Here is a 121896-nt window from a genome sequence, read left to right as displayed (position 1 = left end):
TTTGACTGTCGACTAATGACCCCAAAAGATTCGAGTCTATCAACTGTCCTCTGAGTCTTCCACATTGTCCAGACATTCCATATATCAATGTGTTCTTCGGTCTTGAGGTCTCACCTTGTAACGCACTTGGGTGCTTTCCTCAATGTGTAACCCATCCACTTCCAGAGCTTCTCCTGATTTCTTCCTCCGCTGTGATCTGGTTTGTTCTCCCCACAGTAGGTTGTTGCTGATAATGTCTGGTCAACGGATCCGAAGTGTTTTGCGTAGACAGCTGTTAATAAACACTTGTATCTTCTGGATGATATCTTCCGTAGCTCTTCAAGTTTCTGCTCCATACAGTAGAACTGTCTTGACATTTGTGTTGAAAATTCTGACTTTGGTGTTAGTTTACAGTTGTTTTGAGTTCCAGACGTTCTTCAGTTGTAGATATACTGCTCTTCCTTTGCTAATCCGCGCCTTTACATCCGCTTCTGATCCACAGTGTTCGTCAATGTTGCTGCCCAGAAATGTAAAGGTTTTTACATCGTCAAAAGCTTCTCCGTCAATAAGTTGATCGATGCGATAAAATTTAAAAATATGAGTTTGGGGATCTATCGTCCCCAATACAATGTTAATCGTTGCTTTGGTAGTTAGAAGAGGCATCAGCCTCGTAGCTTTCATCATGAAGCGTTATAATTATTCCTTCAACTCACAGGACAGAGTTTAAATGATTGAATTCGTTTAATCCGGTTCACGTTCTTTTGGCAGGGTTGTTTTCTACGAGGTGGAGTTGCCAAACCCACACTCAATCCTGCTCATTCACCCGAGCTTGGAACCGACATTAATCCTAGAAGATTTACAGGTGGAGTTATTTTCAACTACTTCATCACATTATCAATGAATTACTCTAGCTCTATGACTCCTTGTTACTTCATTGGACCATCCAGAATCTTCACGCGTTTATTACATTAATTTGCACTACTCTTTAGATGTCTTTGATCTCAGTACTTCATTATGATGATACATATCCATGTTTGCTGTTATAAGTATGTAAAACCTTTACGATAATATTGATTTTAATTTATTTTAGGTTGTAATCAGTTGATAAGAACCTAGCGAGATATAATAAACTCATGTTATTCTGTTCGATTCATTGTTCTTACTCATTTTCAAGATGATAAAGAGAACTAAGTGTATGATGTTACTCAATGAATGGTTTCTATAAATTTCAACATTTAGTGACTTTTTCGGATTTCAGAACTTGTATTTCATGAAAACACGGAATAATCTACTTCCACTCAGTAAACCTGAAGAGTTATTGAAAACTACCGAAATTCCATTAGAAGAACAGAAAGTGATTCGACCGCATCAATTATATCATTTAGCTACATCAATGAACAGAAACTCATGCCATGTTATTTATAATGACGGTGTACATAGCGATTGTTGTGTATGGTCACCTGATCCGTTAATCAATGGTCCAGCAAGATGTGGCTGTTTTATGGCTACTATTCTAGCTATATTCAGTATCATATTATTACTTATTGGGATAATTTTAACCATACTGCATTACGTAATCGGCATGGAATTTTACACAATTAACCGTGGTCAAACTATTGGTCCATTACTATTAGGCCTCACAATTATACCACTTATATTCATGATCTACTTCATATGTATAGCTAGGCATAAAATAACTGATTATGTTGAACAGTTATCATTGAATTACCTTGCCAAAGAACGAATAGCTTACAGACAACACCAGGTAATTCTGTTAATTTTGTTTTTAACTGTTGTCTTTTAAATCATCAAAGCAAGATAGTTTTGTTCAGTTACTAATAAAAAGTAATAATAAATTTTAGTAGTTGAGATCATAAGTCAATTGAAGGTAGACCACGATGGAAAACCTGGAAGCACTGGACGACCGTTTCGTCTTATTGCGGGACTCCTCACCACAGCGCATCCACAGTCCCACCTCGTGAGATTCGAACTCGGGACCTATCGATCTCGCTCGTGAACGCTTAACCTCTAGACTAGTGAGATGGCCGGCATCCAACTGTGTTAATGTCTAACTTCAACTAATCCATGAAATTGAGCGACACATCCATCATGGTCATCAGTGAGTTGCTATCTCACAACAGACCCGGTTGAACTTCACTGGTCACTGCTTCTCAAAAGAACTCCAGGAAATACCTCTTGAAGCCAATCAATAGTGGGCATATGTTGATTAGCTGAAACGAATAAGATTTCAATCACACATGTTAACACTATAATGCATTTTAACAACAGGGGATATATTACTGTTCACACTCACATGATCAGAGAAAGATATGTAATAATAATAATAATAAAAAAATGAAATGTTAACTTGCTAGGGCTAAATACTAAGATGGTTAGCAACTGGATTCTAGCTCATTTACCTGCAAGCGGGTCGTAGTCAGTGTAAATCAATTATTTGTTATAATCTCTAGTCTAAGTAATTGTTTGTTGAAAATTATCGAACTTTGAATCTCCTAATTAATAGCTATCTGAATCTTTATGGATGAACGAATCAGGTATAAGATAACAGGTCTCGGATTTTGGCGCGAAATCCACTCATCTAGTTGGTTAAATAGAGTTTTGTCATTATAGTTGATGTCAGTTCGTAATGAAAACTCTAAATCTAATTCCGAACCTTAACCATCAACTGTAAATCATAATTCAAAGTCCTCACACAGGTTTATGGCATTCATTTCGTCCTTGTTATTAGCTGAACACTCTCAAGGTCAGTCTAAAGTCGCTTAAAGGTCGTTCATAAATTACAGTCTCACCAAAAAGCAAACACAACTTCTGGTACATAAACAATACGTTCAATTATCCATAACACCTTAAACAACTTGAGAGTCAATCTTATCAACGTTTATCCTAATTATGGGATTATGTAATTTCAGAAGTGTATAGGTAACCTTTCCTCTTATATATATTTTTGTGATATCCCAATGATTAGAAATATATAATTTGGACGTTTCAAGATTTAATGTAATTGAAATTCAATAACTTGAGTCTATCTTAGATATTCATAGATGGACAGTGTACCTGCATCTCAGAGTTCATGTCCACTCCGGGACTCGAACTCAATGCCGTTCGCTTCAAACGCCATCACGTTATCCATTTAGCTACTGAGTTCTGAAAGACACCTGCTTCTGCAATGGGTTGACGTTTTAGATTCACTTTGTGTTGCTTATTTGTATATTCCCTCTGTTATTTAGTACTGCGATTGATCAGTCCCAGAGTGACCATCAACTCTGAGATGCAGGTATATACAGCTGACGAGTCCCAAACAGAACAAAACACCCGTCAAACGGGATTCCACTACTAGCCACTATCCTCTTTGCTTATGATGTTTGTGAACTAAGGCAATATGCACATATGCCAACACGAGACTGATCAATTGCAGTTCTAAACATGAATGGGAATATTCAAGTAAACAACAGGAAGATTCAAACAAACAATACCAAGTGAATTTATCTTAGATATTATTATTTACTATTATTGTCATTATTCATACGAATATTCGTCAATATTAGAACGAATAGTTTGACAAAAACTGGTCCCTGGGTATATATAAGTCATTATATTTGAAGTAATCTCAGTGATTGAAATTTAAAATAATTCCAACATTTCGTCCATCAAACTTGTCTGGACTTCTTCAGGGTAATAATCGAAATCAAGATCATCAAAGAAATATATATAGCGTTCAACAATCAAATCTATGCTGTGCTAATCCAACCATATTTGGATGTTGGTTACATGCGAAAAGTTCACAATGACTAAATGATTTATGTGTGTGTGTGTGTGTGCAAGATTGAGTTATTAATAGTTGATAATCGGTGTTACATTTGTTGTTATATGAAGAAAGAATAAAAGTACAAGTTGAAGGTTGAAAAATTGTTTTTGAATCAATGATGTGTATGTAAAATGAGAATCATTAAATACATAATTGTGTATTGCTATAATAACAATGTATGTGAAATGAAAAGATTGGATAGAGGAGGAATCCAGTTACTTATTAACAAATATTTGCTACTTAAATACTATCCTTATGGCCCAGGCTGTTCTTGTGCGTCTGCTATCAATCTTCCCTTATGAGTGTTAAAACCCTTCTGAAGTATTTTGGTCCTTTCGAAATTGATCTTGTATTCTGTTTCCAATGCATGTAACGCTATCACCGACTTATTCTCAAGTTTCTTTAAGTCAACCGAAGATTTGGAAATATTTTTCAAACACTGTTTGTATTCCTTCAACCTTACATTCAACTGTCCGGATGTTTCTCCCACGTAAGCTGCATTACAATCGATGACAGTTGATCTTATAGACAACATTCTGTTGTTCTTCCTTTGGGGACCTTTCCTAATGCCAATCTTATGGTGTCACACTCCTGAAACTACACCCTTATAACTTGTTTGTTTAGAATCCTCTTGATTTCATCCGATGTTTCATTACAGTATGGGATGACCACGGTGGACATTCTAGTTTTTCATTTCTAATAATCTTCTTTAAAAACTCTTTGGGGTAATTGTTATCCCTAAGCATGGACAAAACTCTATTCAATTCAACCTGTTGGTCTTCTTTATCTGTAACGAGATTATTGCTTCTGTTAATTAAATTTATTACAACTGTGAGTTTCATACAAAACGCATGAGCTGAAGTATAATCTAAGTATCTCTCAGAATGTGTTGATTATCTGAATACATTTATTTTCAACTTATTATCATCATGTCCTCGTTCAAACAAACGATCAAGAAACGCTAGTTTATGATCACTTGACTCTAATTCCTTTGTCGGCTTAATGTTCTCCGAAACTCTGTTTATATGTTCAAATAATTCTTCTGAATTATTCCGTTTAATGACAATTTTGATTATTATCCTGAAGAAGTTCAGATAACTTTGCTGGACGAAACACTCGATAAGTTTGTGCGAATTTCATAAGTTCATATTGTCGTAATTCGTTTACTTTAACCTAGTCTACATTCTTTATAACACTAATTTATATTCAGCAAACATGGATAGAGGATAGCCGTGGAATCCAGTTTGACGAGCGTTTCGTCCTATTTGAGACTCGCCAGTTGGATGTACCTGCATCTCAAAGTTGATGTTCTCTTCGAACGCCATCGCGTTATCCTTTTAGCTACTAAATGCTGATAGCCACCTGCTTGTTCAATGGGGTGAAGTTTAAATTCACTTGGTGTTGTTTTACTTGTATCTTCCCACTGTTGTTTAGGGCTGCAGTTGATCAGTCTTATGTTGACGTATGTACATCCTGTGCGGATTGTGAGACTATAATTTATGGAGGAGCTTTGACCGACGCTAGAGTAACCTTGAGAATGTCCATTTATTACTGGAGCTCAATAATGGTTATAAAGCAAGGTGAAAAATAAGGATTATGATTTACAACTGATGGTTAAGGTTGGTCATTAGATTTATAATTTTCATTACGAACTAATATCAGCTAAAATGCCAAAACGTTATTTAACTGAATGGATGAAGGAATTTCACATCAAAATCCAAGACTTGTTATCCTTAAATCTGATTGGTTCGTTCACAAATTATAGTCTCGCAGTATGGAACTATTTAGTTCATATTATTTTTGTACTATTTACATGATGATATTGACTTAGCTATAGGGAGCATTAATTAATATGACCCATATATACATATATATTTTAATGGTTGAATTCATGAGTTAATGGAGGTCAGACTATCATGGAAAACCTGGAAGCACTGAACGGCCGTTTCGTCCTATTATGAGATTCCTCAGCAGTGTGCATATATATACATGTTTATCAATACAGAAGTATTTATAATATCTATGGTTGTATTATGTCGTAACCTCTCTCTCAAACTGTTCTTTACATTATTCCAGGCAGAATTAGCACGAAGTTCAATTGGATTACAAAACTCATCCAGATACAGTTAATAAACCAAGAGAGAAATCCACTGGATAAACTAATCTCATTCAGCATTTGATCTTTTTGTGAATTTCATTTAAACATTTTGTAACCTACAGTCATTAATACATTCAATGTAAAACATTATCAAGGTGAACCTTATTTATCAAAACATTACAGATGTAAGAATTTACAAAAATGGTGTATTCATTCTTTATATCTATTTTTTCTTATATTACTGTAACCGTGGTGATTCAGTTTCTTGTACATACATCATTATGCTTACATGTTATTTCTGTTATTAACTTTGATAAAATCTAGAAATTATATGCAAAGATGGATAGTGGCTAGTAGTGGAATCCAGTCCGACGCGCGTTTCGTCCTATTTGAGACTCGTCAGCCGTATGTACCTGCATCTCAGAGTTGATGTTCACTCCGGGACTCGATCTCAGTACCGTTCACTTCAAACACTATCGCGTTATCCACTTAGCCACTGAGTTCTGATATCCACTTGCGAATGGTACAGCGTTCGATCCCCAGAGTGAACATCAACTCTGAGATGCAGGTATATCCGGGTGACGAGTATCAAATAATACGAAACGAGCGTCAAACTGGATTTCACTGTTAACCACTATCTATGTTTGTTTAAAAAACTTGCGGCGTAAGGCTATATCGGGGTAATCCACACAGTATGCACATATACCAACGAGCGACTGATCAATCGCAATCCTAAATAACCATGGGAAGATACAAGTGAAATTAAATCTAGAAATTCTTTTACATTTTGATTGACGTAATTCATTAAATCACGGCTTCAGTAGGTTTTTTATCGCGAAACTATAATTTATGTACGAACCAGATTCGGGGATAAAAGGTTTCGGATTTTGGCGCGAAATTTATTCATTTGGCTAAATAGAAGTTTGGCATTATAGCTGATGTCAGTTCGTGATGAAAATCGGAAATCTAGTTCCTAATCCTTAACCATCAACTGTAAACCATAATTATGATTCCTCACACTGAATCATAACACTCATTTAGTCTCAGTTATTAGGTGGACACTTTCAAGGTCACTTTAACGTCGCTCAAAGGTTGTTCATAAATTAGTGTCTCACCCAATACTTACATACTTCAGTGATTCCAGTGTATCCACTGCTATTTCACTTAAACACGTTTTGAACAAGTAGTGTACTGCATATTCTCTTCATTCTTAATACTGTAAATTATTATCATTATTTATTATTATTTTAACACATAGATATTGGTACAAGGAGGCACCAAATACATGTGCGCCACACAAATCTCATTCGATATGTGTGAGGGCTGCGATACTGCCCAGGTGCCCAAACCGAAGTAGGTGGTTTTCTTAGAGGGTCACACCCCGAGCCTTCGACCTGAAGGTCTGATCCACAAGGCAATGAAGCATCGTGAAGAGATGCAGTTCCATGGTAGCCGGTGACCAACGATTGGTTCATACGCCATTTGTTCCTTCAGGATACTGGAGCCCATGTGCACCATTGATTTGGAATCCGGTTAAAGCGCCAGACATTCGGTTTTCGTCTTCTCATTTTCGTAAACAACATCCCCGCCACGAGAAGGTAGTGAGTAGGACTTCATTGGCAGAGGCTATATACGCGTGGCCATGTGAGAGCATTTCGAGAGGGAGAGCGGACTTTCTCCACTCTCGGCCGTACCAGGGCATTTGGGGGCTAATACTGTAAAGATTGTCTCTAAGTAAAAATCTTACGTTTTGCGTGGACAAAAACAGTTAGAGTAAAAAGATCAACTATGCATATACAGTATCTGCTTTTAAGAAGTATATATATAGTATTTACAAGGCTAGTTGTTTCACAAGGAATTGTTTTCATCTTCGTAAAATGTTGTACAGGCACTATTTACATATGATGTTCCCCCAAATGCCCAGGTACGGTCAAGAGTGGGGAGAGCCAGCTCCTCCTCTCCAAATGCTCTCAAGTGGTCACGCGCATACAACTACTGCCTTCTCGTGGTGTTGGTGTTATTTACGAAATTGAGAGTACGAAAAGCGAATGTCTCGCGCATTAACTAGGTTGGCGGATATGGAGGATCCACCTACAGGAGTTAGAAAACCCTCATTCCAAACAAATCGTGCACATGGTGTTGGGATATTCAGGAAAATATCCCAAAAATTATTCTGTTAAGTCTAACGCTATTCTTGGACTTGGGATGGTATCATTTTCCTATTGGTAAATATTTATTTCACGTGTCATTTTCCTACTGCTCAATACTTATTTCACGTGTGAAATGTTATTTTCTATTTTATGGTACGATGTGGTCTGCTTGATTGGTATATAAACAGAGTATGCTTGAAATATAACGATTCATACCTCAGAGGCTGAGACTTACGTTCTGGACTCAACTGGCTGGGCTAGACAGGGAAGTGGGACCAATAAGAACTCTAGGCCGTTCTTACGTGTTTACGCGTCTCTGGTCCGATCGATAATTCGTTGCCCTCTAATCTGCAGTCCACAGTCATAACACATGGGCTCCAGTATCCTGAGGAAACAAATGGAGTATAAACTGATTGTTGGTCACCAGCTACCATGAGACTGCGTTTCCTTGCGTTGCTCCACTGCCTTGTGGATTAGACCTTTAGGTTGAAGGCTCCTAGTATGGCCCCCTAAGAAAACTACCTACTTCAGTTTGAGCACCCAGGCAGTATCCCAGCCCCCATACAAATCGAATGGTTTATATGGTGCATATCTATTTGGTGCCTCCTTGTATCAATGTTTATGTAAATAATAAATACGTATGATGTTAACAATAGTGTTATAGATTGATTTATAAACAAACTGGTGATCAGACCTCCTAAATTACTTTTGAAAGTCATTTCATTGCAAGTTGGGTTTTTTTATTCTACCTTCATTCTATGTGGCTCAATGTTATACGATGAAATCACCATATGATTTTCCTTGGTTTATATCGACTCTATTCACTTTTACTATCACATTTTGTATTTGATTAAGACAGTTCATCCTGTTGTTTTATAAAACGGTATAACTAGTATTTTTACTTTCCACCTGGGCTTACTCAGTATAGAGCTATGGAGATTAAGTTTTTGATTGAGATCATGAATCAAAGATGTTAGATCACCATGGAAAACCTGGAAGCATTGAGCGGCCGTATCGTCCTAGTGTGGTGTTCCTCAGCAATACGCGCGAAACCGAAAGCCTTGGGTACGAGTTCCACGTGCAGGATCGTGGATGCGCACTACTGAGGAGTCCTATATTGGGAAGAAACAGCCATCCAATGCTTCTAGGTTTTCCATGATAGTCTAGCTTTAATCGATTCATGAATCCAACTATTAAATACAATACTATTAATTTGCCTCTAGTTTATTATTCATAAGGTTATTTGTAAGGTTAAAGTAAATCTGTAAACTCTCTACGTTAATTTCTGTGTTGGGTGTGTTTACATTTACGTGAATTTATTCTCTATTAGGTACTTACTTAGTTAACTATACATCAACTCATGTAACTATGACAACCCAATAATCCATAATGCAAATCAATAATTTCATCTGTCTACAAACATAACGATTAGTCATAATTAGGGTAATGGTATGAAGTCTTTTGTATTTGTTTAGGTTGTTTCCCTTAACAATAAAACACTATATTAATGAACAATTTGAAATTTCAAAAATACGAAATTTAGAGAAGGGATCTCTTTTTAACCAATTTATTATCAAGCTGTACAATCATATTTATATATGAAAATCGTTTTGTTAAAGTACTAGTTCCGTGAGGAAATGTGAACAAGGAATAACCGAAATGACGTGATCGAAAAAATTGTGATACTACATTACATAATAGGAATAGTAACAACAGACTTAGTAAGTTAGTAACAAATTATAACGTAAATATAGTAAGATGGCTGAAATGTTCTTGTTACAATAATTAATGGTCATAGAATCTCGGCTTTCAACAACTGGAAAGCATTGCCCAGGACACGGTTGGATGGAGAGTGCTGGTGGGCTCCTCCACGAGGAGTAACAGGCGTAAGTAAAAGTCATAGAGGTGTAAAACATAAATAAAGTGATATGATGAGTATTTGTGAATAAAACAATGAGTATATGAGACATAAGTAGCGGAGAAATGCAGTAATAATAATAATGGCCAAGGTAACGATAGCGATAGAACGTACTACTTTTGTACGCCTAGTTCTGGCTTCAGCTCATGGATGGTAAGAACTCAGGCTATTTTTAAGAGTTAGATATGAAGAAATTTAAGTAGATTTGAATGAATCATATATACAACCTTAAAATCAAACTATGGATCCTTAGAATGATTACAGTCAATTAGCTGTTCGAGTATAGAACTCCTAACTGTCTTCCTATCACCCTTGTAGAAACAAACTGAGGCGGGTTCCTGTATCGGAGTTGAAAGTGAGCGCTGGCTCTTGTTCCACAAGAGTAGGTGAACTGGTAGATTCACATGGAGTCGACCAGACGTGGAAGCTTATCTTTTATGGATAAAGAAAAAAATTTCCTGCAACTGAACGTTATTCGCAGTTTTGCCACACTGAATGTTCTTTTCCTGAGGAATGAGAGTTCTTAGTCAATGAATTCCGTACTACATATCCGATGACATAAAGAGTGAATGAGGTTTCTCTTTCTGCTTAAAGGAATCCAGATATATATATATATATATATATATATATATATATATATATATATATATATATATATATATATATATATATATATATATATATATATATATATATATATATATATAAGCTTGATAATAAATTGATTGAAAAGAGATCCATTCGTTTATCGAAGAATTTTTTAATTAGCTATTCAACAGAATAATTATACTTCCAATCATTGGAAAAACGATTAGTTCGATTTTTACCGTAGTGAGCAGACAACAAGCGTTAAACGAGAAATTGAAATGCATTTGATTCCTAGTGAAGACCAAATATTCTCTGCCCAGAAATACAGCAAAACGATGCACTTTTTTTCGAGAGACCCTTTATGGTGTAGGAGTAGGATGGAAGAAAGCTAGGGGCGGCAACACCAAAACATGACACAAATTCATCAAGTCACTGACAAGTGGACTCAGCCATGTCGGTAGATGCAGACTATTTGATTGGGATCCGCGAGACGATAGCAGCCGATGATTAGAGACGTTGAATGACATGGTTCAAATTCGTTTTCAATTGCGCAGGTGCATCCACTCCTTGTGTTCTCCCGAATTCCACTCTTCTGAATTCTTCATATCCTTTATTTTCTTTCCAAATTTATTTTAACAGATTATGCTCCTTGAATAACATCTTCAAACCTTAATCTTTCCGATTACTGCTTATACTTTTACTACCTCTACCACTATGGGATTTGAATCTCTGTGCTAATGTGGTATGGCGACTCGAACTGATGTACGTACGTACGAAGTTCTACGTTGTTGCTGGCTGACTGACTGATTCATGTTTCATAGATCAATCAAGAATGAAACTACATGACCAATGATCATACGTAAGTGGAAATATCAAGTTTCTTAGTTTACAGATCAGTATCGTGTCCATGTTCGTATTCACACTTATCGAACTCCTAACATTCAATATCGTAAAGGAAGCACTAGTTTCTTTAAATCAGAAAATCCACATTCCGAATCAATATTAATAGACACTAAACTTATATTAAGTAGGATTTTATATTGATCCACCACAATAATAACAGTTTTCAAACTATTCTGGAGTGTTATTTTTGCGAACCACCATCGAAATGCGAAGTTTTGGATAGAAGTATACATACGAGTCATTTCATAATCAAATACTTATCGTGCAAATATAGTGAATTTGATGTTGAGTAAGTTAAAGTGGTGATCACATTACAACTTGATTGATAAAATGTCATCAGAACTGACGACTAAACTATTACGGCATCAGTTACCACTCAATAGGGAACCTGTGTAGTTTAAGTCGATTGTGTCATTAAGCAGTGATTTTCGATACGCCGATTAAAGTAAACTTAACACTTAGTACTCTCTACAAACATCTGAGATTGGGATGAAAAGATACATAGAAAACGGCATTGTTTAAATCAGTTAAATATGTCAAATAAACTGGGATGTAGAAGTCATTCTGTAAGTTATTTGCTCGATCTCGTCACTTAGAAAACTGAACTGCTGATGTAAATGTGACGGAATGGAACACAAGAGAACAAATATTTTTTTTCGTGGTTAACATATTGACATATATTCAATTCATATCAAGACAGAACGTCGTTAGTAGAGATAGAATGAAGTAATCTATGAAGTAGTCTATGGGGATGTTGAAACAAATTAAGGGGAAAATATTTACGTTCAGAGATTTTTTCTTCAACAGTTAACATAAACTGGATCATCATAGAGATTTAGAAGGCAGTGTTCGTATTATGAGGCAACCTGGTAGTCAGTATCCACAGTCCAATTGAGACCGAACCCAGGAAAGTAACATTAATTTGATGAAGTGACTCTCATTCGTCATCATTACTAGGTAATCTTCTGAACTCTATAGTTAGCCAATTTAGATATGAAAGTGATCACTCAATCACATTGATTGATGATAGTACTACATCATATACTAATTGACGTTAGGGTACTGAAATATCGGATTTGCATTCTATAACTTCATGTTATTAAGCTCGTTGCAAAATCTGAGGCTTCTCGTTTTGCTGAACATTATTGAAGAATACTGAACTCCGACATGGTAGCTGCTGTTCATCACCGCACAGCTTCCATCAGTTCTTTAGCTAATATCAATCCCTGAAACAAGTCACATTTAAAACATACAAGTCTTCACCAAATTAACTAACATATTTTTGTTTATTTACTGAACAGTGTTTCAGTCTTGGAGCCGAAGTAAAGTTGAAATGAAAATTTAGAATGGAACTATCATCAGTGGTGAATGTAATCAACCACTGAAACAGGTACTGAGGATTCTACAGAACAGATTATTCACAGATAGTAAGTATATTACGGCTAGGAAGTTTATCTATGTAACTTAATATAGCATAACATCTTTATAGAAGTCGAAATTTGACATAAGTTATTAAACTCTAAGAAACTAGTACACTTTATAATATTCAGCAATCAGAAATCATCAAGTATTTGAGAATGTAGAAGAATAGGTTACTTATGACCGACCAATCAATCAGTTTTAGACTTTTTGCCAGGTTTCTCATATTTCCTCTTCTTCCACACTTTCCTATGTAGTTGCTAGGTTCTCCACAAATTTCAGGACCTCAGCTCTAATGCTATTCTTCACTTGTTTGTTTCTGTATATTCAGGTTGTCTCTAAGGCTTTTCAGCTTTTTTTCGGCAGTTTCTGACCACCGTCTCCTTGTTTTCCCTTTCTTCGGTTTTGCCCAAGCTGTCTAAAAAGGCCCACTTTTTATCCTGCTGCTTGTTGGAGTACAGCATTTCCTGGTACCCTGAAATCGATTTTTTTTATAATCCCTTTCCAGTTGCTCTTCATATTTGTTTCTTCTTCTAAATGATCTTGTGAACCTTGAAACTTATTGATGGCAGCTATCGAAAACTATCTGAGCCTGTTGACATCTCGAAGGAAAGCTGTATTAAACTAGTGAAGTGATGTTTGTTTTAATGGCCCAATGCTGTTCTGGTTTCAATTTTAGCTTGACCATTGTCAGGTGATGGTCTTAAACTATATTGTCTCCTCTTTTCGTTCATGTCTTCCGTGAACCTTAAGAACTCAGTGCCTACTCATATGTGATTAATCTTGCGTTTGTCTTTTATCAGAATGGTCAGGTCTTTTCTCGGGGATCTATTTAGGATGGACTAGTCTCTCATAAAACTGGTCTTAATCATTTCCTTTCCTCTCATCGTTAAGTGTGTAACACTGGATGATATTCATCATAACTACTTCCTGGTCTTTGTGAAGAATCCCATTCGTGATGCTGGTGAAATGGGTTTCCCACTCTATAATTGCTTTATGTGCTTCTTCGAACAATATCAGTACAAATAATTGTAAACGTAGGACATTTTATTCTTCATGATCAGAATAGAATTATAGCCCTCCTGAAGTTAGTCTTTTTGTCTAGATGGTGTCCTTGAAGTCTCACTTCTTTCTATCTCATTCAGGTTGTATCTTCTCTTTTCCACCGCTATCTGAAACATCTTCACATTCTCTAACATCATTTGAACGTTCTAAATACTTATATTAACGATTGTATTGACCTTGTAGCTTTCAAAGAATTTCGACTTACACGAATCTAAGGCTTCGTATCACTTAATGTTGATTCATCGTTTATCACTAAAAATGGACTAGACATCAACCACAAAAATAAATATATAAGATCTATCAAATTATAAATATATTCGTATGATCTTATACAGTTTGCATAGGACAAGGGGAGTTATGACCAAGGGTAATAAATAGACACGGTTAGCTTCATTGGACCTAAATAACATTCCGTAACCAGGAACTGTCAAGTATTTGGTGTAAAAATTTGAAAGACAGAAAGTGTGATATTATTCAAGCAAAAGAGATAAGTCATCATAATGAAGAGAGTATAAGTCGGAATATTTGCATTTGCTTATGACACAAAATTGTGACTTCTATTTAAAATGCTAGTTGTCAAGGTCAGCCTTTAGTAGAAACAGGTTGGTACAGGAGGACTACACTGATCTTAATATCAGAGGAATCAGACGATGTATCATTTTGAACTATGAAAATAAGTAGACTGTACTAGACACCTGTATCTAGTAGGATTTATTGTGTGATAAAGAGAACGACCAAATACCCTTGAAAATTTAAGAATCACGTAAGTACTTCGTTGATAGGATTGCATGAAATGCATAACCTACTATTTCAGTGTCTAGGTGGTTTTGGTTGAAGGATGTCTGGGTTCAGAGTAAGGAAAAGTTGTGAGGGTACTACCAACTTTATTTTAAAGCTTCAGATTTCATTTCTCTTCTGTTCAGCTTATGTTGTGTATAATTTCAACTACTTAATAATAGTCAGTAGTTAATGTTTTGTTCAATCATGTTTAGGGCATGAACATGGTAACTATTGATATTTCCTTTCCATTAAGAACTGAGTACAGAATTACGGTGATGGTGATTCTTTTGTCAATTATTCATCGTCTTTCAAAACTATGAGCGCTATTGATTAATCTAGCATTTGGTATGTGCTTTCAAATATTGTCACGGATACCGAAAACGTTATATTTAATACTGTGCAGCTGTTATCGTTTCGATTTCTTGAAGCATTGAGAAACACTATAAGGGACGCAGTCATATCATTGGCGAAGGAAATATTGGAAAGAAGAGAACCATAACAATCACTGACAGAGTCAATTTACAAGTTTCAGCTTCTAATATAACTGTCTAGTTCCAGTTATAACTCAGTTGTCAGTTTACCGTACCCCGAATCCTGTTTCCTCAGTTATAAATATACTACTGCTTTTATTTATCAAGTCACTGTTACAACAAACGACACGTATACTGGTGTAAGAACATGACAATTTCAGTTACAGAAGTAAAATCAATCCTTCAGTTCAATGAAGATATGTTCATTCAATCTCATTTGATGATCATCAGTGCATTGAAGGAACACGTACTCAAACAATCAAGTTCGAAATCGCACTTAAAAATTATAGACATATTTAACGAAGTAACTGATACAGTTCCTGATGTAATAAGGAATAGTTTTTTGATTGAAGAAGAGGTTAACGTATTCTTTAGTACTATTGACTCTGAACAATGTTCAAATGCTCTTTTATTAGATTCTTACCATTTTAATTCTCCAGTCACCTCTGGTGAAATTTAAAACCATTGTTAGATCAATGTTCCAAATGAATCGATTTCTGATCAAATTTTAATGCTGTTATATCAGATGCTAACTATCTTAATGATTCATTAGTTTCGAATGAAGTTACACTCTGATCACATTTCAGATGTCATTGTAGCAGATGTTGTGTGCTCTCACACCTCATGTATGTTACATAGAATCCCTTGGCATAACAAGTGTTTGAGAAGTAATTGCGAAACCAGAATGTTCAGGGGTCACAAAAGGATCCTTCAATCTCTATGTATACCCACACACCACGACTCACATATATAATGGTGCTCGTCAGTAATAAAACAGCTCAGGTCAATAAAGTCACATTGTTTGTAACGTGGGTACATGAAGATTCAACACTGTTTCGTGGGGGAGGGAGAATTATATATTCATTGAACAAAGGAGAAAAGCATAAAAATCAGAAGGTTGAACAGATTGTTTTTCAAAAGAAGCTGGAACACGATCACCTAACCAGTCGGACATCTCAGAGAGTACGAAAATATATTCACGCGTAATTAATTGGAAAAGAAGGGGAGGTGATAGAACGGATAGAAAAGTCAAAATTATATTCTTTAAGCCCAACGTGTTTTTTGTTCAACAGTACCTCTGTCTTTTTTAATTCAATGTGATGTTACACATTATATCTTATCATGCTGAGCCATCCTTTCCCAATGATAATTTCCCTATCTATCTTTTGATGAATATTTGAGCTATTAATAAAATCAAACGGTTATTAAACTCTCCTTGTTTTTAAAAGGAAGGAGCTGGAAAGGATTGCCCAGGACAGGGTTGGATGGCGAATGCTGGTGAGCGGCCTATGCTTCTTCACGAGGAGTAACAGGCGTAAGTAAGTAAGTAAGTGTTTTTAAAAGAACATTTTTTATTACCTTTGTTTATTTAACCTCACTGTCATTATATCTGACAGACGTTTATTATCAGTATTATTATCATCCTGTAAAAATAAGTATATATATATATATATATATTTGCAATTGTACAGCTTTGAAAATGAATTCACTGAAAAGAGAAGTCTTCGCTGAACCAAATTTTCTTATTTCGAAAATATCATTGACATTTATCCTAGTCCGACTAGTTCATAACACGAAACTGAACAGTGAATGAAACAAAGGAACAAATTAATCGACAGTGTAGTGAAGGAGAACAAGAGTGGATGCAATTGAATGTAATTGAATATAAAATCACAGAATATCTTACTAAAATCTGAGAACTATATAGTAAATACTTGATTTGCAAAATATCAATCAATTGTCTGAAAGTTAATGGTTCCTTTTGTAAACATCCGTCTTCTACATGAAGTATATTCTATTTTTGACTCTAGTTTTATACTACTTATATCGATATAAGTAGCTTACATTACAATAGTATTGAGTTTTTCATTAGTATTAGTAGAAAAGTTGAAGTTTTTGATAAAATATGAAAGAGCAAAGGTCAAAATTGTCAATAAGTTAAATAAACAAACAACCAAGTTTATGGTTATAACAAATAGACAGTACCTGTTTATATCATCTTCTCATATAGGTTGGAGTATTCATTACACAATAAATTCCCAAACTGTTTCAGAATTACATTGATGTTTATTACAATGATTTGTTTGTTTATTTATTTTATGTAAATTATTATTTACTAATTGGACTTTAATTTTACAAGATAGAGAGTTTGTCCATTGTGTTAAACATTTAAACAAAACACGATGATTCGGTATTAATGACCAATTGATACCAAGGCAACCAATTGAAGTTGGTGGTAATGAACATGAATTTCGATTAAATTGTTGTTTATTTAAAAAATTAATAAATTGAGATCGTGCATGATTAGTAACTAAGATAGTACAATGATATAATGTAGATAAACGTTGTAGTTCAGATATAATAAGAGCAAGTTGTGATATACCTTTAATAAAAATATAAACAAATTGATTTAAAGTACATTGTAATGATACATTTTAATAATAATGATAATGAAAAACAATCAATTAAATAAACCGGATACACTTTCTCTATCACATTAAATCTTATTTTAAAATGTGCTGAATCCCTATGAAGATAATGAATGGTAACAACTGTTGGGATGCATGTATGGACTAATACTATACATATATTTCTGATTGTATGATTGTTAAGTAACTGAACTATTCATATTAGTGTTCCTCTTATTATGAGCTTTATTTTGACCCATAGACTATCATTATACGGTTTACTGTTCTTGAGTTAAGCCCAGTCTATTCATTACAGTCTTCCACACTCACAGCCACTTTTGGCTAGATCTTGTAGAAATGTTATTTTCTATTTTATAGTATGATGTGGTCTGTTTGGTTTGTATATAAACCAAGTATGTTTGAAATTCATGATTCATATCGCGGAGATTGAGATTGATGTTCTGAACTTAACAGGCGGGACTAGACAGAAAGCAGAACCGATAAGAACTTTAGACTGCTCATACTTGTTTTTGTGAATCATTGGTTCGGTCGATAAATCACTGTTTTGTAATTGGAGGTAACATTAGGTTATATATCAATAGAGCATAAGGCTACAAGTTGCAACAAAATGTGCCTTTTAGAATGAATCAAGAGTTAGTCACTAGTTTATAGATATTTAGTTTCAAAACAAGGTTGAAAATAGGTAAGCATTGAAATGTCTTTTTTGTGAAAAGTCAGTGGATATCGTTCGGTATATAAGTATTTGATAAATATGAAAAAAATACACTTAATTTGTGGCTGGTGGAGAAAGTTCAAATTTAGTTGGGATACCATAAAATACAGCGTTCCATACACATATGAATTATTAGGTTTTTTAAAACTCCAACAGTTTTATTTTTTACGCGTGTTACTCCTCGTGGAGGAGCATAGGCCACCCACCAGCACTTTCCATCCAATCCTATCCTGAGCAATCAGTTCCAGTTGTCATCCATCCTTTCCATATCTTCTATTTCCCGATGTAATGTGTTATTTGGCCTTCCTCTTTTCTGCTTCCCATCAGGATTCCGTATTAGAGCTTACCTCGTGATGTAGTTTGCTGATTTCCGTAATGTATGTCCTATCCACTTCCATCGTCTTTTAATAATTTTCTCTTCAGCGGGAAGCTGATTTGTTCTCTTCCATAGTAGGCTACTGCTGATGGTGTTGAGCCAACGAAGATTCAGTATCTTACGTAGACGATCGCTTATAAATACTTGCACCTTCTTGATGATGGTTGTAGTAGTACTCCAAGTTTCAGGTCCGTACAGCAGGACTGTCTTTACGTTCGTGTTCAAGATTCTAACTTTCATGTTGGCTTACAAACAGTTGTTTTGAGTTCCATATGTTCTTCAATTGCAGGAATGCGGCCCTTGCTTTGCCGATTCTCGCCTTTACGTCTGCATCTGATCCTCCTTGTTCATCGATGATGCTTCCCATGTACGTGAAGGATTCCATATCTTCCAGAGTTTCGCCATCAAGTGTGATTGAGTTGGTGTTCTCCGTGTTGTATTTAAGGACCTTCGTTTTCCCCTTGTGTATGTTGTGGTTTACTGATGCAGAGACTGCTGCTACACTGGCTGTCTTTATCTGCATTTGTTCGTGTGTATGCAATAGGAGGGATAGGTCATCTGCAAAGTCCAAATCGTCTAATTGGTATCGAGCTGTCCATTGTATGCCGTGTTTTCCGTCAGATGTCGATGTCTTCATAATCCAGTCGACCACCAGAAGAAATAGGAAGGGGGGAGTAAACAGCCTTGTCTGAAACCGTGTTAGATGTGCTAAGAGTACCTCCCCAAGAAGACTTTAAAAACGATTTTGCACTATCGCGTACTGCTTGAGAATGAACTTGTACACCATCCGATCACAGCTCAGTTGTCAGGAGATTAAACAATCGCGCGCAAAACCGAAGGTCGTCGGTCCGATTCCTATTGTGTATATTTACTTATAAGAAATCCCGTACTAGAACAAAACGCTCTTCCTGTGCTTCCACGTTTTTAATGATTGTCTTACGTCGGTCGATTCTTAAGTTTGGTGTTCAACAATTTTTACAAGCCTATAATAACCGTCTAACTATGAATTAACGACTTTACCAAACCTTGATGTAAGATGAAGAAATACTGAACATGAATAACTAGTTACTCATATTACTTTAAAATGTCGGACTATAGTATAAACTAGGAGATACTTTTCACTCACGAGAAAACTTGCTACGACATGAAGATCGAGAATTGAAGCAATGAAAACAAAGTTACAGTTTTTGAGGTCCAAGTTGATTGGGAATAAACACTAATGCTTTAAGGAATTATATAACATATACAACGAAATACAACATAGAATCGATATTGACTGAGATCTTGAACCGATTGATGCTAGACTATCATAGAACACCTGGAAGCGCTGAACGGCCGATTTGTCCTATCATGGGAGTCTTCAATAATGTGCAGCCACAATCCCGCTCGCGGGATTCGAACCCAGGGACTTCTCGGAGTTCTAGTGAGAAGCAGTGACCAGTGGAGCCAATCCGTGTCGGGTAGAGACAGGTATCTACTTCAGTACAATAGAAGATGATCGAGCGATTTCGTGTAAAGGTTGATACCAGCTCAGTGGTCTAATAGGTTAAGAGTTCGCGCACCAGACTGAAGGACCTGCGTTCGAATCTCGTAAGCGGGAAGATTCCCACAATAGGACGGAACGGCCGTCCAGTGCTTCCAGGTTTTCAATAGTGGTCTAACATCAATCGGTTCAAGATCTCAATCAATAACTTAATAATCTCCATAAACCTATACTGACAGAATCGATAGTCTAAGACAAGAAAAGGGTAAACAATTATACTACATTAATCCAGTATTATGTGGCTTTTAGAGTAACTAACAAACTAAATTCATCAAATGACAATACTACCATACATATAAGTCTACAAAGAAATAACTTACCCAATTGTGGTAAAGTGGACATACACGATAAAAATGGTATTGTTAAACTATCTATAATAATAAGTTTACAATTTGAGAAAAATTCTTCAGTAGGAGTGGATAAACTATGTAGATGACGTTGTGCTTTATCTATATGCATTCGTATGGTTATTAGTGAATCAATGAGATGGCCAAATGTTGGTACTAAACAACAACGAATCCTAGTGAGATATTGTTTGATATCCTAAACCGAATTGAGAATAAAGAAGTAGAAATACACATGAAAAATGGAAAGGGATTGAAGATAAACATGAACAAGTATAATCAAATATTATGGTTGATGTAACATATTATTGCAAAGAAAGTTTCAATCTATTTATTTTTGAGAAACATTTTATGCATGAGAATTGGAAATAATTTATGTTTATCAAGTCTAGGTAAGAGATGAAGTAGTTTATGAATAAATAACTTCATATTGGAATGCCCGATATACAAATAAGTAACTCTTCTTCACTTAGCACTCAAAATATGATTGAAGCAAACGGTACTGGGTTCGAGTCCCAGAGTGAACATCAACTTTGGGATGCAGGTACATGCGGCTGACGAGCCCCAAATAGGACGAAATGCATGGCCTGAATTCCACTGCTAGTCACTATACATCATTGCTTAAAAAGCTTGTGACTGAAGGCATTATCGAGGCAACCTGCACAGGATGCACATATGCCAACATGAGACTGATCAATTACAGTTTTAAATAACAATGGGAAGATACAATTAAAACAACACCAAGTGAATTTAACTTCACCCATCGCACAAGCAAGTGGCTATCAGGACTCAGTAGCTAAAAGAGTAGAGCGATGGTGTTTGAAGCGAACGTTAGCGGGTTCGAGTTCCAGAGTGAACATTAACTTTGGGATGCAGGTATATCCAGTTGACGAGTCTCAAATGAGACGAAACGCGCGTCAAACTGCATTCCACTGATAGCCACTATCCATCTCTGCTTAAAAAGCCTGTGAGTTAAGGCTATATCGAGGCGATCCGCATAGGGTGCATATATCCCAATAAGAGACTGATCAATTACAGTTCTAAACATGAATGGGAATATTCAAGTAAAACAAAACCAAGTGAATTTATGGTTGAAATATTGAAAAAAAAACGATGAGCAAATCTTCAGCTAGGAGAGTAGATCCGTAAACTCAATCAATGAAATAGTTTTCTCTACAGGAATAGATATGACAGACGATCTAAAATAAGGAAAGCAGACAGAACTGACATGTATCATATGTAGCTGATTCACAGGAATATTTGCCGCATGACATGACCTAATTAATAGTATCCGAGTAGTATGTCTTCAGTCAACTGATTTACTCGTTTGAAACAATTTTGAATAGAACACATTGCGACAGTGTATCGTAAGTGATAGGGAAATATCGAGATGAAAATCTTCTTCATAACAGTTGTATAACTTCCCGAAACACTGAAACAGTTTGCAAACCTATAGATGACGTAAACTAACCTACAATTAACGTTTTAATCGTAGTGCATTGTACTAAATTGAAGATTTCTTGAATGTGACAGTTAAGCAGTTGATGGAGATAATACCAAAAAGGTTTATCATTTAGGAGAAATACAATTAATTAGATGGTAAACAGTTCAATTACTTACATCATAGAAGTGTTTGATCCGATTTACCTACATATTTGATAATATTCCTTTTAATATTATGATATCTACTTTTCACTTTACTTAAACATTTGTTTAGATACATTCGCTTGGTATTGTTTACTTCCCATTGATGTTTAGCACTGCAATTGATCAGTCTCTTATTGGCATATGTGCATACTGTGCGTATTGTCTTAATTCAAAAGCATTCTAAGCAAAGATGGATAGTGACTAGCAGTGGAATGCAGTTTGACGCGCGTTTCGTCTTATTTGAGACTCGCCAGCTGGATGTACCTGCATCCCAAAGTTGATGTTCACTCTGGAACTCGAACCCGCTAACGTTCGATTCAAACGCCATCGCGTTACCCTTTTAGCTACTGAGTCCTGATAGCCATTTGCATGTGAAATGGGGTGAAGTTTTAATTCACTTGATATTGTTTATATAATTAAGTTATATACCTTTTTTTCTTTCAAATATTTTTGTGTGCTTAACAATTTAGGTCAACATTATAAACAATATTTTCACTTTAATAATATCAGAATTTTGAAGGAATGTTATGAATGGATCAGTATATAGATTTCTAGACATATTCTATCACATAAAAGTATGACCTATATACGGATATTGTGCTTTGAAATGTGATTTATGCATCTTCATTACATTATTATTATGTAAAAGAATGTAAAGAATGAAATCAATTCCGAAATATTCGATGTGAAAAACACGGTGTAATAATCTAAAAGGCATTTAAAATGATCTATAAACTCGTAAACAATGATTCATTCTTCTGAAAGATCAAGATTTAGATGGTGGTTGGAGGTAGTCAACAGGAAACCCTGGACCCGGGTTTCGTGCTATTTGGCACTCGTCAGCAGTGTCGAGTCACCTAGACTGGTGACCACACTGCGACATGATCGATAGCATTCTATCTGCACTAATAAGGACTAGACACGCATGACATTGATCACCACTCAGTGATCAATCAATTGTGATTACATCTCAGTCCTACAGGAGGTTAGTCGCGGCTCTGATAGCTCAGTGGTAACGTCTCTGACTATGAAGCTGGGTGACACGAGGTCGAATCCGCCAGGGAGCACCAGTTCCCTCAAGATTACACGCATGACATTGATCACCACCCAGTGATCAATCAATTGTGAAAGATCAAGATATACGGTTGAACCGAATGTCCTTAAACATCCTGAACACGGATGAATTAAGAAATCACACAATTACGACATAGCTGATTTGTATTCGATGAAGGAATTGGATATATATACTTCATGGGTCATGACTATGGAGTTCCTAAACATAGATATATTCTGTATAAGTGAAGTCAGAAAACAGCACATATGTATGGCAATTCATATGACCTCGCTTAACAAGTATGAGGAACCAGAACACCTAACTCTTTATGTATCTGAAATTTCTCAGTAACTTCATCTCGTTTGAGATGTGTGACCATAGCATTGAGTCCCAGAGTAGAATGTGGAATTCCTGACTGGATTCTAGTAAACAGTCAACCTGAAATGGTCACGACAAATAGTAACTACAGAATCCCGGTACATATGAGACTGCAAATAAAAGTAGAATAAGTGTTTATATCCCAAGTGAATGATTGTACATATGCTTGGAACGGTATTTACGTATGGTGACACCACTAACTATGATGGGGAGCAGACAACATTTGAATACTAGCTGAAAATATAAATCCGTAAAATGACGAACATATTTACACAACTATACAGAAATCGTCTAGATGAATACTGTATTTCAATAGATGTGGATATTCGCATAAATATCACCCGTGATTGTCCAACTTCAATTGGCTCATGATCTCATCTATTAGTTATTATAATATCCACAAAACCCCTTCTGATACTAATCAACATATGCTCACTAGTGATTGACTTCAAAAATTATTTCCTAGAGTTCTAGTGAGAAGCAGTGACCAGTGGAGTTCAACCGGGTCTGTTGTGAGATGGTAACTCACTGATGACAATGGTGGATGTGTCGCTCAATTTCATGGATCAGTTGAAGTTAGACATTAACACAGTTGGATGCCGACCATCTCACAGGTCTAGAGTGTAAGTGTTCGCGAGCGAGATCGACAGGTCCTGAGTTCGAATCTCACGAGGTGGGATTGTGGATGCGCAGTGGTGGGGAGTCCCGCAATAAGACGAAACGGTCGTCCAGTTCTTCCAGGTTTTCTATGGTGGTCTACCTTCAATTGACTCATGATCTCAACTATTAAAATTACTATAATATCCACACAAAAAACCCCTTCCAATACAAATAAACATCAATTCACTCTAGAAAATTCTTCAATTATATATGGGACTTTATATAATTGTATAAAATGTAATACAACATATTCTAAAACGATAATCATATTTAGGGCTAACAAGCCTTTTAAACATTACAGTATACCAATTTAAGATAGTTGATAAAATTAACTAGAATTTATTAAACTGAATAGTGTATAATGATAATTTTAATCAGTTTATAGGTCATTCGAAATTGCAAAATAAGATGAAAGAGAAATGCTATTAAAATTACAATTTAAGTTATATAGTATAGTGAAATTATTGTATGAATTCATTATGCGATAGTAAAGTAGAATCAGTACTAATTAAATTTATTATAATAATAAAATCCTCACGATGCTCCACTGCCTTGTGGGTCAGACGTTTAGATCAATGGCTCGGGGTGTGGCCCCCTAAGAAAACCACTTGCCTCGATCTGAGAACGCGGGCAGTATCACAGCCCACACACAAATAAAATGAAAATGGCTATATTTACTGAAAATTCTATTCTCGCTTCGATTTACAGTCATATTATTATTATTATTATTATTATTTACTACGTTATTATTATTTACTACGTTATTTATTCACTCTTTTTTATTCCCACTGTATGTATCCTTATTTTTCGACTTATACAGCAGCTCGCCTATGGTGGAAACTCGGTTTTATTTAAACGTTCTCGAGTTAGTGACTGGTTGAGAATTGTATGCTACCACCAAATACGAATACTGAAGCAGATTTTTGAAACCACATGCACCATCCAAACTGTCTGCCTTCAGCGTTCGCACATTTATGCAGGTCGGACAACAGATAAGGCTGGCTATGTCTTTGGAAAGTCTTAATATCGACGTTTGTTGTCTATCTGAGACCCGTATTCAAGACTCTGGTGAAGTACTACAAATTCGATCTCCATCTGTCGCTTCGAAAAGCTTGTTTTACGTGAGTTTATCCGGGGACCCTGTGGCATCTTCGTCTGGTCTTGCTGGCGTTGGTGTCTCACTAAGCGCTAGAGCTGAGGCAGCACTAATCGATTGGATCCCCATTAACAGTCGGTTATGTGCTGTTAGATTATAGAGTTCCATCAAAGTGAGAAGAAATCGGCGTGAGAAACCATGTCTTTTCGTCATTTCCGCCTATGCCCCGACAGATTGCAGCCCGGATGCAATCAAGGATGAGTTTTACCACCAGTTATCAGTTCTTCTCCAGAAAGTGCGTTCGACAGATATTGTAGGACTAGCCGGAAACTTGAATGCCCAGGTCGGGCGTCTAGACACGGAAGGGAATCGTTTAGGTGACCGATGGGGACTTGCTGGTCGCAGGATAGATAACAGGGACCGCCTACTGCAACTGTGCACAGACCACAACCTGTTTCTGGCTAGCACTAACTTTCGGCACAGTCATCGCCGATGTGCCACCTGGCGTCCTCCCTCTGCATCTCAAGCCTGGACTCAGATTATTTATTTATTTATTTGAACACATGAATATTGGTACAAGAGAGCGCCAATATATATGCGCCACACAAAACAATGAGAATTCGAAGAGAAGTAGAAAAAACTAAGGAGCGCAAAAGAAAAAGAGAACAATGACGAAGAGATTGGAGTAAGGTAGTGTGGTAGTAACGAGGGAACGAAAAGGTACAATCAGAAGAAATCTTTCAGGTAAAGGAGACACAACCACTTTTTATGAAGAAAGTAAAAGAAGGTTACAGAAGGATCGCCACTGGCTTCTATTCTGAGCCATATCTGATAACGTCTCTAGCCACTGTGTAGCGCCATCTCTCAGACCCCAACCAAGGAGTCGTGAAGGACCAACAGAAGCCAGTCCTTTGAAGCTTTCTTTCATGCCACGACACCATGTCATGCACCGACCACCTCACCGCTTCTTCCAACTAGTCCCAGAGTCGGCAAGTAATGCACGACGTGGGATTCTCTGGGACGACATTCGGAGAACATGTCCAAGACACCGAAGTCGGTGTTCCAAGATGGTGACACCAATTGAATTATCATCTGTGTGCCCGAACACACGATGCCGAACCTCTGCATTACTAACATGGTGTTGCCACTGAATGTCAGCAATCCTTCGGAGACAGCGATCATCAAACACAGTGAGTCGTCTAACGTCCTCAACTCGGAGACACCAGGTTTCACAAGCATAGAGCAAAACTGCTCTCACCGACGCGTTGTAGATCCGGCCTTTTACAGCCAGACTTTTAGGATGTTAATAAACTTCTCAGGCACACCCTTCTTCGATAGACAATCCCAGTGAACAGTCCTATCCAACGAATCGAAGTCATCCCTAATGTCAAGAAACACTACAATTGTTGGCCTTTGATAAGTATGACGGTGTTCTAACATTTGGCGGAGGGTGAAGATATAATCAATACATCCCCGACCGAAACGAAACCCAGCCTGCTCCTCGCGAGTCAATCATTCTCGGGTTTTGAACAACCTTTGAAGTATGACGGAAGCCAATAGCTTGGACGCAATCAGAAGTAGACTTATCCCCCAATAGTTGTTACAGGAACGACGTGAACCCTTTTTAAAGATAGGGGCAACTATCGACTCATTCCATGACGTTGGTTCACTCTCTATTTCCCAAACCTTTGTCAACAACGTCGTCAGTTCCTTAACCAGAAAGTCACCACCATCTTTAAAAAGAGCTGGAGGTAAGTAATATGGACCAGGTGATTTGTAGCGCTTTAAGAGTTGGAGTTCCTTTCGGACTTTCACGTCATTTGGTGGATCAGTCGTCACCGGCCATGGAGGGCAGGACAGTCTGAATGATGTTGCCGGAGCAACAGACCAGTCGCACTGCCCTTCGAAGAATTCTGCCCGTCATCTTCACGGGTTGTTTCACTCACACCAAACTTCTTGCTGCCAGTGGCTCGGATGAGCTGGAAGAGCTTCCGGTAGTTACCAGATGCCACTGCTGCTTCCAACTCATTGGCACACTCCGACCACCAGGCTTCTTGGTTCTTACGCAAGTTTTGCACAATTTCATTGTGTAACAGTATTCATTTGTAAACAAACTCGTGGTCACCTAGAGTAGGCCGACTGGCTTCAATAAGCTGTAAGGAGCCTAAAAAAAACCTAGTGTTTGTAAGCGGTATGTTTCGCGAAACCGCAAGCGACTTTACTCACCACTTCCATAGCGTCATGTGATTGCAACCAATGCTCATCTATACTTTTCGGTGGAGTGGTAGCTAGCCTAGAAACTAGCTCGGTTCGATACTTACTTGCAACAGAAGTTGCAACCAGCTTGCTAACATCAATCTTTTGATAGTGGTCGCTTCGTTGGCCACTGAAAAGTAAGGTGAGATTGGCGCAGACCAAGGCATGGTCAGAGTCCAGATAGGTACTCCAAAAGGGTGGCAGTCTTGTACACAACCACGCCAGCGGTAGCTGATCGCGATGTGATCAATCTGAGTCCAGGCTTGAGATGCAGAGGGAGGACGCCAGGTGGCACATCGGCGATGACTGTGCCGAAAGTTAGTGCTAGCCAGAAACAGGTTGTGGTCTGTGCACAGTTGCAGTAGACGGTCCCCGTTATCTGACCTGCGACCAACGAGTCCCTATCGGCCACCTAAACGATTCCCTTCCGTGTCTAGACGCCCGACCTGGGCATTCAAGTTTCCGGCTAGTCCTACAATATCTGTCGAACGCACTTTCTGGAGAAGAACTGATAACTGGTGGTAAAACTCATCCTTGATTGCATCCGGGCTGCAATCTGTCGGGGCATAGGCGGAAATGACGAAAAGACATGGTTTCTCACGCCGATTTCTTCTCACTTTGATGGAACTCTATAATCTAACAGCACATAACCGACTGTTAATGGGGATCCAATCGATTAGTGCTGCCTCAGCTCTAGCGCTTAGTGAGACACCAACGCCAGCAAGACCAGACGAAGATGCCACAGGGTCCCCGGATAAACTCACGTAAAACAAGCTTTTCGAAGCGACAGATGGAGATCGAATTTGTAGTACTTCACCAGAGTCTTGAATACGGGTCTCGGATAGACAAACATCAATATTAAGACTTTCCAAAGACATAGCCAGCCTTATCTGTTGTCCGACCTGCATAAATGTGCGAACGCTGAAGGCAGACAGTTTGGATGGTGCATGTGGTTTCAGAAAAACTGCTTCAGTCCTCGTATTCGGTGGTAACATACAATTTTCAACCGGACAGTGACTAAAGAACGTTTAGATACAGTCGAATTTCCACCAAAGAGGAGCCGCTGTATAAGTCGAAAAATAAGGATACATACAGTGGGAATAAAAAAGAGTGAATAAATGACGTAGTAAATAATAATAATAATAATAATAATAATAATAATAATGTGAATTGTATGACTGTAAATCGAAGCGAGAATAGAATTTTCAGTAAATATAGCCATTTTCATTTTATTTGTGTGTGGGCTGTGATACTGCCCGCGTTCTCAGATCGAGGCAAGTGGTTATCTTAGGGGCCACTCCCCGAGCCTTCGACCTGAAGGTCTAACCCACAAGGCAGTGGAGCATCGTAAGGAGATGCAGTCCCATGGTAGCCGGTGACCAACAATTGGTTTATACGCCATTTGTTCCCGCAGGATACTGGAGCCCATGTGCACCATTGATTTGGAATCCGGTTAAAGCGCCGGACATTCGCTTTTCGTCCTCTCATTTTCGTAAACAACACCCCCGCCACGAGAAGGCAATGAGTAGGACTTCCCTGGCAGAGGCTGTATACGCGTGGCCGTGTGAGAGTATTTCGAGAGGGAGAGCGGACTATCCCCACTCTCGGCCGTACCAGGGCATTCAGGGGGCTGACTCAGATTGAACACATCGCGATCAGCTATCGTTGGTTGGTGTGGGTGTCAACTGTAATCATCTGTCAGACTGCAATGTAGTCTGTCAAGGCCAGGCACATTTATGCGTCGGTCCAAGTTGCCACACCTCATTAGCACTACAAGATGAAGACCGGATTCATAGAAGTAGTTAATTCAATGATGGTAATATATATAATAAAGATTGTGTATCAGGATATCGTACAGGAAGGAAGAATTAGTTCGTAGGAAGAAAGGTATAAAGCAATTTTAATCTCACTGTTTAAGAACAGACAAAGAATGTTTACATCTACGCCATTGTGATCGATTCTGAGCCATGTCACCAAGAGTCTCCAATCGTTGGTTACGATAGTCACGCGGACCCCAACCAAGTAGTCTGTATCTACCAGCATGGTTCAGACTAGAAGTTAGTGAATTCAAGAACTGATACCACGTTTCAGTTCGGCCGCCCCTGACTTTCTTCCATCCCCAACCTACTTCAATGTTCCATTCAGGCTATTTGGGCATGGTGGGTGGTTGTAGCTGAAGGCCAGCTGAACTGCTACTTAAAGTGTTCTACACATCGTTCTAAACGTCTGGGCTGGTGCAGGACTACTGCTCCCTTTGGAGAACCTATCTGTACTCTGACCATGCCCTTGTTTATGGTAATCTTACCTTCGTCCTATACGGATCGATATCGGTAAATTTTTTCAGCTTCTGTTGCAACTAAATATCAGAGCGGGCTAGGTTCAAGGCTAGCTACCACTCCACCGAAAAGTATATTTGAGAATTGGTTGCAATCACATGACGCTATGGAAGTGGTGAGTAAAGTCGCTTGCGGTTTCGCGAAACATACCGCTTACAAACACTAGGTTTTTTTAGGCTCCTTACAGCTTATTGAAGCCAGTCGGCCTACTCTAGGTGACCACGAGTTTGTTTACAAATGAATACTGTTACACAATGAAATTGTGCAAAACTTGCGTAAGAACCAAGAAGCCTGGTGGTCGGAGTGTGCCAATGAGTTGGAAGCAGCAGTGGCATCTGGTAACTACCGGAAGCTCTTCCAGCTCATCCGAGCCACTGGCAGCAAGAAGTTTGGTGTGAGTGAAACAACCCGTGAAGATGACGGGCAGAATTCTTCGAAGGGCAGTGCGACTGGTCTGTTGCTCCGGCAACATCATTCAGACTGTCCTGCCCTCCATGGCCGGTGACGACTGATCCACCAAATGACGTGAAAGTCCGAAAGGAACTCCAACTCTTAAAGCGCTACAAATCACCTGGTCCATATTACTTACCTCCAGCTCTTTTTAAAGATGGTGGTGACTTTCTGGTTAAGGAACTGACGACGTTGTTGACAAAGGTTTGGGAAATAGAGAGTGAACCAACGTCATGGAATGAGTCGATAGTTGCCCCTATCTTTAAAAAGGGTTCACGTCGTTCCTGTAACAACTATTGGGGGATAAGTCTACTTCTGATTGCGTCCAAGCTATTGGCTTCCGTCATACTTCAAAGGGTGTTCAAAACCCGAGAATGATTGACTCGCGAGGAGCAGGCTGGGTTTCGTTTCGGTCGGGGATGTATTGATTATATCTTCACCCTCCGCCAAATGTTAGAACACCGTCATACTTATCAAAGGCCAACAATTGTAGTGTTTCTTGACATTAGGGATGACTTCGATTCGTTGGATAGGACTGTTCACTGGGATTGTCTATCGAAGAAGGGTGTGCCTGAGGACTTAATTAACACCTTAAAGGCCCTATATACAAACACCTCAGGCAGAGTGAGGGCATACAACCACCTCTCTCCATTGTCCCATTCAAGCAGTCAGGTCAGACAGGGTTACCCAATCTCACCATTCCTCTTCAACTTTGCCATCGACGATATTCTGGAAACAACTCTGATGGATGTAAGTAATGGTGGTGTGGATCTGTTTCCTGGAGAAAGACTTCTCGACCTTGAGTATGAGGATGATATTGTCTTACTGTGTGGTAATGCCCAAGCCATGCAATCCGCACTTAATCAGTTGGCAATCAGTGTCCGTAGGTACGGCATGTGCTTTGCACCTTCAAAGTGCAAAGTACTTCTACAAGACTGGAAGGATTCTAATCCTGTACTCACCCTGGATGGTGAGCAGATAGAAGTAGTCAAGAAGTTCGTGTATCTAGGTAGCTGCATAAGTGCTGGTGGGGGTGAGTGATGAGATCAATGCACGTATAGTGAAAGCCAGAGCGGCTTATGCCAATCTGGGCCATCTTTGGCGCCTCCGTGATGTTAGTCTGGCTGTGAAAGCTCGGATTTACAACGCGTCAGTGAGAGCAGTTTTGCTCTATGCTTGTGAAACCTGGTGTCTCCGAGTTCAGGATGTTAGACGACTCTCTGTGTTTGATGATCGCTGTCTCCGAAGGATTGCTGACATTCAGTGGCAACACCATGTTAGTAATGCAGAGGTTCGGCATCGTGTGTTCGGGCACAAAGACGATAATCCAATTAATGTCACCATCATGAAACATCGACTTCGGTGTCTTGGACATGTCCTACGAATGTCGTCCCAGAGAATCCCACGTCGTGCATTATTTGCCGACTCTGGAACTGGCTGGAAAAAGCGGAGAGGTGGTCAGTGTATGACATGAGTTGCTGCTTTTAGTGTTACCGTTCTCCAATCGACCTGCCTGGCATGGTAGTACCTGCAGGAACATATGTTCCAGCCAATATAGCTCGGTTGGGTCAACACGATACACAAGCCTGACCACAATGTCAAGATAGCAGCTACCCTTTGTTATCAAATTTTAAAGAAGTTGATTATTTTATCGTTGGTGAGCTTCAGTGTCTCAAATCTAATCGGTACATAAGAGAAATATTGTGAATCACATTACACTAGGTAGGAAGTTCAGTCTACGTTCAAGGTGAGAATTGTTTTAAAACACATAAAGGCGATTGGTATCGTCATATAGCTAAATATACATCCCTGGACACTCTTATACAACACTAGGAAGGTTGAATTGATAGAAACCTTATGACTTTATTTTGTGGTCTAATTAGACAATTATAATTTGATTGCTTTGGTAGCCATTTAGGTATAAGATCGACCACCCTTACATGTAGATCACGATTCTTTGTCCTTATGTTTATGTGTATACATAGAAACAGTGGGATATAACATACTCATTTACATACTGTCTAGGATTTTGGTAAAGCGTAGACCTTGACTTTTAGATAATGATAGAGTGAGTTGGAGTGAAAAGTTTTGCTGATCATTAATTGAAGTCTTCGTTTTAACATAAGACTATTTGAGTCACCATTGAATAATGAGGTAATATAGAGACACGTTTATTGAGTGCTAAAGGCGTAGTGAGTTCAATCATATTGCTGTTCCCCCTCCAACAATTAATAAGCTTTAGTGTGTATTCATTTACATATTTTGATGAGAAGCTTCACTTCTTCCTCAATAGTGTCCCTAGGGCAAATATGGTCGAAATACTTTATCAAACTTTGTTTGTATTGGACTGGACAGCAATTATAAAAGCCTACATACAGTCCTATCCATACAGGCTTTCTATGAATAAAATGTTTGGTAGAGCTATTGTCTCTTCTATTAATTAATATGTCCAAGATGATGAGCTTAGTGGTTATTCATCTGCTCCTAAAATGAAAGATTATGTAGGATTTTTCGCGTTATAACGCCTATACGATTTGTTTTAGCTTGTGAACAAACAAATTATTCTGATTCTTCCAGTCATTATGTCAGTCATATGCTCAACTTTGCCAATCCCTCACGTATAACCTTGTGTGAATGATAGTAGGTATGGTTCTATACACTTCCTGTACTTCCTAAGTAATTTATAGTCATCCATTTATTCGTGAATTTAGCGTATTACCGAGCTTTAATGCTTTATACAATCGCTGTACTTTTTATTTACTGTTCAGTATAAGCGTGTCTTAAATATACGTATCCTAAATACAGCTCATGTTTGACTTTTATTATCTTCGTTGTATCAACGTCATTTGTCAATAGAACATATACGAAATACACAGGATTTCATTAGCGTACATATCGTTTGGTCAGTATGGCGACAGTAACAAGCACCAAAGCTGATATGCATTCGAATTGTATTGTTTCATTAACAGGGAGTTCACATCTTCATGTACGTCACTTAAGACTGTGCTATCATCCACGCACTGGATATAAAGACACACATTTTTTAGTCTTTAGTTAAAAAGGTCATATAGTACTGATAACCTTAATCTTCTCATTGCATTATCTAAATTCATCATAGGACTAATTTTTTAAAATTAGTTTCATGAAAACTCACATGGTTTGGAACATTGGAAGTTCCATATTCATCTTTTGTTGCTGCATTCGTCGGCACATTAGCGTGTTTGAGATTTTGCTTTTTAAGATATTCTAGTAATCTATCTGCAATAAAATCACCCTTTGTATCCAGATAGATGATGGACACAGTTTTATAATTTCGAAGTACAGAAGCACATACAGAAAGGCAGAACTGAAATAAAACAGACAAAAACAACGATAAGATAAACAGTTCGAGACCAACATACAGTATAATTGAATAGTTGTTAGAAAAGCTATCATTTTGAGACTGTACTTAAAGCTGCAAAAAACTTTCTTTTCAGCTAATTAAAATAGGTAGGATTTAGTGACCAAGTAGTTAATAGGTGAGCATATAACCGATGAGCTGTAATAAATTGCAGAAAAATAACTTATTGACTGTCTAATCAATTCACCTGAAATGCCTAGCAGGTTTGTTCTCAACAGATACCCTTAGAAACAATGATTCTAACGATAATAAAGGTGAGTAAAAAACAATAAACTAACTACTGTATCATCATCATAACATTCATCAGAAATCCATATTTCACAACGCCAATATGCCAATTTCCATGGTAGGTACTTTAAACATCTGATTACTATTATTACTTGGGGACGTAAGTATTAGGATAAAAGAATGAAATAAATAACTCTTTACAAACAATTCTTATTACATTTGACCTCTTTCTAACAGACGTTCTGAATTAATTGTTACATTAACATTTCGAAATGCTGGTGTCGTTCAAATCTCTGGATTTCGGTATTAGTTAATAGACTCGAAATGAATGTCACTTCACAGATTTGTAATGAGTTTTATTTCTAGGATTTGTTGTGAACAGTAAACAATCAATTTGAATTTGCAGTTATATCTGTTTTATAACTTCATTGTATCTTCGTTAACCAGCCAGGATACTTGGATTTGATAATGAGACTAGAAGTTATTATTTTGAGCAGATATGCACATGGGTGAAAAGACACTAACTAGGAAGAACTAGTTGTCCAGTAACTTTTAGCTTGCAGTAGTCATTTACACAACTTTACGTAGTGAGTTAGTCAACTCAAATCTTACTAGATTGAAATTTAATGCCAATACGCTTCAATTTTATTTTCATTAAAATCGATTGTAGTGGTGGTCAGTATTCAATATAATCCTTAGACTTCGTATACAGTTCGTCCTGATAACCTTCACTAGATAACAAACCCAACGGTGTAATAATCAGAAGGCAAGTACGAAGTGTTGATTAAGTTTATTATTGCACTACGCACTGATCACCAAAATTACAGGTACGCTAAGCAAGCATGAAAGAGTAGTGCCGAAAATCAAGCGGACAAGCGAGTCAAGGAACATGATTAAAATGTACATATACATACCTTACTTGACTCAAGTACGGTTAGCAGAATGAATATATCTGTAAGCAGTAAGCAATGCTCGAGCATACATATTCATACAAGTTCAACAATAATAAAAGTACAATGGTATATGTTAGCGTGACATAGATTGGAATAAAGCATGTTGCTGTACGCTGATTGATTGTTTCTTAACCAATCAGCGCTAGTCGATACCTGGAGAACACTCTAGAATCCTCCTCATGTAAAAACTATGAATATACTAACGTTTTTCCTACTGTCCTTCTTACTTCCATCTACCCTTGTTATTTGGAATATAATTACTTTCCTGTTTAACCGTGTTCTGATTTGGGGACTTGCCGAGTGAATTGGTGTCCGAGATTACTAAGCAATAGGAATAGCTGGGTTGTAATAAGAATTATAACAGTATAGACAAGTTGTTATTTTTAAGAATGACTCTGTCAGTTAAATAAGTTAAATAAAGGGCTTAACTAAATGAAATGTGAACAAACTCAATAGCACGTGAGCTGCTATACCCTATTCAGTGTTACATGTATTTTTGTTGAAAAACCTGCTTTAAAGCATATTTCCTTAAAATTACTTTCCGAATCTGATGGAAATTTCAATCGCGTGCAAATGTACAAATGTCAAAACAGTTCTACTGTATGGGGTGGAAAATTGGAGAACTATGAAAACCATCATCCAGAAGATACAAGTGTTTATTAACAACTGTTTACGCAAAACACTTCGGATCCGTTGACCAGACATTATCAACAACAACCTAATGTAGGGAGAACAAACCAGATTCCAGCGGAGGAAGAAATCAGGAAGCGCTGGAAGTGAATAGAATGCACATTGAAGAAAGCATCCAACTACGTCACAAGGCAAGCCCTCGCTTGGAATCCTCAAGGTCAAACGAGAAGAGGAATACCAAAGAACACATTACGCCGAGAAACGGAAACAAACATGAAAAGTGATATAATTCTCTCTTATTACAACCCAGCTATTCCTATTGCTTAGTAATCTCGGACACCAATTCACTCGGCAAGTCCCCAAATCAGAACACGGTTAAACAGGAAAGTAATTATATTCCAAATAACAAGGGTAGATGGAAGTAAGAAGGACAGTAGGAAAAACGTTAGTATATTCATAGTTTTTACATGAGGAGGATTCTAGAGTGTTCTCCAGGTATCGGACTAGCGCTGATTGGATAAGAATTAGCCAGTCAGCGTGTACCAAAGCAATCGTGCAATGAGCATGCTTCAACCCAATCTATGTCCCGCTAACACCTCCCCTTTGAGCAGATTCGTAGGATCTGGTGCGTCGAGGACATTCACGCTTATTCTTGGGCTGAGGCGTACGATTCGGTGGGTAATGACCTTCTTTATGTTCACAAAAAGAGTGAACAACAAATGGATAGAACTAGAAAGAAAGGTCCAGGACATAAAAGGTTGGAGAATAGTGGTCAGCGGCCTATGCTCCATTGGGAGTAACAGGCGCAAGTAAGTTATCATTTCATGACAAGTTATGATATAGCATTTAAAGTGACGAATCCTAGGAGTGATAATAGTCAAATAATAATTTTAAAACAAAACAAAATATATTAAAAATTCCACAGTTAAACAAAACTAAATCCTTTATCTTGTCAAACAATATAGTATGCTAGTCAAGATTATTTGCCTATTCTCGAATTAAGAAGTTAAGTGCTGTAGACAGGATACTCTTCTGGTAACGACGGATTTCTCGGGGGACAACGGTCCCATGTCTGTACCTGTGTGGCTTTTTCACGCCCCCGGTAGCTGGGGCACTTTTGCGCGCAGCCTTGGTGACCAGCTGTTTTCGAGGGGCCCCACCTCCGGTTGATTTACGAGCAGTCTCTTTGGTTGGTGCCATTCAGAAACACCGAGAGACGATGACCCAAACGCCCTGGTACGGTCGAGAGTGGGGAGAGTCCGCTCTCCCTCTCGAAATGCTTTCACATGGCCAAGTGAATATAGCCTGTGTTAATGATACCCTACTCACTGCTTTCTCGTGGCGGATGTGCTGTTTATTAAATTGAGAGGACGAAAAGCGAAAGTCCGGTGCTTTAATCGGGTTGGTGCACACGGAGAGTCCACCTAGGGGAGTTGAAAAAGCCTGATTCCAAACCAATGGTGCATATGGTCTCCAGTATCCTGAAGGAACAAGTGGCGTCCGAGCCAATCGTTGGTCACCGGTTATCATGGGACTGCATCTCCTGACGTTGCTCTACTGCCTTGTAAATCAGACCTTTAGGTCGAAGGCTCCGGGTGTGGTCCCTTAAGAAAACCACCTGCTTCGGTCCGGGCACCCGTGCAGTATCACAACCCACACACAAATTTCATTTGATTTGTGTGGCGCATATGTATCTGGTGCCCCCTTTTACCAATATCTATGTGTTCAAAGAAATAAATAATAATGATTAGACAGGATTATTATTCGGAATATTTTAAAAACACAAATACAAACATACAATCACAACTAACTTGAGTTTTCCCACAAGAAGATTTACCGATTATTTCTGTAATTTCACTGGTTCTTAAACCTCCATTAAGTAGATTGTCCAAGCTGGGTTTTTTTAAAATATGAATGCACAATCAATACTTGATTATTAAAGAAAAAATGCTTCTAAACTTTTATTTTGTCATAAACGAAGACGATTAAGATTCATTGAGATTAGAGAAAAATCACTAAAATCAAAGCAATACATAAGTATACTGTTATTATGGGCCATAATACGATTACTTCTATTCAGAAATCATATATTCTTGATTTGACGCAGACGTTGGGTAAAGGATAGAGATGTTGATATATTCAACACGATAAGCAAGCCCCACCACCACATCAAGGCAGCAGTAATGGTCGGATAATAAATAAATTGAGACTTGCAAGAAATTTGATAGATTACACAATCATTAGTGAAATTGTAGAAAAGTCTTGTTGCTTACAAAACTGAGAGGATGGAAAGCGAATGCCCAGCGATTTTACTGGATTGATGAATAAGGAGGATCCATCGAGAGGGGTTGGAAAACCCTGATTCTAAACCAATGGTGCACATGGGCTCCAGTATCCTGAAGGAACAAATGGCGTATGAATCAATTATTGGTCACCGGTTATCATGGGACTGCATCTCCTGACGTTGCTCTACTGCCTTGTAAATCAGACCTTTAGGTCGAAGGCTCCGGGTGTGGCCCCCTAAGGAAACCATCTGTTTCGGTCCGGGCACCTGGGCAGTATCACAGCCTACACACAAATCAGGTAACTTACTTGTGTGTCGCATATGTATTGTGTGCCCCTTTGTACAAATATTTATGTGTCCAAATAAATAAATGTGGCTGAATATCAACAATATTTATGTAGGAATAGTGAGATGAATAGTAGTGAATCTGAAAGATTCACTAAGGTCTTAGCTCCCACTTATAATCAGCTTATCTACCTGTGAATATCTCCCTCTATCTTTTATATACTTATCAAGAGGACACAAATAACTGTATTAATTTTTACATATTAATAAATCTCATCTTACTTGGTTCTATGCTTCTTGATCTGCTAAAGGATTTTAAAATCAAACAATTAGTAATGCATTTAATATTTGAGATCATGACTCAATTGAATCTAGACCACCATGGAATCTCGCGAGGTGGGATCGTGGATGCGCACTGCTGAGGAGTCCAACAATAGGACGAAACGGTCATTCAGTACTTTCCGGTTTTCTATGGTGGTCTACCTTCAATTGACTCATGATCTCAACTATTGAAATTATTATAACATTCACAAAACCCCTTCTGAAATTAATAATATCTTTTCGATATATATAATATGTGTAATAGATACTAGTATGAATGTATGGTAACACTAACTGTAAACCTTTCATTGATGAACAACCTTCAGTATCCTTCTTATGATGTAATAAGTTCCTTTTTTAAAATTATACAACAAATATAGCGGCACATTTCAATTACAACGTTCAAATAAAGCTGCGGTATAACATTATGAAGAATTAATACTAACTTGTCAATTCCAGTAGAGAAACAATATGAATATTTTAATTCTTCGAGTAACATTTGAGCTCCATTTATAGGTCTAGGACACCAATAGGACATAAGTAAACATCGAAAGAAACTACGTTCCTTTAATGGATGGAAAAATAACGAGAAATTGTTTAATAATAAATAAACAGCTTCAATATTGATTAAGCTTAATCTGTTCAAGATAGTCAATGAATTGGTCAACTGACAGTTCTTTTCAGAACATATTTCAGGGTTAATATTTAGGTTAGTTTATGGATTAGCTTGTTTTATCAGAATGTCAATTTCAGCAGATCAGTTTAAACCTATTTTGAAGCAGTAGTAAAAAGAATTTCAAGCATCACAATTGAAAATGATCGAAGTGATGGCTTAAAAGTTGACAATTCAAGAAGATTTAGTACAAGTATCCGAATTAAGGGGTTCAACTACCAAATCACTGATCGATTCAATGAGCGAGTTTCATTTTGATCCTGATGCTAGTGTCACAGTTGAATCATGGCTCAAATAGTTATGAAAATATTTTACAAGTTGAGTTTTTTCATCATGATGACTCATTTCGTAAGCTTGGAGTAATCGAGCATGAAAAATATTCGAACTTTATCTAACCGAAAAACCCTACGATTCCTCTTTTAATTTGCGATATAATTCTCTTTAAACAGTTAAGTGATCTGAAGATGATTTTGTTTCATATGCACTTACTTCCGCCTGTTACTCCCAATGGAGCATAGACCGCCGACCAGCATTTCTTAATAATCAATGAGAGAATTTCAGGTTATATACACTTTCAGACGACGAATTTAAGTGCCTTATGGCTGTATACAAATTGCGATCACCTTCAGATTGAGATAACCGTACTAAAATATTAACCAAAGTCCAGTCAGATTTCATTCTTACGTCGAAAGATAACACAAATGCATGTTGTCATATTATTAAACTTAAGAATGATACTAAAATGATAGGGTGTTTAAATCCCAATTCACTTGAATTGATGAGAATTTCTCATTCAGATCGCACTATCAATGTCGCAAAGCATGATTCGCGAAATTTTCCTCGCCCGAATCTAATGTATAATGTCTATGACTCTAATTCACGTCTCTCTACATGGCCTCTCAATAGATGTTGAAAATGTGAGGCATGGCATTTCTCCCGTTCCTGCCAATTCAATAATCATTAATGCTCAAAATGTGGGGTAACCGGCCATAGGGAGGAATTTCACAAACGCAGGGAACCCTCATCACATCATCGAATGTTAAAAAGAATCAATTTTGTACATGTTTTATTGAAACCCAACCCTAAATGCTTATACAATTATGTGTCCACCAATGGTAATGATTGAATTATCACACTGCACTTGGATACTGTATCCAATGTTGCTTCGATTTCTCGCAAAACTTTATTGACCAAGCATCCATCCTATTAATGATTGCATAAAGAATGCATCAGGTATCCCAATCGAAATTTCTGGAATTATCAAATGTACAGTCAAAATTAATGATCTGATAATCAAATCTAGATGTTAGATTACCGATGAATCTTTCAATCTATTGATTGGGCCTCGACTGGATCACAGATTTAAAAACGTCTGACCAGTCATCTGATCTTATAATAAAATATCTTCCTATTTTCATATTATGCACAAATGGAAGCAGAAGTTTCCAGTGATTTTCAAAATTATCACAAGGGGGAGGGAATGATGGAGAAAACCACCCGGAATAATCCTGTACACAGCCCCACTCAAGGATGTATCGCCAGCCATATCAATGTTTGAAAGAGACTCAAACTTCACGTGACGCCATGTATCCAGAGAGAAGAAAGCCAGATTATGAATCAGAGGTAAGGACAACTGAACGTTGCTCCCCTCAACGCCGAAGGGAGGACTAAATTTTTCAAGAGAGAAAGGTTATGTAGTGAGCCAATCAGAAGTAGCCAGACAGGGTCACTTGATGACATTCAGAGATGACTTAAAGGACAGATACATATCATTGGCTAGGAAGTGTATTGACTTTTTAAAGGGTGGAAATATATATGTTTATGCATATTTGTTCGGTAACCCAATACACTTTTTCTTCCACTCTTGTCTTCTCGCTTAAGTAATCAGTTCGGGGGTACACGTATCAGTATCAGATCTCGAACACCGCCTACCATAACAACAATCAACTCGGGTGGTTTTGAATACAAGCTGGGATCAACAGATCCTGGCTTCACATATTATAGTGACGTAGTTCTTCAGAAACGAAAGAAAGATTCTTCAAAGTGTGAGGACCCGTTTCTGTTTGTATCAACTCTGCACTTTTAAAACAGTGCTGGAGAAAACAGAAATCTACGGAGCTAAAAATTGGGTTATTTATTTACCGGGAATTTCTAACGCTTCATTCTGTTTTTAGGAATTACTTTACCTCAGATACCTCTAGAGGAATTTTTTAGTACGATTTTGGTATCGGTCATGAGACTTCTTACTCGTTGTCTGAACCATCTACGCAGAACTATCTAGTATATTCTGGTCCATAGAACTAATCGTAACGTATTTAAACCCGATGCTGAAAGTATTATTTACTTAAACACATAAACATTGATACAAGAAGGTGCCAAATACATATGCTCCACATAAGTCAATCGATATATGTGAGGGCTGAAATACTGCTCGAGCGCCCAAACCTCTGAAAGTAGTCTAATGCTTAGAATACAAAGTAACATAGAACCATGTGCAATAAAAAAGCAATGACAATAAATACAACACTAATTTTTCACACTGTAAGAACAGGAAAAAAACAGGATAAGAGATACATAAACTTATAGTACTGAGAAAATAGTAAATCCAAGTGATTCGTTGATGGTGGTAATTTTCTATTATGTTACAAAAAGATAGTAAACGACACATTTGAATTAATCAGTATTGAAATTAGAAAATTTAATCTTATCAAATGACTTATATGGTAACGTTTCATAGAAAGATTACATTGACAGAATTTGTATTATACACAGATTCTGGTAAATAATTTCTGGTTAGCGTTTTTTTAGTAAGTTAGTTTTCTACGGGATGGGGTCGCTAACCCCATGCCCAACCCTCCTCCTTTATCCGGGCTTAGGACCGGCAGTAGCCCCCGGAGGGACTCCAGGAGGAGTTTCTGGTAAATAATGCATTTCAGTTATTCTTATCGATTCTGATTCATAATTTCTTTCACTGACATATATAAATCTTAACTAAACATACTCATTCATTTAGTTATTTCGCTAGATTTATTGAATATTAAATGAGTACACAGTTCCAAGAAAAAAAGATACTTTATGAACTGACAACATTTCTTGATGTACCAATAGTTAATCTACGTCTATTTTACTCACCTTTGTAAGATTGGAGATGGAAATATCTTAAACATACTGATCAACACATTTCTGCTTTACCTCTATCAATGAACACTCAGTATGTTTGTTGTACTCTTAAAACAAAGCACTAATTAGCAGTGGGTTGTATATTCAACTAAGTAACTTCAAAAGAATTTGTTAGGTTGAATCTAAAATGAGCAACTCTATAATGAAAAAAATGAGCAACAATCGAACAATGACTGTTAGTCTAGTTTAGATTAGATTGAATAACTGACAATGAAATATGATGACATGTGAGGTTAAACAACTTCATTTAAGAACGTCATAAAATGACGATTGAAATAAATCATTCAGAATTTTGAAAATATGTAAATTACATTAGATGAAGGCTTACTCTTTAGTTATCTAGTTATTCATCGACGACTCTCTCAAATTAATTCATTACCTCATAAGTTACTCAACTTATTCAAGTTAACTGAAACTATATCAACTTTAAGAATCAGTTACTAATAACTTTCAACTTACCTTTGTATCAGATATATTATTTAATCTAGACCAATCATTTGTATGATTGGAATTTCTTAGTGAAGATTTGTTTTTCTCCACATCTTTATTACTATTCATAGTAAAACTTGTAGGAGGAAGAGGAGTAGGAGGAGGATTTGCATAATTTTTAGAGGTTGATAAGTTATTCTGAATTGATGATGAATTAAAATCCGATAATAGTAATAATGGTAACAATGGTAGATTAATAAATTGAGATCTTTGTAGAAGATGAATTTTTGAAGCAATCAAATCAATTGATTCTTCATCAGTCATGATATAAACAAATCACTGAAAAGTTATATGGATGTACAGGAGAAAAAAAAGAAAAAGAAAATAAGTGTACAAAAATTATAAGATGAATGAATTATTAATCCAAACCAATGAAGCACATGGGCTCCAGTATCCTGCGGGAACAAATAGCGTATGAACCAATTGTTAGTCATCGGCTTCCATAGGACTGCATCTCCTGACGATGCTCCACTGCCTTGTGGTTCAGACCTTCAGGTCGAAGGCTCGGGGAGTTGCCCCCTAAGAAAACCACCTGCTTCGATTTGGGCACCCGGGGAGTATCACAGCCCTCACACATATCGAATGAGATTTGTGTGGCGCATATGTATTTGGTGCCTCTTTATACCAATATCTATGTGTTAAAATAAAATCAATAAATAATCCGATACTAGTAGAAGTTATAATTTACTCATAGAAAATAAATTGTAACATATTGACAAATGCGGCCATTAATATAAACGGACAAAGTTAACAATCTTAAAGATCTCATTTTATTTATTTAAACACATAAATATTGATACAAAGGAGCATCAAAAACATATGAGCCACATAATTCATTCGATTTATGTGAGGACTAGGATACTGTCCGGGTGCCCAGACAGAAACAGGTGGTTTTCTTAGGGGGCCACGCCCGATGCCTTCGACTTAAAGGTCTAATCCAAAAGGGAGTGGAGCAACGTCAGGAGATGCAGTCCCATGTTAATCGGTGACCAACAATTGGTTCAGATGCCACTTGTTCCTTCAGGATACTGAAGCCCATGTGCATAATTGGTTTGGAATCAGGGATTTCCAACACCACCAACTCCGTTAAAGCACCGGACATTCGCTTTTCGTCCTCTCAATTTCGTAAAATATACGATGTATATGGATATATATGTTAGCTCAAAAGAACGGATTTATTGTAGAATAGTGGAAATTTATTTAACAGGATATGTAGAAAATGAAAGGAACAACTTCAGATAATGAAAACTCACCATTTAGCAACAATAACAATATTACTTCAAAACAATTATAATATTCACAAAATAATGACAGATAAGAAAGGAATAAGGTCCAACAATGATCGTTAATTGTGAGAGGTGTACTACTGATGCTGACAGATATAAGTAGTATGTATCACTAACCGGAAGTGAAATGTCTGACGGAAGAAGGTCGAAGAAAAGAGAATGAGAACAGAGAATGATTGGTGTGGAAATGAAGAAACAATGGAGTCTGAGACGCTTGATCGACATTTTACAAACGAAGCATTTATTGTATGGTTCTCAGGTTTTACTAAGATATTCTGTAATTTTGAATTCAATTACATTTGGTTGTTCCCATTTGTGTTCTCGTTCACTATAATATTAACAATCGTATAATTGAATTTGTGAGTCGACTGAAGCTAGACCACCATGGAAAACGAGGACGACCTTTTCCTCCTATTGTGGGACCCCTCAGCAGTGCGCATCCACGATCCCGCCCCGCGGGATTCGAACCCAGGACCTACCAGTCTCGGGCGCAAACGCCTAACCTCTGGACCACTGAGTAGGTATCCAACGATGTTAATATCTAACTTCAACCAATCGACGAAAATGAGCCACCGTCCACCATTGTCGTCAGTAAGTTACTATCTCATGGAATACAATGTTTAATCTCGCGGGCGGGGTCGTGGATGCGCACCACAGAGGAGTCTCACAATAGAACGAAACGGCCGTCCACTGCTTACAGGTTTTCCATGGTGGTTTAGCTTCAATCGACTCATGAATTCAACTATAAAATTACTAATATCTCCACAAAACCCCTTCTGATAACAAGCGTATAATTGACGAGTGTGAATTAACCTTATCGGAGTACAAGCTAATCGGTCTTATTATTGCATTGGGTTTGCTCATCTGATTCATTCTGTAAATGAAGGATAACAGTTCAATGAAATAAGTTGGCTTTTCGCAAAGAAACGATTCGGTCAGTTCACCTGACTAACGTTTTGATTGTTAATGGTTGTGCTGAAAACAGAAATCAGCTCACACTTTCATATATATATATTTTTTATATATTATATGAACATATAAGTATTGGTAGAAAAGGAGCACCGAATACATATGCGACACACAAGTCACACGATTTATGTGTGGGCTGTGATACTGCCCGCATGCCCAGACAGAAACAGGTGGTTTTCTTAGGGGGCCATACCCGGAGCCTTCGACCTAAAAGTCTAATCCACAAGGCATTGGAGCAACGTCATGGTAGCCAGTGACCAACGATCGATTCATACGCCATTTGTTCCTTCAGGTTACTAGAGCCAATGTGCACCATTGGTTAGGGGTCAGGGTTTTCCAACTCCCGGTTAAAGAGCTAAATATTCGTTTTTCTTCTTCACAATTTCGTAAACAACGCCCCCGCCGTGAGAAGGCAGTGAGTTGGAATTTCCTGACAGTGGCTGTATACGCATGGCATGTGGGAGCACTTCAAGAGAGAGAACTAACTCTCCTCACCCTCGGCCGTACCAGGGCAGAGAGCTGTGATCCCATGTATTTATTTTAACACATGAATATTGATACAAGGGGGCTTTAATACTAATATATTAGGAAAACACCACCAAACTTCAGATAGATTGGCAATGATTTCCTTCGCTATGAGGGAACATGATTAATCTAAGTTTGACTATAAACTTAATTCTAGCTTCAAGTTTATATGAAGCAGCTATTTAAAAACTCATTTTACTTTTATTATACCCAAAGGTTGGATCAAACTTATTTACTTGAACATAACTTCTTAATGATCATTGAAAATTATAATGGGCATATACGAATTCACTTAAAACGTTTTGGCCAACTGTCATAAATATAATTGGAATCAGAACGAAAAGGTTAAATGATCAGATACTTTAAAATGACCTGAAATTCACCGGAAAAATATCGGGAATATTTAGTGCTAGTTAAATAACCTTCATAAGAAAACCATTGTCTTGAAAACGTATGTAAAAGCTAAACAACAAGAATGAACACTTTTAAAGAGGATCGGGCTACGTGACAGCAATCATAGATGTTACAGTGCTTCTAATGGTAAGTAAAACCTTTGCATATTACTGTCCATCAGTCTCAAATTTAATAAAATTCATCAGTATAGGATTGTGGAGATTATTAAGTTTTTGATTGAGATCATAAACCAATTGATGTTAGATCACCATTGAAAACCTGGAAGCACTGTGAGACTCCTCCCGCTCACGGGATTCTAACCCAGGGCCTTCGGTCTCGCACGCAAACGCTTAACCTCTAGACCACTAAGATGGCCGGCATCCAACGGTATAAATGTCTAACATTAGCCAATCCAAGAAATTGCGCGACCATCTCCCATTGTACTTAGGTAGATACCTGCCTCTGCCTGACATACATTAGCTCCACTGGTCAAGTCCCACAATAGGATGAAACGACCGTCCAGTGCTTCCAGGTTTTCAATGGTGGTCTAACACCAATCGGTTCATGATCTCAATCAAAAACTTAATACAATTCAGTCAGCTGTTCACAATAGTTTGTTGCCTCCAATCGCGGATCTATTCAGGATTACAGGGTTATGTTTTCGACAGATTACAAGTAATAATACTAATTACGTATACGAGCAACAGAATATATTACAAAAGACTTTAAAAGAAGACTATTGGATTCTCTAAAAAGAAAAAAGGAGGATAAAAAACAAACAATCAAACCAAACCAAATCAAAACTAATCACGTTAAAGGTAAATCAATTATTTTCTGTTACGAAAAAAAACGACATTCGAAGCATTTAATGATGAATAAAGATATTTCAATATGGAATAGTTCGATGAACAAAATACATTAGATTAAATGGAACAAGACTAGAAAATATAGAAGTTTTCAAAAGAAAAAAAATCTTAACATGCTGAAAATACAAATATAAAGTGGATAGTGATAAAGAAAACAATCTTTTCTAGTTTTTCACTTATTTTGTCATTTGGGAGGTGATTGATTCAGGATTATTATTGTTGTTGTTACAAAGGGACATGATTAAATAGATAGGAGACAGATTCACCATTATGTGTTCGACGAATAGCTTCAGCCAACATAGTGCTTACATCAATACACTGAAGAGAAGAACAAAAGAAAAAATAAGTGTTTCCGTAAATAAAAAGAGATTGATTTCAGATAATTTATACCTTACATTGATTATCGATTTTATAGAACAGAACAAATTATTGAGGATTGCAAAAAGTCACCTCACATTTAAGCTATTAATCATGGAGTTTTAACAGTTGCATAGTCCCACTATTATTAGACACCTACTCTATGTCACCATTTTTGTTCTTAAGTGAAGTGTAGTGTAGTAGTACTACTACCCCAACTATGCGAGACTTTGCATTGTTTGTCTGTTGCTGAACCTTAACTTTTGACATTAGATTAAGAATTCGACTTGTCTTGTGTTCACTCATTAACTTTCACTAAATAAATTTAACTTACATCCTTATACACAAACATTAATTAGGTTGATCAGTCGCTTTTTTTTATATTCATGGGAATATTCGTATTCCTAACCTTTTGATAAAATGATGGACTGCTCAAACGTTTGCACTACCTATTTTTCAACTGTATAAATATTGCAATAAGATTTCTGACTGAGATCATGAACCGATTGATGTTAGACCACCATAGAAAACATGGAAGCACTGGATGACCGTTTTGTCCTATTTTGGGACTCCTCAGCAGTGTGCATCCACGATCCCGCTCGCAGAATTCGAACCCAGGGCCTTCAGTCTCGCGCACGAACGCCTAACCTCTAGACCACAGAGCCGGGATCCCACAATAGGACGAAACGGCCGTCCAGTGCTTCCACGTTTTCAATGGTGGTCTAACACTAATCGGTTCATGATCTCAATTAAAAAACTTATTGATCTCCGAAACCCTATACTAATAAAATTTCTCATTTTCAATTTGTTTGGAAGGAATAACTATGAATTCAAATTATGTGGATTCGCACATTATTAAGAAAGGCTTACAAAGTATTACGTTGCTAAGCACTTGAAATTTCAAAGCGAAACACGGTACTTGTTGGTATTTTATTTCTCATTTGTCTACCCTTCCAAGGAAAAAACTATACGAATACATTGGAATTCATGCAGTTAATCAACTAGTTCGTTGAAATCCCAATACCTTAGTGTTGATTTCAGAATTTCCTTACCTGAATTTTAGGAGCTTTCCGCATATTTTCTTCTTGTGGCAAAGTATTTGTTACAACGACAGCTTCGAAAGCTGACTTATTAATTCGCTCCAAAGCTGGGCCTGAAAATATACCATGAGTGCAGATAGCGTAAACACGCTCAGCGCCAGCTTCAATCAATCTGTAATTTTAGAAACAACAAATATTATAAATATCAAGAGACAGAAAACATAAGGTTTAACAGTAGCAATCAATAATAAAGGATGTATTCACTCATGAGGAGAGTAGTATAGCTGAATTTCATAAAGTGGATGTCAATAACAGTCTAATTTAGGAGGAATCTGTATGGCGATTCTGCTATTAGTGCTTACAATGTCACAATTTCCCAAGAACACATGATTTAAACTGCCACATTTTCAAATAAAGTAAAAGATACTCGAAAACGGAAGACAGTCATTTTTGTGTCGTTCTTATATGGCATCATATTAGCTACTTGCGGTTGGAGTCGTTACAAAACGTCTAATAAAAAATAATTAGGAAGATTGTCAACTATGTATTTTACTATGTAGTTACAAACCTTTTGTTTTGCAAACTCATTTAACTAGTACAAATCTAAGAACTTAGCTTTGAGTGACAATTAAGGTGTGAAGGTTACTAATATCCGGGTGTCCAAATCGAAGTAGATAGCGTGGGATTCGAACCTGTAACCAAAGGACCAGAAGTCAAAAGGGATGACTACTAGGCCACCACAACTACTTTGGAATAATCGGTAATAACATATGACAGATGAATTGGAATGTCTTGATCTCAACGGTCAGAATCCCGAGTGCCATTTAAGCAGACGCAGCTAAAAACAGTATTAGTTTGTTTAATGAAGTGCTCAAGTGGATAAGTTGTATCTGAATTTCGGACAGTTTTGGCAAAAAAGCTGACACCCCAAAAGTAAGAAAACCGGGCAATTCGCAGGCTAAATAGTATTTAAGTGAGTACATAAATTTGGGTTAACATGAAGTGTTGTACATTATTTCCTTCTTGATTGAACACAGAATTAATCACCAAACCTTTCAGCAAAATTACCATTCTTATTTTATAAATATTATTATCCTCAAATGATAGTTATCTTATTTAGTTACAGCCAGATAAACCATTCATGGATGTCAATAGTAAACAAAGAGAGTACAAGAACTCAGTTTTTGCTGTGAACTATTTTAGCCTAACTTTTTTTTGTTTTCGAAGCAATATTATCTTACTTCAATGAACCAAAATAATAACATCGAATCCGTAGTATATAAATACCAGTCATAACACACTAGTTTCAGAGTTGATGGTATTATAAAGAAGGAATAAAATAAAGTTCCAAAATACAACCTTTTTGCTGTTGAATGTATTCAAACCACTGAAATTTCGCTAAATTATTCTAAATTCATTGGAATTCTATTCCCACGACAACAAGAATTCTTTTTAGATAACCAATGTTCGGTTTCAGTGACTCTAATATTATTGCAATTTATGAACAGAACATTAGGCGCTTAAGTTAGGAAATAAAGATCAGTCTACATACCATAGAAATATACACAGAATGAAAAACGAATACTTGAGGTGGTGGCGGAAATAAATTTAAGTGTAACAAAGTGGACACATCACGAAGGCATAACACTGGTAACACCGTATATAAATTAATTAGGTGAGTTTACCAGGAAAAAATATTTAAAATAAAATTGTGTACTTGTCTGCCGCAGTGCATATCGTTCCACATGTATCTGCCATATCATCAACCAGGATAGCGACACGGTTATTTACATCTCCAACAAGAACCATACGATCCACTTCGTTTGCACGTTTCCGTTCTTTGTGAATCAAGGCAAAATCAACATTTAACTGATCCGCGATTGAAGTTACTCTGAAAAAGAATCAAAGAATAAAATGAAAATAAAAAAGAGTGGACTGAGAAAATCAAACCGATTGAATAAAATACCCACAAATTATGTAGGCAGGAAATAATAAAAGGTGGGTCTTGAAGTTAGTATGACCATTCAAGTGTTAATTGTTTGAGGTACCGGGAAGAAGCTTAGTCAGCCATTTGATTTTATGGGTAAGATTCCTAAAACAGTGCCATCGATTAATTGGATGAAACTGGGCTCTGAGATTACCAGTTGGTGAACAGAGTATTTTGACCTTTACTGACCTCAGTATAATTGATATAAACATGCAAATTACCCTGTCTATTAATTACTACCTCTCACATTCACAGCCACATTTGGCTAAATCCTGTACAAATGTTGTTTCATATTTTATGGTACGATGTAGTCTGTCTAGTTGGTATATAAACCCAGTGTTTGAAATACATGATTAATATCGCAGAGGCCGAGATTGGTGTTCTGAACTTAACAGGCTGGGTTAGGCGGTAAGCAGGACCGATAAGGACTCTAAGCTGCTCGTACAGGTTTTATGCGTCATTGGTCCGGTCGATAATTCACTGTTCTGTAATTGGCTGTATCATTACGTTATGCATTAACAGGGCACACAGGCCACAAGTTATAACACAAATGATTTCTACCATAAAAATAATGCGTATTTTTGCGCGCATGTGTGCTAGAACTCACTAGTTTTAGTGTGGTTAGAAGTAGTTAAGACGTCTGAGTACCTGGATAGGCGTCTGGTGTGACAGATTAGGTTCGTGTGTAGTGGGAGCAATAGCAGTTTATTCAAATTAGGGGTAACTTCGAAGTAGTTGCGGAGTTAGTCTGTCCACGGAAATGTAGGCATCAGTAAGTAATCCTAACATCGAGGAGCATACGATCAGAAATGTTGATAATTCCGTATGTTAACGCCTTGAAACATCGAGTTGGAGAGCTTTGTCAGATTTTAACCATTTTATCTTAGTGGTTTTTATCCTTCTTAACTCTGAAGCCGAGTGGAATAAAAAGAGGTGATCGTTTCAACTGGATATATCACATATGAAAACTTATGCAGTGGTATGACTTACTAAAATAAAAGTTGTTTAAATCCCAAAATAAAGTGACCATTAGCCTACTTATAAACAGGCTATATGAACCACATCATTGACAACAAATTGCTAAAGGATGCTGTTATATTAGTGGTTATTATTGTCAGCATAAACTGAGAAAAATTATAAACTGAAATTTTATTAGATGTGTTTGTTTACTCAGACCGCCATGTATGAATCCCTTGTAAGAACAGAAACAATACGAGTGTGTTTGTATTCAAGATATTTAGCTTAGAACTGATATGTTTAAGATGATCTTTTGTGTGTAGATAGTTTGACTTGACGAAACTATGGCAGAAGACTCTTTGTGTTGACATATAGGATTTTCTGGTGGTAGTTATGACATGAACTTCTTTTCACTACGGGGACTGTGAGAAGTTAGACTTGACTTCTTACTTATTTACGCCTGTTGCCCCTCGTGGAGCATGAGCTACAAACCAGAGATCTTCAGTTCTTTCTATCTTGGGTACTCCTTTCCCGTTGTTCCCAAGTTCTTTTCATTCTTTTGATGTCTGCTTCCAATTCCTGGTACAATATGTTCTCTGATTTTTCTCTTCTTCTTTTGCCACCAGGATTCTAAGTTGGGGCTTGCCTCGCGATGAATTTAGGTTATTCCCGCAATGCACGTCCTATCCATCTCCAGCGTCCTATTGTGATTTCCTGCTCAGCTGGAAGCCAGTATGGGCTCTACCAGGGTAGACCAATGCTGATAGTATCTGGTCAACGGATATGGAATATTTTGTGTGTTTGTAAACACCTGTATCTTTTTTATGGTGGTTGTAGTAGTTTTCCAAGTTTCAGCTCTATACAATAGAACTGTTTTCATGCTTATATTACAAATCTTAACTTTGGTGTTGGCTGAAAGTCCTTTGGAGTTTTAAATCTCCTTTACTGTCCTTGTACTGCTAATCCGTGCCCATGCGTCTGCACTAGATCCCCTCTATTGACTAATGATACCGTCAAGGCACGTAAAAGCTTTCGCTTCTTCAGGCGCTGGCTTTCGAGTGCTGTTTTCTGTGATATATTTTAGGATCTTGCCATTTCCTTTGTCAATATTGAGGCCTACTACTGCTGAAACTGGTGATACACTGACAGTCCTTGTCTGGAATTTGTGGTTCGTATAAAATCGAACAGCCAAGTCATTTGTGAAGTCAAAATTGAGACTGGTTTCTGAGTATTTCACACATAACTTGGAGATTACTAATAACTTCAATGGTTTGAGAAGCCAATCAATACATTACACTATTTTTAAGCAGCCGTCTTTATCCCATTAAATCTCACTTTAAAAGGCAGTCAATAACTTTATCGGAAGTTGGGTATTAAAAATTGTTGTCTACCAGAAGTTTGAAAGATAAAGTGGATTGGTTTGTTTAGATATGTACACTACATCATTATTAACTCACCTAGTTTTCTCTATCTCTAACAACAATTAGAAAGAGTGTTAGACTAAGTTTATAGAAATAAATTTATCATGGTTTAGTAGTAAATGCACACAGACTACCTTTTAGCGCCACCAGCATCTGGACTAACAATACAACAATCTTTCCATTCTGGTATATTTGTTTTGACCCATTTGATAACTGCAGGCTCAGCATACAAATTATCAACAGGGATATCGAAAAATCCTTGGATTTGACTGGCATGTAAGTCCATCGTTATGATATGATCAGCTCCGGCAACTGACAGCATATTAGCTACTAATTTTGCAGAGATAGGAGCGCGTGATTTATCCTATTTTAAGACAAAAGTAGCTAATTAGTCTCAGAAAGGTTAAGTTTGCTGAAATAAAACATTACTTTTTTACTACTCTCCCATAAAGTAAACAGTTACAGTGCTGACATTTTACATATAACAAACGTCTCTAAAAGTAATCTTGTAAATTTTTGTCTTGCTACTGAATGATTCATCACTTTCTAATGCCATCTATCAATATAATTCGTAACAAATATTCACCTTCGTTACATTGTGTATAATCTTTACAATTTCAACCACCTATGAACAAAATCTTGTTCAGTTGAAAATCAAATACACAAGCATCACTTGGAAAGAATTTTTCCCCCACTGTTTGAAATAGGCGTATGACATAACATGACTGAAATAATAAGAATAGTGAATTTTTACTAAAGTAGAAAAAAAGGCCTTACTCGCTGAAAGTGGGCTCTTCAATGGATGTTTGAAAATACACTTTGAGTTAGTTGTAGAGCCGAATGGATCAGATGGCAAACCGACAAAACTTCAAACCATTAAAATTGCTATTCCCCTTTCGACGCTCACCTTTATTGGTGTGAGCTTTGTTAAATACCTTGTGCCTAACTCCAACTTTGGTTACCCGGTCGTTCTACGAAACACACGCAATGCTACAAAGACATTTATGACAAAAACATCCCCACCACATTCATGTTTTCTACTTTCGTAGATCGTGGTTCAGCAGCGAGAGTAAATGTTTCTAGTTGCTGTGCGCCTAGTTTCAACCAAGCTTTACTTAAAATTGAAGTTATTACACAGATTCTGGATTAAGGTGAATAAGTCAACCTGTTTTGATTGAAGAGGGGAATTAATTATGAATAGTGGTCTTAAGTGCTGCTACAGGTAGGAGGGCAGTTATCACTTCCCGATTGCCTATCTTAATGAAGTGTTCTTCGAGAGGTAACTGAAAAAGAAATCGGGTTAGAAGTGGTCCTAGGAGCGTGACTGCAATGCCCAAAGGACAACTGCATGAAGCCGCCCACACACGACCATTTCGTGTAGTTTTTATGTTTCGGACTTGTTGAAGCCCTACTGGTTTTCCTCCCCTTATGTTTTGTTAACTTCAGCTGTGGATACGAGACTTGTTACTATAAATGCGAATTTACCATGTAACACCGGGTACTCTAAAGGTATAAACTATATGCAAGCACCAGACGAGTTTCCAACATGGCGCATCTGATTGCTTAGTACCGACGCACTCATAATTTGTGTGCAGTAAGTTAATAAGGTTGCACTACTCAGAAGGAAATGATCACAAAATTTTTTTAGTGACTGTTCTTCCCACAAACAGTTTATTTACATTTCCATAACCGAAGAATTACCAAGAATTTTAAACATTGAGCGAAAATAAGTGTCAGACCCACCTTTTTGTCTTGCCTTGCGTATGGGAAACAGGGGATGACTGCGGACACTCGGGAACTTGAAGCGATCTTACAGGCGCTAATCATTATGAGTAGTTCCATAAGGTTGTCATTGACTTCTCCGCCGCCAGTTTGTATTATATAAACGTCTTCCCCGCGGACTGACTCCTCAACCTCAACACTACAAATTTACAATTGTTAGACTTGTCGTTGATGAAATATATATATATATAGGACTTTACTAACCTTGTCTCCTGATTACTGAACTTTTTAGAAGTAACTTTTCCTAATCGACAGCCAATACGGTCGGCTATCTTTTGAGCCAGGTCTCGATTTGAGCTGCCAGAAAACACCTTTATGTTTGGCATTGACGTGAATCTGTTTGCTAACCTCGAGTGGCAATGTTGAAATCACCGCGCACTAAGAGTAACCTCAGTTTCGAATATCCAAACAAAACTCAATAAACATGTGACGAGCTTATTTAAATCCTTCATTTGTTCTACACCCGTATAAATGTGAGACTCCAAATTTACAATTTTGTCCAGAGAGAGTAGTCTATTCCCTCATCAGTTATGTATGAGTATATATTCTGTAGTTTGTCCATGTATGGTAGAGTTTCCGGAACGAGTACCTATCACAAGACCAAGATAGTGACTAGTTGGATGTGGCAAGAATTTATATGGTTGCAATCTTAGTGAGCAGACAAAAATAAACCTAACTTTTAATGTATTCGATTTCCTTGTGACGACCTTGCACAAACTGACTAATTTATTTGAGCTCGCTTCTTTTTGTTTCCTCACGGTTCCAGGTACTTATTGATGTCCATTGGTCGATAATCCAGCTATCGGGCCGAAGAGCCGGTGAAATGTCACTGGGCCCTAGCCAAATAATTTGGCACATATCATCTACGTTAGCGATCCACACTGGTGAGCAAGACTTCGAATAACGCAACTCATTATGATCTCTATTATTGCATCCTACACTTATTATTTTCCTCTTCATCGTCGCTTAAGTCCATTAGTCACTAAGATCATTCGCTGCTTTATAGTGTTTTTGGTTAGTATTTAAACTTAACTAATTAATTCAGTCGATAAAGCTAACCAGTCAACTACGATTATAATCAGCTGTCGTGGTTCTTGGATAAACATTAGCAGCATTCAGATGCTTCTGTGTAATATATTTGTTAAAATATCAACCTCTCGTAAGTAAAACCGCAAGGCGACACAGACGCACATCTGTTTGTAGCTTATCCACACATACAGGCAGGACAAGATTAACTATCGATTATAAATTCACCTTTTTGCTTAATCACTATCATCTATCTTTCATCAGAAACCATACATTAGAAAGCTTTTCTTAATTGACCACCGACTACCTAATTTCCAGTTGCTGAGTTCTATGGTCAGACAGGAGGTACAAATGTTAGAATTTTACGGTGAGTTTGAACTATAAACTTCCTGCAATCGTAGATTTCGTTGAGGTTGTTCATCAGGTAATACTAAGTATTTGGTTAGAATTATTTTTGGACCTATACAAATTCAGTCTACAACCCTGTGCTAAACCAAAAATTAAGTTAACAATTATTCAAATCTGAGCTAATATCTGATTTAAATCTTCATTACTTGGAAGCGAAAGTAACCCAAGCGAGTTTCATAATTGGAATAAATAACTTTGTATTATGTTTATGATGCGTAGCAACATTTCGTAGTTACTTTCACGTAGAGTAGTCTGTCACTGCCGTAAATTTCTAGATGAAGTCATGTACTTCCATGACTCGTAAGTTGATAAACTGTGAAAAAGCGTACTGACGTACGTAATATGTTACTTGAAGCTAGGTAATAAGCTCATTGCATCAGATTCTCACGAAATGGCTGGGTTTTCTGAACCTTCTAAACTTTAGTTACAATGGTAGTGACCATTCTTACCAAAATTTACCATACGCTTTGTACTTTCTATTGTCTCACACGATAAACTGCGGCTCGACATCCTTATTACAGAAGAGTCATCTTAATTCCATTTTCGGTTTACCTACATGTAATACGGATTCAGCAAATACCTAAGCGACCTTTGGGATGCTCCACGAACCCCACCATAGTCTTCGTATGTTTGCATTCACACATCTAACTATTGCACTAATAATATCCGAACGGACGTTTAGCGCAACCATCGGTATGTACAAGAACGATGTCATTCCGTTGTGACATTATGACACATTTGAACTACTACGAATACTCGACTTCGACGTCGTACTTTATTTCATGAAAGGCGAGACTATAATTTATGAACGAACCAACCAGATATAATATAAGGAGCCACGAGTTTGGGCGCGGAATTCATTCATACATTTGGCTAAATAGAGTTTCGGTATTATAACTGATGTCAGTTCGTGATGAGAACTCTAAATCTAGTTTTTATCTTTAACCATCAACTGTAAATGAGAGTCCTAACTGCTTTATAACTCTAATTTCGTCCTAGTTAGTTGTTCAATCCCAATGTCACTTCAGCGTCGCTCAAAGGTCGTCCATAAATTATAGTCTCACCCACAAAGCTTTTCAACATTAAAAATGAGACAATAGGAAATTCAATGCCTATGCAAAGTAAGTAAGTGGATGAATACTTGGGCTCTATTGTTTTGATATATACTTAGATGTTTGAGGTTAAATCTTTACCAATCAACCTTAATTGTTAAAATCCAACAGTTGGTTTTAGTACATCATTTGGCTGTACAAATACTCCTGTTCAGTTCGAGTGGTAGTCTGACGACGTAGCCGAGCGAATCTCTTGCAAACTGGAGACGAAAATGTCGCCTCTATACCAAAACTGACAGCGTTTTGCACCAATATCATTGAAACGAGCTCAAAAAAACACTCTTGGTTTATTTTGCTTTGTTCGGTATTTTTTCGGTCCAGTTATTGACCTTATATACGGCACTCGCCGTTTGTCGTCTTGGTGTCACCATCACTCCTGATCTGTAGTCTACGACCCATACTGATGGTAACAGAAATCATAAGTTCTGCAAACTCTGACTATAAAGTGGTCAGTAACTGTGCCTTTGCACTTTCAGTTAACCTGCTCAATAAAGTTATAAATAAAATTCGACATTTTCGAACAGTGAACTGTAAGGTACACATTGACTTTCTACATAGAAGTTGCTCACATTGGCATCAATGGATAATACACTTGTTATGACCTTGATTCGCTTTTACCCCGTCGATACTTTGTTATGACTTGACCTTGGTTTGTCTAGTCCAGATTATGACCTTGGCGCGATATGCTGATCGGCTTAACCTTGAGTCTAGCACGCGTGAGTTCGAGATGGGGTAGAGAGAGAACTATCCTAGAACCTGATTGGTTGGCAAGCACGCAAGTGAGAGAAGACAAGACAGTTGGAACACTCTGAATTCTCTGAATTCGGATTGGTGCAAAAATGTATATGAGTAAATAAGTGAATTTCCTGACCACAACGTACGATAATTCGGAAAAATACAATTATGCCCGAAACTGGGAATTAGGGTAGAAAATAAGATGCAAAATGTTATGTCTAAATTACAATATTTTCGGAACAAAAAGGTATGTCAGTGAATGTTACATAGAACGAAAGCTCATGTTATGTAGAACAAAATAGGGACAAAAATCAATATAAGTGTCTTACAAGGGTTGAATGAAATGAAATAACGTCCCAAGAAAATAGCTTTCGTAGTTGTCTGGGCTTCTTATTTCCCCGTTCACAACAACACTTATCTTACTACTACTGTATAATCATTATTCTTGCGGCAAACTGAACGTTGCTTATCCGGCGAATCCACCCACTTGTCAACACAATGTGTTTCGATACTGCTTGACAGAAATTTAGGATGTTTTAGTTTTTTCCACCATTGCCATTGTTAGTTGCTTGACATTCAACCAACGCGTAAGTCGTACTTTTGAGCACATCGACATATCTAACGTTTCCAGATTCATCATCACTCTCTATTTTCCGATCAGTTGTTGAAAACGTCTTTCCATTTGTCTTACAGATTAAAAATATCCAGAAAATTCTCATTCATCTTTTGGCAACCTCTGGCAAGTGATTACTCCCAACGTGTCTGGTACCGATTTAAACGGCCGTTGAATTTGGCGGGGGAGTATGGTAGGGCCAGTGAAATATCATTTGACTTTAGCCAAATCACTTGGCAGTCTGCTGCTGAGTGGCAAACAGTTCACTGACCCAGGTCAAGGTCAAGGACGACCAACGCGCATCAGTCAGTTGCATGCCATGAACTGACCCATGCGGTGGCAGAAGCAATTTCTTCTTTCAAGTAAAAAAATAAAAGTTATTTTTGAAGACAGACGGTTGATTAACCCCTGATACCCAACTATCTAGTTGATGGAACAAATTAAATGAAATTTATAAAATAAACGAGTAATATACGTTTATTTACAGCTTGGCATTAACATAAAGTCAGTACTGAACTTGGTGAAGGAATTTATCCCTTCAGAAAGGTTACTGGGTGTATTATACTTGCTTATTAGAGAAAATAGATTTATGAATACCACTGTCGGTACAGGTGATAATCCCCGGAATTTTCAAGATGGCATCGCAACTAGTGGTTAGAGACTTTGAATTGCATGTCTGAAGATCGTTTAAAAGGGCGCAGATGCATCCATTCTTGCTCTAGATTCTAAGCTTTTGAACTCCCAATTATTTCTTCTAACTTCGCTTATTAACATTTTCTTGAATTGTATCTTTGGTGCCTAGTTTTCTTGTGTTATCGTTGATACTAAATCCACCTGTAGCTCTTCTAGAGTTACTGAAGGTCCCAAGCCCGGGTGAAAAACGAGGGTTGGACGCAGGCTCGGCAACCCCATCCTGTAGAAAAAGTCTTGCTAAAAAACCGTCAACGAGATTAAACGAAATATTACCACAGATACTGTTGCTGCCTCTACTATTTTTGGATTTGGTCTGAAAATTGCATCTTTCTGTGGAAAATGAGTATGGCAACTTGAACTGATGCACATGTGTACCAGGTTCTACGCTAAAACTGACTGACTGATAATTTTTACCATTTAAAACACTTTACATATAAACGGAATGAACAAAATCTAATTTACAAACCTTCTTGACTAACATTAACATATAAATAAGAATATATCTCCAGAAATTTAGGAATATTTTGATTCTCTTAGAGTCTTTGAGGAATGTACAGAAATTGAACAATATTAGGCACAATCCGGACCTCTGTAGACCCAGTTAAAACATGGTCTTCAAGATTCTGTTCCCAGTTCGAATTACTCAGATTAATGTCATAATTATGAACATATTAAAACCAAACAAAGTTGCAGAATTTATTTCATCATCCGATTCGTACTCCCCCTAAAACTTAGAATATTTAAGGATAGTGTTATGATAAATGTTGTTCTATAATCCTTGATAATTTGACCTTGTTACAGATCATCTTAACCTATAAAATAGTAATAACTACTGCATACTACATAATCATCTGAATACTAAGTGAAATTGACAATAGTTGTGATTTCGGAATGGAAATTTTTTCCACCGTTGGATGCCGGCCATCTCAATGGTCTAGAGGTTAAGCGTTCGCGTGCGAAGCTGATACGTCCTGGGTTCGATTCCTGCGAGGCGGGATCGTGGATGAGAACTGCTAAGAAATCCCATACTAGAACGAAACGGCCGTCCAGTGTTTTCAGGTTTTCCATGGTGGTCAAGCTTCAAATGACCATACTATCCACAAAAACTCATTTCTTAGAATAAATATTTTCTATACTCAGTTACATCTTAATTCACTTTTTTTTTTTACCTTAAATGCCCTTGAAAGGAATTCATGCACAATTTTCTGATTATCTTTTACATAATTTCAAACAATAAAAATTACTTGCTAACATGTTTTCAGTACTAACTACCTACGTAAGAACTATGTGATGTTCACTGGGGTCACACTTCTTGGTTATGTCTGGATAAATAGACAAAACTACATTTTTAACTCATCATGATCCTTCTTTAACAGTACTTCAATATAATAAGACTTTATTTGTTTCAGTGTGATATCTATCTTTGTTTATAATGCATGCAACGCAATAGGAATGTCAAGACAGTCCACAGAGGATGGATATATACCAATAAGAGACTGATCAGTTTCAGTCCTCAAAATCAATAAGAAGATCCAAACAATCAATACAAATGAATTATCATATTGTTTGTATCAAATGAATATGAATTATATTTAACATTAAATGTTATACATTATTGTTATACATTAAATTAAAAGTATATGTACATTCCATTACATTTGATAACTGATTTTAACTATATTTTGTTTAGAGGAAGACCAAAAAACATAAAACAACCGAGAAATTGAGACAGACATGAGAAGAATGAACAAACATTGAATAGAACTAGAAATGAAGGTCCAGGATAGAGTCGGTTAGAGAATACTGGTTGATCGCCTATGCTCCATTTGGGGAAACAAGAGTAAGTAAATAAGTAAGTAAATAAATAATCAACTAGTTCTAATATGTTGTAATAGTTCACTTATCATTTTGTAACCTTTCTGAATAGAAAATTTCTCATTAATTCTTTCATTAGAAATAATTTGATATTGAAAAGCTTCTGTTTGTTGATTACATGACGAAGTGATTTTTAAATTAAATGGCTCAATTAATCCATTTCTGTTTGAATCTTTATTACGTAGTATTGTAGTCATTTGACGTTTCCATTTAGTTCTGAAAGAAATATATAAATATTCTATAAATGATGTAAAATATAAATAGTTAATGGAAGCATATGTTAACAGTGGATACTAGTTTCAAGGAAGTTCATACAGTGTAACTTGTAAGTTACACTGTGAAATGTTTTCATACTTCGAAACATTGCTCGTATATCGTGGGACCACCGAGTAAGTAGTACAGTAGTTAGGGAACGGGTACTAGGTAAGGATGGCAAATCAACTGATGAAGTTTCACTGCTTCATCAATTGAGATGACTGGGACATGTGTTACTAATGTCCAACCAACGACTGTCCCGACGAGCGATGTTTTATGGTGTAGGAGTAGGTTGGAAGGAAGCTAGGTGCGGCCAGACCAAAACATGGCACAAATTCATCAAGTCACTGATAAGTGAACTGAGTTATGTTGGTAGATGTAGACTACCTGATTGGGATCCGCGAGATGATAGAAACCGATAGTTGGAGACCTTAAATGACATGGTTCAAAGTCGTTTGCAATGGCGCAGGTGCATCCACTCTCTGTGTTCTCTCAAATTCTAATCCTCTGGATTCTTCGTGTCCCTTAATTTTTCTCTTTCCAAATTTATTTCACTAGATTATACTCCTTGAATAACGTCTTCAAACCCTAATGTTTCTGATTACTGATCATACTTTTACTACCTCTACCACTATGGGATTCGAATCGACAATTGTGTCTGTGTGCAAATGTGATATGGCGACTTGAAGTGATGTACGTTCGTACGAAGTTCTATGTTGTTGCTGACTGACTGACTGACTGGAATAATAGATTTCTCACAGAAATTGCATTGAAACAGTGTCAACATTTCACCTGGCAAACTGATCCAAGATTCCTTAAGATAGCAATCAAAATTATCAAAGCTAAATGAAGTAAAAAAATTCTATTACTATGAATTTTCATAGTAGTAAATTATTTGACTTCATAATAACTGAATTCAGAATAAATTATTAGAATTTCAATGGTTGATATCATGAGTCGATTGAAGCTAGACCTTCATGGAAAACTTTGGGGGACTGGACGGCCGTTTCGTCTTATTGTGGGACTTCACGATCCCACCTCGCGAGATTCGAACCTAGAACCTATCATTCTCGCTCACGACCGCTCAACCATTAGACTACTGAGCCGGCATCCAACAGACTCATGATCTCAACTATTGAAATTACTATAATATCCAAAAAAAAATACCCCATCTGATACTAAATTATAAGACACGACACTATCCATTGTTTGTACACTTTAAAAAAATTCATTTCTCCTATATGAAAGCAGCTGGATGGAATAGATGCTGTTTAAAATCGAGTCGTTTTTATCTGAGCATTATATGCTTGTTAACAGTGGAGTGAAACTGTTTTAATTCCTAATATTAGTTGGATAATAGGAAGTATACCTAACGCAATAATAGATATAACAAGATTAAACAGACTGACCGGTGATATGCAAAAAAATACTTCAAAGATAACAATTGCACCTGAGAGGGAGTTGTGAAGACAGAACTTTGTAAGATAACGCTTATATATCACGGAAACATAATGAAATTTGTAAACAACGGCGTATATGTTACCAACTTACTTATGCCTGTTACTCCTCATGGAGGAGCATAGGCCACTCACCAGCACTCTCCATCCAACCCTGTTCTGGGTAATCCTTTCCAGCTCTTTCCAGTTTTCATTCATCCTTTTCATATCTGCTCCTATTTCCCTACGTAATGTGTTCTTTGGCCTTCGACTTTTCCGCTACCCTTCAGCATTCCAAGTTGGAGATTGTCTCATGATGCAGTTTCGTGATTTCCGTAATGTATGTCCTATCCGATTCCATCGTCTTTTCCTGATTTTCTCTTCAGTTAGAAGCTGGTTTGTTCTTTGCCACAGTAGGCTGATGCTGATGGTATCCGGATAATGGATGTTGACTATCTTGCGTAGACAACTATTTATAAATACTTGCACCTTCTCGATGATGGTTATAGTTCTCTACTTTTCAGATCCGTACATTGGGACTGCCATGACGATCGTATTGAAGATTGTGATTGTGATATTGGTTGAAAGTTGTTTTGAGTTCCATATGTTCTCCAATTGTAGGGATGCTGTCCTTGTTTTGCCAATCCTCACCTCTAAGTCTGCCTCCGATCCTTCTTGTTCATCGATGATGCTTTCCAGGTACGCGAAAGATCCCACATTTTCCAGAGTTTCCCCATCAAATGTGATTGAGTTGGTGTTCTTCATGTCGTATGTGAGGATCTTGTTTTTCCCTTTGTGTATGTTGAGGCCTACTGATACAGAGGCTGCTGCTAGACCAGTTGAACAGCGTACATGTAGTATTTTACAACAGAGTAATCGATAAGAATAGGTGACATTTACTTGGGATCGTCACTTCACAGTGTCAACAAAAACACAAGGTCATAATTACAACTGATTCTGTGGTAAAACCAACAGATCATAGTAATAATTTGGGCGAAACCTCAAAAACGTATTTAATTAGTGTTCTCAATCAAAAGCAGATTGTTATATACCACAATGAAATTGGTAACCAAGATGAAGATGATATTTGACGATAAAACCAGCTAGACCATAATTTATGAATGAACCAATCAGATTGAGGATAACGGGTCTTAGATTTTGGCGCGAAACTCATTCACCCATTTGTCTAAGTAAAGTCTTGGCATTATAGCTGATGTCAGTTCGTGATGAAAACCCTAAATCTAATTCCCAACCTTAATCATCAACTATAAATCATAATTCAAATTCCTCACACTGGTTTATAACCTTCAGTTGGTTCTCGTTATTAGGTGAACACTCTCAAGGTTACCTTGGCGTTGCTCAAATGTCGTGCATAAATCATAGTATCGCCCTAATTTTTATGTGATAACCTTAATATGTGAATATTTTATATAATTTTATTGTAATCCTAACTAGGAACTGATATCAGCTAAAGAACCATTGAAAACCAAGTAATCTATGTTTGAAACTCCTCATTATTGTGCTCACTAACTTTATATGGAACGAAATACATTACAAGAGTACCGGACAAGTACAATTTCCTCAGTCCATCTAGTTGAAATTCGATATTTCAACTTCGTCGTTGATTGATTTCAACGATTTTGATCAGTAAAACAATAAAGATTTAATTTGATACTAATCACCATTTCACACTGCCTTATGTTACATTGAGCCACATGAATAATATTCAAGAAACATTTGAGGTCTAAATCTAGAGTTGCTATTATTATTATTTGTCAAACATACAAATTTTCTTATCACAATTTTAATCAATCAAAAAGTGTAATAGAATAGTGAATTAATAATTTTTTTAATAGTTAAGATCATGAGTCAATTGAAGCGAGACCACCATGGAAAACGTGGAAGCACTGGGCGACCGTTTCGTCTTATTTTGGGACTCCTTAGTAGTGAGTATTCACGACCCTGCTGCACAGGATTCAAACCCACGATTTATCAGTCTCGCGCGCGAGCGCTTAATCACTAGACCACTGAGCCAGCATCCAATGGTGTTAATGTCTAACTTCAACTAATCCACAAAATTAAGCCACCGTCCTCCATTGCCATCAGTGAGTTACTACCTGATTGATCTAACAACAGAATGAGTTGACTAATAAGATTAGGTCGTTTTAACTATCAGTGAAAGTACAAAATATTAATTATATTATATTCACATGATGTTGTTTACCTATATCTTCCGATTGTTATTTAGGACTGCAATTGATCAGTCTCTTGTTGGTATATGTACATCCTGTGCGAATTGCCTCCATATTTTCTGAAGTTACAAACGCGCGTCCTGGATTCCACTGTTATCCACTATCCATCTTTGCATATAATGCTTGTGTGAATTAAGTCAATATCGAGGCAATACGCAGAGAATGCGCATATGCCAATAAGAAAGTGATAAATTACTGTCCTAAATAACATTGGGAAGATACAAGTAAACAACACCAAGTGAATATAACTTCACACCAATGCACAAGCAAGTGGCTATCGGGACTCAAAAGCTAAGTGGATAACGCGATGGCGTTTGAAGAAAACGGTACTGGATTCGAGTGCTAAAGTGAACATCAACTCTGAGATGCAGGTACACCCAGTTGAGAAGTCTTAAATAGGACGAGATGGGCATCCTGGATTCCACTGCTAGCGACTATCCATCTTTGCTTATTAATTATATTATATTGGTAACTTGACATTATTAAATTAATTTTAGAAATGGGGATTAAATACAGATCCAGGTTCAGGGTTTCCTGTTGACTACCTCCAACCACCATCTTATCACACTCTGATTTCCTTAAAAACATGGTTTCCAACGAAAGTAAAATCTAGATCAATCACTTCGTTTTATTAATTTTTAAACTGTTTCAGTTATACTAGAACACTTTTCTGAATTGAATAACCTTGGTATTAACCAATAATGAATAATTCATAATTAAACCAATCTAATATTATTTATATAACCTACAATACAAAGATGTAGATGATATCTACCTACCTGAATTTTTCATTAGTCTACTTTACTACTTTATTTCAATTAACAGAAAGGTAAAACAATGAATTCCAAGCCTGTAAACTTTCATTCATAATCAATCCATGGATTGGTAGGTATTTCACTAACTTTCATGATGACCCCCTATCTCAGTTGATATCAATTATGTGACTACTGCAAATCAAGTAAATTTGAGTAGGGACTTCATCTTAGTTACATATCTCATAACAATGTATTACCTTGTCGAGACAAGACTCATTACCTTCGTGTCTTTATTATTTAAGTAAGAAGTTAGAAACCAACCCTTTTTCTCCAAACTATATATCCAATTATTACCAATCGTCTCTAAAATACCCATCTAGATACAAAAATAAAGGTGATAATCATAAAGAGGATAATTAAAGTTAATAGATAGTTCTAGAAATTAACTACTTACCGTCTGTTTTGATACCATGTCTTTATTTGCGCTTCTGATAAACCTAAATGTGCAGCTAATTCAGCACGTTCTAAAACACTCAAATATCTTTGACATAAAAAACTTTGTTCTAAACAGAATAATTGAGATTGAGTAAAAGCAGTACGTTTTCGTCGATATGCTTGTTGTTGCCGTTGATGTTCATAATGATGATCATGATCATGATCATTTTGACGAGTATAATAATCCGGATATTTAGATGTGTGGTGTTCAATTTCATTTAACTGTTTCAGATTATACTTTGAATATATTAAAGATTCATTCAGTGAATTATTGTCATCTACTGTATGGATGTTCAAACTGTAATCTGAAGGATATTGATCAGTGAAAGGTTCTATTTCATCATTTTGATTTATATCTGGCATAGAATTGATTGAAATATTAAACGAATTAGCATAAAACGATTATTATAATTCTATTAAAAGTTCATAATTAAACATATTTGACAACTTTTAATCACTTAGTAACAGAAATGAGTATAGAAATGATTGTAATCATCTATCGATGGGAGTGTAGTGAATGAGAACACAAGTGTGAACTATTCAAATGAGTTTGAACAGAATCTCTTATTAAAATCTGAAAATCATACAGTAACTACTTAATTTGTAAAATATCATTTAATTGTCTCAAACTTCACTGTTTCTTCACTTCCATACCAGTTACTTTTGAGATGATGATGAAGATTTTTAGCTCATGTGAATGATTTTGATGAGCTTTTGTTCTCTAATTTAGTTCGAATACTTCACTTCTACCTGAAGTTTATGTTGATGATGTTGTTTAGAAGAACGATGAAAGCTCTACAATCAAACCATCCAGCTCAGAGAACAAAACTTCATCAAAACCAATTGATTTCTGTTCCTGTTCTTTCCTTCTCAACCTTCTTGAGCTTCTGTCGCCAGACATTCTATTCCTGACTAGTATTATACACTACTTATGTCGATGTATGTAGGACATACCACAATATTATTTAGGGTATGGAAACCAAACTTTAGACACTTGGAGTACGGTTATTTGAATTCTTATTGAAATATATTACTGAATATATAACCAATAAAATACTAGCTTGGTAAATTACTTTATTATTGTTATCTTTATTCAATATTATATTTTTGGTACAATATAGAATTCTCAGCTCAAAATATTTCAACAAGTTTCCGTTTCTTACTTCTTGGTCGATCCTGAAAATAAATACTGAATGATCGCCAGGTAGAAGTTAGCAGTCCAGTCAATCGACACCTAAATAATTTACATTCTATTCTCTGCATATTCCCAGCAACCACGATACCTGTGATTGGGTCTTTTACAACTTCTACAGCGTAAGGTTCTACACTTTTCAGGAACTCATAAAATTAGATAACTTGTTGACATATCTAAATGATAGGAACAAGTATCCCAGATGTTCAAGAAGGCCATCTAGTTATTAACTGAATACAACATTTCCTTTATTGAATACACATTGAAATAGCATCAACATCATTTTCAATCTTAATGTTTATGTCAGTTTAAGTAATTGATTAATTTCTAAGTAAATAAGGGGTTGATTATTTTATAACTCCGCCTGGGGCACCTTTAGAGCTACTGCCGGTCCCAAGCCCGGATAAAGGGGGCGGGGAGGGCATGGGGTTAGCGACCCCATCCCGTAATAACTAACTCGCCAAAAAACGCTAAAAACGTAATTGTTTTATATAGTTTTCAAATAAATGTCTCTTATTTCCAGAAAAGTAACTTTATTGAGTTTTAATTGACATAAATTGGTATATCTTTCTTTTCTATAAATTCACTTGACGTTGTTTACATGAATTTTTCCATTGATGTTTTAGGACTGCAATTGATCAGTCTCTTGTTGGAATATGTGCATCCTGTGAGGATCGCCTCGATATTGACTTAAATCACAACATAATAAACAAAGATGGATAGTGATCGGCATTGGAATCCAGTTTGAAGAGCATTTCGTCCCATTCAGGACTCGTCAGTTGGATGTGCCTGCATCTCAGAGTTTATGTTAACCCTGAGACTAGAACCCAGTGCCGTTAGTTTCAAACGCCATCGCGTTATCCACTTAGCTACTGAATACAGATATTTTTCTTTTCGATGTTGAATTAAGATGATAGTCAATTATGTATCATAAAATTTTCCAAAATTACTCTGATTATTAGTGTAATTTGTAATGATTTGGATTATACTGTTGCTAATATTTTGACTGGATTTTAGTTAGTTTTAGTTGAAATATGTGTGCCCTGTGGGGATTCGTTCGATATTAGACATTATGACACAGGTTTATGTCGAATAGATAAAATGTAGCTAGGAGTAGAATTGAGAATGAGTATTTCGTCCTTTTTGGTACTGGTCAGTTGAATGTGCCTGAATCACATAGTCGATGTACACTCCACGACTAAGAATCAGTACTTTTGCTTTAAACGTCGACACGATATTCAAGTGATTTTGAAGTGATTATAAACTCTGAGATACAGGTACATCCATCTGACCAGTCCCAAATAAGAGATACGCATTCTGAATTCCACTTCTAGCTACATTCCATTTATTCTATATAATCTGAATACTATTTCCAGTCGTATCTAAATTATCTAGAAGTTCTCATGTCACATGTTTAGGTAAACATTCAATGTATAAGAATGTCTATGAAACAATTCCTCATTGTTTATTTCGTCAGTAATTTAATAAAGTCTTATACGAACCTGGTACCACTCAGGTCTTTCGATGGTCACTTAAGCTTTGGATCATTGAGTCGCCACCTACTAGTTAATGTTTTTAACTCTAATAATACAAAGAAATGTACGTACTTTTACACTTATTACGTCAGGACGAATTATGTATTTAGTCACTTGAAAACTGTCATCTTGCAAGTTCTTTTCAAGAGAACGTAGCGAGTTTCCAATTTTTAGAAACATGGTTTGAGACTAATCATTACGAATGTTGAGATAAAATTTCCTTGTCTCCTGGTTATTTAAATCCAAAACTGATGGTCAATCGGTTCCTTGTTTTATGAAGGGTTTCGTATGATCCAGTCGAATAATCCCTGGATTAATTGGAATGTTTAGCATCCAAATTTTAACAAAATGAGTTACTTTTATTTATCACATAAATTGTGACAAACTAATTTATTAACTATTATTATTATTATTAGCAAAGTTGGGTAGTGGTTAACAGTGGAATCGAGGACGCCTGTTTCGTCCTATTTGAGACTCGTTAGCTGGATATACCTATATCTCAGAGTTAACGTCCATTCTGGGACTCGAATACCGTACCGTTCACTTCAAATCCCATCGCGTTATCCACTCAGCTACGGAGTTCTGATAGCCATTTGATTGTGTAATGGGGTGATCTTTGCCTAGAATACTTGTGACTTAAGGATATATCGAGGCAATCCTCACAGAATGCACATTTGCCAATAAGAGACTGATCAATTGCAGTCCTAAACAACATTAGGAAGATACATGCAAACAACATTAAATGAATTCGCATGTATTGTAGTTTGTCTGTTTTGATTTTCGACAATCGTGTAAACAAATTAAAATAGTTTAAAGGTTCATATTTCTATTCAGCCACAATGTTATATAAGTGGAACAAGTTATGAAAATCGATGAATGTTTAACAACCATTCATTAATATTCCTGCACACTCAGCTGAAGTAACAAAGGAAGTTAGCCAAATAATTGTTCGATTCATCAGATAACTTACAAATAATTGAATTCATGAGTCAACTGAAGCTAGACCACAATGGAACACCTGGAAGCACTGAACAGTTGTTTCGTGCTAGTATGGGACTTCAGGTTTTCCATGGTGGTCTAGCTTCAATGGACTCATGAATTCATCCATTACATTACTAAAATCTTTACAACCCCCACTTCTACTAACTTAATAGTAGTTTGAAAGTTGGAGAGAGAAATTCTATATCAAACATAACTGTTTAGTTGTAGTTTCAACATCTATTTCTAAACTTATAAAAAGTTTAAAATCATCTTCTCCCCCCTCCGAAAAAAGACGTTTTGAAGGTCTGAAGATCTGTGAGAAGAATTACTTTTCGATCACATTTAAGAATATTTTGAATTGACCAAACAGAATTAAATGGTCTTAACTACTGTAATTGGAAGATGTGAGAACCAGGAGAGGAGCTGACGTAGCTTCAGATCACCACCTAGTTGTAGCCAATTTAAAACTGAAGCTAAAAAAGAACTGGACAAGTGGACAAACAGCAATACAAAGGTTCAATACAGCCTTCCTTCGAGATACTGACAAACTCAATGAATTCAAGATAGCTCTCAACAACAGATTCCAAGCCTTTCAAGATCTACTGAAGGAAGAAGAAACTACCATGGAGGACAACTGGAAAGGCATCAAAGAAACATTGACTTCAACGTGTCAAGAGGTTCTGGGCCTAAAGAAACACCATCATAAGGAATGGATCTCTATAGAAACACTGGACAAGATCAAAGAAAGGAAGAACAAGAAGACAGCAATTAACAACAGCCGAACACGAGCAGAGAAAGTCCAAGCACAAGCTGAATACATAGAAGCAAACAAACAAGTGAAGAGGAGCATTAGAGCCGACAGGAAGAAATACGTGGAAGAATTAGCAACGACGGCAGAAAAAGCTGCTAGAGAAGGAAATATGAAACAGCTCTACGATACAACGAAGAAACTATCAGGGAAATACAGTAAACCAGAGAGGCCGGTCAAAGACAAAGAAGGCAAGCCAATCACTGAAATTCAACAACAGCGAAACAGATGGGTAGAATACTTCGAGGAACTCCTGAATAGGCCGGCTCCAATGAATCCACCGAACATCGAAGCAGCACACACAGATCTTCCTATAGATGTCAACCCACCAACGACGGAAGAAATTAGAATGGCCGTCAGACAAATCAAGAACGGGAAAGCAGCAGGACCCGACAACATACCAGCTGAAGCACTGAAATCAGACGTCGAAGTAACCACAAGCATGCTTTACCCTCTATTCAAAAAGATTTGGGAGGAGGAACAAGTGCCAATGGACTGGAAAGAAGGACACCTCATCAAGATTCCAAAGAAAGGAGATCTGAGCAAATGTGAAAACTACAGAGGCATTACACTACTGTCAATACCAGGGAAAGTCTTCAACAGAGTGTTGCTGAACCGGATGAAGGATGCAGTAGATGCCCAACTTCGAGATCAACAAGCTGGATTCCGAAAGGATCGGTCGTGCACAGACCAAATTGCAACACTACGGATCATCGTCGAACAATCAGTTGAGTGGAACTCGTCACTATACATCAACTTCATTGATTATGAAAAGGCATTCGACAGTGTAGATAGGAGGACATTATGGAAACTTCTTCGACACTACGGAGTTCCTGAGAAGATTGTCAATATTATCCGGAACTCATACGACGGACTACAGTGCAAAGTAGTGCATGGAGGACAGCTGACAGATGCATTCCAAGTAAGGACCGGAGTCAGACAAGGCTGTTTACTCTCTCCCTTCCTCTTTCTTCTGGTGGTCGACTGGATTATGAAGACCTCGACATCTGAAGGAAAATACGGAATACAATGGACAGCTCAGAACCAATTAGACGATTTGGACTTCGCAGATGACCTAGCCCTCCTATCACGTACACGTGAACAGATTCAGATAAAGACAGCCAATGTAGCAGCAGTCTCTGCATCAGTAGGCCTCAGCATACACAAAGGGAAAACCAAGGTCCTCAAATTCAAAGCGGAGAACAGCAATCCAATCACCCTTGATGGCGAAACTCTGGAAGATGTAGAATCCTTCACATATCTGGGAAGCATCGTCGATAGACATGGAGGTTCAGATGCAGACGTAAAGGCGAGGATTGGCAAAGCAAGGGCCGCATTCCTACAATTGAAGAACATATGGAACTCAAAACAACTTTCAACCAATATCAAAGTGAGAATCTTCAATACGAACGTCAAGGCAATTCTACTGTATGGAGCTGAAACTTGGAGAACTACAACAACCACAATCAAGAAAGTACAAGTATTTATAAATAGCTGTCTACGCAAGATACTCAACATCCATTGGCCGGATACCATCAGCAATAGCCTTCTGTGGGAGAGAACAAACCAACTTCCAGCTGAAGAGGAAATTAGGAAAAGACGATGGAAATGGATAGGACATACATTACGCAAATCGTCAAACTGCATCACGAGGCAAGCCCTAACTTGGAACCCTGAAGGGAAGCGAAAAAGAGGAAGGCCAAAGAACACATTACGTCGGATAATAGAAGCAGATATGAAAAGGATGAATTACAACTGGAAGGAGCTGGAAAGGATTGCCCAGGACAGGGTTGGATGGAGAATGCTGGTGAGCGACCTATGCTCCTTCACGAGGAGTAACAGGTGTAAGTAAGTAAGTAAGTAACTACTGTAATTCACCATCCAGTGCAACTTTGACACATTGATTAACAAAAAAGTATATATCAGTATAGGGTTGTGGAGATTTTTGAGTTTAGATTGATATCATGAATGAAACAATGTTAGACCACCATTAAAAACCTTGGAGCACTGGACGGTCATTCCATCCTAGTATGAAACTCCTCAGCAGTGCTCATCTACTATCCACACACGGGACTCGAACCCAGACCATTGAGCCGGTATTCAACGGGGTTATTGTCTAAATTCAACCAATCTCTGATATTATGCGACCATCCACTATTGTCTTCAGTGAGTAGCTATCTGGCAAAAGACATGGTTGAACTTCACTGGTCACAGATTCTCACTAGAACTTCAGGAAATACATCTTAAAGCCAGTCACTAGTGAGAATATGACTAGGAGTTTATGGAGATTGTAGTCATTCTAATGGTTCATGGTCCATGGAGATTCCCATACTAGAACGAAATGGCCGTCCACTGCTCCCGGGTTTTCAATGATGATCTAGCTTAAATCGATTGGTGATATAAAGAATATCAGATTTTCTCTCAGTTAACTACACATATAAATAAATAAAAAAATAGGAGCGGTTTTTGTGGATATTATAGTAATTCCAATAGTTGGGATCATGAGTCAATTAAAGCTAGACCACCATGGAAAACGTGGAAGCATTGGACAATTGTTTTGTGCTAGTATGGGATTCCTCAGCAGTGCGCATCCACGATCCCACCTCGCAAGATTCCGACCCAGGATCTATCCATCTCGCATGCGAATGCTTAACCTCTAGATCACTGAGATAACCGGCATCCAATAGTGTTAATGTCTAACTTTAACTAATCCACGAAATTGAATGACAAATCCACAATAGAACGAAACAATCATCCAGTAGTTCTAGATATTCCATAATAGTCTAATATCAATTCATAGACAAAAAAAAACACTAGAACTCACTTGAATGATTAAAATGATCTGATTGTTGTAATATATTTTCAATAGAAAACAATTGAGATTTTTTATTAGTTAACATAAGATTTTCAATATTCCTTTAGTAAAGTAAACATCCAATTGCCTGAACTACTTGTTCAGTATATATATATACTAAACCTTTTCTTCCCTTAATCAGTTCTCTTTTTATACAACTACTAACAATTCAATCTTTTAATTCTCATTTATATCTTTCATTACTTTATATTCTTTATAGAATGGCTTTATTTCAACCTTATTTAAGCTTTGGTAATCATTTACGCAATTCATTTCATTCAAATAACTGATAATAATAATAATAATAATAATAATAATAACAAACAAGGTGTCAAGGAGCACATGCGCGTGCACACACACACACACACAAAGAGAGAAAGAGAAAGGGGGGAATAGGTGGAGAAAAAGAACACTGGAAGAATAAAGATTATAATCAAATTTTAATCGAGCACAAATATTTCTAGCCGTCGTCGTTGTAGTAGTAGTTTCTAAGTTGAACAGATTTTTCACCTACCTAATTCGGTTTTATACACACACTTGTTCATTTTATTATCTATTATCGTTATTATTAGTATTATTGTTGTTATCTATCTAATGAGCTGAATGAGTGAAAAAATAATTGGGTCTCAATATATTTTTTTTCTATTCAGAATTTAATGAATGTTCTATTTACCAGATGTTTACTGATAAGTTTCAAGAGGGGAGTAGGGATGGGGGTGGGGGTAGGGTGTAGGGTTGAGAAATACACATTTCCCTTTTTGTCATATAGTAATAATTTACCTAAGTTTCTTTTTATCTATCACTATCTATCTATCTATCACTAAACACTCCTACTTAGTTCTCCGATTTCTTTTCTTTTCTTTTTTAAAACAGCACCACCCCTTTTTTTCCCTACATTTTTTTCTATGTACCTTTCCCTAGTTTTATTATTGTCATCAGACAAAATTTACTTAGGTTAAATTTATTATTATAAAAAGGTTAGATAAAATTATATAAACTAATCAATCACTAACCAATTAGAGTAGAATGCGTGATTGAATTTTACTATATTTTATCTGATATGATATGAGTATATTATAACACTTCAATTGTAACCAAACAGTTGTAATAAGACTAATTACCCATGAGGAAATGATAAATGAAGTAATATAGTTTGTGTTCTGTGTATATAGCTACTATAATTCATATGTTTATCATTTGAATATATAAAATAAATCTAATAGTGTTATATTCCGATAAGGATAATGAATGGTAACTGTTGGAATCTAATTATGGACGAATATTAGATGTATATTTATATCGTATAATTGTTAAGTAGTTAAACTATGTATATTCATGTTCCTGCTGTTATAAGATTTATTTTAACATATGAACTATTATTATACGATTTACTATTCTAGAGTTATACCCAGTCTATTAATTACAGTCTCCCACATTCACAGCTACTTTTGTTTAAGTCTTGTACAAATGTTGTTTTCTAGTTTATGGTACGATGTAGTTTGTTTGGTTGGTATATAAACCCAGTATGTTTGAAATACATGATTCATATAGCAAAGGCTAAGATTTACGATCTGGACTCAATAGGCAGGACTAGATAGGAAGAAGGACTGATAAGAAAATTAGACGGCTCGTACTGCTTTATGTGTCATTGGTTCAGTCGATAATTCAATGTTATTTAATTGGCGGTAACGTTATTTTATACATTGATAAAGACACAAGGCACAAGTTATAATAAATAATAAGAGAACATTTAACAGATTTATAAACTCACTTGATATTAATTACTTGAAAAGCAAAATTACTGTATTCGGACGGCAAAATTACATTCAAAAACAGAAGCAGTATAAGCAAAAATAGACAAAAGCAGAAGCGCAATCAAGCAAGACAATTACGTTATCATACACATGATCAACAGATTTTTTAAATGATATTGAATTAATAGAGCACGTGAGAAATGTGCAAGAGTTCGTTCACAGTCAATGACGTTAGACATGTTGTGTGAGTCAAATGGTCGGCTTCGTAGCTCAGTTGGTTAGAGCGTCGTGCTAATAACGCGAATGTCGAGGGTTCGATCACCTCCGAAGCCAACTTCTCACCACCACCACATTCTCAGACAATCATTCTATGCGCTCCAAATACTGACAAATACCTATCCACACCACAATCACCACCAATCAACACACAAGTGTCCACGAATAACAACAATAATCAACGCTCAACACCTACAAATGCCCACAAACAACAACATGCAAAAGTAGAAATCCACATGAACACTGAGTAATATCGTGCGTCACAGTCAGATTCAATGTAAGTGACAGCGACAACCACAACGACAGCAACAGAGCAAGCATCTGCATACGTTTCTGAGTGTGCATTTCCTGTGTGCATGTGCGTCTGCACCAGCGTCATCATCGCCCATATATGAATCAATCAAACAGGATTTGTCTACAATTTATCAGTCAATGTGTATAGATTGAATGTGTTAGCAGAGATATACACAGTGGATGGTCTGCTTGTTTGTCTGTGTGGCTGCCGTCGGTCGATCTGTCATCAGAAATCTGTGTGCCTATTGGCCTATATGCGGCTCATCAAAATTCCGTGAACCATCCAGTCAATTATAATCTCCCTTCCGTTACGAATACCACAAGCGTACACACAGAGATATGCATAAATGGAGACACACGGACCGATGGAGAGGTGCGCAGACTGACAGAGAGATAGACGGACATGAGACAGGCACACGTGAAGACATGCAGTGGATGGATGGTCGGATGGATGGATTAATACATAGATGGATTGATGGATTGATGGATGAATGAATGAATGAATGAATGGATGGATGGATGGATGGATGAATTAATTATTTAAATAATTATTTAATGAAATAATGTAACGATTGAGAGTGAGATTGAGAGTGAGATAGTGAGATAGCGAGAGCGATAGAGATAGAGCGATGGACTGACGGTCGATTACATAGTTGAATTTTCGACGAATCAGCCTAACAAATGCATACATCCGTGCAAATCGCAAACCGACCACCCATCAATGCATTCGATCAGTCCATCGACTTATCCAACGTCCGTTTGTCAATCGAATATTCAGATGGTTCATCGTATTAGTAGTAGTTTTTGTTGTCATTGTTGTTGCTGTTGCTGTTGATGACGATGTTGATGATGATAATGATGATGATGTGGTTGTTGTTGTTGTTGTTGATGTTGTTGATGATGATGTTGATGTTGTGTATGTGTGATTTGTGTAGGTGTTATTTGATGGTGATTTTCGTTGTACGCGTTGTGTGAGACGCGTTATTTGGTGATTGTTCCAGATGGTGATTGCCGTTGGACGTGTTGTGTGAGTCAAATGGTCGGCTTCGTAGCTCAGTTGGTTAGAGCGTCGTGCTAATAACGCGAATGTCGAGGGTTCGATCCCCTCCGAAGCCAACTTCTCACCACCACCACATTCTCAGACAATCATTCTATGCGCTCCAAATACTGACAAATACCTATCCACACCACAATCACCACCAATCAACACACAAGTGTCCAGGAATAACAACAATAATCAACGCTCAACACCTACAAATGCCCACAAACAACAACATGCAAAAGTAGAAATCCACATGAACACTGAGTAATATCGTGCGTCACAGTCAGATTCAATGTAAGTGACAGCGACAACCACAACGACAGCAACAGAGCATGCATCTGCATACGTTTCTGAGTGTGCATTTCCTGTGTGCATGTGCGTCTGCACCAGCGTCATCATCGCCCATATATGAATCAATCAAACAGGATTTGTCTACAATTTATCAGTCAATGTGTATAGATTGAATGTGTTAGCAGAGATATACACAGTGGATGGTCTGCTTGTTTGTCTGTGTGGCTGCCGTCGGTCGATCTGTCATCAGAAATCTGTGTGCCTATTGGCCTATATGCGGCTCATCAAAATTCCGTGAACCATCCAGTCAATTATAATCTCCCTTCCGTTACGAATACCACAAGCGTACACACAGAGATATGCATAAATGGAGACACACGGACCGATGGAGAGGTGCGCAGACTGACAGAGAGATAGACGGACATGAGACAGGCACACGTGAAGACATGCAGTGGATGGATGGTCGGATGGATGGATTAATACATAGATGGATTGATGGATTGATGGATGAATGAATGAATGAATGAATGAATGAATGGATGGATGGATGGATGGATGAATTAATTATTTAAATAATTATTTAATGAAATAATGTAACGATTGAGAGTGAGATTGAGAGTGAGATAGTGAGATAGCGAGAGCGATAGAGATAGAGCGATGGACTGACGGTCGATTACATAGTTGAATTTTCGACGAATCAGCCTAACAAATGCATACATCCGTGCAAATCGCAAACCGACCACCCATCAATGCATTCGATCAGTCCATCGACTTATCCAACGTCCGTTTGTCAATCGAATATTCAGATGGTTCATCGTATTAGTAGTAGTTTTTGTTGTCATTGTTGTTGCTGTTGCTGTTGATGACGATGTTGATGATGATAATGATGATGATGTGGTTGTTGTTGTTGTTGTTGATGTTGTTGATGATGATGTTGATGTTGTGTATGTGTGATTTGTGTAGGTGTTATTTGATGGTGATTTTCGTTGTACGCGTTGTGTGAGACGCGTTATTTGGTGATTGTTCCAGATGGTGATTGCCGTTGGACGTGTTGTGTGAGTCAAATGGTCGGCTTCGTAGCTCAGTTGGTTAGAGCGTCGTGCTAATAACGCGAATGTCGAGGGTTCGATCCCCTCCGAAGCCAACTTCTCACCACCACCACATTCTCAGACAATCATTCTATGCGCTCCAAATACTGACAAATACCTATCCACACCACAATCACCACCAATCAACACACAAGTGTCCACGAATAACAACAATAATCAACGCTCAACACCTACAAATGCCCACAAACAACAACATGCAAAAGTAGAAATCCACATGAACACTGAGTAATATCGTGCGTCACAGTCAGATTCAATGTAAGTGACAGCGACAACCACAACGACAGCAACAGAGCATGCATCTGCATACGTTTCTGAGTGTGCATTTCCTGTGTGCATGTGCGTCTGCACCAGCGTCATCATCGCCCATATATGAATCAATCAAACAGGATTTGTCTACAATTTATCAGTCAATGTGTATAGATTGAATGTGTTAGCAGAGATATACACAGTGGATGGTCTGCTTGTTTGTCTGTGTGGCTGCCGTCGGTCGATCTGTCATCAGAAATCTGTGTGCCTATTGGCCTATATGCGGCTCATCAAAATTCCGTGAACCATCCAGTCAATTATAATCTCCCTTCCGTTACGAATACCACAAGCGTACACACAGAGATATGCATAAATGGAGACACACGGACCGATGGAGAGGTGCGCAGACTGACAGAGAGATAGACGGACATGAGACAGGCACACGTGAAGACATGCAGTGGATGGATGGTCGGATGGATGGATTAATACATAGATGGATTGATGGATTGATGGATGAATGAATGAATGAATGAATGGATGGATGGATGGATGGATGAATTAATTATTTAAATAATTATTTAATGAAATAATGTAACGATTGAGAGTGAGATTGAGAGTGAGATAGTGAGATAGCGAGAGCGATAGAGATAGAGCGATGGACTGACGGTCGATTACATAGTTGAATTTTCGACGAATCAGCCTAACAAATGCATACATCCGTGCAAATCGCAAACCGACCACCCATCAATGCATTCGATCAGTCCATCGACTTATCCAACGTCCGTTTGTCAATCGAATATTCAGATGGTTCATCGTATTAGTAGTAGTTTTTGTTGTCATTGTTGTTGCTGTTGCTGTTGATGACGATGTTGATGATGATAATGATGATGATGTGGTTGTTGTTGTTGTTGTTGTTGTTGATGTTGATGTTGATGTTGTGTATGTGTGATTTGTGTAGGTGTTATTTGATGGTGATTTTCGTTGTACGCGTTGTGTGAGACGCGTTATTTGGTGATTGTTCCAGATGGTGATTGCCGTTGGACGTGTTGTGTGAGTCAAATGGTCGGCTTCGTAGCTCAGTTGGTTAGAGCGTCGTGCTAATAACGCGAATGTCGAGGGTTCGATCCCCTCCGAAGCCAACTTCTCACCACCACCACATTCTCAGACAATCATTCTATGCGCTCCAAATACTGACAAATACCTATCCACACCACAATCACCACCAATCAACACACAAGTGTCCACGAATAACAACAATAATCAACGCTCAACACCTACAAATGCCCACAAACAACAACATGCAAAAGTAGAAATCCACATGAACACTGAGTAATATCGTGCGTCACAGTCAGATTCAATGTAAGTGACAGCGACAACCACAACGACAGCAACAGAGCAAGCATCTGCATACGTTTCTGAGTGTGCATTTCCTGTGTGCATGTGCGTCTGCACCAGCGTCATCATCGCCCATATATGAATCAATCAAACAGGATTTGTCTACAATTTATCAGTCAATGTGTATAGATTGAATGTGTTAGCAGAGATATACACAGTGGATGGTCTGCTTGTTTGTCTGTGTGGCTGCCGTCGGTCGATCTGTCATCAGAAATCTGTGTGCCTATTGGCCTATATGCGGCTCATCAAAATTCCGTGAACCATCCAGTCAATTATAATCTCCCTTCCGTTACGAATACCACAAGCGTACACACAGAGATATGCATAAATGGAGACACACGGACCGATGGAGAGGTGCGCAGACTGACAGAGAGATAGACGGACATGAGACAGGCACACGTGAAGACATGCAGTGGATGGATGGTCGGATGGATGGATTAATACATAGATGGATTGATGGATTGATGGATGAATGAATGAATGAATGAATGAATGGATGGATGGATGGATGGATGAATTAATTATTTAAATAATTATTTAATGAAATAATGTAACGATTGAGAGTGAGATTGAGAGTGAGATAGTGAGATAGCGAGAGCGATAGAGATAGAGCGATGGACTGACGGTCGATTACATAGTTGAATTTTCGACGAATCAGCCTAACAAATGCATACATCCGTGCAAATCGCAAACCGACCACCCATCAATGCATTCGATCAGTCCATCGACTTATCCAACGTCCGTTTGTCAATCGAATATTCAGATGGTTCATCGTATTAGTAGTAGTTTTTGTTGTCATTGTTGTTGCTGTTGCTGTTGATGACGATGTTGATGATGATAATGATGATGATGTGGTTGTTGTTGTTGTTGTTGATGTTGTTGATGATGATGTTGATGTTGTGTATGTGTGATTTGTGTAGGTGTTATTTGATGGTGATTTTCGTTGTACGCGTTGTGTGAGACGCGTTATTTGGTGATTGTTCCAGATGGTGATTGCCGTTGGACGTGTTGTGTGAGTCAAATGGTCGGCTTCGTAGCTCAGTTGGTTAGAGCGTCGTGCTAATAACGCGAATGTCGAGGGTTCGATCCCCTCCGAAGCCAACTTCTCACCACCACCACATTCTCAGACAATCATTCTATGCGCTCCAAATACTGACAAATACCTATCCACACCACAATCACCACCAATCAACACACAAGTGTCCACGAATAACAACAATAATCAACGCTCAACACCTACAAATGCCCACAAACAACAACATGCAAAAGTAGAAATCCACATGAACACTGAGTAATATCGTGCGTCACAGTCAGATTCAATGTAAGTGACAGCGACAACCACAACGACAGCAACAGAGCAAGCATCTGCATACGTTTCTGAGTGTGCATTTCCTGTGTGCATGTGCGTCTGCACCAGCGTCATCATCGCCCATATATGAATCAATCAAACAGGATTTGTCTACAATTTATCAGTCAATGTGTATAGATTGAATGTGTTAGCAGAGATATACACAGTGGATGGTCTGCTTGTTTGTCTGTGTGGCTGCCGTCGGTCGATCTGTCATCAGAAATCTGTGTGCCTATTGGCCTATATGCGGCTCATCAAAATTCCGTGAACCATCCAGTCAATTATAATCTCCCTTCCGTTACGAATACCACAAGCGTACACACAGAGATATGCATAAATGGAGACACACGGACCGATGGAGAGGTGCGCAGACTGACAGAGAGATAGACGGACATGAGACAGGCACACGTGAAGACATGCAGTGGATGGATGGTCGGATGGATGGATTAATACATAGATGGATTGATGGATTGATGGATGAATGAATGAATGAATGAATGGATGGATGGATGGATGGATGAATTAATTATTTAAATAATTATTTAATGAAATAATGTAACGATTGAGAGTGAGATTGAGAGTGAGATAGTGAGATAGCGAGAGCGATAGAGATAGAGCGATGGACTGACGGTCGATTACATAGTTGAATTTTCGACGAATCAGCCTAACAAATGCATACATCCGTGCAAATCGCAAACCGACCACCCATCAATGCATTCGATCAGTCCATCGACTTATCCAACGTCCGTTTGTCAATCGAATATTCAGATGGTTCATCGTATTAGTAGTAGTTTTTGTTGTCATTGTTGTTGCTGTTGCTGTTGATGACGATGTTGATGATGATAATGATGATGATGTGGTTGTTGTTGTTGTTGTTGATGTTGTTGATGATGATGTTGATGTTGTGTATGTGTGATTTGTGTAGGTGTTATTTGATGGTGATTTTCGTTGTACGCGTTGTGTGAGACGCGTTATTTGGTGATTGTTCCAGATGGTGATTGCCGTTGGACGTGTTGTGTGAGTCAAATGGTCGGCTTCGTAGCTCAGTTGGTTAGAGCGTCGTGCTAATAACGCGAATGTCGAGGGTTCGATCCCTCCGAAGCCAACTTCTCACCACCACCACATTCTCAGACAATCATTCTATGCGCTCCAAATACTGACAAATACCTATCCACACCACAATCACCACCAATCAACACACAAGTGTCCAGGAATAACAACAATAATCAACGCTCAACACCTACAAATGCCCACAAACAACAACATGCAAAAGTAGAAATCCACATGAACACTGAGTAATATCGTGCGTCACAGTCAGATTCAATGTAAGTGACAGCGACAACCACAACGACAGCAACAGAGCAAGCATCTGCATACGTTTCTGAGTGTGCATTTCCTGTGTGCATGTGCGTCTGCACCAGCGTCATCATCGCCCATATATGAATCAATCAAACAGGATTTGTCTACAATTTATCAGTCAATGTGTATAGATTGAATGTGTTAGCAGAGATATACACAGTGGATGGTCTGCTTGTTTGTCTGTGTGGCTGCCGTCGGTCGATCTGTCATCAGAAATCTGTGTGCCTATTGGCCTATATGCGGCTCATCAAAATTCCGTGAACCATCCAGTCAATTATAATCTCCCTTCCGTTACGAATACCACAAGCGTACACACAGAGATATGCATAAATGGAGACACACGGACCGATGGAGAGGTGCGCAGACTGACAGAGAGATAGACGGACATGAGACAGGCACACGTGAAGACATGCAGTGGATGGATGGTCGGATGGATGGATTAATACATAGATGGATTGATGGATTGATGGATGAATGAATGAATGAATGAATGAATGGATGGATGGATGGATGAATTAATTATTTAAATAATTATTTAATGAAATAATGTAACGATTGAGAGTGAGATTGAGAGTGAGATAGTGAGATAGCGAGAGCGATAGAGATAGAGCGATGGACTGACGGTCGATTACATAGTTGAATTTTCGACGAATCAGCCTAACAAATGCATACATCCGTGCAAATCGCAAACCGACCACCCATCAATGCATTCGATCAGTCCATCGACTTATCCAACGTCCGTTTGTCAATCGAATATTCAGATGGTTCATCGTATTAGTAGTAGTTTTTGTTGTCATTGTTGTTGCTGTTGCTGTTGATGACGATGTTGATGATGATAATGATGATGATGTGGTTGTTGTTGTTGTTGTTGTTGTTGTTGATGATGATGTTGATGTTGTGTATGTGTGATTTGTGTAGGTGTTATTTGATGGTGATTTTCGTTGTACGCGTTGTGTGAGACGCGTTATTTGGTGATTGTTCCAGATGGTGATTGCCGTTGGACGTGTTGTGTGAGTCAAATGGTCGGCTTCGTAGCTCAGTTGGTTAGAGCGTCGTGCTAATAACGCGAATGTCGAGGGTTCGATCCCCTCCGAAGCCAACTTCTCACCACCACCACATTCTCAGACAATCATTCTATGCGCTCCAAATACTGACAAATACCTATCCACACCACAATCACCACCAATCAACACACAAGTGTCCACGAATAACAACAATAATCAACGCTCAACACCTACAAATGCCCACAAACAACAACATGCAAAAGTAGAAATCCACATGAACACTGAGTAATATCGTGCGTCACAGTCAGATTCAATGTAAGTGACAGCGACAACCACAACGACAGCAACAGAGCAAGCATCTGCATACGTTTCTGAGTGTGCATTTCCTGTGTGCATGTGCGTCTGCACCAGCGTCATCATCGCCCATATATGAATCAATCAAACAGGATTTGTCTACAATTTATCAGTCAATGTGTATAGATTGAATGTGTTAGCAGAGATATACACAGTGGATGGTCTGCTTGTTTGTCTGTGTGGCTGCCGTCGGTCGATCTGTCATCAGAAATCTGTGTGCCTATTGGCCTATATGCGGCTCATCAAAATTCCGTGAACCATCCAGTCAATTATAATCTCCCTTCCGTTACGAATACCACAAGCGTACACACAGAGATATGCATAAATGGAGACACACGGACCGATGGAGAGGTGCGCAGACTGACAGAGAGATAGACGGACATGAGACAGGCACACGTGAAGACATGCAGTGGATGGATGGTCGGATGGATGGATTAATACATAGATGGATTGATGGATTGATGGATGAATGAATGAATGAATGAATGAATGAATGGATGGATGGATGGATGGATGAATTAATTATTTAAATAATTATTTAATGAAATAATGTAACGATTGAGAGTGAGATTGAGAGTGAGATAGTGAGATAGCGAGAGCGATAGAGATAGAGCGATGGACTGACGGTCGATTACATAGTTGAATTTTCGACGAATCAGCCTAACAAATGCATACATCCGTGCAAATCGCAAACCGACCACCCATCAATGCATTCGATCAGTCCATCGACTTATCCAACGTCCGTTTGTCAATCGAATATTCAGATGGTTCATCGTATTAGTAGTAGTTTTTGTTGTCATTGTTGTTGCTGTTGCTGTTGATGACGATGTTGATGATGATAATGATGATGATGTGGTTGTTGTTGTTGTTGTTGTTGTTGTTGATGTTGATGTTGATGTTGTGTATGTGTGATTTGTGTAGGTGTTATTTGATGGTGATTTTCGTTGTACGCGTTGTGTGAGACGCGTTATTTGGTGATTGTTCCAGATGGTGATTGCCGTTGGACGTGTTGTGTGAGTCAAATGGTCGGCTTCGTAGCTCAGTTGGTTAGAGCGTCGTGCTAATAACGCGAATGTCGAGGGTTCGATCCCCTCCGAAGCCAACTTCTCACCACCACCACATTCTCAGACAATCATTCTATGCGCTCCAAATACTGACAAATACCTATCCACACCACAATCACCACCAATCAACACACAAGTGTCCACGAATAACAACAATAATCAACGCTCAACACCTACAAATGCCCACAAACAACAACATGCAAAAGTAGAAATCCACATGAACACTGAGTAATATCGTGCGTCACAGTCAGATTCAATGTAAGTGACAGCGACAACCACAACGACAGCAACAGAGCAAGCATCTGCATACGTTTCTGAGTGTGCATTTCCTGTGTGCATGTGCGTCTGCACCAGCGTCATCATCGCCCATATATGAATCAATCAAACAGGATTTGTCTACAATTTATCAGTCAATGTGTATAGATTGAATGTGTTAGCAGAGATATACACAGTGGATGGTCTGCTTGTTTGTCTGTGTGGCTGCCGTCGGTCGATCTGTCATCAGAAATCTGTGTGCCTATTGGCCTATATGCGGCTCATCAAAATTCCGTGAACCATCCAGTCAATTATAATCTCCCTTCCGTTACGAATACCACAAGCGTACACACAGAGATATGCATAAATGGAGACACACGGACCGATGGAGAGGTGCGCAGACTGACAGAGAGATAGACGGACATGAGACAGGCACACGTGAAGACATGCAGTGGATGGATGGTCGGATGGATGGATTAATACATAGATGGATTGATGGATTGATGGATGAATGAATGAATGAATGAATGGATGGATGGATGGATGGATGGATGAATTAATTATTTAAATAATTATTTAATGAAATAATGTAACGATTGAGAGTGAGATTGAGAGTGAGATAGTGAGATAGCGAGAGCGATAGAGATAGAGCGATGGACTGACGGTCGATTACATAGTTGAATTTTCGACGAATCAGCCTAACAAATGCATACATCCGTGCAAATCGCAAACCGACCACCCATCAATGCATTCGATCAGTCCATCGACTTATCCAACGTCCGTTTGTCAATCGAATATTCAGATGGTTCATCGTATTAGTAGTAGTTTTTGTTGTCATTGTTGTTGCTGTTGCTGTTGATGACGATGTTGATGATGATAATGATGATGATGTGGTTGTTGTTGTTGTTGTTGTTGTTGATGTTGATGTTGATGTTGTGTATGTGTGATTTGTGTAGGTGTTATTTGATGGTGATTTTCGTTGTACGCGTTGTGTGAGACGCGTTATTTGGTGATTGTTCCAGATGGTGATTGCCGTTGGACGTGTTGTGTGAGTCAAATGGTCGGCTTCGTAGCTCAGTTGGTTAGAGCGTCGTGCTAATAACGCGAATGTCGAGGGTTCGATCCCCTCCGAAGCCAACTTCTCACCACCACCACATTCTCAGACAATCATTCTATGCGCTCCAAATACTGACAAATACCTATCCACACCACAATCACCACCAATCAACACACAAGTGTCCACGAATAACAACAATAATCAACGCTCAACACCTACAAATGCCCACAAACAACAACATGCAAAAGTAGAAATCCACATGAACACTGAGTAATATCGTGCGTCACAGTCAGATTCAATGTAAGTGACAGCGACAACCACAACGACAGCAACAGAGCAAGCATCTGCATACGTTTCTGAGTGTGCATTTCCTGTGTGCATGTGCGTCTGCACCAGCGTCATCATCGCCCATATATGAATCAATCAAACAGGATTTGTCTACAATTTATCAGTCAATGTGTATAGATTGAATGTGTTAGCAGAGATATACACAGTGGATGGTCTGCTTGTTTGTCTGTGTGGCTGCCGTCGGTCGATCTGTCATCAGAAATCTGTGTGCCTATTGGCCTATATGCGGCTCATCAAAATTCCGTGAACCATCCAGTCAATTATAATCTCCCTTCCGTTACGAATACCACAAGCGTACACACAGAGATATGCATAAATGGAGACACACGGACCGATGGAGAGGTGCGCAGACTGACAGAGAGATAGACGGACATGAGACAGGCACACGTGAAGACATGCAGTGGATGGATGGTCGGATGGATGGATTAATACATAGATGGATTGATGGATTGATGGATGAATGAATGAATGAATGAATGAATGGATGGATGGATGGATGGATGAATTAATTATTTAAATAATTATTTAATGAAATAATGTAACGATTGAGAGTGAGATTGAGAGTGAGATAGTGAGATAGCGAGAGCGATAGAGATAGAGCGATGGACTGACGGTCGATTACATAGTTGAATTTTCGACGAATCAGCCTAACAAATGCATACATCCGTGCAAATCGCAAACCGACCACCCATCAATGCATTCGATCAGTCCATCGACTTATCCAACGTCCGTTTGTCAATCGAATATTCAGATGGTTCATCGTATTAGTAGTAGTTTTTGTTGTCATTGTTGTTGCTGTTGCTGTTGATGACGATGTTGATGATGATAATGATGATGATGTGGTTGTTGTTGTTGTTGTTGTTGTTGCTGTTGATGTTGATGTTGTGTATGTGTGATTTGTGTAGGTGTTATTTGATGGTGATTTTCGTTGTACGCGTTGTGTGAGACGCGTTATTTGGTGATTGTTCCAGATGGTGATTGCCGTTGGACGTGTTGTGTGAGTCAAATGGTCGGCTTCGTAGCTCAGTTGGTTAGAGCGTCGTGCTAATAACGCGAATGTCGAGGGTTCGATCCCCTCCGAAGCCAACTTCTCACCACCACCACATTCTCAGACAATCATTCTATGCGCTCCAAATACTGACAAATACCTATCCACACCACAATCACCACCAATCAACACACAAGTGTCCACGAATAACAACAATAATCAACGCTCAACACCTACAAATGCCCACAAACAACAACATGCAAAAGTAGAAATCCACATGAACACTGAGTAATATCGTGCGTCACAGTCAGATTCAATGTAAGTGACAGCGACAACCACAACGACAGCAACAGAGCAAGCATCTGCATACGTTTCTGAGTGTGCATTTCCTGTGTGCATGTGCGTCTGCACCAGCGTCATCATCGCCCATATATGAATCAATCAAACAGGATTTGTCTACAATTTATCAGTCAATGTGTATAGATTGAATGTGTTAGCAGAGATATACACAGTGGATGGTCTGCTTGTTTGTCTGTGTGGCTGCCGTCGGTCGATCTGTCATCAGAAATCTGTGTGCCTATTGGCCTATATGCGGCTCATCAAAATTCCGTGAACCATCCAGTCAATTATAATCTCCCTTCCGTTACGAATACCACAAGCGTACACACAGAGATATGCATAAATGGAGACACACGGACCGATGGAGAGGTGCGCAGACTGACAGAGAGATAGACGGACATGAGACAGGCACACGTGAAGACATGCAGTGGATGGATGGTCGGATGGATGGATTAATACATAGATGGATTGATGGATTGATGGATGAATGAATGAATGAATGAATGGATGGATGGATGGATGGATGAATTAATTATTTAAATAATTATTTAATGAAATAATGTAACGATTGAGAGTGAGATTGAGAGTGAGATAGTGAGATAGCGAGAGCGATAGAGATAGAGCGATGGACTGACGGTCGATTACATAGTTGAATTTTCGACGAATCAGCCTAACAAATGCATACATCCGTGCAAATCGCAAACCGACCACCCATCAATGCATTCGATCAGTCCATCGACTTATCCAACGTCCGTTTGTCAATCGAATATTCAGATGGTTCATCGTATTAGTAGTAGTTTTTGTTGTCATTGTTGTTGCTGTTGCTGTTGATGACGATGTTGATGATGATAATGATGATGATGTGGTTGTTGTTGTTGTTGTTGTTGTTGATGTTGATGTTGTGTATGTGTGATTTGTGTAGGTGTTATTTGATGGTGATTTTCGTTGTACGCGTTGTGTGAGACGCGTTATTTGGTGATTGTTCCAGATGGTGATTGCCGTTGGACGTGTTGTGTGAGTCAAATGGTCGGCTTCGTAGCTCAGTTGGTTAGAGCGTCGTGCTAATAACGCGAATGTCGAGGGTTCGATCCCCTCCGAAGCCAACTTCTCACCACCACCACATTCTCAGACAATCATTCTATGCGCTCCAAATACTGACAAATACCTATCCACACCACAATCACCACCAATCAACACACAAGTGTCCACGAATAACAACAATAATCAACGCTCAACACCTACAAATGCCCACAAACAACAACATGCAAAAGTAGAAATCCACATGAACACTGAGTAATATCGTGCGTCACAGTCAGATTCAATGTAAGTGACAGCGACAACCACAACGACAGCAACAGAGCAAGCATCTGCATACGTTTCTGAGTGTGCATTTCCTGTGTGCATGTGCGTCTGCACCAGCGTCATCATCGCCCATATATGAATCAATCAAACAGGATTTGTCTACAATTTATCAGTCAATGTGTATAGATTGAATGTGTTAGCAGAGATATACACAGTGGATGGTCTGCTTGTTTGTCTGTGTGGCTGCCGTCGGTCGATCTGTCATCAGAAATCTGTGTGCCTATTGGCCTATATGCGGCTCATCAAAATTCCGTGAACCATCCAGTCAATTATAATCTCCCTTCCGTTACGAATACCACAAGCGTACACACAGAGATATGCATAAATGGAGACACACGGACCGATGGAGAGGTGCGCAGACTGACAGAGAGATAGACGGACATGAGACAGGCACACGTGAAGACATGCAGTGGATGGATGGTCGGATGGATGGATTAATACATAGATGGATTGATGGATTGATGGATGAATGAATGAATGAATGAATGGATGGATGGATGGATGAATTAATTATTTAAATAATTATTTAATGAAATAATGTAACGATTGAGAGTGAGATTGAGAGTGAGATAGTGAGATAGCGAGAGCGATAGAGATAGAGCGATGGACTGACGGTCGATTACATAGTTGAATTTTCGACGAATCAGCCTAACAAATGCATACATCCGTGCAAATCGCAAACCGACCACCCATCAATGCATTCGATCAGTCCATCGACTTATCCAACGTCCGTTTGTCAATCGAATATTCAGATGGTTCATCGTATTAGTAGTAGTTTTTGTTGTCATTGTTGTTGCTGTTGCTGTTGATGACGATGTTGATGATGATAATGATGATGATGTGGTTGTTGTTGTTGTTGTTGTTGTTGTTGATGTTGATGTTGATGTTGTGTATGTGTGATTTGTGTAGGTGTTATTTGATGGTGATTTTCGTTGTACGCGTTGTGTGAGACGCGTTATTTGGTGATTGTTCCAGATGGTGATTGCCGTTGGACGTGTTGTGTGAGTCAAATGGTCGGCTTCGTAGCTCAGTTGGTTAGAGCGTCGTGCTAATAACGCGAATGTCGAGGGTTCGATCCCCTCCGAAGCCAACTTCTCACCACCACCACATTCTCAGACAATCATTCTATGCGCTCCAAATACTGACAAATACCTATCCACACCACAATCACCACCAATCAACACACAAGTGTCCACGAATAACAACAATAATCAACGCTCAACACCTACAAATGCCCACAAACAACAACATGCAAAAGTAGAAATCCACATGAACACTGAGTAATATCGTGCGTCACAGTCAGATTCAATGTAAGTGACAGCGACAACCACAACGACAGCAACAGAGCAAGCATCTGCATACGTTTCTGAGTGTGCATTTCCTGTGTGCATGTGCGTCTGCACCAGCGTCATCATCGCCCATATATGAATCAATCAAACAGGATTTGTCTACAATTTATCAGTCAATGTGTATAGATTGAATGTGTTAGCAGAGATATACACAGTGGATGGTCTGCTTGTTTGTCTGTGTGGCTGCCGTCGGTCGATCTGTCATCAGAAATCTGTGTGCCTATTGGCCTATATGCGGCTCATCAAAATTCCGTGAACCATCCAGTCAATTATAATCTCCCTTCCGTTACGAATACCACAAGCGTACACACAGAGATATGCATAAATGGAGACACACGGACCGATGGAGAGGTGCGCAGACTGACAGAGAGATAGACGGACATGAGACAGGCACACGTGAAGACATGCAGTGGATGGATGGTCGGATGGATGGATTAATACATAGATGGATTGATGGATTGATGGATGAATGAATGAATGAATGAATGAATGGATGGATGGATGGATGAATTAATTATTTAAATAATTATTTAATGAAATAATGTAACGATTGAGAGTGAGATTGAGAGTGAGATAGTGAGATAGCGAGAGCGATAGAGATAGAGCGATGGACTGACGGTCGATTACATAGTTGAATTTTCGACGAATCAGCCTAACAAATGCATACATCCGTGCAAATCGCAAACCGACCACCCATCAATGCATTCGATCAGTCCATCGACTTATCCAACGTCCGTTTGTCAATCGAATATTCAGATGGTTCATCGTATTAGTAGTAGTTTTTGTTGTCATTGTTGTTGCTGTTGCTGTTGATGACGATGTTGATGATGATAATGATGATGATGTGGTTGTTGTTGTTGTTGTTGATGTTGATGATGTTGATGTTGTGTATGTGTGATTTGTGTAGGTGTTATTTGATGGTGATTTTCGTTGTACGCGTTGTGTGAGACGCGTTATTTGGTGATTGTTCCAGATGGTGATTGCCGTTGGACGTGTTGTGTGAGTCAAATGGTCGGCTTCGTAGCTCAGTTGGTTAGAGCGTCGTGCTAATAACGCGAATGTCGAGGGTTCGATCCCCTCCGAAGCCAACTTCTCACCACCACCACATTCTCAGACAATCATTCTATGCGCTCCAAATACTGACAAATACCTATCCACACCACAATCACCACCAATCAACACACAAGTGTCCACGAATAACAACAATAATCAACGCTCAACACCTACAAATGCCCACAAACAACAACATGCAAAAGTAGAAATCCACATGAACACTGAGTAATATCGTGCGTCACAGTCAGATTCAATGTAAGTGACAGCGACAACCACAACGACAGCAACAGAGCAAGCATCTGCATACGTTTCTGAGTGTGCATTTCCTGTGTGCATGTGCGTCTGCACCAGCGTCATCATCGCCCATATATGAATCAATCAAACAGGATTTGTCTACAATTTATCAGTCAATGTGTATAGATTGAATGTGTTAGCAGAGATATACACAGTGGATGGTCTGCTTGTTTGTCTGTGTGGCTGCCGTCGGTCGATCTGTCATCAGAAATCTGTGTGCCTATTGGCCTATATGCGGCTCATCAAAATTCCGTGAACCATCCAGTCAATTATAATCTCCCTTCCGTTACGAATACCACAAGCGTACACACAGAGATATGCATAAATGGAGACACACGGACCGATGGAGAGGTGCGCAGACTGACAGAGAGATAGACGGACATGAGACAGGCACACGTGAAGACATGCAGTGGATGGATGGTCGGATGGATGGATTAATACATAGATGGATTGATGGATTGATGGATGAATGAATGAATGAATGAATGGATGGATGGATGGATGGATGAATTAATTATTTAAATAATTATTTAATGAAATAATGTAACGATTGAGAGTGAGATTGAGAGTGAGATAGTGAGATAGCGAGAGCGATAGAGATAGAGCGATGGACTGACGGTCGATTACATAGTTGAATTTTCGACGAATCAGCCTAACAAATGCATACATCCGTGCAAATCGCAAACCGACCACCCATCAATGCATTCGATCAGTCCATCGACTTATCCAACGTCCGTTTGTCAATCGAATATTCAGATGGTTCATCGTATTAGTAGTAGTTTTTGTTGTCATTGTTGTTGCTGTTGCTGTTGATGACGATGTTGATGATGATAATGATGATGATGTGGTTGTTGTTGTTGTTGTTGTTGATGTTGATGTTGATGTTGTGTATGTGTGATTTGTGTAGGTGTTATTTGATGGTGATTTTCGTTGTACGCGTTGTGTGAGACGCGTTATTTGGTGATTGTTCCAGATGGTGATTGCCGTTGGACGTGTTGTGTGAGTCAAATGGTCGGCTTCGTAGCTCAGTTGGTTAGAGCGTCGTGCTAATAACGCGAATGTCGAGGGTTCGATCCCCTCCGAAGCCAACTTCTCACCACCACCACATTCTCAGACAATCATTCTATGCGCTCCAAATACTGACAAATACCTATCCACACCACAATCACCACCAATCAACACACAAGTGTCCACGAATAACAACAATAATCAACGCTCAACACCTACAAATGCCCACAAACAACAACATGCAAAAGTAGAAATCCACATGAACACTGAGTAATATCGTGCGTCACAGTCAGATTCAATGTAAGTGACAGCGACAACCACAACGACAGCAACAGAGCAAGCATCTGCATACGTTTCTGAGTGTGCATTTCCTGTGTGCATGTGCGTCTGCACCAGCGTCATCATCGCCCATATATGAATCAATCAAACAGGATTTGTCTACAATTTATCAGTCAATGTGTATAGATTGAATGTGTTAGCAGAGATATACACAGTGGATGGTCTGCTTGTTTGTCTGTGTGGCTGCCGTCGGTCGATCTGTCATCAGAAATCTGTGTGCCTATTGGCCTATATGCGGCTCATCAAAATTCCGTGAACCATCCAGTCAATTATAATCTCCCTTCCGTTACGAATACCACAAGCGTACACACAGAGATATGCATAAATGGAGACACACGGACCGATGGAGAGGTGCGCAGACTGACAGAGAGATAGACGGACATGAGACAGGCACACGTGAAGACATGCAGTGGATGGATGGTCGGATGGATGGATTAATACATAGATGGATTGATGGATTGATGGATGAATGAATGAATGAATGAATGGATGGATGGATGGATGGATGAATTAATTATTTAAATAATTATTTAATGAAATAATGTAACGATTGAGAGTGAGATTGAGAGTGAGATAGTGAGATAGCGAGAGCGATAGAGATAGAGCGATGGACTGACGGTCGATTACATAGTTGAATTTTCGACGAATCAGCCTAACAAATGCATACATCCGTGCAAATCGCAAACCGACCACCCATCAATGCATTCGATCAGTCCATCGACTTATCCAACGTCCGTTTGTCAATCGAATATTCAGATGGTTCATCGTATTAGTAGTAGTTTTTGTTGTCATTGTTGTTGCTGTTGCTGTTGATGACGATGTTGATGATGATAATGATGATGATGTGGTTGTTGTTGTTGTTGTTGATGTTGATGTTGATGTTGTGTATGTGTGATTTGTGTAGGTGTTATTTGATGGTGATTTTCGTTGTACGCGTTGTGTGAGACGCGTTATTTGGTGATTGTTCCAGATGGTGATTGCCGTTGGACGTGTTGTGTGAGTCAAATGGTCGGCTTCGTAGCTCAGTTGGTTAGAGCGTCGTGCTAATAACGCGAATGTCGAGGGTTCGATCCCCTCCGAAGCCAACTTCTCACCACCACCACATTCTCAGACAATCATTCTATGCGCTCCAAATACTGACAAATACCTATCCACACCACAATCACCACCAATCAACACACAAGTGTCCAGGAATAACAACAATAATCAACGCTCAACACCTACAAATGCCCACAAACAACAACATGCAAAAGTAGAAATCCACATGAACACTGAGTAATATCGTGCGTCACAGTCAGATTCAATGTAAGTGACAGCGACAACCACAACGACAGCAACAGAGCAAGCATCTGCATACGTTTCTGAGTGTGCATTTCCTGTGTGCATGTGCGTCTGCACCAGCGTCATCATCGCCCATATATGAATCAATCAAACAGGATTTGTCTACAATTTATCAGTCAATGTGTATAGATTGAATGTGTTAGCAGAGATATACACAGTGGATGGTCTGCTTGTTTGTCTGTGTGGCTGCCGTCGGTCGATCTGTCATCAGAAATCTGTGTGCCTATTGGCCTATATGCGGCTCATCAAAATTCCGTGAACCATCCAGTCAATTATAATCTCCCTTCCGTTACGAATACCACAAGCGTACACACAGAGATATGCATAAATGGAGACACACGGACCGATGGAGAGGTGCGCAGACTGACAGAGAGATAGACGGACATGAGACAGGCACACGTGAAGACATGCAGTGGATGGATGGTCGGATGGATGGATTAATACATAGATGGATTGATGGATTGATGGATGAATGAATGAATGAATGAATGAATGGATGGATGGATGGATGGATGGATGAATTAATTATTTAAATAATTATTTAATGAAATAATGTAACGATTGAGAGTGAGATTGAGAGTGAGATAGTGAGATAGCGAGAGCGATAGAGATAGAGCGATGGACTGACGGTCGATTACATAGTTGAATTTTCGACGAATCAGCCTAACAAATGCATACATCCGTGCAAATCGCAAACCGACCACCCATCAATGCATTCGATCAGTCCATCGACTTATCCAACGTCCGTTTGTCAATCGAATATTCAGATGGTTCATCGTATTAGTAGTAGTTTTTGTTGTCATTGTTGTTGCTGTTGCTGTTGATGACGATGTTGATGATGATAATGATGATGATGTGGTTGTTGTTGTTGTTGTTGTTGATGTTGATGTTGATGTTGTGTATGTGTGATTTGTGTAGGTGTTATTTGATGGTGATTTTCGTTGTACGCGTTGTGTGAGACGCGTTATTTGGTGATTGTTCCAGATGGTGATTGCCGTTGGACGTGTTGTGTGAGTCAAATGGTCGGCTTCGTAGCTCAGTTGGTTAGAGCGTCGTGCTAATAACGCGAATGTCGAGGGTTCGATCCCCTCCGAAGCCAACTTCTCACCACCACCACATTCTCAGACAATCATTCTATGCGCTCCAAATACTGACAAATACCTATCCACACCACAATCACCACCAATCAACACACAAGTGTCCAGGAATAACAACAATAATCAACGCTCAACACCTACAAATGCCCACAAACAACAACATGCAAAAGTAGAAATCCACATGAACACTGAGTAATATCGTGCGTCACAGTCAGATTCAATGTAAGTGACAGCGACAACCACAACGACAGCAACAGAGCAAGCATCTGCATACGTTTCTGAGTGTGCATTTCCTGTGTGCATGTGCGTCTGCACCAGCGTCATCATCGCCCATATATGAATCAATCAAACAGGATTTGTCTACAATTTATCAGTCAATGTGTATAGATTGAATGTGTTAGCAGAGATATACACAGTGGATGGTCTGCTTGTTTGTCTGTGTGGCTGCCGTCGGTCGATCTGTCATCAGAAATCTGTGTGCCTATTGGCCTATATGCGGCTCATCAAAATTCCGTGAACCATCCAGTCAATTATAATCTCCCTTCCGTTACGAATACCACAAGCGTACACACAGAGATATGCATAAATGGAGACACACGGACCGATGGAGAGGTGCGCAGACTGACAGAGAGATAGACGGACATGAGACAGGCACACGTGAAGACATGCAGTGGATGGATGGTCGGATGGATGGATTAATACATAGATGGATTGATGGATTGATGGATGAATGAATGAATGAATGAATGGATGGATGGATGGATGGATGGATGGATGAATTAATTATTTAAATAATTATTTAATGAAATAATGTAACGATTGAGAGTGAGATTGAGAGTGAGATAGTGAGATAGCGAGAGCGATAGAGATAGAGCGATGGACTGACGGTCGATTACATAGTTGAATTTTCGACGAATCAGCCTAACAAATGCATACATCCGTGCAAATCGCAAACCGACCACCCATCAATGCATTCGATCAGTCCATCGACTTATCCAACGTCCGTTTGTCAATCGAATATTCAGATGGTTCATCGTATTAGTAGTAGTTTTTGTTGTCATTGTTGTTGCTGTTGCTGTTGATGACGATGTTGATGATGATAATGATGATGATGTGGTTGTTGTTGTTGTTGTTGTTGTTGTTGATGTTGATGTTGTGTATGTGTGATTTGTGTAGGTGTTATTTGATGGTGATTTTCGTTGTACGCGTTGTGTGAGACGCGTTATTTGGTGATTGTTCCAGATGGTGATTGCCGTTGGACGTGTTGTGTGAGTCAAATGGTCGGCTTCGTAGCTCAGTTGGTTAGAGCGTCGTGCTAATAACGCGAATGTCGAGGGTTCGATCCCCTCCGAAGCCAACTTCTCACCACCACCACATTCTCAGACAATCATTCTATGCGCTCCAAATACTGACAAATACCTATCCACACCACAATCACCACCAATCAACACACAAGTGTCCAGGAATAACAACAATAATCAACGCTCAACACCTACAAATGCCCACAAACAACAACATGCAAAAGTAGAAATCCACATGAACACTGAGTAATATCGTGCGTCACAGTCAGATTCAATGTAAGTGACAGCGACAACCACAACGACAGCAACAGAGCAAGCATCTGCATACGTTTCTGAGTGTGCATTTCCTGTGTGCATGTGCGTCTGCACCAGCGTCATCATCGCCCATATATGAATCAATCAAACAGGATTTGTCTACAATTTATCAGTCAATGTGTATAGATTGAATGTGTTAGCAGAGATATACACAGTGGATGGTCTGCTTGTTTGTCTGTGTGGCTGCCGTCGGTCGATCTGTCATCAGAAATCTGTGTGCCTATTGGCCTATATGCGGCTCATCAAAATTCCGTGAACCATCCAGTCAATTATAATCTCCCTTCCGTTACGAATACCACAAGCGTACACACAGAGATATGCATAAATGGAGACACACGGACCGATGGAGAGGTGCGCAGACTGACAGAGAGATAGACGGACATGAGACAGGCACACGTGAAGACATGCAGTGGATGGATGGTCGGATGGATGGATTAATACATAGATGGATTGATGGATTGATGGATGAATGAATGAATGAATGAATGGATGGATGGATGGATGGATGAATTAATTATTTAAATAATTATTTAATGAAATAATGTAACGATTGAGAGTGAGATTGAGAGTGAGATAGTGAGATAGCGAGAGCGATAGAGATAGAGCGATGGACTGACGGTCGATTACATAGTTGAATTTTCGACGAATCAGCCTAACAAATGCATACATCCGTGCAAATCGCAAACCGACCACCCATCAATGCATTCGATCAGTCCATCGACTTATCCAACGTCCGTTTGTCAATCGAATATTCAGATGGTTCATCGTATTAGTAGTAGTTTTTGTTGTCATTGTTGTTGCTGTTGCTGTTGATGACGATGTTGATGATGATAATGATGATGATGTGGTTGTTGTTGTTGTTGTTGTTGATGTTGATGTTGATGTTGTGTATGTGTGATTTGTGTAGGTGTTATTTGATGGTGATTTTCGTTGTACGCGTTGTGTGAGACGCGTTATTTGGTGATTGTTCCAGATGGTGATTGCCGTTGGACGTGTTGTGTGAGTCAAATGGTCGGCTTCGTAGCTCAGTTGGTTAGAGCGTCGTGCTAATAACGCGAATGTCGAGGGTTCGATCCCCTCCGAAGCCAACTTCTCACCACCACCACATTCTCAGACAATCATTCTATGCGCTCCAAATACTGACAAATACCTATCCACACCACAATCACCACCAATCAACACACAAGTGTCCACGAATAACAACAATAATCAACGCTCAACACCTACAAATGCCCACAAACAACAACATGCAAAAGTAGAAATCCACATGAACACTGAGTAATATCGTGCGTCACAGTCAGATTCAATGTAAGTGACAGCGACAACCACAACGACAGCAACAGAGCAAGCATCTGCATACGTTTCTGAGTGTGCATTTCCTGTGTGCATGTGCGTCTGCACCAGCGTCATCATCGCCCATATATGAATCAATCAAACAGGATTTGTCTACAATTTATCAGTCAATGTGTATAGATTGAATGTGTTAGCAGAGATATACACAGTGGATGGTCTGCTTGTTTGTCTGTGTGGCTGCCGTCGGTCGATCTGTCATCAGAAATCTGTGTGCCTATTGGCCTATATGCGGCTCATCAAAATTCCGTGAACCATCCAGTCAATTATAATCTCCCTTCCGTTACGAATACCACAAGCGTACACACAGAGATATGCATAAATGGAGACACACGGACCGATGGAGAGGTGCGCAGACTGACAGAGAGATAGACGGACATGAGACAGGCACACGTGAAGACATGCAGTGGATGGATGGTCGGATGGATGGATTAATACATAGATGGATTGATGGATTGATGGATGAATGAATGAATGAATGAATGGATGGATGGATGGATGGATGGATGAATTAATTATTTAAATAATTATTTAATGAAATAATGTAACGATTGAGAGTGAGATTGAGAGTGAGATAGTGAGATAGCGAGAGCGATAGAGATAGAGCGATGGACTGACGGTCGATTACATAGTTGAATTTTCGACGAATCAGCCTAACAAATGCATACATCCGTGCAAATCGCAAACCGACCACCCATCAATGCATTCGATCAGTCCATCGACTTATCCAACGTCCGTTTGTCAATCGAATATTCAGATGGTTCATCGTATTAGTAGTAGTTTTTGTTGTCATTGTTGTTGCTGTTGCTGTTGATGACGATGTTGATGATGATAATGATGATGATGTGGTTGTTGTTGTTGTTGTTGTTGTTGATGTTGATGTTGATGTTGTGTATGTGTGATTTGTGTAGGTGTTATTTGATGGTGATTTTCGTTGTACGCGTTGTGTGAGACGCGTTATTTGGTGATTGTTCCAGATGGTGATTGCCGTTGGACGTGTTGTGTGAGTCAAATGGTCGGCTTCGTAGCTCAGTTGGTTAGAGCGTCGTGCTAATAACGCGAATGTCGAGGGTTCGATCCCCTCCGAAGCCAACTTCTCACCACCACCACATTCTCAGACAATCATTCTATGCGCTCCAAATACTGACAAATACCTATCCACACCACAATCACCACCAATCAACACACAAGTGTCCAGGAATAACAACAATAATCAACGCTCAACACCTACAAATGCCCACAAACAACAACATGCAAAAGTAGAAATCCACATGAACACTGAGTAATATCGTGCGTCACAGTCAGATTCAATGTAAGTGACAGCGACAACCACAACGACAGCAACAGAGCAAGCATCTGCATACGTTTCTGAGTGTGCATTTCCTGTGTGCATGTGCGTCTGCACCAGCGTCATCATCGCCCATATATGAATCAATCAAACAGGATTTGTCTACAATTTATCAGTCAATGTGTATAGATTGAATGTGTTAGCAGAGATATACACAGTGGATGGTCTGCTTGTTTGTCTGTGTGGCTGCCGTCGGTCGATCTGTCATCAGAAATCTGTGTGCCTATTGGCCTATATGCGGCTCATCAAAATTCCGTGAACCATCCAGTCAATTATAATCTCCCTTCCGTTACGAATACCACAAGCGTACACACAGAGATATGCATAAATGGAGACACACGGACCGATGGAGAGGTGCGCAGACTGACAGAGAGATAGACGGACATGAGACAGGCACACGTGAAGACATGCAGTGGATGGATGGTCGGATGGATGGATTAATACATAGATGGATTGATGGATTGATGGATGAATGAATGAATGAATGAATGAATGAATGGATGGATGGATGGATGGATGGATGGATGAATTAATTATTTAAATAATTATTTAATGAAATAATGTAACGATTGAGAGTGAGATTGAGAGTGAGATAGTGAGATAGCGAGAGCGATAGAGATAGAGCGATGGACTGACGGTCGATTACATAGTTGAATTTTCGACGAATCAGCCTAACAAATGCATACATCCGTGCAAATCGCAAACCGACCACCCATCAATGCATTCGATCAGTCCATCGACTTATCCAACGTCCGTTTGTCAATCGAATATTCAGATGGTTCATCGTATTAGTAGTAGTTTTTGTTGTCATTGTTGTTGCTGTTGCTGTTGATGACGATGTTGATGATGATAATGATGATGATGTGGTTGTTGTTGTTGTTGTTGTTGTTGTTGATGTTGATGTTGTGTATGTGTGATTTGTGTAGGTGTTATTTGATGGTGATTTTCGTTGTACGCGTTGTGTGAGACGCGTTATTTGGTGATTGTTCCAGATGGTGATTGCCGTTGGACGTGTTGTGTGAGTCAAATGGTCGGCTTCGTAGCTCAGTTGGTTAGAGCGTCGTGCTAATAACGCGAATGTCGAGGGTTCGATCCCCTCCGAAGCCAACTTCTCACCACCACCACATTCTCAGACAATCATTCTATGCGCTCCAAATACTGACAAATACCTATCCACACCACAATCACCACCAATCAACACACAAGTGTCCAGGAATAACAACAATAATCAACGCTCAACACCTACAAATGCCCACAAACAACAACATGCAAAAGTAGAAATCCACATGAACACTGAGTAATATCGTGCGTCACAGTCAGATTCAATGTAAGTGACAGCGACAACCACAACGACAGCAACAGAGCAAGCATCTGCATACGTTTCTGAGTGTGCATTTCCTGTGTGCATGTGCGTCTGCACCAGCGTCATCATCGCCCATATATGAATCAATCAAACAGGATTTGTCTACAATTTATCAGTCAATGTGTATAGATTGAATGTGTTAGCAGAGATATACACAGTGGATGGTCTGCTTGTTTGTCTGTGTGGCTGCCGTCGGTCGATCTGTCATCAGAAATCTGTGTGCCTATTGGCCTATATGCGGCTCATCAAAATTCCGTGAACCATCCAGTCAATTATAATCTCCCTTCCGTTACGAATACCACAAGCGTACACACAGAGATATGCATAAATGGAGACACACGGACCGATGGAGAGGTGCGCAGACTGACAGAGAGATAGACGGACATGAGACAGGCACACGTGAAGACATGCAGTGGATGGATGGTCGGATGGATGGATTAATACATAGATGGATTGATGGATGAATGAATGAATGAATGAATGGATGGATGGATGGATGGATGAATTAATTATTTAAATAATTATTTAATGAAATAATGTAACGATTGAGAGTGAGATTGAGAGTGAGATAGTGAGATAGCGAGAGCGATAGAGATAGAGCGATGGACTGACGGTCGATTACATAGTTGAATTTTCGACGAATCAGCCTAACAAATGCATACATCCGTGCAAATCGCAAACCGACCACCCATCAATGCATTCGATCAGTCCATCGACTTATCCAACGTCCGTTTGTCAATCGAATATTCAGATGGTTCATCGTATTAGTAGTAGTTTTTGTTGTCATTGTTGTTGCTGTTGCTGTTGATGACGATGTTGATGATGATAATGATGATGATGTGGTTGTTGTTGTTGTTGTTGTTGTTGATGTTGATGTTGTGTATGTGTGATTTGTGTAGGTGTTATTTGATGGTGATTTTCGTTGTACGCGTTGTGTGAGACGCGTTATTTGGTGATTGTTCCAGATGGTGATTGCCGTTGGACGTGTTGTGTGAGTCAAATGGTCGGCTTCGTAGCTCAGTTGGTTAGAGCGTCGTGCTAATAACGCGAATGTCGAGGGTTCGATCCCCTCCGAAGCCAACTTCTCACCACCACCACATTCTCAGACAATCATTCTATGCGCTCCAAATACTGACAAATACCTATCCACACCACAATCACCACCAATCAACACACAAGTGTCCAGGAATAACAACAATAATCAACGCTCAACACCTACAAATGCCCACAAACAACAACATGCAAAAGTAGAAATCCACATGAACACTGAGTAATATCGTGCGTCACAGTCAGATTCAATGTAAGTGACAGCGACAACCACAACGACAGCAACAGAGCAAGCATCTGCATACGTTTCTGAGTGTGCATTTCCTGTGTGCATGTGCGTCTGCACCAGCGTCATCATCGCCCATATATGAATCAATCAAACAGGATTTGTCTACAATTTATCAGTCAATGTGTATAGATTGAATGTGTTAGCAGAGATATACACAGTGGATGGTCTGCTTGTTTGTCTGTGTGGCTGCCGTCGGTCGATCTGTCATCAGAAATCTGTGTGCCTATTGGCCTATATGCGGCTCATCAAAATTCCGTGAACCATCCAGTCAATTATAATCTCCCTTCCGTTACGAATACCACAAGCGTACACACAGAGATATGCATAAATGGAGACACACGGACCGATGGAGAGGTGCGCAGACTGACAGAGAGATAGACGGACATGAGACAGGCACACGTGAAGACATGCAGTGGATGGATGGTCGGATGGATGGATTAATACATAGATGGATTGATGGATTGATGGATGAATGAATGAATGAATGAATGGATGGATGGATGGATGGATGAATTAATTATTTAAATAATTATTTAATGAAATAATGTAACGATTGAGAGTGAGATTGAGAGTGAGATAGTGAGATAGCGAGAGCGATAGAGATAGAGCGATGGACTGACGGTCGATTACATAGTTGAATTTTCGACGAATCAGCCTAACAAATGCATACATCCGTGCAAATCGCAAACCGACCACCCATCAATGCATTCGATCAGTCCATCGACTTATCCAACGTCCGTTTGTCAATCGAATATTCAGATGGTTCATCGTATTAGTAGTAGTTTTTGTTGTCATTGTTGTTGCTGTTGCTGTTGATGACGATGTTGATGATGATAATGATGATGATGTGGTTGTTGTTGTTGTTGTTGTTGTTGATGTTGATGTTGATGTTGTGTATGTGTGATTTGTGTAGGTGTTATTTGATGGTGATTTTCGTTGTACGCGTTGTGTGAGACGCGTTATTTGGTGATTGTTCCAGATGGTGATTGCCGTTGGACGTGTTGTGTGAGTCAAATGGTCGGCTTCGTAGCTCAGTTGGTTAGAGCGTCGTGCTAATAACGCGAATGTCGAGGGTTCGATCCCCTCCGAAGCCAACTTCTCACCACCACCACATTCTCAGACAATCATTCTATGCGCTCCAAATACTGACAAATACCTATCCACACCACAATCACCACCAATCAACACACAAGTGTCCAGGAATAACAACAATAATCAACGCTCAACACCTACAAATGCCCACAAACAACAACATGCAAAAGTAGAAATCCACATGAACACTGAGTAATATCGTGCGTCACAGTCAGATTCAATGTAAGTGACAGCGACAACCACAACGACAGCAACAGAGCAAGCATCTGCATACGTTTCTGAGTGTGCATTTCCTGTGTGCATGTGCGTCTGCACCAGCGTCATCATCGCCCATATATGAATCAATCAAACAGGATTTGTCTACAATTTATCAGTCAATGTGTATAGATTGAATGTGTTAGCAGAGATATACACAGTGGATGGTCTGCTTGTTTGTCTGTGTGGCTGCCGTCGGTCGATCTGTCATCAGAAATCTGTGTGCCTATTGGCCTATATGCGGCTCATCAAAATTCCGTGAACCATCCAGTCAATTATAATCTCCCTTCCGTTACGAATACCACAAGCGTACACACAGAGATATGCATAAATGGAGACACACGGACCGATGGAGAGGTGCGCAGACTGACAGAGAGATAGACGGACATGAGACAGGCACACGTGAAGACATGCAGTGGATGGATGGTCGGATGGATGGATTAATACATAGATGGATTGATGGATTGATGGATGAATGAATGAATGAATGAATGAATGGATGGATGGATGGATGGATGAATTAATTATTTAAATAATTATTTAATGAAATAGAGTGAGATTGAGAGTGAGATAGTGAGATAGCGAGAGCGATAGAGATAGAGCGATGGACTGACGGTCGATTACATAGTTGAATTTTCGACGAATCAGCCTAACAAATGCATACATCCGTGCAAATCGCAAACCGACCACCCATCAATGCATTCGATCAGTCCATCGACTTATCCAACGTCCGTTTGTCAATCGAATATTCAGATGGTTCATCGTATTAGTAGTAGTTTTTGTTGTCATTGTTGTTGCTGTTGCTGTTGATGACGATGTTGATGATGATAATGATGATGATGTGGTTGTTGTTGTTGTTGTTGTTGTTGATGTTGATGTTGATGTTGTGTATGTGTGATTTGTGTAGGTGTTATTTGATGGTGATTTTCGTTGTACGCGTTGTGTGAGACGCGTTATTTGGTGATTGTTCCAGATGGTGATTGCCGTTGGACGTGTTGTGTGAGTCAAATGGTCGGCTTCGTAGCTCAGTTGGTTAGAGCGTCGTGCTAATAACGCGAATGTCGAGGGTTCGATCCCCTCCGAAGCCAACTTCTCACCACCACCACATTCTCAGACAATCATTCTATGCGCTCCAAATACTGACAAATACCTATCCACACCACAATCACCACCAATCAACACACAAGTGTCCAGGAATAACAACAATAATCAACGCTCAACACCTACAAATGCCCACAAACAACAACATGCAAAAGTAGAAATCCACATGAACACTGAGTAATATCGTGCGTCACAGTCAGATTCAATGTAAGTGACAGCGACAACCACAACGACAGCAACAGAGCAAGCATCTGCATACGTTTCTGAGTGTGCATTTCCTGTGTGCATGTGCGTCTGCACCAGCGTCATCATCGCCCATATATGAATCAATCAAACAGGATTTGTCTACAATTTATCAGTCAATGTGTATAGATTGAATGTGTTAGCAGAGATATACACAGTGGATGGTCTGCTTGTTTGTCTGTGTGGCTGCCGTCGGTCGATCTGTCATCAGAAATCTGTGTGCCTATTGGCCTATATGCGGCTCATCAAAATTCCGTGAACCATCCAGTCAATTATAATCTCCCTTCCGTTACGAATACCACAAGCGTACACACAGAGATATGCATAAATGGAGACACACGGACCGATGGAGAGGTGCGCAGACTGACAGAGAGATAGACGGACATGAGACAGGCACACGTGAAGACATGCAGTGGATGGATGGTCGGATGGATGGATTAATACATAGATGGATTGATGGATTGATGGATGAATGAATGAATGAATGAATGAATGGATGGATGGATGGATGGATGGATGAATTAATTATTTAAATAATTATTTAATGAAATAATGTAACGATTGAGAGTGAGATTGAGAGTGAGATAGTGAGATAGCGAGAGCGATAGAGATAGAGCGATGGACTGACGGTCGATTACATAGTTGAATTTTCGACGAATCAGCCTAACAAATGCATACATCCGTGCAAATCGCAAACCGACCACCCATCAATGCATTCGATCAGTCCATCGACTTATCCAACGTCCGTTTGTCAATCGAATATTCAGATGGTTCATCGTATTAGTAGTAGTTTTTGTTGTCATTGTTGTTGCTGTTGCTGTTGATGACGATGTTGATGATGATAATGATGATGATGTGGTTGTTGTTGTTGTTGTTGTTGATGTTGATGTTGATGTTGTGTATGTGTGATTTGTGTAGGTGTTATTTGATGGTGATTTTCGTTGTACGCGTTGTGTGAGACGCGTTATTTGGTGATTGTTCCAGATGGTGATTGCCGTTGGACGTGTTGTGTGAGTCAAATGGTCGGCTTCGTAGCTCAGTTGGTTAGAGCGTCGTGCTAATAACGCGAATGTCGAGGGTTCGATCCCCTCCGAAGCCAACTTCTCACCACCACCACATTCTCAGACAATCATTCTATGCGCTCCAAATACTGACAAATACCTATCCACACCACAATCACCACCAATCAACACACAAGTGTCCAGGAATAACAACAATAATCAACGCTCAACACCTACAAATGCCCACAAACAACAACATGCAAAAGTAGAAATCCACATGAACACTGAGTAATATCGTGCGTCACAGTCAGATTCAATGTAAGTGACAGCGACAACCACAACGACAGCAACAGAGCAAGCATCTGCATACGTTTCTGAGTGTGCATTTCCTGTGTGCATGTGCGTCTGCACCAGCGTCATCATCGCCCATATATGAATCAATCAAACAGGATTTGTCTACAATTTATCAGTCAATGTGTATAGATTGAATGTGTTAGCAGAGATATACACAGTGGATGGTCTGCTTGTTTGTCTGTGTGGCTGCCGTCGGTCGATCTGTCATCAGAAATCTGTGTGCCTATTGGCCTATATGCGGCTCATCAAAATTCCGTGAACCATCCAGTCAATTATAATCTCCCTTCCGTTACGAATACCACAAGCGTACACACAGAGATATGCATAAATGGAGACACACGGACCGATGGAGAGGTGCGCAGACTGACAGAGAGATAGACGGACATGAGACAGGCACACGTGAAGACATGCAGTGGATGGATGGTCGGATGGATGGATTAATACATAGATGGATTGATGGATTGATGGATGAATGAATGAATGAATGAATGGATGGATGGATGGATGGATGAATTAATTATTTAAATAATTATTTAATGAAATAATGTAACGATTGAGAGTGAGATTGAGAGTGAGATAGTGAGATAGCGAGAGCGATAGAGATAGAGCGATGGACTGACGGTCGATTACATAGTTGAATTTTCGACGAATCAGCCTAACAAATGCATACATCCGTGCAAATCGCAAACCGACCACCCATCAATGCATTCGATCAGTCCATCGACTTATCCAACGTCCGTTTGTCAATCGAATATTCAGATGGTTCATCGTATTAGTAGTAGTTTTTGTTGTCATTGTTGTTGCTGTTGCTGTTGATGACGATGTTGATGATGATAATGATGATGATGTGGTTGTTGTTGTTGTTGTTGTTGATGTTGATGTTGATGTTGTGTATGTGTGATTTGTGTAGGTGTTATTTGATGGTGATTTTCGTTGTACGCGTTGTGTGAGACGCGTTATTTGGTGATTGTTCCAGATGGTGATTGCCGTTGGACGTGTTGTGTGAGTCAAATGGTCGGCTTCGTAGCTCAGTTGGTTAGAGCGTCGTGCTAATAACGCGAATGTCGAGGGTTCGATCCCCTCCGAAGCCAACTTCTCACCACCACCACATTCTCAGACAATCATTCTATGCGCTCCAAATACTGACAAATACCTATCCACACCACAATCACCACCAATCAACACACAAGTGTCCAGGAATAACAACAATAATCAACGCTCAACACCTACAAATGCCCACAAACAACAACATGCAAAAGTAGAAATCCACATGAACACTGAGTAATATCGTGCGTCACAGTCAGATTCAATGTAAGTGACAGCGACAACCACAACGACAGCAACAGAGCAAGCATCTGCATACGTTTCTGAGTGTGCATTTCCTGTGTGCATGTGCGTCTGCACCAGCGTCATCATCGCCCATATATGAATCAATCAAACAGGATTTGTCTACAATTTATCAGTCAATGTGTATAGATTGAATGTGTTAGCAGAGATATACACAGTGGATGGTCTGCTTGTTTGTCTGTGTGGCTGCCGTCGGTCGATCTGTCATCAGAAATCTGTGTGCCTATTGGCCTATATGCGGCTCATCAAAATTCCGTGAACCATCCAGTCAATTATAATCTCCCTTCCGTTACGAATACCACAAGCGTACACACAGAGATATGCATAAATGGAGACACACGGACCGATGGAGAGGTGCGCAGACTGACAGAGAGATAGACGGACATGAGACAGGCACACGTGAAGACATGCAGTGGATGGATGGTCGGATGGATGGATTAATACATAGATGGATTGATGGATTGATGGATGAATGAATGAATGAATGAATGAATGGATGGATGGATGGATGGATGGATGAATTAATTATTTAAATAATTATTTAATGAAATAATGTAACGATTGAGAGTGAGATTGAGAGTGAGATAGTGAGATAGCGAGAGCGATAGAGATAGAGCGATGGACTGACGGTCGATTACATAGTTGAATTTTCGACGAATCAGCCTAACAAATGCATACATCCGTGCAAATCGCAAACCGACCACCCATCAATGCATTCGATCAGTCCATCGACTTATCCAACGTCCGTTTGTCAATCGAATATTCAGATGGTTCATCGTATTAGTAGTAGTTTTTGTTGTCATTGTTGTTGCTGTTGCTGTTGATGACGATGTTGATGATGATAATGATGATGATGTGGTTGTTGTTGTTGTTGTTGTTGTTGTTGATGTTGATGTTGATGTTGTGTATGTGTGATTTGTGTAGGTGTTATTTGATGGTGATTTTCGTTGTACGCGTTGTGTGAGACGCGTTATTTGGTGATTGTTCCAGATGGTGATTGCCGTTGGACGTGTTGTGTGAGTCAAATGGTCGGCTTCGTAGCTCAGTTGGTTAGAGCGTCGTGCTAATAACGCGAATGTCGAGGGTTCGATCCCCTCCGAAGCCAACTTCTCACCACCACCACATTCTCAGACAATCATTCTATGCGCTCCAAATACTGACAAATACCTATCCACACCACAATCACCACCAATCAACACACAAGTGTCCAGGAATAACAACAATAATCAACGCTCAACACCTACAAATGCCCACAAACAACAACATGCAAAAGTAGAAATCCACATGAACACTGAGTAATATCGTGCGTCACAGTCAGATTCAATGTAAGTGACAGCGACAACCACAACGACAGCAACAGAGCAAGCATCTGCATACGTTTCTGAGTGTGCATTTCCTGTGTGCATGTGCGTCTGCACCAGCGTCATCATCGCCCATATATGAATCAATCAAACAGGATTTGTCTACAATTTATCAGTCAATGTGTATAGATTGAATGTGTTAGCAGAGATATACACAGTGGATGGTCTGCTTGTTTGTCTGTGTGGCTGCCGTCGGTCGATCTGTCATCAGAAATCTGTGTGCCTATTGGCCTATATGCGGCTCATCAAAATTCCGTGAACCATCCAGTCAATTATAATCTCCCTTCCGTTACGAATACCACAAGCGTACACACAGAGATATGCATAAATGGAGACACACGGACCGATGGAGAGGTGCGCAGACTGACAGAGAGATAGACGGACATGAGACAGGCACACGTGAAGACATGCAGTGGATGGATGGTCGGATGGATGGATTAATACATAGATGGATTGATGGATTGATGGATGAATGAATGAATGAATGAATGGATGGATGGATGGATGGATGAATTAATTATTTAAATAATTATTTAATGAAATAATGTAACGATTGAGAGTGAGATTGAGAGTGAGATAGTGAGATAGCGAGAGCGATAGAGATAGAGCGATGGACTGACGGTCGATTACATAGTTGAATTTTCGACGAATCAGCCTAACAAATGCATACATCCGTGCAAATCGCAAACCGACCACCCATCAATGCATTCGATCAGTCCATCGACTTATCCAACGTCCGTTTGTCAATCGAATATTCAGATGGTTCATCGTATTAGTAGTAGTTTTTGTTGTCATTGTTGTTGCTGTTGCTGTTGATGACGATGTTGATGATGATAATGATGATGATGTGGTTGTTGTTGTTGTTGTTGTTGTTGTTGATGTTGATGTTGATGTTGTGTATGTGTGATTTGTGTAGGTGTTATTTGATGGTGATTTTCGTTGTACGCGTTGTGTGAGACGCGTTATTTGGTGATTGTTCCAGATGGTGATTGCCGTTGGACGTGTTGTGTGAGTCAAATGGTCGGCTTCGTAGCTCAGTTGGTTAGAGCGTCGTGCTAATAACGCGAATGTCGAGGGTTCGATCCCCTCCGAAGCCAACTTCTCACCACCACCACATTCTCAGACAATCATTCTATGCGCTCCAAATACTGACAAATACCTATCCACACCACAATCACCACCAATCAACACACAAGTGTCCAGGAATAACAACAATAATCAACGCTCAACACCTACAAATGCCCACAAACAACAACATGCAAAAGTAGAAATCCACATGAACACTGAGTAATATCGTGCGTCACAGTCAGATTCAATGTAAGTGACAGCGACAACCACAACGACAGCAACAGAGCAAGCATCTGCATACGTTTCTGAGTGTGCATTTCCTGTGTGCATGTGCGTCTGCACCAGCGTCATCATCGCCCATATATGAATCAATCAAACAGGATTTGTCTACAATTTATCAGTCAATGTGTATAGATTGAATGTGTTAGCAGAGATATACACAGTGGATGGTCTGCTTGTTTGTCTGTGTGGCTGCCGTCGGTCGATCTGTCATCAGAAATCTGTGTGCCTATTGGCCTATATGCGGCTCATCAAAATTCCGTGAACCATCCAGTCAATTATAATCTCCCTTCCGTTACGAATACCACAAGCGTACACACAGAGATATGCATAAATGGAGACACACGGACCGATGGAGAGGTGCGCAGACTGACAGAGAGATAGACGGACATGAGACAGGCACACGTGAAGACATGCAGTGGATGGATGGTCGGATGGATGGATTAATACATAGATGGATTGATGGATTGATGGATGAATGAATGAATGAATGGATGGATGGATGGATGGATGGATGAATTAATTATTTAAATAATTATTTAATGAAATAATGTAACGATTGAGAGTGAGATTGAGAGTGAGATAGTGAGATAGCGAGAGCGATAGAGATAGAGCGATGGACTGACGGTCGATTACATAGTTGAATTTTCGACGAATCAGCCTAACAAATGCATACATCCGTGCAAATCGCAAACCGACCACCCATCAATGCATTCGATCAGTCCATCGACTTATCCAACGTCCGTTTGTCAATCGAATATTCAGATGGTTCATCGTATTAGTAGTAGTTTTTGTTGTCATTGTTGTTGCTGTTGCTGTTGATGACGATGTTGATGATGATAATGATGATGATGTGGTTGTTGTTGTTGTTGTTGTTGTTGATGTTGATGTTGATGTTGTGTATGTGTGATTTGTGTAGGTGTTATTTGATGGTGATTTTCGTTGTACGCGTTGTGTGAGACGCGTTATTTGGTGATTGTTCCAGATGGTGATTGCCGTTGGACGTGTTGTGTGAGTCAAATGGTCGGCTTCGTAGCTCAGTTGGTTAGAGCGTCGTGCTAATAACGCGAATGTCGAGGGTTCGATCCCCTCCGAAGCCAACTTCTCACCACCACCACATTCTCAGACAATCATTCTATGCGCTCCAAATACTGACAAATACCTATCCACACCACAATCACCACCAATCAACACACAAGTGTCCAGGAATAACAACAATAATCAACGCTCAACACCTACAAATGCCCACAAACAACAACATGCAAAAGTAGAAATCCACATGAACACTGAGTAATATCGTGCGTCACAGTCAGATTCAATGTAAGTGACAGCGACAACCACAACGACAGCAACAGAGCAAGCATCTGCATACGTTTCTGAGTGTGCATTTCCTGTGTGCATGTGCGTCTGCACCAGCGTCATCATCGCCCATATATGAATCAATCAAACAGGATTTGTCTACAATTTATCAGTCAATGTGTATAGATTGAATGTGTTAGCAGAGATATACACAGTGGATGGTCTGCTTGTTTGTCTGTGTGGCTGCCGTCGGTCGATCTGTCATCAGAAATCTGTGTGCCTATTGGCCTATATGCGGCTCATCAAAATTCCGTGAACCATCCAGTCAATTATAATCTCCCTTCCGTTACGAATACCACAAGCGTACACACAGAGATATGCATAAATGGAGACACACGGACCGATGGAGAGGTGCGCAGACTGACAGAGAGATAGACGGACATGAGACAGGCACACGTGAAGACATGCAGTGGATGGATGGTCGGATGGATGGATTAATACATAGATGGATTGATGGATTGATGGATGAATGAATGAATGAATGAATGGATGGATGGATGGATGGATGGATGAATTAATTATTTAAATAATTATTTAATGAAATAATGTAACGATTGAGAGTGAGATTGAGAGTGAGATAGTGAGATAGCGAGAGCGATAGAGATAGAGCGATGGACTGACGGTCGATTACATAGTTGAATTTTCGACGAATCAGCCTAACAAATGCATACATCCGTGCAAATCGCAAACCGACCACCCATCAATGCATTCGATCAGTCCATCGACTTATCCAACGTCCGTTTGTCAATCGAATATTCAGATGGTTCATCGTATTAGTAGTAGTTTTTGTTGTCATTGTTGTTGCTGTTGCTGTTGATGACGATGTTGATGATGATAATGATGATGATGTGGTTGTTGTTGTTGTTGTTGTTGTTGATGTTGATGTTGATGTTGTGTATGTGTGATTTGTGTAGGTGTTATTTGATGGTGATTTTCGTTGTACGCGTTGTGTGAGACGCGTTATTTGGTGATTGTTCCAGATGGTGATTGCCGTTGGACGTGTTGTGTGAGTCAAATGGTCGGCTTCGTAGCTCAGTTGGTTAGAGCGTCGTGCTAATAACGCGAATGTCGAGGGTTCGATCCCCTCCGAAGCCAACTTCTCACCACCACCACATTCTCAGACAATCATTCTATGCGCTCCAAATACTGACAAATACCTATCCACACCACAATCACCACCAATCAACACACAAGTGTCCAGGAATAACAACAATAATCAACGCTCAACACCTACAAATGCCCACAAACAACAACATGCAAAAGTAGAAATCCACATGAACACTGAGTAATATCGTGCGTCACAGTCAGATTCAATGTAAGTGACAGCGACAACCACAACGACAGCAACAGAGCAAGCATCTGCATACGTTTCTGAGTGTGCATTTCCTGTGTGCATGTGCGTCTGCACCAGCGTCATCATCGCCCATATATGAATCAATCAAACAGGATTTGTCTACAATTTATCAGTCAATGTGTATAGATTGAATGTGTTAGCAGAGATATACACAGTGGATGGTCTGCTTGTTTGTCTGTGTGGCTGCCGTCGGTCGATCTGTCATCAGAAATCTGTGTGCCTATTGGCCTATATGCGGCTCATCAAAATTCCGTGAACCATCCAGTCAATTATAATCTCCCTTCCGTTACGAATACCACAAGCGTACACACAGAGATATGCATAAATGGAGACACACGGACCGATGGAGAGGTGCGCAGACTGACAGAGAGATAGACGGACATGAGACAGGCACACGTGAAGACATGCAGTGGATGGATGGTCGGATGGATGGATTAATACATAGATGGATTGATGGATTGATGGATGAATGAATGAATGAATGAATGGATGGATGGATGGATGGATGGATGAATTAATTATTTAAATAATTATTTAATGAAATAATGTAACGATTGAGAGTGAGATTGAGAGTGAGATAGTGAGATAGCGAGAGCGATAGAGATAGAGCGATGGACTGACGGTCGATTACATAGTTGAATTTTCGACGAATCAGCCTAACAAATGCATACATCCGTGCAAATCGCAAACCGACCACCCATCAATGCATTCGATCAGTCCATCGACTTATCCAACGTCCGTTTGTCAATCGAATATTCAGATGGTTCATCGTATTAGTAGTAGTTTTTGTTGTCATTGTTGTTGCTGTTGCTGTTGATGACGATGTTGATGATGATAATGATGATGATGTGGTTGTTGTTGTTGTTGTTGTTGTTGATGTTGATGTTGATGTTGTGTATGTGTGATTTGTGTAGGTGTTATTTGATGGTGATTTTCGTTGTACGCGTTGTGTGAGACGCGTTATTTGGTGATTGTTCCAGATGGTGATTGCCGTTGGACGTGTTGTGTGAGTCAAATGGTCGGCTTCGTAGCTCAGTTGGTTAGAGCGTCGTGCTAATAACGCGAATGTCGAGGGTTCGATCCCCTCCGAAGCCAACTTCTCACCACCACCACATTCTCAGACAATCATTCTATGCGCTCCAAATACTGACAAATACCTATCCACACCACAATCACCACCAATCAACACACAAGTGTCCAGGAATAACAACAATAATCAACGCTCAACACCTACAAATGCCCACAAACAACAACATGCAAAAGTAGAAATCCACATGAACACTGAGTAATATCGTGCGTCACAGTCAGATTCAATGTAAGTGACAGCGACAACCACAACGACAGCAACAGAGCAAGCATCTGCATACGTTTCTGAGTGTGCATTTCCTGTGTGCATGTGCGTCTGCACCAGCGTCATCATCGCCCATATATGAATCAATCAAACAGGATTTGTCTACAATTTATCAGTCAATGTGTATAGATTGAATGTGTTAGCAGAGATATACACAGTGGATGGTCTGCTTGTTTGTCTGTGTGGCTGCCGTCGGTCGATCTGTCATCAGAAATCTGTGTGCCTATTGGCCTATATGCGGCTCATCAAAATTCCGTGAACCATCCAGTCAATTATAATCTCCCTTCCGTTACGAATACCACAAGCGTACACACAGAGATATGCATAAATGGAGACACACGGACCGATGGAGAGGTGCGCAGACTGACAGAGAGATAGACGGACATGAGACAGGCACACGTGAAGACATGCAGTGGATGGATGGTCGGATGGATGGATTAATACATAGATGGATTGATGGATTGATGGATGAATGAATGAATGAATGAATGAATGGATGGATGGATGGATGGATGGATGAATTAATTATTTAAATAATTATTTAATGAAATAATGTAACGATTGAGAGTGAGATTGAGAGTGAGATAGTGAGATAGCGAGAGCGATAGAGATAGAGCGATGGACTGACGGTCGATTACATAGTTGAATTTTCGACGAATCAGCCTAACAAATGCATACATCCGTGCAAATCGCAAACCGACCACCCATCAATGCATTCGATCAGTCCATCGACTTATCCAACGTCCGTTTGTCAATCGAATATTCAGATGGTTCATCGTATTAGTAGTAGTTTTTGTTGTCATTGTTGTTGCTGTTGCTGTTGATGACGATGTTGATGATGATAATGATGATGATGTGGTTGTTGTTGTTGTTGTTGTTGTTGTTGATGTTGATGTTGATGTTGTGTATGTGTGATTTGTGTAGGTGTTATTTGATGGTGATTTTCGTTGTACGCGTTGTGTGAGACGCGTTATTTGGTGATTGTTCCAGATGGTGATTGCCGTTGGACGTGTTGTGTGAGTCAAATGGTCGGCTTCGTAGCTCAGTTGGTTAGAGCGTCGTGCTAATAACGCGAATGTCGAGGGTTCGATCCTCCGAAGCCAACTTCTCACCACCACCACATTCTCAGACAATCATTCTATGCGCTCCAAATACTGACAAATACCTATCCACACCACAATCACCACCAATCAACACACAAGTGTCCAGGAATAACAACAATAATCAACGCTCAACACCTACAAATGCCCACAAACAACAACATGCAAAAGTAGAAATCCACATGAACACTGAGTAATATCGTGCGTCACAGTCAGATTCAATGTAAGTGACAGCGACAACCACAACGACAGCAACAGAGCAAGCATCTGCATACGTTTCTGAGTGTGCATTTCCTGTGTGCATGTGCGTCTGCACCAGCGTCATCATCGCCCATATATGAATCAATCAAACAGGATTTGTCTACAATTTATCAGTCAATGTGTATAGATTGAATGTGTTAGCAGAGATATACACAGTGGATGGTCTGCTTGTTTGTCTGTGTGGCTGCCGTCGGTCGATCTGTCATCAGAAATCTGTGTGCCTATTGGCCTATATGCGGCTCATCAAAATTCCGTGAACCATCCAGTCAATTATAATCTCCCTTCCGTTACGAATACCACAAGCGTACACACAGAGATATGCATAAATGGAGACACACGGACCGATGGAGAGGTGCGCAGACTGACAGAGAGATAGACGGACATGAGACAGGCACACGTGAAGACATGCAGTGGATGGATGGTCGGATGGATGGATTAATACATAGATGGATTGATGGATTGATGGATGAATGAATGAATGAATGAATGGATGGATGGATGGATGGATGGATGGATGAATTAATTATTTAAATAATTATTTAATGAAATAATGTAACGATTGAGAGTGAGATTGAGAGTGAGATAGTGAGATAGCGAGAGCGATAGAGATAGAGCGATGGACTGACGGTCGATTACATAGTTGAATTTTCGACGAATCAGCCTAACAAATGCATACATCCGTGCAAATCGCAAACCGACCACCCATCAATGCATTCGATCAGTCCATCGACTTATCCAACGTCCGTTTGTCAATCGAATATTCAGATGGTTCATCGTATTAGTAGTAGTTTTTGTTGTCATTGTTGTTGCTGTTGCTGTTGATGACGATGTTGATGATGATAATGATGATGATGTGGTTGTTGTTGTTGTTGTTGTTGTTGATGTTGATGTTGATGTTGTGTATGTGTGATTTGTGTAGGTGTTATTTGATGGTGATTTTCGTTGTACGCGTTGTGTGAGACGCGTTATTTGGTGATTGTTCCAGATGGTGATTGCCGTTGGACGTGTTGTGTGAGTCAAATGGTCGGCTTCGTAGCTCAGTTGGTTAGAGCGTCGTGCTAATAACGCGAATGTCGAGGGTTCGATCCCCTCCGAAGCCAACTTCTCACCACCACCACATTCTCAGACAATCATTCTATGCGCTCCAAATACTGACAAATACCTATCCACACCACAATCACCACCAATCAACACACAAGTGTCCAGGAATAACAACAATAATCAACGCTCAACACCTACAAATGCCCACAAACAACAACATGCAAAAGTAGAAATCCACATGAACACTGAGTAATATCGTGCGTCACAGTCAGATTCAATGTAAGTGACAGCGACAACCACAACGACAGCAACAGAGCAAGCATCTGCATACGTTTCTGAGTGTGCATTTCCTGTGTGCATGTGCGTCTGCACCAGCGTCATCATCGCCCATATATGAATCAATCAAACAGGATTTGTCTACAATTTATCAGTCAATGTGTATAGATTGAATGTGTTAGCAGAGATATACACAGTGGATGGTCTGCTTGTTTGTCTGTGTGGCTGCCGTCGGTCGATCTGTCATCAGAAATCTGTGTGCCTATTGGCCTATATGCGGCTCATCAAAATTCCGTGAACCATCCAGTCAATTATAATCTCCCTTCCGTTACGAATACCACAAGCGTACACACAGAGATATGCATAAATGGAGACACACGGACCGATGGAGAGGTGCGCAGACTGACAGAGAGATAGACGGACATGAGACAGGCACACGTGAAGACATGCAGTGGATGGATGGTCGGATGGATGGATTAATACATAGATGGATTGATGGATTGATGGATGAATGAATGAATGAATGAATGGATGGATGGATGGATGGATGGATGAATTAATTATTTAAATAATTATTTAATGAAATAATGTAACGATTGAGAGTGAGATTGAGAGTGAGATAGTGAGATAGCGAGAGCGATAGAGATAGAGCGATGGACTGACGGTCGATTACATAGTTGAATTTTCGACGAATCAGCCTAACAAATGCATACATCCGTGCAAATCGCAAACCGACCACCCATCAATGCATTCGATCAGTCCATCGACTTATCCAACGTCCGTTTGTCAATCGAATATTCAGATGGTTCATCGTATTAGTAGTAGTTTTTGTTGTCATTGTTGTTGCTGTTGCTGTTGATGACGATGTTGATGATGATAATGATGATGATGTGGTTGTTGTTGTTGTTGTTGTTGATGTTGATGTTGATGTTGTGTATGTGTGATTTGTGTAGGTGTTATTTGATGGTGATTTTCGTTGTACGCGTTGTGTGAGACGCGTTATTTGGTGATTGTTCCAGATGGTGATTGCCGTTGGACGTGTTGTGTGAGTCAAATGGTCGGCTTCGTAGCTCAGTTGGTTAGAGCGTCGTGCTAATAACGCGAATGTCGAGGGTTCGATCCCCTCCGAAGCCAACTTCTCACCACCACCACATTCTCAGACAATCATTCTATGCGCTCCAAATACTGACAAATACCTATCCACACCACAATCACCACCAATCAACACACAAGTGTCCAGGAATAACAACAATAATCAACGCTCAACACCTACAAATGCCCACAAACAACAACATGCAAAAGTAGAAATCCACATGAACACTGAGTAATATCGTGCGTCACAGTCAGATTCAATGTAAGTGACAGCGACAACCACAACGACAGCAACAGAGCAAGCATCTGCATACGTTTCTGAGTGTGCATTTCCTGTGTGCATGTGCGTCTGCACCAGCGTCATCATCGCCCATATATGAATCAATCAAACAGGATTTGTCTACAATTTATCAGTCAATGTGTATAGATTGAATGTGTTAGCAGAGATATACACAGTGGATGGTCTGCTTGTTTGTCTGTGTGGCTGCCGTCGGTCGATCTGTCATCAGAAATCTGTGTGCCTATTGGCCTATATGCGGCTCATCAAAATTCCGTGAACCATCCAGTCAATTATAATCTCCCTTCCGTTACGAATACCACAAGCGTACACACAGAGATATGCATAAATGGAGACACACGGACCGATGGAGAGGTGCGCAGACTGACAGAGAGATAGACGGACATGAGACAGGCACACGTGAAGACATGCAGTGGATGGATGGTCGGATGGATGGATTAATACATAGATGGATTGATGGATTGATGGATGAATGAATGAATGAATGAATGAATGGATGGATGGATGGATGGATGGATGAATTAATTATTTAAATAATTATTTAATGAAATAATGTAACGATTGAGAGTGAGATTGAGAGTGAGATAGTGAGATAGCGAGAGCGATAGAGATAGAGCGATGGACTGACGGTCGATTACATAGTTGAATTTTCGACGAATCAGCCTAACAAATGCATACATCCGTGCAAATCGCAAACCGACCACCCATCAATGCATTCGATCAGTCCATCGACTTATCCAACGTCCGTTTGTCAATCGAATATTCAGATGGTTCATCGTATTAGTAGTAGTTTTTGTTGTCATTGTTGTTGCTGTTGCTGTTGATGACGATGTTGATGATGATAATGATGATGATGTGGTTGTTGTTGTTGTTGTTGTTGATGTTGATGTTGATGTTGTGTATGTGTGATTTGTGTAGGTGTTATTTGATGGTGATTTTCGTTGTACGCGTTGTGTGAGACGCGTTATTTGGTGATTGTTCCAGATGGTGATTGCCGTTGGACGTGTTGTGTGAGTCAAATGGTCGGCTTCGTAGCTCAGTTGGTTAGAGCGTCGTGCTAATAACGCGAATGTCGAGGGTTCGATCCCCTCCGAAGCCAACTTCTCACCACCACCACATTCTCAGACAATCATTCTATGCGCTCCAAATACTGACAAATACCTATCCACACCACAATCACCACCAATCAACACACAAGTGTCCAGGAATAACAACAATAATCAACGCTCAACACCTACAAATGCCCACAAACAACAACATGCAAAAGTAGAAATCCACATGAACACTGAGTAATATCGTGCGTCACAGTCAGATTCAATGTAAGTGACAGCGACAACCACAACGACAGCAACAGAGCAAGCATCTGCATACGTTTCTGAGTGTGCATTTCCTGTGTGCATGTGCGTCTGCACCAGCGTCATCATCGCCCATATATGAATCAATCAAACAGGATTTGTCTACAATTTATCAGTCAATGTGTATAGATTGAATGTGTTAGCAGAGATATACACAGTGGATGGTCTGCTTGTTTGTCTGTGTGGCTGCCGTCGGTCGATCTGTCATCAGAAATCTGTGTGCCTATTGGCCTATATGCGGCTCATCAAAATTCCGTGAACCATCCAGTCAATTATAATCTCCCTTCCGTTACGAATACCACAAGCGTACACACAGAGATATGCATAAATGGAGACACACGGACCGATGGAGAGGTGCGCAGACTGACAGAGAGATAGACGGACATGAGACAGGCACACGTGAAGACATGCAGTGGATGGATGGTCGGATGGATGGATTAATACATAGATGGATTGATGGATGAATGAATGAATGGATGGATGGATGGATGGATGGATGGATGAATTATTTAAATAATTATTTAATGAAATAATGTAACGATTGAGAGTGAGATAGTGAGATAGCGAGAGCGATAGAGATAGAGCGATGGACTGACGGTCGATTACATAGTTGAATTTTCGACGAATCAGCCTAACAAATGCATACATCCGTGCAAATCGCAAACCGACCACCCATCAATGCATTCGATCAGTCCATCGACTTATCCAACGTCCGTTTGTCAATCGAATATTCAGATGGTTCATCGTATTAGTAGTAGTTTTTGTTGTCATTGTTGTTGCTGTTGCTGTTGATGACGATGTTGATGATGATAATGATGATGATGTGGTTGTTGTTGTTGTTGTTGTTGTTGTTGTTGATGTTGATGTTGTGTATGTGTGATTTGTGTAGGTGTTATTTGATGGTGATTTTCGTTGTACGCGTTGTGTGAGACGCGTTATTTGGTGATTGTTCCAGATGGTGATTGCCGTTGGACGTGTTGTGTGAGTCAAATGGTCGGCTTCGTAGCTCAGTTGGTTAGAGCGTCGTGCTAATAACGCGAATGTCGAGGGTTCGATCCCCTCCGAAGCCAACTTCTCACCACCACCACATTCTCAGACAATCATTCTATGCGCTCCAAATACTGACAAATACCTATCCACACCACAATCACCACCAATCAACACACAAGTGTCCAGGAATAACAACAATAATCAACGCTCAACACCTACAAATGCCCACAAACAACAACATGCAAAAGTAGAAATCCACATGAACACTGAGTAATATCGTGCGTCACAGTCAGATTCAATGTAAGTGACAGCGACAACCACAACGACAGCAACAGAGCAAGCATCTGCATA

General features: G+C 39.1%; 2 protein-coding genes across 2 annotated transcripts; one reads left to right on the top strand and one right to left on the bottom strand.

Annotated features, from left to right (window-relative positions):
• Positions 1–218: 218 nt before the first annotated feature.
• MS3_00006997 (uncharacterized protein) lies at positions 219–6179 on the top strand. Its single transcript, XM_051215254.1, has 3 exons — positions 219–1025; positions 1070–1744; positions 5882–6179. The coding sequence occupies exons 2-3, from the start codon at positions 1250–1252 to the stop codon at positions 5933–5935; spliced, it is 549 nt and encodes a 182-aa protein (XP_051068450.1). The 5' UTR covers positions 219–1025; positions 1070–1249; the 3' UTR covers positions 5936–6179.
• Positions 6180–13448: 7269 nt separating this feature from the next.
• Positions 13449–54965, bottom strand: PRPS1 (Ribose-phosphate pyrophosphokinase 1). The gene is made up of 11 exons (XM_012945947.3): positions 54768–54965; positions 54525–54702; positions 52916–53145; positions 50134–50307; positions 48429–48588; positions 44234–47337; positions 42951–43259; positions 37560–37641; positions 33692–33883; positions 20637–20859; positions 13449–17639 (listed from the first exon to the last, which is right to left on the bottom strand). Exons 1-6 carry the CDS (start codon positions 54887–54889, stop codon positions 47245–47247), a joined length of 957 nt encoding a protein of 318 aa, XP_012801401.1. The 5' UTR covers positions 54890–54965; the 3' UTR covers positions 13449–17639; positions 20637–20859; positions 33692–33883; positions 37560–37641; positions 42951–43259; positions 44234–47244.
• Between the last annotated feature and the right edge of the window lie 66931 nt (positions 54966–121896).

This window comes from Schistosoma haematobium, chromosome 2, assembly GCF_000699445.3.
Source record: "Schistosoma haematobium chromosome 2, whole genome shotgun sequence".
In the NCBI taxonomy this organism is placed as follows: domain Eukaryota; kingdom Metazoa; phylum Platyhelminthes; class Trematoda; order Strigeidida; family Schistosomatidae; genus Schistosoma; species Schistosoma haematobium.
This window is presented reverse-complemented; position numbering and strand designations above follow the sequence as displayed.

Bases quoted from the DNA above. Each gene is read 5' to 3' on its own strand.
- PRPS1 (XM_012945947.3), bottom strand. From the start codon at position 54,889: ATGCCAAACATAAAGGTGTTTTCTGGCAGCTCAAATCGAGACCTGGCT. The intron at 54,703-54,767 runs GTTAGTAAAGTC...GTAAATTTGTAG, and splicing joins TTCAGTAATCAGGAGACAAG to TGTTGAGGTTGAGGAGTCAG. The intron at 48,589-50,133 runs GTACACAATTTT...CTAAAATTACAG, and splicing joins ATATGCACTGCGGCAGACAA to ATTGATTGAAGCTGGCGCTG.
- MS3_00006997 (XM_051215254.1), top strand. From the start codon at position 1,250: ATGAAAACACGGAATAATCTACTTCCACTCAGTAAACCTGAAGAGTTA. The intron at 1,745-5,881 runs GTAATTCTGTTA...ACATTATTCCAG, and splicing joins TAGCTTACAGACAACACCAG to GCAGAATTAGCACGAAGTTC.